Raw genomic sequence first — 121,896 nt, forward strand, 5'->3', positions numbered from 1 at the left:
ATATGTTTTGTGTTGATGTGGCGGATGGCAGAACCCATTTAGAATAGGCAGGTTTGCGGGGTTTGGGCTGCCCCTCTCCCTGTCCTATAACAGAATATTTACAAGAGAAAAGGAAATAAGAAAAATGTACAACTCAGGGAAAAAATAGGGAAATAAAGTCTTTAATGCATCCTACCCGATCCGACGACCTGGAAACCCAAAGTCACTCTCAGAGCTGGCCGGACACTGCGAGCTAGCGGAGAGCCAAAATGGGGGGACCCCCAAAGCCCACGTGTCTGCCTTTTATATCCACCTGGCTGCTTAACCCCACCCTCAGGTCCCAGCCACCTTCCTTTGGTGATGATGGGATTTGGAGTTCCCAGTGTCTTTGACTTTGACCTAGGGTGGGGGTGGAGTCCACAAAGCCTGTATGGAATTAGCTTTGGGACATCCTTTTCCCCCTAACAATTCCCCCCTTTCACTTTTTGCCACCATTTCCATGGTGATGAAGATCGAATATATGGAGGTTGGGATGCAGTCTCAGATGAACATTTTGTCAGGTTCCAGTGTGAAAGAAAACCAGTCTTTAGGTATTTGTCCATTGTGGAAAGCAAAAGTCCTCCACTCCAGGAAAAATAGTTCATCAGTTTAAGCCAAAAAAAAATCTGGAGGCAAGTGTGGAAAAAAGGAAACAAATAATAGTTCATGAAGAAGGTTCAAATGAAACATAGGGGTGCCCAGGGGTTCCACTAAATCTTAAACCCATCAAAATAACCCCCTCGGAGCCCCGGGTAACCCTCGCTGTGGGGGATCGTCTGATTAATTTCTTGGTGGACACTGGAGCAACATACTCAGTTTTGAATTCGAAATTAACTAAAATGAGCAAAAAGACTACAGCAGTCATTGGGGTTACAGGGAAGTCACAACAGACACCCTTCCGGCTAGCTAGGCTAGGCACCACACAGCTCCAGCACAGCTTCCTATACATGAAAAAGTGTCCAATCCCTCTCCTTGGTCGTGACCTTTTAAGTAAGCTTAATGCACGAATTATATTCTCACCAAAAAATCAAAGGCTTCACCTACAGGTTCCTCCAGAGCATGCTGTTTGTACTTCCAGGTTCACATGTACACAATGCAGTGTCCTCACATGTGTGCACACACACACTCACAGTACACATCCTTGGAAGGCAGCCTTGTTCCCCACCAAAGGAGCTGCACATGCAAAGCAAAGGGTCTGCATACCAGAATCTGTTTCTCCAGGGAACAGCTGTTACTTATCCATTAGAACATAAAATCCAGGGTCAGAGCCTCAGTTTACTCATCCTACAGAGAAAGCCTCGTTTTCTCGGTATCTCCATTTGCAAACCTCCCCTTCAATCACTGGTGGAGACTGGTTTCTGTTTTTCAAAGATGCCACAAATAATTACCCTAAAAGCAAGTGCTGGTGGGAGGATAGATTTCCATTCATGCATACAACAGGATTTTTAAAGTGTTTAGCAAGTGGCAGGCACTTAATAAATTGCGTGGGGTTCAACAGTGAACAAGCTGCTATCACTTCTGTCCCCTGCAGTGCTCAGTGCTTTGGGGATTGTTAGTCTTACTGTAGCCATAACAAAAGTTTCTCAAATTCAGTTTTAACCCCCCTACATGTAGTATCTCATGGTGCTGTAGGTCAGAGGTCCAGGTTGGCCTGACTGGTTTCTCTACTCAGTGTCACAGGCTGGGATCAAGGTGTCCCTGCTGGACTCTAAATAGGAGGCTGGGGAAAGAATCTGCTTCAGGTTTGTTCAAGTTGTCGGGACCAGTTCCTTGGTTCCTGTTTTCTTTCTGGCCGTTGGCTGCAGACTGACTGTCCTTTGCTCTGACAGCCTCTCCCTGGACCTTGCGTGTGGGCACCTCTATCTCAGAGTCAGCAACAGCAACTCAAATCCTTCTCATGCTTGGCATCACAGTGACTTCTCTGCTGCCTTCAGCCTGAGATAATTCTCACTTTGAGGGCTAACGTGATTAGATGGGGGCCTGATAACCCAGGATGCTCTCCCCATTTTAGTCTGTAACTTTCATCACATCTGTACCATCTTTTTAGTTATGCAACATGTTTCATTTTCATTGGTTCCTGGGATTAGAGTGTGGTCATCTGGAGTGGGAGGCAATTCTGTCTACTGTAGAGATCTAGAGAAGCAAAGGGATAATTTTAACATATATTCCTCAGTGCTAATGAGGAGAAGGTAAAATTTACTATGAGAGCCCTCCTCCTTTTAAGAGGAGGGCTACAATAGTAAGAGGTGTCTGGCTTCCTAGGGCAAGTGACTTCTAAGTTGAAATATGAAGAATGGGCTCTGAATCACAGGGTTCATGCTCTGGGCAGGACTGTGCTTGCAGGAACCTGGAGAGAGCCCTGTCCTCAGGACTACATTTACTTTAGCAAACGTAGTTCAAATCTTCAGCAGGGCAGCAACACTAAAGAAGGTGGGATTCCCAGTACCTAGCTGCCCAGGAGTGGCTGCTCTGCAGTGGGTGGAGTTTGGGTGCCAGTGCTGAGTTCCCAAGCTGCTGCCCGCATCCTGGGGCATCTTACTTTGCTCCTGAAGCTGCTTCTTTTTCAGGTGTGTTCCTTACCTGTCTCCCTACTTTCAGCAGATGTTATTTTTGAAATGGGATCTCATGCAAAACTCCTTAGTTTCTTCATTCATAAGTTTACTTATTAACTTAACAATATTCTTTGACCATCCGCCTATGCCAGACATTAAGCAGAGAGCAAGGTAGAAGGACGCCTGCACACACCTTCTGAATGCAGGAGAAATGGCAGCCCTGCAGCTGGAGTCCATGATCATTCACCCAGGCACCTGGAAGCATCTGCTCAGAACCTGCTGCTACATGTCCTGGGATGAGTGAGCGGAAGCCCAAAGATTGAGCACTATGGATTGAGCACTAACACTTTGACACTATTATCGACAACCTTATTTTCTTTCTTTTCATTTTTATGGGGAAACTGAGGCACAATTACCCAACATTACCCAGTGAATAAACTGCAAAACCAATATTTGAATCTGCTGCTCTGACGACTGCAGATGTGGCCAGCTCCAGCACTTACAGCAGGGGGTTCATATGCCTGCAGGCTGGGACGTTAACTAGGACTTTGGATAAATCCATATAATTTAATTTGCTTAATAACCTCCCAAGGGTGATGTTTGTTCCTAATTTAGAGAGGCAGAAACTGAGACTCAGTAAAGCTAAGCAACTAGCCCAGGTATACATAGCCAGTGAGTGTCAGTGTCTGGAGCAGAGCTTAGATCTGTCCCGCTTCAAAGTGATTTCCCGTTAGGAATGAGGGACTGTGGGGAGACAGGATGCACGGAGAGTCAAAATGGGGCGAAAGGAGCCAGTGGGAGAGGATGCCATCAGAGGGAGAACCAGAAGGTGTTCTCAGTGTTGGGAAGGTGGAGCAGCATTGATGCTGGAGGAGGTGCAAAGAAAAGGCCTCGGGAGGTTGCTGGGAGGAGAGCAATTTCCTGTGGGCAGTTGCATTCAGAAGCCAGATTGCACAGCACCGACCAAGAAGGGAGAGAGAGGTCTCTGAGTGTGTGGCAGTTCCTCATGTCAGCCAGTGCTTCTGTCCTGAGGACAGGAGCAAGTGCAGGTGAGACCTACCAGAAACTGTTTGCTGCCAAAAGGGAGGGAAGCCTGACTGAGCCAGAGCAGAAAGCCCATGTGTGTGCATTGGAGAGGGTGCAGAGACTGTCTCTAGAGACAGTTCTATTCTATTCTCGAGGAGGAGGGTCCCCTTTTTCTGATCATAAGAAAGAATGAAAGGTGGTGGGTAGATCTGTACAGAAATTCCTAGGCAGTAGAAGATGTGGGGATAGTGGACATCCATCTTTGCCTTTCATACCTCCCCCATTGTGACGGGACTGGATTTCCGTCTTGGGGCTGCCATAACGAACCACCACAAACTGGGGGCTTAAAACAACAGAAATGCACTGGCTTAGATTTCTGGAGGCCAGAAATCTGAATTCAAGGTGTCAGCAAGACTGGTTCCTCCTGGAAGCTCTAAGAGAGACTCTGCTCCAGGCGTCTTTCCCTAGTTTCTCATGGATGCCGGCCATCCCGGGTGTTCCTCGATTTCTGGACACATCACTGAAGTCTCTGCTTCCATCTTCACACTATCGTCTCTTCTGCGTGTATGTCTGTGTCCAAATTTCCCTCTTTTTATAAGACCATCAGTCAATGGATCAGGGCCCACTTTATTCCAGGATGACCTCATTTTAATTTGATAACATCTACAAAAGATCTTAGTTCCAAATAAGGTCCTATTCACAGGTGCTGGGAGTTAGGACTTGAAACATGGCTTTTAGGGGGACACTATTCAACCTAGAAGAGGGTACACAGGAATAGTGTGTAGGGAGGTGCCCCGAAGGGTATAAAATGCTATAATCATACAGGATTATACCAAGGTCATTGAATCCTAAAATTGAGTATGTTTATAGAATACACTGTCTCCTTCAGAATCTGTTTTGCATATAACCCCAGAGTTTCCAATAAAGGGTTTGCTGAAGGTAGTGTCCATCCCTGCCCAGCTCCTGGGAGAAAGTGCTCTTAGCAAATGGGCTTCCTCACTGTTTCCCGGGAAGTTTTCCAAGAACAAACACACATGTTTCCCACTAGCCTTTTAGGGGTTACTGAGAGATGGTGCCTCCCTCTGTGTCAGGCACCCTTTGAAATTGGGATTTACTCACAGTTGGTTCTAATCATAAACCTAATTAGTCTCCAACTTCTCTTCCCCCCACTTCAACCTTCCTCCCACCCCCTAGATTTCTAGTTAATCAAGCTAAGAATAGAAGTCCATCTCTCGGATGTATCCTGAAGGCCTTTGTGGATGATTTAGGCTCTGCAGTTACTATAAGGGAAGTGATGCCCCAAAGCGGGAGCCATCTCTCAGGGGCAAGAGGGGGAGTGATTATCAGGGAGCCTGTCTAGAACCTGGCACTCTACAACAGCCAGTCTTCCCCTCCCTGAGAAGCTTGCTAAGCCACAGAAGCCCAGACTAGCTCAGCAGGCCGGCTTCTTTACACTTTTACTCTTGCCATTTTGGGTCACAGAGACCGTAAAGAGTTTGATTAAAGCTATAGGACCTCTGTCCCAGAAAAACACGCACATGTTCACAAAAAAAGTTCAGATATTTTCAAAACTTTACTGTTACCCTCAAACTTATTCATGAACCCAAGGCTAGTTAATAACCCCGAATAGAACATGCACTCCCAGCCTATTTTCCTGAAGAGAAAACTGAGTTCAGCTCCGGTAATTGATTTACTCCCACATTGTACAGCTATTTAAAGGGAAATCCAAAACTAAAGTGCAAATTCTGTCTGGTGCTCTTGTTCTACCACTATATTTAGGTTTTGTTTCCATTAAATAAAAGTGACTCCTCCCTTTAAAGAAGCAGACTCTTAAAGCAAATTTTGCCTTCTGGGGGAGGAGAGGAAGTGGTATGGGTGGGAGTGACAATGCCAGTTAAAAAAAAAAAGCATCTGTGGCCCCCCAGTGTTTGCAAATGAGGTTCAGTCATTCCAACACTGACTTGCGAACCCCACCCTAGGAGGGTGGGGTTTCTGAGAGCAATCAGCAGAGATTCCAGCGTTTAAAGGTCCTCATCCTATAGTCAGGACCTAAGTGGTCTGTGTCCACAGAAGGTTGCAATGGAAGGCGAATGTTCCTGAACTTGAAGCCTGACTGTCAGTCCTCATGGAGGGCATCAGGGTGGGTACAAGGCTATTATAGCCCAGTGATTTGCCTCCTCCTGAGACTCCTGGAAATCTGGAGGAGACACCTAGTAGGAAGAGCATCTTTCTTGTCAGAAAAGATAAACAGCTCCCGCGCAGACCCCCCCCTCCCCCCGCAGCACATCCCCTCCTCCTCCCAACATTCAAATCCCTTGAGGACTCTGGACACTAACCCGTCTCGAAAGGGGCCTAGGGCAAAGATCCTGATTAAACGAAGTCCCAGAGGATTATATTGGGAAATCCTCTATTTAAGGACTCCTGGGGTGGGGAAGTCTTTAGTAGAGATGTCTAAGTTGAGGGGACTCCCCTTTCCATTGTCTCTGGGTCTGGTTGTGGAGTGCGCATATTAGGAGGCTCTGGATCGGCGCCAGGGTTTTGTTAGGGGGGGGTCCCCCATAGCTTGGGGGCTGGCTGGCAGGGTGCCCAGGCGAGGGGGGGCTGAGGTTCCGGGCCGTTTCCCGCGGGGCCCCTAACTCAGCAGCCCTCATCCTCGGCGGCGCCTGGGCCTCGGGGACCGGGAGGGCGAGCGAGCGAGCGCGGCGTCCCCGTCTCGCTGGCGGGCCGGGCGCGGGGACCCCTCCCCTTCGCCATCCCCTCGGGGCCGGCCGCCCGGGCGCCCGGAGGGACGCCGGGGGGAGGGGAGCGGGCGCAGGGGCGGGCCGGCGGCGGCGGCGGGGCTCTGGCCGTGGTGGGGCGCGGGGCCCCGGGGAGCCGGACCGGGGCGCACGAGCCAGGCCGGACCGAGGCGGCCGCGGCGCGGGGCCTGAGCCGTCGGGGCCGGGCGAGCACCGCCCGGGATCCTTCCCCGCGGACTCGCGCTCCTCCCCGGGGGGCGGCGCGGGGGTCGGGGCGCGCGCTCGCTCGGGGCCCCGCGAGGGAGCGGCGGGCGGCGCGCGCGGGCGGGGGGAGCATGCCCGGCTGGAGCCGGGCCTCGGGGCGCGCCCCGGCCGCCGTCCCCACTCCGCCTCCTCCTCCTCCGTCTCCTCCTCCTCCTTTTCCAGTCCCGCCGCCGCCGCAGCCAACATGGCTGCGCTCCTGAGTCCGGGAGGCGGCCGCTGCTGAGCGCCGCCGGCCGCCGGGCCCCCAGCGCGCCCAGGCGCCGGCCCATGGCCCCCGCGGCGTCGCGCTTCCCGGCGCGCTAGGGCCCCCGGCGCCCGCAGCCCCTCGCCCCGATCGCGCGCCCGCCGGCCTCGGGGAGTCCGGAGCCGTCCGGCGGGCGGGGCGGGGCGGCCGCCACCATGGAGCCCCAGCGTCGGGAGCTGCTCGCCCAGTGTCAGCAGAGCCTGGCCCAGGCCATGACGGAGGTGGAGGCCGTGCTCGGGCTGCTCGAGGCCGCGGGAGCGCTGAGTCCCGGCGAGCGGCGGCAGCTGGACGAGGAGGCGGGAGGCGCCAAGGCGGAGCTGCTGCTCAAGCTGCTCCTGGCCAAGGAGCGGGACCACTTCCAGGACCTGCGCGCGGCGCTGGAGAAGACGCAGCCTCACCTGCTCCCCTTTCTCTACCTGAACGGCGTCGTCGGGCCACCGCAGCCCGCCGAGGGCGCCGGTGAGTGTCAGACCCCTGGCCGGGCCTCTCGACCCTGCCTGCTAGGACTCCGCTCGCTCTCCAGCTCCCCGAGGGGCTCGAGAGAGCCACTGCTCCACCCGCGCCGGCCTGGGGTACACTCTTTTTCTCCTCGAGCCCGCCTGGGGAGGGAGGGTGCGTAGACCCCTCTGCACACCTCCTCCCCCAGCCCCGTCGAGGCTGTCAGCAGTGCAGGGCACGAAGGCCTGGATCCAGGTGCCACAGCCGCAGGTCCTCTGGAGGGATGGCCTCCAGCCCCTTTTCTAAGGCTCTTCGTCTTCCCCCAGTTCTTTAGGAGTCTTGGCTAACCTTTCATCAGTTTCACCAGTTGCAGTCTGGAAGAGTGGAACCTGGACCAGGACCTGCACTCTTGAATTTTGGTGCCTGCCACCGCGTTTTGGGACCACTGGTGCCTTTTCACTTTCTGACTTTTTAAGCTCCCTCTGCCCAGAGCTCAATCTGCTCGCCCTTGTGGTTGATTATGCACAATGCCTGCTAGGTTTCTTTGGAAACTGTGGGCCTGGAAAAGTTGGGGAAGTTGCATTGCACCATGGGAAAATCCTAGTAGTGGCTGCTGGGGCTCAGAGCCCTCTCTGCCTTTGCTGAATCGACTGAGGAGGAAAGACTGGTTCCCTGGGGTGGTGGGTCACAGATTTGTGTGTGAGGTGCTGCTGGAAGTTTGTGACAAGTGGTAGACTTGACCTGGCCTGGTTGGGGAATGCGGAAAACTAGCCTTTTAGACATGGGAGCTGGAGGAAGAAGGCACAGCACAGAGGAAAAGCACCAGCGTTTATTAGGTACCTGCTGTTGCAGCAGACACTCTGCGTTATTGCTTTTAATTGTTACCCACGAAGTAAGCTATTATTTCTGCTTTGCTTTAGAAGAAGCACCAGCTCAGTGGTTAAAATCCTCAAAGTATCGGGCTCCAGGAATTGTGAATTATGATTTGTTTCATTTAACATGTCAGAGCCAGGGCCCACCTTGTTTCAGTCTTGTCCTTGTTTTGAGGGTGAATGGAGAAGGCTGAGAAATGCCTTTAGCAACTTGTAGGCCAAAGGCTGATGAGACCCGTTTATTTGGTTGTTAAAAGCCTCACTTGTTAAGGGCGTGATTTTATAAGCTGTTCCTGGTAACAGCTCCCCATGTATATTGGCCATCTCAACCTCGCTTTTTATGATGAAGGAAACTTACATATAGAAACTAAACTGATGGCCACACAACAAATCATTCATTGGTGGCCCTTCTGTCTCCACTTTGGATTTCCAACTCTAGCCTCCACATTCTTCAAACCTGCATTCTGTCCCCACTTTATGATTTTATCTGAGTTGCTGGGCAAACACAGTCCTGGAATGGTGCTTTGAAGATGCAAAGAAGGACATCAGATGTGGCTTTGGGGATAAGGACCAAGTGAAATCTCATCAGGGTGTTTTTTCTTTTTAATTGCTTTTATCTATCCATTTTTGGAAGGAGAAAGTTTGTCAAGGAAGTGCAGAAGTTCCAGTGTGGACTCAGTTCCCCACTGGAATGTGTTTGAATCAGCACTGGCTTTAATCTCTGAAATAGATGGATAGATGATCCTTAATTAGGTCTCCTACCCCCTCTTTCTCCTCCACACCATTTTGTATCCCTAGTAGAAAAGGTGGGGCCTGAAGTTCTGGGAGGAGGTCCCTAAGCAAGAAATAGAATAGGGTTAGATTTTATCCTCTAACAGTGATTTTAGAACCTAGTTTTACTTACCGCATTGTGGAAGTTAATCTCATTTTAGTTAATACTTTAGGAAAAAATTAGGACGACATTTACTATGACAAATTAGTGCGTCTGGAGGAGGTGTGCAGGTAAAATAGTAGCTTGTTGGAGTCTTTGTGCAGTGGTTTTCCAACTTTTTTACTTTCATTTTTTTTAAAGATTTATTTATTTATGCATACAAGAACTGGGGTACAGGCCAGAGTGTGTGTGGGGTGTGTGTGAGAGGATTCACCAGAGACAGAGTGAGGAACAGAACAAACAGGCAGACTGACTGAAATACACTGTTGAGGGGAGCAGCGGGCAGGACAGGAGAGGTCTGCTGCGCTATGTGGGTTGCTCCCTGCCCAGCCGGGAATTGAATTTGTACTGTAGAGGCTCCGGATAGCTTCATAATGCTGTGCTTAACCCCTTGTGCCACTAGGGAGGCCCCCGACTTTTTTACTTTTAGCCAAGGGAGATCTTCTTTTGAGACCAAGCTCAGAGCTATTCTAGCTGCAGGGTTAGAGACAGCTGTCCCATCCCTGAGTAGCCAATGCCAGGGAGACCAAGCATTGGGTCCTCCCTGCTTGCTCTCCCCAGTATTTTGTGCCTTGTACACAGGTCCACAGACCTACCGTAAGCTGGCTTTTGTGCGATGCTCTTGTGGGAGTCTGAGAGAGCAGCCATGTGGCTTCCCAAGGCAGGCCCATTTGCCACCCTCTCTACATTGGAGATACTGCCATCACTCAGGGGCTTCTTTGATAGATTTCACACATGGTGTGAACCCCTGTCCAGAATGCCCACCCTCTGGCTGACAATTGTGTATTGTGCTACAGGTAAATGATAACCAGCAACCCCACCTCCTGGGTCCTGGGACTGGGAGAAGTTGGCCTGGGTGGTTATGGGCAGGTGAGCAAAGCAAACTTATCTGTTCTGCTCATGCTCACTTATAACCCCAGACATTTGTAATCTACTATATTAAGGTTTGGCCTGTGCAGGTAACTAAGAAATAAATTGTGTTGTTTTATTTGGGACTGTGAGGGGACTCCTGAGTCTGTGTCTCTTCAGCACATTGTATTTTACCACATAGTTCATATCTTACTTAATTCTATGACAGCCCCAGTGAGATGAGTGAGCTCTTTCTCTGTGTTACATTGGGTAAAGTGTGAGGACATGCCTGTAAAGTAAGGACAGCCAGAATTTGCAGAGCAGAAAGGAGCAGAGATGAGCTCCGTCCTTATTCTGAGTTTTACTTGTTACCTGATTAATCCCTCCCACTATAGTTTCAGGTCATTTCCTGAATTGGGGAACTCTGTGGAATTCTGTAGTCTTTCTTTGTCCCTATACATGGATCTGTAAGGAAGAAGTGATCCCCTATACCCCCACTGAGAGAGACAGTTTTTTCCTGCTCTGAGCAAATCAGGCCTCTCCAGTTTTTCTGCAGTTGTACCAGACTCTTATTGCTCGAAACCCAGGCAGTCCTTTGTTAATCCTCATGGATTTGGTTACTAATACCTGATTTTGCTCACTTGAAGACCCTTGACTGCCTCTCCCTGGAGTGAGGCCCTTTCCTTGCCGTGGACCTCAGTCTCTTTATCTGTGAGATGGGACTAAAGGTGGCTGCTGGGCAAATGTGATCAGAGAAGACTGGAGTGCTGATCTGTGCTTTGCCCAGGACAGGCTGGGGTATAGACAAAGATGGGTGTGGGATGAAATTCCAGCCCACAGCTTGCTGCCTGGTTGGGGGAATGGGACATTCCAGAGAGTGACATTATAAGACAGATCAATTAAGTGATATAGATATAAGCAGACTTTTTCCTTCATTTAAAACTCTATATGGAAGCCTCCCTGGTGGCGCAAGGGGTTAAAACACAACCTATGAAGCTATCAGCAGCCACTGTAGCACGAGTTCAATCCCCAGCCAGGGAGGAGACCCACATGGCTCAGCAGACCTCTCTTGACTTGCCCGCTGCACTGCTCAGCAGTGTATTTCAGTCAGTCTGCCTGTTCTGCTCCCTACTCTGTCTCTGGTGGATCCTCTCACCCTCTACACCTCTGGCCTGTACCCCAGTTCTTGCATGCATGCATAAATAAATAGATCTTTTAAAAAAAATAAAACTGTATATGATATGCTTTTCCCAGATGTATTTCCCCACCTCTGGAGGCTCTATTACCATCTAAATGTGGAGGCTTCCCAAATCATTTCACACCAGGCCTCACTTGTGAGGCGGAAGTGGCAGAACTTGGTGATTGCCTGCAGGCCCTGTCCTCTCGGTGCTCAGACCTGCGTGTCCTTCTCGACCCACCCTGTGTCCTCTTAGTTTCTCCCAGGCTGGCTGACTTGGCTTTACAGTAACAGAATAGAGGTAGCGGTGGCTGCTGGAGAAGGGTGCCTGGACCTGGGGCTCAAGCTGGGTATTGAAAGGGTGCTGTCAACTCAACAGAGGGAAAGTTCTGGGCAGGAGACACAACAGCAGCAGAAGCCTACCATGAGAGAAGCAATGTGTTTTCTGGTTGCAGAAATTAGACTAGTAGAGCAGGGAACTGGCCTTGGCTCTGTGCGGAGCAATAGCTGGAGAGCTGCGGTGGCTGATCTGAGCGGGGGGTTCAGATGCCCCTGGAAATTTAGGTATAAATATTTGACAGAAGTTTCAGTTGGAGGATTTCTTTATTAAGGGAATCCCCCTGCCAGGCTTTTTAGTAGGACAAGTAGAATTGGTTGCTGAATACTAAGTATGGATTATTTATTATTCATTAGAGGTTACCTGGGCCTTTTGTTCTCTGCCTACTCTCTTCAGGTACCAGCCATCTTTTCGTCATCCACTCAGCCCTAAAGGGTTAGCAGAGACAGTGATATAAATAAAACTTCATTTCCATTTTTCTTTTGGTTGTTTTTTTTTTTTAAAGATTTATTTATTTATTTATTTATTTATTTATTTTTATTTTTTTTTTTATAGAGGCATGCTTTATTTATTTGTTTGCTGGTTTGTTTGTTTGTTTGTTTATACATGTACTGGGTACAGTCAGAAGCGCGGGAGGGTGAGAGAATTCACCAGAGCCAGAGCGGGGAGCAGAGCAGGCAGAAGGACCGAAGTACACTGCTGAGGGGAGCAGCGGGCGGCAGGAGAGGTCTGCGCGCCATGTGGGACCCTCCTCTGGTGGCCGGGGAGCAGCCGGGGATCGAACCGGTGCTGCAGAGGCTGCGGGCAGCTTCGCAACCCAGCGCTCAACCGCTGCGCCACCGGGGAGGCCCTAAAGATTTATTTATTTATGCATACAAGATCTGGGGTACAGGCCAGAGATGCAGGGGGTGAGAGGATCCACTCTGGGGAGCAGAACAGGCAGATCTACTGAAACACACTGCTGAGGGGAGCAGCAGGCGAGATAAGCAAGGTCTGCTGTGCCATGTGGGGTAGCTCCGTGGCTGGGGATTGAACTTGTGCTGCAGTGGCTGCCGATGACTTTAGTGCTGCGACTTAACCCCTTACTCCACCAGGGAGCCCCAGTTAACCTTTCTGAGCTTATCTCCTACTCTACAAAAATAATTAAAACTATAACTACTTAATTGTGCTATTTGGCAGTCAGTGGTAGAAAGTCAGAGTATTTTCTTTTTTTTTTTAAACTTTCTTTTTTTGATTTATTTATTATTTATTTATACAAGCACTGGGTACAGTCCGAAGTGCGGGAGGGTGAGAGAATCCACCAGAGCCAGAGCGCAGCGCAGAACAGGCAGACGGACGAAGTACACTGCTGAGGGGAGCAGTGGGCGGCAAGAGAGGTCTGCGCGCCATGTGGGACCCTCCCCCAGTGTCCGGGGATTGAACTGGTGCTGTGGAGGCTGCGGGCAGCTTCGCAACCGAGCGCCCAACCGCTGCGCCACTGGGGAGGCCCGAAAGTCAGAGTATTTTCTTAGTGTTGGGGGCAATGCATTGCTGGACCCAGCAACCTGGGGTTCTCCTGATGTTTCTGAAGGTTATGTGAGAGTCCTCGTAAACTATGCTGAACAGATGTCAGGTTGCTTTTACTTTGACTATAGGTTCTCGGAAGTAGAACATAATCTTCAAAAGCTGAGCTTGCTGTTATATTCCTAATGCCTAGAATAGAGGAATGCTGTCCCAGGACATATGTTCAGTAAATTTCTATGAAGTGAATGAATAGTCATCTGTTTGTAGAGTGAGTGGTGTCTCCCTGTTTAAGTCCAGATCCCCTTCAGAAATACATGCAGATTCCTAAGTGGTGACTCCACAGTGGCAGATGGCTGTGGGAGTACAGGAAGTCTAAGGGAGTCCCAGATGTCTATATAGATGTCGCCACCCACAGCATGTCTGCTATGGAAGCAGGTGATTTGACATTGGTGTCTGAAGTTCCCAAGGTCACCCATCAGGTACCGGCACTGTGAGGCTGGCTGCCAGCAGCCCTGTGGAATGCTCACATGGCCTGTTACAGGATTGGAGTTTTTCCCTTTCTGCACTTAGAATTTGAATGTTAGCTGGTTGTCCTCGAAAGAGTCTTGGGTGGGCATCTGCTCTCAGCTGTGCAACTTCCTGACCTTGGATGAGCCTCTTAACTACCTGAGGTTTGACGTTTTTTCTGTACAGCAGTCAGAGTAGCAGAAATTTAGCATTGACTGAGGACTTGCTCAGTCCTATGGGATTCTCAGCACTTCCAAAGTAGCATTAGGTCCAGAGAAACTTGATGGGGTTGGACTAGATTTCTGAGACATTATTTCAGCTCTGTGCCGTGATTACTGTTTTTTGATTAAGGGTTAGCATTGAGTAACTTCTTAATACTCTGGCTTTCTAATTTCCTGAAAAAGTAAGCAGTGTAGGCGAATTATTTTGTCTTAGTTTTTGTTCTGCTTCATTCCCACCATACTCTGCAGACCAGTGGAGGGGTTCTTCATTAATTTCCAATAACCTTGGGAAGACGGGAACCACAGTCATAACAGGAGGGCTGAGCTGCTTATCAGTCTGTGCACTTAGGGATGCGACGTGTTCAGTAGAGGAGACTTAAATGAGATTCAGCAGGAATATTGTATCCTTTTTCACTTTCGCTTGGGGCAGATTGCATATCTCTAAATTGTAAGGCTCTATTGATCTTTCTGAGACAGAGTACCATGTAAGTGCTATAGAAACTTTTAAAACTAAAGGAGCTGTCTGGAGTATCTCTTGTTCACCATTCAGCTCTAACCCCCTGGTGGATAATTGCAGAGGTTACTGTTGACCTTGATGCTCATTTCACACTAAGGGTTATGATTTGTTTGCTTTGAGTTTATTTTTATTGTGGTAAAATATGCATAACATAATATTTATCACTTGAACCATTTTGCTTTTTCAAGTGGTGGCAAAATCATGCATAACACAAAATGTGCTCCTTTAAAGTGTATAGTTCAGTGTGAAGTAGCTTCATATTGTTGTGCAAACATCACTGCCATCCATCTCCAGGATTTTTTTTTTTAAAGATTTATTTATTTATGCATACAGGAACTGGGGTACAGGCCAGAGGTGTGGGGGTGAGAGGATTCATGAGAGAGAGCATGGGGAACAGAACTGGAGGATTGACCTGAAGTACACTACTGAGGGGAGCAGCGGCGAGACAGAAGGGGTCTGCCTCGCCATGTGGGTTGTTCCCTGGCTGGCTGGGGATCGAACTCGTGCTGCAGAGGCTGTGGATTGCTTCATAGTGCTGTGCTTAATCCCATGCCTCACCAGGGAGGCCCCCTAGGTCCCTCATTTAAGCAGAATCACAGTCTTTGTTTTTTCGCCCCTGCTGACTTCACTTAGCATAATGTCTTCAAGATTTGTCTGTGTTACAGTTTGTGTCAATATTTCCTTCCTTCTTTAAAATTTTTATTTGATTAAAACATTTGAATTGTAAAGAACACGTAATATAAAATGTCTCACCTTAACCATGAGTGTGTGGTTCAGTGGTGTTAAGTATATTCACTTTGTGGCATAAGAGACTTCCGCAACTTTTTCATCTTACAGAACTGACATGCTACACCCATTAAACAACTCCTGTCTTCCCCTGTCCCCATTTTTTAACCACCGTTCTGCCTTTCTCCTTTGTGCTTATATGATCTTGACTACTTTAGATCCTCGTATAAGTGGAATCATATGGTGTTTGTTTTGTTGTGACTGTCTTTTTTTTTTTTAAGATTTATTTATTTATTTATACAAGCATTGGGTACAGTCAGAAGCGCGGGAGGGTGAGAGAATTCACCAGAGCCAGGGCAGGGAGCAGAACAGGCAGATTGACGAAGTACACTGCTGAGGGGAGCAGCGGGCGGCAGGAGAGGTCTGCGCGCCATGTGGGACCCTCCTCCAGTGGTTTGGGAGCAGCCGGGGATCAAACCAGCGCTGCAGAGGCTGCGGGCAGCTTCGCAACCCAGCGCTCAACCGCTGCACCACCGGGGAGGCCCTGTTGTGACTATCTTATTTCACTCGCCATAATGTCCTCAGTGTTCATCTCTGTTTTAGTATGTGACAGGGTTGCCTTCCTTTTTAAACATGAAGGATAATCCTTTGCCTGTATAGACCATACTTTGTCGATCCATTCTTTTTCCAGTGACACTTGGCTCTCTTCCACCTGTTAGCTGCTGTGAATAATGCCACTATGACCATGGGAGTGCAGATGTTACTTGGAGACCCTGCTTTCAGTTCTTTTGGGTATATATCCGGGAGTCGAATTACTGGTGATTTTATGTTTAAATTTTTTGGGGGAGCCACTGTGCTGTTTGCTTTGAGTGCTCACTAAGGAAATCTGTGCTGTCTACAGCATCTTGACTTGGGAGTGAGTAGCCTGACTGGAGTCCTCTTTCTAGCATTTCCTTTTCTTTTTTTCATCTAAAAATTGTGTACTTTTTCCTCAAACCTGTTTTGGAAAGCCTCAGGAGCGTACCATAGGATTTTAAAGAGGGATTTTAGTTTAAAAAGTCATGTGTGCCTCTTTTGAGGCCAGAGTTGCTAAGCGTACAGTCCTGGCAGCTTTCATATTTGGCAGGGCAGGGGGGGTTCACACGTTTCCTGTGTGTTTTCCGTACTAATATCTTCATCCCCAAAGGCCTGGAAGTATGTTAGTTATTTCTGCTTTGTAGAGCCTTCCCCCATCTTCCATTCAGGCTTGGTTTTTCAATCTTGAATCCGGGGTAATTGGCTATCTAGGTTTTCTTTCAAAAAGTGTGGATCGGGGCCTCCCCAGTGGCACAGCGGTTGAGCGCTGGGTTGCGAAGCTGCCCGCAGCCTCTGCAGCGCTGGTTCGATCCCTGGCCACCCGGTGAGGGTCCCACATGGTGTGCAGACCTCTCCTGCTGCGCCAGCTGCTCCCCTCAGCAGTGTACTTTGGTCCTTCTGCCTGCTCTGTTCCCTGCTCTGGCTCTGGTGAATTCTCTCACCCTCTCGCGCTTCTGACTGTACCCAGTGCTTGTATAAATAAATAAAAATAAATCTTAAAAAAAAAAAAAGTTGTGGATTGGTGTTTCCCAAGGAAAACCCTTCCCGACACTAGCTAGGGGGATGTTCCGGTGCTGGAGCTCACTGAGAGGGTTCTGTGGTCAAGTGCGTAGGAGCAGGGCTGGTTTGAGCGGTCACACAGGCCCCTTTATTGGGAGCCTCTCGAGGGCTCTTAGACGTCATTTTGCTTTGGGACTTCACTAGAGTGGGTTTACTATGCAGCATTTCCCAAACTGATTTGACCACAAAATCCCTTTCCATTGAGTATCTTGCGACATCTGTGTTCTGAGAAGTGTACTTTCGGGAAGCCTAAGTGCACTAAACTGGAACATCAGTGTATGCCACCGTTTTTTGAGTTTTCCCCAGGATACCAAAACTTTCATGCAACCATTCTTTTAAATTCTGGTATCAGCTGAACTAGGCACATGCAATTCTGAGGTCAGTAGATTTTTACAATGTGTTGGTTATTTAGGTATATAGTTGATTCAGATGTGTAGTAGATTCTGGGGCCAGGAGTTTTTGGTTGTGTGACCTTGGGTAAGGTATGTGACTTCGGTGCTTTGGTTTCCCCATCTGTCTCAACAATGATGATGTCTGGTTTTGTAAACATCATTTTTTGACAGAGTTAAACCTCTTTTTGTCATAATTGAGCATGACCAAGCTCTACTTCATGAAAAGGGTTTCTGGGGATGTTTGGAGACTTGTCAAGGTGATTTGCCTACTACTGGGGTTAGTTAACTGATGGGCAGGTCTTCCTGAGGATGGGGAGGTTCCTGGGGAACAGAATGATTGTCTCTGTCTTGAGAGTGTTAAGTTACATCTGGGAAGATGGGTGGCATGGGTGAATGACCAGGTGACCTGCACATTGGTGTTTTTGGAGCCAGGGAGTGAGGCCACAAGATCAGAGACAACTTGAGTGTCGTGAACACAATCTTGGGGACCCCTAGAAACTGGATTTTATATCTTGGCTCTTCTACCTTAAGCTGTATGACTTCAGCAAGTCGCTTAAGCTTTCTGGGCTTCATTTTTCCTCATTTGTAAGGAAAATCTCTTCCTAGGGCTTTGTTGAGTGTTGAAATCATTTATGTAAGGCATGGGCAGGCTGCTGGCGCCACAGAAGCTGTCGGGGTGGCCTGCCCTTGAGTAGCGAGTCAGTACCTTGCCTGTGCTTGAAATGAGGAGGTGTCCCAGGGCACAGGCTATACCAGGAGTTAGAGAGATGCCCCAGGGAGAGTCTAGGGTGTGTGTGGACAAGGAGCCCACATTCGTGGAGCTGCTCATAGCTTTGAGCACTTTTACAATGCTTTGATCCTGGAGTCCGTGTTTTATTTATTTATTTTTTTTAAAGATTTATTTATTTATTTATACAAGCACTGGGTACAGTCAGAAGCACGGGAGGGTGAGAGAATTCACCAGAGCCAGAACGAAAGCAGAACAGGCAGAGTGACGAAGTATACTGCCGAGGGGAGCAGGAGAGGTCTGTGCGCCATGTGGGACCCTCCTCTGGTGGCCGGGGAGCAGCCGGGGATTGAACCGGTGCTGCAGAGGCTGCGGGCAGCTTCGCAACCCAGCGCTCAACCACTGCGCCATCAGGGAGGCCCCTGGAGTCCGTGTTTTAAAGAAGGCATTTCCTTGTGTGGTCAGGAGGTTCCTAAAGGATCTTGGGAAGTTTGTTTTGGAAGAAAGGAGACTTAGAGGGACACAGGTACCTGTTTTCTCATGGATATAGGGCGGTGATGAGACCTGATTCTCTTTGATCCCAGATGATGAACATGCAGAGACTGGTGGAAGATACAGGTGGTAGAATTGAGCTCAACTTACGACATATCTTCCTCTTTCCCTTTATTTTCTTTTATAATTTTTTCAAACATAGGCAGAGATGGATGGGATAATAGAAAAAATACACAGTTACCCAGCAACTTCTATTTTCTGTAGTATTTTAAAACAAATCCCAGACAGCATATCACTTCTTCCATAAATGCTTAAGGGTATGTCCCTAAGAGATATTTATAGAACACCATTTTTACAACCAACAATATTAACAACTTTAAAAAGAATTTTTTTGTGCATACAAGAACTGGGGTGTAGACCAGAGGTAGAGGGGGGTGAGAGGATTCACCAGAGACACACTGGGGAACAGAACAGGTGGATCTACTGAAATACACTGCTGAGGGGAGCAGTGGGTGAGACAGGAGAGGTCTGCTGCACCATGTGGGTCAGCTCCCTGGCCTGAATGGAGCTCATGTCACAGTGGCTGGCAATAGCTCTGAGACTTTAATCCCTCTGCCACCAGGGAGGCCCAATATTAACATCCCATACCTAGTTGATACTCAGCTTTACTTGCCTTAGAAATATGTTTTTATAGATGGTTTATTCAGATCAGGATTTTAATCAGGTCTTTCTTCATGTTGTGTTTAGTTAATATGGAATTCTGAGTCTCTGCTAATTCACAGCAATCCCCCTTCCTATGCCTTTTGTTTAAAAGTAAGAACTTGTCTTCCATAATCGGTGCCATCTAACGATGGAATAGACTGTTCTGTCCCGGTAGATGCAGTCCACATCACCCCTTGCCTGAGAGTCCGCAGATTCACTGGGAAAGCACAGGGTGGTTGCTGAGACAATGGGTGCAGGAGTGTGGCTATAAATCTCTTCAGCTTCAGTTTCTTCACAGAGCAGCAAACATTTAAATGAAATAACTTGTGAAGTATAAATATCCTTTATGATTTATTGATTTAATTAAAAAAAATTTTAAACTGTGGCACCCTTTTTATTTACTGGACTCTTACATAAGAGCCAGATGTGTAAAATAGGCAAACAGGCACTATGGTGTTATGGGAGGGGAGGTGTGGAGCTTGTCCCTTGTAACCTGCCTGAGGCATTTCACAGTGTTCTCCAGGGTTCCACAGAACACAGTTTGAAAACCGTAGGCTTGGGTGCTTTTGTTTTAAAATCCTTCCAGACAGAGAGAGCAAAGGTACCTGAAAGATTCACCTTCCTTTGCTTGAGTTGAGCTGTGAGTGATGTGGTGAGACACAGCTGAACCCAGAGTCTGCATTGGTGCTTGCTGTGTTTCCACGGGATACTCCTATCTTCATCTGCTTCCTCTGTTAACCTTTGTAGGTTTCCGTTCAGGGTGAGCCAAGCTTTTAAAAATGACAAGTGGTCACAGTGTGGCTGATTAAAAAAATCTACTCCCTGGGCCTCCCCTGGTGGTGCAGGCGATTGAGTGCAGCGCTGTGAAGCTGTCCACAGCCTCTGCAGTGCGGGTTTGGGTTGGATCCCTGCTGGCCAGCAAGAATCCCACATGGCGCGGCAGACCACTCCTCTCCCGCCCGCTGCTCCCCTCAGCAGTGTATTTCAGTCAGTCTGCCTGTTCTGTTCCCTACTCTGTCTCTGGTGAATCCTCTCACCTTCCCACGCATCTGGCTTGTACCCTGGTTGTTGTATAAAAATAAATAAATCTTTAAAAAAAAAAAAACTACTCCCTGCTGCCCAAGACAGTGAGTTGGAGGAACAGAGTGAATCTGCATCCGATTGTCCATTGCATTGAGAAGTGGTTACCTTTTTTTAAGTTATTTGTTTATTTTTTAAAAGATTTATTTATTTATATAAGCACTGGGGTACAGGCCACAGTTGTGGGAGGGCGAGAGAATTCACCCGAGACAGCAGGGAACGGAACAGGCAGACTGACTGAAACACACTGCTGAGGGGAGCAGCGGGTGAGACAGGAGAGGTCTGCTGTGCCATGTGGGAATCTCCCTGGTGGGCCAGGAATTGAACCGGCACTGCAGAGGCTGTGGACAGCTTCACAGTGTGGCACTCAACTGGCTGTGCCACCGGGGAGGCCCAAAAGTTATTCTTTAAAAACATGTTTTGGGGAGCCTCCCCTGGTGGTGCAGCAGTTGAGCGCTGGGCTGCGAAGCTGCCCGCAGTCTCTGCAGCACCGGTTCGATCCCTGGCCGCTGGTAAGGGTCCCACATGGTGCAACAGACCTCTTCTACTGCGCCCGCTGCTCCCCTCGGCAGTGTATTTCGTCAGTCTGCCTGTTCTGTTCTTTGCTCTGGCTCTGGTGAATCCTCTCACCATCTCGTGCTTCTGACTGTACCCAGTGCTTGTATAAATAAATAAACAAATCTTAAAAAAAAATTAAAAAACCAAAAAAACAAACAAACAAAAAAACCCATATTTTTGGTAGCTGGCCCTCTTATTTGCATAAGAGAACTCTTCACCATTGATGTGTAAATAAGCACTTATGGATGGGCAACCTGTATGTGGGGTCTCCGGAGCTCCTGTGTGGGGAGCAGTGGTCTTCGAGGTAACTCCTGAGACTCAGTTCTGCTGCTTTGGTGACTGGCTCTAAACACAGGGTGTTTTCTCTGCCCACCATATTTTTCCATATGTGGCATGTTTCACTGAGGCAGCTTGCAGGCTCCTTTCTGAATCAGCTTCAGGTTACTTGTCTGAATGGCATAAGACAAGTTCCTTAAAAGGTTACTTTCTGACTCCTTGAGATGGTGCTGGGACCAAATGAATTTCCTGTACATCATTTTGACCATTGCAAACCTGCTGTCCAAAGGGTGGTAGAAGTCTCTCTGGTAGGTGGCAGATGCTGTGATAATAAAACAATGGGAAGAAACTTCATTTTATTTATATATACATATATTTTATTTTATTATTATTTTTTTACATTTCACTGAACAGACTTTATTAGTCTTTTTGGATATTTGCCAGGAAGGATGATCACATCATACTTCTGCTGGAACCAGTGCATGGCCTCCTCTTTACTGATTCTGTGTTTGGCCCCAATGCAGCCTGTCCTGCGTTCCTTGTCTGCGATGCTGAAACCTGGCCTACCCAGCGCCTCATAGAAGTCCAGGCCGTAGATACCAATGCTTGGATCATATTTGATTCCCAGATTGATGTGTTCCTGGATCCCAAAGCCAAAGTTTCCAGTATCTGAGAAGTTATTTTTTCGTAACTCGTATTCTCGCACCTTTAGACCTTTTTCCAAGATTTCTTCTGCCTTGGCTCCACGGACTGTGCAATGAACAGCAATTTTTTTATTTCTCCTGATGCCAAAGGATCTGACGGTGTATCTAGCTTTGGAGAACATGGGGGTCTGACCTGTGAGCTGCTCCAGCACCTTGGCTGCCCGGGTCAGTCTGTCTCCACTTTCCCCCATACAGATGTTGAGGCAGAGCTTGCGGATGCGAAGTTCCCGCATGGGGTTCTCCTTTTCACCCTGATCCGCCATGATGGAGAACAGAAAGAGCTATATACATATATTTTAAAGATTTATTTATGTATGCATACAAGAACTGGGGTACAGGCCAGAGGTGCTGAGGGGGGATGGGGGTGGTGAGAGGATTCACCAGAGACAGAGTGGGGAGCAGAACAGGCTGAGGGGAGCAGCGGGCCAGTCAGGAGAGGTCTGCTGCACCATGTGGGTTGCTCCCTTGCTGACTGGGCATCGAACTCATGCTGCAGTGGCTGGGGACAGCTTCATAGGTTGCGTCTTAACCCCTTGCGCCACCAGGGAGTCGCTATTTCTGTATTTTAAATGTAAGAAATAATACTTTAAAAAATACTTTAAAAAATATAATGACTTTTTCAGTTCTCATGGTAACCTCTGTTTTCTCCTCATTCAAGGTAACCTCTATTTCTTATCTGTCCAGAACTTTGTTTTCCTGTTTATGTTTCTTCGGCAACTTAAGATTCTTGAGTATCAGGATGGAGACATTCTAGACTAATTTGGCCCAAACTGCTTATTTTACAAATGAGAAACAGCAGTCCAGACACCCTGAGGACTCAGCCAGAGTAATGCATGCCACTGGCAGAGCTGGATACAAGGCCCAGGTTTCTTCCCAGGCTGGGATTCCTGTCAAGGCTTCTCTGCCAGCCCCAGGCTGGGCGGGGAGCCTTGGGAACTTTGGCTGGTTTTTTCTGATCTGGGCCTCACTTTGCAGGCATTGACCTTTCCGGGGAAGGTGCACAAGAAGCAGTGCATCGCAGCTCACCAGTCATTGCTGATCCTTGGAAGAAATCTTATCTACCCATGCAATTGGCATTTTCCTTTATAGAAGGGAAAACTGGGGCAACAGAGGTTCAGCAGCTTGCTTGGAGTGTCAGCTGCTGAGAGGCTGGGCCAGCCTTGGAGTCCTTGTCAGTTTCTTTATGAAGACAGCATTTGTTCTGTACACTGGGCCATCCAGTTAAGGTTCCTGTTGAGATGTGTGTCCTGAGCCTCCGATGCCCTCTACCTCTCGTGGTCACAGCACTCATTCAGCAGACATGTTCAGAGTGCCTGTCACATAGGAGGGACCCTTTGGAGGCATACATAGGACATGACTTCTAAGTTTAGTGCCAGGCCGGGGAATGGGTCTGATGTTGGCAGGCAGTACCTCTGTGTCTCATTCTTTTTGTGACACAGCAAAAACTTCCAGTTCTGACTACCGTGGCGTCTTGCTTAGTCACAGGACAGAGTTCAAGCAGGAAATTGACGCTATTGAGCCTCTGGTCCCATAGGAAAATGTTTTTAATAAAAATAATAGGGTAAAGACCCTGGGGACACTCAGTTGGGGCCCACCCCCACAGCCAACCTCAGTGGGAACTTGATCCAGGGAAAAGCAAGAGAGTAAACAAAACCAAAATGTGCCGGTCCTGAGTCCTTCCCCTGGAAAAAAAAATAGCTGAAATAGCTGCAGCTCAGACAGCTTAGAGTTTAGGAGTGTGTGTGTGAGTACCTATATGCCTGTGTATTCTAACTCATCATCTGATAGAAAATGGGAGACCATCTTTGTAAATCCTGCAGTATTTTCTCCCCCATTTATGAGGCCAGGAGAGGAAATAAACAATGTCCAGCAGCTCTTCCTTTCTGTGGGAAGTTGTGAAATTTCATGTAAGCTTATTTTTCTGCTCCTGACCACCTTCATATTAAGAGTTCTTGTGGAAACTCGGGGGAGGGGTCACAGTGTCTTCTTGCATGAGATCACACAACCCTTGGACTGGAGCCCAGACAGGTTTGCCTTACATTTTATCTGTCCTTCTGTCTGTCCATCCACCCGTCCATCCAGCATGTTCAGAGTCATTGCTGTGCACCAGGGTCCGCTGTGCTGAGCTTGCAGAGGTGAAAATAAGAGCATGAACACACTATAGACCCACCTCAAATACCTGATTTCCACCTTTTCTTTAGATGTGCCTTATATCCTTTTGTCACCCATCAAAAGTTTTCCTTTTCAGTTGCTCTGTTTTTTCTGGAGCTTTAAAAAATGCCAAAAAGTAGTCATTCTCATTGACTTCCTACTCTTTCCATCTTGTAATTTATGGTAAATAGCAAGTGTTTTTGATGCAAAATCAAGAGTTTCAGAAGGGTGACAGAGATGATAGTTCCCACCCCTTAGGAGTTTATTGTCTCAATGGAAAGCCCGAACCTAAAGGAGCAGGTGTCCCTGGTAGATTGTGCAGGACATATGAGGCCTTTTGAATGTAAAGTGCCTAAAGTCAAGTCTACAATGGGCTGGGTGTAGGCAGGCTGCTGGGAGGCTGGTGAGTGCTGGAGAGGGGCAAGGCTGGGTGGGCAGGCCCAGTGAAGGCAGTGTGTGCAGGTAAGGCACATTATTAGGGGACATTTGGATGAAAATTAATGTGTGAATAGTGAATCTTCATTGGAGTCCTATGTTTCTGTTTGGTGGTGTGCTCAGTAAGCACTGGGAAAATTAGGCCAGGCTCCTAAGACTCTGGAAGGCACAGGGTGCGTCTGGCTGCTGCTTCCAGTCAGTTCTCTGTGACACTTCTTAAGCCTAGGGCTGGAGAGAGGAATGGGTAGAGTTGGCATGGGTAGGAGGGTGGTCTGCAGGGAGGACAATATGGCCAGAGGCGGGCGAATGTGAGGGCTGTTGCCAGAGGTGTCTGACTGACTTTCTGTGAGTTTTTCGATGGATTGGAACGCCGTTTTAACTGGGGTGTTTAGAAACCAGAGTCTGAATTTTCTGTTAGCCGTTCCCACCTGCTGATCTCTTTGGGAAGGAGAAGGGGATGGTTGAAAGGGGATGGTTGACGAATGAGATAGCTTGAGGGGCGATGAGTGACACTGATCTCTAGTAAGTAGTATCCTTGTGGCCACCTCTCCGAGTCTCTCCAAGTCCTACTCTCTCTGATGGGTCCGTGACACTACACCATTCCCAGAGTTGTGAAAAATAGGTAAGTAGGGCCTCCCTGGTGGCGCAAAGGGTTAAGCACAGCACTATAAAGCTGTCTGCAGCCTCTGCAGCACGAGTTTGGTCCCCGGCTAGCCAGGGAGCTATCTACATGGCGCAGCAGACCTCTCCTGTCTTGCTCGCTGCTTCCCTCAGCAGTGTATTTCGGTCAGTCTGCCTGATCTGTTCCCCGCTCTGTCTCTGATGAAGCCTCTCACCCTTCTGCACCTCTGGCCTGTACCCCAGTCCTGTATGCATAAATAAATAAATCTTCAAAAAAAAGAAAAATAGGTAAGTAGGGCCTCCCTGGTGGCTCAGGCTGTTGAGTGTAGCTCTGAAGCTGTCTGCAGCCTCTGCAGCACGGGTTCGATCCCAGCCAACCAGGGAGATACCCACATGGTGCGGCAGACCTCTCCTGCCTCACCCGCTGCTCCCTTCAACAGTATATTTCAGTCAATCTGCCTGTTCTGTTACCCTCTCTGTTCCCCCTCTGCACATCTGGCCCAGTTCTTGTATGCATGAATAAAATAAATCTTTAAAAAAAAAAAGGAAAAGAAAAATAGGTAAGTAGAGCAGGGAAGCGATTGTGTGCACCTGGATGGCTGTGTGCTGTGCAGTGGCAGGCCTTTTGTAGTGCACAGTATACTTTGTCTGCTCTTTTTTTCATCTCATTAACAACCTTGGAGGGGAGGGTTCCTTACTCAACTTTACAAGTGAAGGAACAGGTCAGGGAGACTAGGTCACTTGGCAGTTAGCTTAGTACAGTGGATAACTTTTGTTGGGTTCGAATTCTGGATCTGCAATTTACTGTGACCCTAGGCAAGTCACTTTCTTTCTTTCTTTTTTTTTTAATAAAAGATTTATTCATGCACACAAGAACTGGGGTACAGGCCAGAGGTGTGGGGGGTGAGAATTCACCAGAGACAGAGTGGGGAACAGAACAGGCAGACTGACTGAAATACACTGCTGAGGGGAGCAGCAGGCAAGGCAGGAAAGGTCTGTGCTCCATGTGGGTCTCTCCCCGCTTGGCTGGGATCGAACCTGTGCTGCAGAGGCTTCAGACAGCTTCACAGAGCTACGCTCAACTGCCTGCGCCACCAGGGAGGCCCGGCAAGTCACTTTCTCTGTGCCTCAAATTCCTCATCTGTGAAATGGGGATTATAGTAGGACAGGTATCATGAGGATTAAAGGAGTTATTGTTTATAAAGAGTTCAGACACAGCAGGACCTGGCACACAGTGAACACTCAGTGAGTAAACATAGCTGTTATTTATATTGTTATCAGTCAAGTACCCCTTTAACTGTGACTCCCAGGCAGACTCGTTGGCTTTTTCCCCCACAGACTAGTGCTGGTCTGCAGGTCCCTTGGTTCCTGATCTGTGATGAAGCAAGCACAGGGGTTGAGAGTAAGCATTAGCAACCTTTAGAGCAACTTGACCTTGCTGGGACTCATTGAACAGGTATAGACTGCTTCAGGTGCTGTCAGATCACATGGGAGTCACATGTGTGAGCTGAGAGTAGCAGTCATCGGGAATGAAAAATTGGAGTGGCCTGAGAGATCTGCTGTCCACCTCCCCCCAGCCACCCTCCCCAGTCTGCTTCCTTGGGAGGAGGCTCCCCTGACTGACTGACTGACGCGGGGGAGATCTACAGCGTTTTATGAGCCAGTGTGTGATGTTTGTGCCTCAGCTGTCTGTCACAACTCAAGGCATTTTGGTCCCCTGATGGGATTTTATTAAAGAGCAATTGTTTGTCTGGTCCAACCACTATGGAGAGCTGTGTGGAGATTTCTGGACCTACTAAACATAGAGCTTCCATATGATCCAGGAATTCCACTCCTAGGTATTTACCCAAAGGACACAGAAACATCAATTCCAAAGAGCACCTGCACCCCTATGTTTATAGCAGCACTGTTTACAATAGCTAAGCTTTGGAAACAGCCCAAATGCCCAAAAATACATGACTGGATCAAGAAGATGTGGTACATAGACACCATGGAATATTACTCAGCATTCAAAAAAGATAAACACATGCAATTTGCAGCAACATGGATGGCGCTGGAAGGGATCATGCTCAGCGAAATAAGCCAGAAAGAAAAAGAAAAATACCGGATGGTCTCACTCATAGCAGGAATCTAGAAAACTTAAATAAGGGACCAGGAAAATGAATATAAGATAGTGAAAATCAAAATCAACAAAAAACTATGAACCAGAGACACTTTTTGGGGGGTGGGGGGCGGGAGGGGAAGGATTGGGGTCAGAATGGGGCGTTTGCAATTGTATGGGGGAATATAAAAATAAAATTTATTATTTAAAAAAAATAAAAAAAAATACAACCTAAAAAAAAAAAAAGAGCAATTGTTTGTATTTAACGCCACTGACGCTTAAGGTGGCACATGCCTTTCTTGCTATTCTCCTAGAAGGTGTGGTTCTGTCAAGTTTGGTAAGAATCTACAATGAACTCTATCTCTTTCCACTTCTCAGGCTGGCAGAAACTAGAAAGGGTGATGTCAGTGGGCTGCAGGGTGTGGACATGCGGGAATTCACTCCTGCTGGTGCAGCCATCCAGGAGCCTCTGGCTGGCCACCAGCAAAGCCCTGACCCTGAGGTCCCTTTCCTGCATGTGAATCCCCCAGGCTCTATGCTGTATGCAGGGGTCTGTCCTTGGAGAGCTGGGGGCTGCAGTGATGGAGATGTGCCCCGGCAACTGTTTAAGTAACTGGTGACATACAGAGACACACATGGCCATGGGGCAGATCATACAGTGTAGTGCTCAATGGAAACTAAAGAGCTGAGTGAGGTGGTAATGTAGTGCTATTGCATAAATTAATTATATAAAAATTGTTCATTTTGCAAAAACACAAGGAAATATAAACACAAAGGGATAGTTGCTCTAGGTTTGGGGAGGTGAATGGAATGAGAAGTGGAATTAAAGGGAAAGGCAACAAGAGAGCGAGGAAAGAAATGTCACTTTTCTGTCACTCTGCTGTCCTTGGAAAGGTATCTCATCTGCTAGGCTGTGCCTGATTGTGCAGCTCCTGGTGGTGTGACAGCTCTGACGACTGGCTGAGCTGGTAACCTCAGGCAGATTGTTTGCCTCCAAAGGGCATCTGTAGAGTTACCCATGCTGCTGCAGGCCGGGAGTCACTGGTGGAGCAGGGGCTTCTGTAGTTCAGGGAACACTGGGTGATTGTGGCAACAGGAGTTGAACAAGGCTTGACTTAAGCGTGGTGTTGTGAGTGTCCATTTGCAAGACTATCTTGACTGTCATGGAAGAGTATGGTGGTCATCCTTTAAGTCAATTAAAAAAAAACAAAACCACAAAACAGCTCTGCTGAATGAAAAAAAGCAAAACAAAAAAGTCAATTAAAAAAAAAAAACCAAAACAGCTCTGCTGAAGCCTATGATGCCATGTACTGCAAGCTGTATTATGAGATGGGGGTTTTAGCTTCAGGAAGGTAGACACCTGCTCTGGATAAGGAGTACCTTTTTAATTGCCAGAAGGTACAGTGGGTCCTCAAATAATGTTATTTGGTTTGTCCAGTGTGGTTATACTTCCTTAACAGTGAGGAGAGAAAACAATCCCTGGTGAGGACAAACAATCCTGCTATTCCAAAGGGACTGTTTGGTGATGGGTCTTTTAAAGTTGCAGCTTCTGAGCACTTGTCCATGGTGTTCAGTGAGGGCTTACTGTGCCGCTTGAGGAAGGCAGTGAGTTCCTTTCTGCTGGAGTTATTCAAGCAGAACCTTATGCATGGCACAAAGGCGTGCTGTTGTGTTCAAGGTCCAAGTAAATGTCATCTGCAATCCTTCCTGCTCTAAGTGAACCAGGCTTCAAGTTTTGATTTGATGCTGGTAATTTAAACAAAAAAGTAACTTGGTTTAAAAAAGTAATATATAGCTATGTTTTTGCATAGAGAGTGTAGAAAAGGCAGATCATCCAAATAAGCTACCTGTCATCTAACTAACGGCAGATAACCATTCTAAAGTGTGAACAAGTGCTCTAAACCCTTTTCAAAGAGTGAAAATGGGGCCCCCCTGGTGGTGCAAGGGGTTAAGCACCGCAGTATGAAGCTATCCGCAGCCTCTGCAGCACTAGTTCAATCCCGGGCCAGCCAGGGAACTACACACATGGCACAGCAGACCTCTCCTGACTCGCCTGCTGCTCCCCTTAGCAGTATATTTCAGTCAATCCACCTGTTCTGTTCCCCACTCTGTTTCTGGTGACTTCTGTCACCACCCGCCCTGCACCTCTGACCGATACCTCAGTTCTTATATGCACAAATAAATCTTTAAAAAAAAAAAAGTAAAAATGGGGGGGGGAGCTATTGAAAAAAGAATAATTTTTTAAAAAGATTTATTCATTTATGCATTTATGCATGTGGGTATCTCCCTGGCCGGGGATCGAACTTGTGCTGCAGTGGCTGCGGACAGTTTTATAGGTTGCGTCTTAACCCCTTGTGCCACCAGGGAGCCCCAAAAGGAATACTTTTTAATGGGTGCCTACTACCGCCCAATCATAATACATGTTGTGGAAGAAAATAAGTGGAAGTCGGCATTGTTAGGACATAGAAAAAGCACCCCGAGGCCCCCCGCCCCCCATCACCTAATGCAGAGCAGTCTGTGAAGAAGCCCTGTAGGCTGCCCCAAAGACCCAGCTTGTTGTGATTCCACATCCCTGCTCTGTGCTGCTGCTGTGGGAAGGTTAACAACAAGGCAGTGTCTGACCAGACCCACTTAGCCACAGGACACCCTTTCAGATAAAGATTTTATGACCTAGTTCTTGCATTGTGCACACAAATTGCATCTGATTACAGAGATGATGACCCTCTAAGTGTATACAAAGTGCTCCCCACCTCTTGTCTTTACCAAGGGATGCTAGAAAATTGCTAGGTACCAGATTCCAAAGCAAATAATTGAAAGGATAATACTGATAGAATTAATGAATAGAATAAAACAATTAGTGTTGTCTTTCTACTGCACCCCGATTTCCACAGTGGTGTATAAGCTGTAACCTACCTAGGAGAGGGAGCAAGCTAAGCAGACACTTCTGGCTCTGCTCCCTGGGCTGGCCCTCTCTTTGACTCTGAAAAAAAAAAAAGCCCCTTCACTAGCCTTTTCACGGTGGTGATTATTTCACTCAGTACTGTCCACTTTTCAGTTTAAATCGTGTTGCAGTGAAGATCCTTATGACTCAATCTCTGCAAGTCTTTGTTTTCTTAGATTAAATTCCTGGAAGTGTTACTGTTGAGTCAAAGGGTGTGGATTTTTAAGGTCCTTGATACAAATTTCCAGGCCGATGGCATTCCCTCTGAGTCACTCCTAGGTTTCTTCAGGTGTGATTTTTGGACAGGCATCTTCACAATCACCTGGGAAGCTTCTCCAAAGTGAAGACCCATGCAGGGTCTCCTGAGAGAGAACGTGGGCTGGGCTGTTTTCACCAGTGTCCAGGAGCTCTGGGGAACTGGGAACCAGGAGCGGGAAGTGGAGAAGTGTGTCTGTGGTGTCTCATTTGAGGGAGAATGATGATGTTCATGCCAGGGAGCAAATAGAGAGAGAGGAGCACAGTGCAGGACCTACTTCTGGGTGCCCCTGTCCTCGCTAGCAGAGAGTCTGTGGGTTTGATGACCTCAAAGCCATCTCTGTATGAACAGGTATGCGAGGAGTTCTCTGATGTCATAAGGTGGTGAGAAGGATCTTTATTGCTGGACTGGGCCAGATCTGGGAAGGGAACTTTGGGAAAAGTGGGTCAGGACAGAGAGCTCATTTTTCCGCCTCTCTCCCCAAGGGGACCTGCAACTGATAAACTGTTGGAGCTGATGCTCTTGTGGCTGAGGTCCCTTCGAGGCCCTGGTGTCCAGGTCACTGGATAGTGTCTGCTTTTGCTCCTGAATTGCTGCTTCCTGTGTCTAGGGTGAGAGTGCCAGAGTCCAGGGGCTAAGCCCTATGTGGCCTCCCAGCCTTGCTGAGGGGTGTGGAGAAGCCCACGGTCCCTCCCCAGCAGCATGGCACCCTGAGGTTACTCATGTTGCCCCTTACCACAGCTTTGCCACTTGGACGAGCCACTGCCTAACACTGGCGTTAGGCATCCCAAGGGGTTGCTCAGCTGTCTCCAGCCAAAGATGAACTGTTTGCCAGGTGTAACCTTCAGGAGGCTATTCTAGAAGGGCTGTTTACCAATTGTTTCTACAAAGGTCAAGTCTGCCTCTGACTGTCCCGTTTCCTGGTCTGTAAGTCTAGAAGGGAGATCATTCATTCACTTAGATGAACAAACATACTGACAATTTCTGTTCTGGAGCTGCTGGCCGGGACTGGTAGGTTGTGCTGTGGTATGGGTAGGGATGAGGCGCCTGGGCAGCACATCCAAGGAAGCTGCTGGTTTTGTCTTGTGCAAGGCTGAATCAGGCTGAAGGTTGGCCTCATGGAAGAGGTAACTTGAGAGCTGGGCTTTGAGGGCTGAGTCAAAAGTCATCAGGTCGTGGATGGGTGTGTTTCAGGTGGGTAGAACCAAGGAAGAGTTGTGAGGCAGGAAGGAGCCAGGTATGCTGGGTGACTGTGGGCACCGTGGTGACCGAACAGTGACCTGATCAGAGAGAGGCTTAGAGGAGAACTGGGGAAGGAGTTGGGGTCTGGGCTGTTTGCTTCTGAGGCCTATGAGTGGTGTGACTTTAGGTAGGGTGCTTAATGTTTCGGAGCCTCTGCTCCCTGCCCTGCGAGATGCACTAGTAAGACCAGCCTTAGCGGGAATTAAATGGTGTAATATTTGGGGTATGCAGCCGAGATCTTGGCATGGCATCAGATGCTCAGTCAATGTTTGTTTCCCTCCTTAAATGCTCGGGTGAGACTGACTTTATCCTAATAGACCAAAGGGAGCCATGGAAGAGCATGGAATTGATCAAATTCTATTTGCTGTTGTGCTTGGGTGTTTGTGTGTGTCCCCCCCCCCAAATATTTATTTATTTATTTATACAAGCACTGGGTACAGACAGAAGCGCGGGAGGGTGAGAGAATTCACCAGAGCCAGAGCGGGGAGCAGAGCAGGCAGAAGGACCGAAGTACACTGCTGAGGGGAGCAGCGGGCGGCAGGAGAGGTCTGCGCGCCATGTGGGACCCTCCTCTGGCGGCCGGATTGCAGCCGGGGATCGAACCGGCGCTGCAGAGGCTGCGGGCAGCTTGGCAACCCAGCGCTCAACCGCTGCGCCACCTGGGAGGCCCGGTGTTTGCGTGTTTTTAAGACCACTGGTGGTCTGGTGGAGGATACTTTTGGCGTATAGTGTGGTGAGGCTAGAGACATGGGCCCAGACCAGGATGGGTGAGAAGACTCCTCCTGGCATGATTTTCTACAGCATTTCTTGTCTGCCAGCACTGGTGGGCTGCTGGGATGGCAAGATTTGAATTGGGTCCCCAGCAAGCCAGCTACCCCTAAGGGAGGCTACAGTGTGGACACTTGCCAAGAGCAAGTCTGGTCGTGAGGGGCAGGAGTATAGGAGAGCTGCACAAGGCTGTGGAAACAGGCCTTGTAGACAGTCATGTGGTGCAGTAAGCGTCTACTGCATGCTGCACACGCCAGGGAGCTTGCACGGCAAGCTTCATCCCAGCAACATCAAGATAAAGGGATATTATTCTCCCATTTTACAGATGAGGGAACTGAGGCACAGAGAGTCACTTGCCCAGAGCCCCAGTTGGTGAGCCAGGATTTCAGTGCTGGTGGTTAGAATCCAGAGGGCACACACTTTTTGAGCTGTGCTGGGAAATTGGAGCTGCCAGATTTGCAGTTTTGGCTACCAGTTTCTGCTGGCAGATTTCAGTTGCCCACAAGGAAGAGCACTGGGCACAGAGAACTGGTCAGTGATGGGATAGCTGCCTTGACAGGTGGTGAGCTCTTAGGTCTGGGATGGACTGCATGACTGCCTGTCAGTGGTGTTTGCAAGAACAGGAAGAGGAGTCAACACCTCCTACTAAGAAGACGGGTTACATATTGCCCATCCCTGCCAGTCTTGAGACGTCTTGGCCTCTCTCCTACACCTTCTCTCTACATCCTCCACAAGCAGTTTTTGTATTGGTGCCAGAGATGTGGGTGGGATACAGATGTTTTCAGAGGCAGGCACGTAAGGTCCCTTGCTTAGAGGAGGAACAAACTCACTGAGCCTTACAGAATGTTGCTGTTATATCCTGGGTGACTGCAGGAACTTCAGAAATCAGCCATATGGGTGGGCACATAACTCTCCTGCTGGCCTGTGTGCTGTCAGCATGTGTGGCAGGGTGCCAATGTAAGGCAGTGCCCATTTTCTTTCCTTACCGATCAGGATGCTCTTGCCTGCCAAGCCTGCCCAGGGCCTAGAATCCCAGGCAGCCTGCCATGGCCAGTTGATAACAGCTGTTGTTGAGCTACAGACTTCTTTGCTGCATCTGGGTGGAAGGAAGCTCCTAGGACTGCTGCCTCATGCCGGTGCCTTGTCAGCTTGCTCTGTGCCCTGGGTCAGTCAGGGCCTTCCCTTGTTGGGTCTTCGCATCTAGTGCTTGGTGACCTTGCACAGCATGGCAGCTTCCTCCATTTCCTCATCCACTGCCTTGTCCTCCCAGGCATGCACAGGCCTGTCACAGGCCAGGCCTTGGAGGGGCAGGGGCCCCTCTCTTCCTTCAGAGCACAGGGCAAGCCCCAGCCTGAAGGGACAGACCCAGGGCGCAGCCTCGTGATTTGTGTGCCCTCAGGAGCTGCTCTGGTGCAGGGGCCAGATGGTGTCATCTGGGGTTGGATTAAAAGATAACTCTATTGGCAGGAGGAGCAGCATTTTCCTGGCTTTAATAACCAGGCCCATGGCAAGCTCTGTGCTGACTCCCCTCTCCCTCCCCTCCAGTCTTTCTCTCCTGCTCCCCCACCCCTGGAACCCAGCCAGGATAACCCTCATCAGATGGTGCCTCACCTCTCTTTCCCTCACCTTGTCAGCCAGCCTCTCCGCTGCACAGATGTTAAAATGCTCATGAACAATTCAGCTAGATTTGCTTTCCTTTTTCCTCCTCCCAGGAACTGCAAATTGAAGGGTGGTGGGAGAAGGTGGAGATGAAGAAACTGAATCTAGGGCATGGGGTGGGATGGGCGGGGAGGGCAGGTTGTTGGGGGAAGTGCAGGGTCACCTCTGGGCTAGCTCTGAGCCATGTGTCACTTTGCCTTGTATGGAGGAGGGTGTTCTGGCACCTTGGGAAGCTGTAGAGACCTGGGAGGAAGCTGGGGTGGTCAGGAGTTGTCTTTGGTGCTGGGCCCTGAATTGGTGATCACAGGACTTCAGGGTTTCTGGGCAGCTTGAGTACTCCTGTGGCAGTAGAGCTGGAGGGGAGAACCCCTCCTGGAAACTCTACCACTGTCAATGCCCACAGGCTAAGGCACAAAACATTTTGATAGACTGTTTCCAAGCTTCTTTCCCAAGTCTCCTGTCTTTGCTCAGGCCTCCTTTTGGAAGTGCATTTTCTTTTCTTTGTTTTTTTCAATTCATTCTAACACTAAGAAATGGTCCAGTTGACTCCTTTATATATTTGCTTAAACATTACTTTTTATTGAGGTTATATGGTTTACAAGACTGAACAGGTTTCACTTGTGCATTTTCTCATCACAGCAACTGTATATGTCACCCCATGCCCAACACCGCTCCCTCCCCTCTGGTCACCACTCTATCATTGTCAGAGTCTAAGCTTTTTTTCTGTTTTATTTATTTGGTTTGTTTCTTCATCTTCCACAAATGAAATGAAATCATATGGTATTTGTCCTTATCCGGCATAAACTTTAGTTTCTTTAGAGTAAGTTCCCTTACGGTACTTTCCCTCTTGGGTAGATAAAAGGTGATGGCACACACATAACATGACTCATCTATTTTTTATTTTATTTTTATTTTTAAAAAAGGTTTTTATATAAGGGGCCTCCCCAGTGGCGTAGCGGTTGAGCGCTGGGTTACGAAGCTGCCCGCAGCCTCTGCAGCGCCGGTTCAATCCCCTGTTGCTCCCCGGCCACCGGCGGAGGGTTCCACATGGCGCGCAGACCTCTCCTGCCACCCACTGCTGCCCTCAGCAGTGTACTTCGGTCCTTCTGCCGCTCTGCTCCCCGCTCTGGTGAATTCTCTCACCCTCCCACGCTTCTGACTATATCCAGTGCTTGTATAAATAAATAAATAAATAAATAAATCTTTAAAAAAAAAAAAGTTTTTATATATTTATGCATGCAAAAACTGGGGTGTAGGCCAGAAGTGTGGGTGGTGAGAGGATTCACCAGAGACAGTAGGGAGCAGAACAGGTAGGTCTCCTGAAATTTACTGCTGAGGGGAGCAGTGGGTGAGACAGGAGAGGTCTGCTGAACCATGCGGGCTAGCTCCCTGGCCGGGGATCGAACTCAGGCCGTGGTGGTGATAACACTGAGACTTAACCTCTAGGCCACCGGTGAGGCCCAGAATATCAACAATTTTAAAGAAATTATCTTGGCAGTGGGATTATGAGCCACTTTATTTTTCCTCAAAATTCTCTATTTTATTTTTCTAAAAATAAAACAACAAACTGAGGGTTCTTGATAATCAGTGATTGGCATACCTTCGTTAGAACACATTGTTATAATATAGATGCATATGCACACAACTGATGGACAGCCCCTAGGCTGTCTTTAAAGAATCTGAGCCCAGAATGATTGAGAGACCGTCCCAGTGTCCTAGCATTAAGTCTGCATATGTGTTCTGAATTTCTTTGGCTTATGAAACCTACACCTCTAGGTTTGGACCTTTTAAACTACCCTGCTAAATTCTTTTAAGTATCCAGGGCTCAAATATACCATTGCCCAGAGTGTTATAAGTCATTTAACATAAAACCGAGAAAAGCCAATAGCTTCTTCTTCTTTTTTTTTTTTTTTTTAAAGATTTATTTATTTATTTATACTGTACACTGGGTACAGTCAGAAGTGCGGGAGGGTGAGAGAATTCACCAGAGCAGGAGCAGAACAGGCAGAAGGACCAAAGTACACTGCTGAGGGGAGCAGCGGGTGGCAGGAGAGGTCTGTGCGCCATGTGGGACCCTCGCCCGGTGGCCGGGGATCGAACCAGCGCTGCAGAGGCTGCGGGCAGCTTCGCAACCCAGCGCTCAACTGCTGCGCCACCGGGGAGCCCGAGCCAATAGCTTCTTTTATAAAACTCAAATCCTCCTTCTCTGCCTTTTCTTAGTGTGGGGCTGCTGGCCTCCTTGCTCTGTATACCCTCAAAAGGACTGGTTGCCGCATTGGGGCCACTGAGGTCCAAAGCCCAGGCAGGGGAGGAGGAAAATCCTGGCGGGGAAGGTGGAATGGGTATGAGCAGTGAAGTAGGAGTGGAAGGCAGAGGTCAGAGAGGTGCTTGTGCAGCTGTGCCCTTCTGGAGGCAGGCGCTCAGTTGGTGGAAGTCCTGAAGTACACGTCCTTGGGGAAGCAGCATGAGGAATGACCTCTCGATTGGAACTGGCCAGACTGGCTTTAAGTTCAGCTATGGGACTAGTTCATCACTTCCCTGGACCTCTTGTCCCTGCATAGGGCTGCAGTGAGGCTTTAAGAGAGAAGTGGCATGGGTGTTTTGAAATTCAGAGGAAGGGAAGTGGCCCTGCCTTCAAGGCTATCCATCTGGAGGGTTGGCAAGCTTGGTCAACCCTAGAACTGTCAGAGACATAGTGCAAGATTGGTTGGCTCTAAGGGAGACTGGTGCCAAGTAGCAATGGCAGAAGTAAGGAAAAGAGGTGTCCTAAGGAAGAAAGTTGCAGGGTAGGCTCCTGGGAGAGGTCAGGCTTGAGTCTGACCGGGTGGCTAGGGTTGCAGAAAGTGGGTCAGGGAGCAGGAAAGTCTGGGACTGCCCTGGACGGTGGAGCCCCCTGCCTCAAGGTCGAGAGTCCCCCAAAACCAACCCCAGAAGAGAGAGCTACTTTAACACTGTTTGGAGGAAAGGGTTACGTGGGACTCTGTGGTGTTCTTCCTACCCTATCAAAAAAAAAAAAGAAAAAAGCTTTATTCTTTGGTGACAATAGAGCATGTACATTCATGTAGAAAATTCAATTAATGAAGAAGAAAAAAGAAAAGCATACAATATCCCAGCAGCAACCCTATTAACATTGTGCTAGGGGAAAACGGAGCTTTCATTGTATGCCAGCCTTGAGCCAAGTGTTATCTCATTTCATCCTCCAAAAAACCCTGGGAGCTGGATACTTTCTCCTGTTTTATGGGTGAGGAAGGTGAGGCACAGCGCCAGGCAGAGAGAGGTAAAGGACTGCTCCCCTCACACTGGAACTCGCATGAGCAGGCTGGCTCCAGATCTCACACAGGTAACCCCTCTGGAATACTGTCCACTCCTGACGCCAGCTGACCATTTTTGTAAGTGCACTTGGCCTTACACACGCTCACAGGCTAGGGTTCAGATCTCGATGGCTGATAGAGACTTTCACCACCAGGCAGTGAACTGGGCAGACAACATCTTCCACCTACCGCTCCCAGCGAGGAGACCTTTGGTTGCTGGAGTTAGAAATAGGTTTTGCTTGCTTGCTCTGCCTGAGGAACACAGCGGTCAGCCCATCTATGGAATTGACCCAAAATGGCTATGTTGGTAAAGGAGTAAAGGAGAGGATGTCCTCAGCTCGGGTCCAGGGGGATTGGTGGGGTCTAAAACCCTCCTACTGCCCTCATCCGCTGTCAGTGTTTCCTCCAAGGAGAATTGGAAAACCAGGTAATAGTGTCTGTGGTGACTTCTAGGTCACAGGGTGTGATTATTCTTTGGTTATTTTTTGCTGGGTGACTTGAGCTTCCTTGGACTTCCGTCCTGCCCCAAGCATGAGGTGGCCCAGTGACTGACTGACTTGGCAGGTCACAGCCAGGATTTGCTGCTCATTGAGACGTGGGGTTGGTGAGTGTTGCTGTCTAAGGGGCAGGCATGCCTGGAGCCTTCCTTGGTCCCCCCCAAGCCCTGACGAAACGTGCGGTTAGAGCAGGAGTGGCGCTGGGTTGTTGGGGCACTGGGGCACTGGCATCTGCTCAGTGGGGCTGACCTGTTCTCACTACTGGGAGGATATGGGAGCAATAAATGAGCCTGGGACAAGGGAACATGCGGAGTTATGGGGAGCTCTACCCGCTCATATTGTCTTCAGTGCTCTCCTCACTCTGATACTGACTGGGAGGCAGGGTGTTGTTTATTTAACCTCCATTTGAGAAGAGAAGGAACCGAAGTTCAGGGAGGGCAGCTTCTGTCCATGACCCGCATATGTGTCCAAGAAGCAGGTCTGAGCAGGTCTGGCCCCAGGCCAGTGCCCTAAGCCTGCAGCACTCAGCGTCCTGGTCTTGCCATCCTGAGGTTTAGTGTTCTTTCACTCAGTTTCCCAGCACCTCCTGTATTCAGCTTGAGAGGAGAGCAGGAAGTCAGAGCTCCAGAGGCAGCTTTGTCCCTAACTGTGGCTTCAGTATGGCCCTGGGGGTTTTGCTTGTTCATCAGTTGTTTATCAAGCGCTGACCTATGCAAGGTGCTGGGGCTGCAGAGATGAAAGAGGTAACACTCTGTGCTCAGAGAACTCAAGTCTGGTATGGGGAGGAATTTGTAAACAGCCAGTGCCAATACAGTGCACAGGTGCAGTGCCATTTGGGAGGGTGGGGTGGAGCTCTAGGAGCACAGATGTGCAGTCCTGATTCTGCTGAAGCCTCAGTTTCCCTCTGTCGAAAGAGGGTATTGGGCTCCTTGATATTTGGAGTCTCTTCAGTCTTTCACATTTTGAGTCTTTATGAAAAATGTTACCTTGGGGGTTAAAACTTATCTAGCCTCACCCAAAATCTATGTTTAAAGTGCTCACAAATTAGATGGAGAAAAAGTCGTTATGTTCTGTAGATTTATCGTTTTGCAAGCAATTACTTTCTCTGATGGGCTAAGTACATTTGTTTTGTACGCCCAGGGAGTGTTTTTCTCACAAGTTGGCTTGGCTCATGGCTGTGTGCTGGTGCCAGCAGGCTGCTTATGGGTCACGGGGAAGGGAGGGATTGAGGGCACGTGTCAGATGTGCTGCTGCAGATGTGAGCCAGGATTAAGTGTGATTCCATTAGCTGGGGCATCTGAAGCACCTTGGTTTCGAGGGCCACTTCTGGCCTGTGGGGGTTTCCCTACCAGCCTGGGACTTGTGGGCACCACACATGGGCTGCGTGCCAGGTCACTGAGCAGCAGGAGGGGATTGCGCTGGGCCAGGTCTTAGGAGGGATGGAGGGAGGGGGAAGGTTGGAGTGTGTTCCTGTCTGGAGGGCTCCCCCTTTATGGGCTTGGTGGGGGTCAGTGTTCTGTAACCAACAAGTGGCAGAGTTCGCTGACTCTGGAGTCAGTGCTCTTGCATCCTGAAGTTCTGTAGGGAGTGAACAAAACATTGTTTCATTAGGATAAAGCACCAGTACCCTTCCTCTTGGTAACCACCATGGTTCTTACAGGGTCTAAGAGTTCTTGCTATCTTTGCCTGTTTCCTTTGGTTATTTCTTTTCTTATATGAGTGAGATCACTGGTTATTGTCTTTCACTTTCTGACTGATATCACTTGCTATAATGACTTCAAGTGCATCCATATTGTTGCAAAAGGAAGCTTTCATCTTTTTAAATAGCTGAGTATTTCATCGAGTATGTGCCAATAACTTCTGGATAACTTCTTTATCCAGTCCTCCATCAAATGGCATTTAGGTTGATTCCCTGTCTTGGCTATTGTGACTAGTGCTGCTGTGAGCAGAGTGGTGCATATATTTGTGTTAGTGTCGTCTTCTTCATATTCAGATAAATATCTAGGAGTAGAATTGGTGAAGGGAAAGGGGTGATTCAGTGGTTGGTGGGTCACTTTGATAGCATGATGGCAATAGAACCTTGCTGGCAGGTGAATGAGACATACACATATGAAGGTGTGAGGTGTGGTCCTTGAGTTATAGTTTTGTAAATGAACGCTACATCAATAAATTGTGGGGGTAACAAATGAGGAGGCACCAAAATGCATTTTCAGTAGGGCTTAAGTATTTTTTTCATGGTGTCTTTTGCAGTGCTGTGTTGTGGGGAGTGGGGGTGGATGTGGGTATAGGGCATGATCTGAGGTGAATTGTGTGTGTGTGTACACATGAGTATGTGTTTTGGGGGGAGGTAAGGTTGCCACATGAATGCTGGTCAAGGTGGCAGTGACTTTTATTAGCTTCACATGGAGGGCCTTCCTGGGGGCGCGAGGGGTTGGGATGCAGCCTATGAAGCTGTCCACTGCCTCTATAGCACGAGTTTGATCCCTGGCCGGCCAGGGAGCAACACAATGGTGCAGCAGACCTCTCCTGACTGGCCAGCTGCTCCCCTCAGCAGTGTACTTTGGTCCATCTGCCTGTTCTGTTTCCCACTCTGTCTCTGGTGAATCCTCTCACCCTGCACGCCTCTGGCCTGTACCCCAGCTCTTGTATGGATAAATAAATAAATATTAAAAAAAAATACTTCACACAGAGCAGAGACATTCATACTCTCATCTCCCTCCCTCCTTCATTTAATCCCTACTATGTGCTGTGGGGAATACAGATTTAAATAAAATTTTCTTCCTTGAAAGATTGATTGGTCCTCAACAGGACTTAATCTGTGGCCCGGTGCTAAGTGAATGTGTTTGTAAATCCCTGAGAGTTTCAAAACTGCAACAACAGACCGTGAAGAGCCAGGTGTGGGGCCTTGTGAGCATGTAGAGCCTGTGCACCCACCCGGGGCTGAGCCCTGGGTCCAGTCTCATAGGTGAAGTCAGTCTGGTATAAATCAGTTAGAATCATAGGCAGGTGCAAGAAGGATAATAGTAGAACAGGTAATTTCTGGAAGGTTCCTTGGAGAAGTCCAATTTAAAGCTGGGCCTGGAGGGACGGATCAGGTGTTGGGAAGAGGAAGTGCTGATGGTAGACAGGAACACAGGGGCATGGGCAGGGAGTGATGAACAAGTAGTGCTTCAGCTTGGCCGGAGGCCCGGGTGATAAGCAAGTAGTGGAAGAGTGTGCACAGGTTGGGCCCAGCTCCTGCAGTCCCTCAAAGGAGCACCTTAAAGGCAGGCCTTATTCTGCAGGTAGGGACTCCAAGGATCTTGGAGATGGTGCAGAGCTGGGCTCTGGAAAGTGCTCTCAGGGGGTGATGACTTTGATGTGGAGACCCTTTAAACTTGATGTTCAAAGAATCATTGTAGATAAAGGAAGCAGAGGTGCAGATGTACCTGGCCCACAGTGGTGGGTGGCAGAGCTGGTACGCTAGTGACCCAAGGTGAAGAGGAGGTGGATGAAATAGTTGAACTTTGAGAGGCGTTTCCAAGGTGGTGGTAAGGGAGAGAAAGTAGGAGAGTGGGAGGGGGTGTGGAGGTAGGACAGGTGGGTATGGGCACCTGAGAGTGTCGTGAAGTTGAGTTGCTGCCAGTCGCGGTGGGTGGTCATTTGCTGTGGCTCTGTGTCAGGAATAGTGTGGGGCCACCCTGCTCTGAGAAGCTGCTTACCTTTATCATCTGTAAATCCCACCAGTTGTTAGCCCTTGTTTTGTTTAGTTTTTTTAAATGTCAGTCTCTAAATTTCTCCTTTTCCTCTGTATGCTTTTCCCACCCCTCTCTGCCCTTGGACATGTAAAGACTGTTTCATCTGGCCTTTTCCTTTTTTTTCTTTTTGCAAATCCTGGTTCTTCCCCACCTCCAACTTTTATTGTGGTTTTGTGCTTATAAAGTGGTTCAGGTTTGATTAGAACCACTAATAGATGGGATAGATGGAACTAACTTTCAGTTTGTCTCCAGCCAATGTTATAGGTTTTGGATCTTCCTGTACTTTTTAAAGATCGAATTGGCTCTATTAAATTTTTTTTTTTTTAATTTATTTATACAAGCACTGGGTACAGTGAGAAGCATTGGGTACAGTGAGAAGCACGGGAGGGTGAGAGAATTCACCAGAGCCAGAGTGGGGAGCAGAACAGGCAGACTGACGAAGTACACTGCTGAGGGGAGCAGTGGGCCGCAGGAGAGGTCTGCGCGCCATGCGGGACACTCCTCCAGTGGCCGGGGAGCAGCCGGGGATCGAACCGGCACTGCAGAGGCTGCGGGCAGCTTCGCAACCCAGCGCTCAACCGCTGCGCCACCGGGGAGGCCCTGGCTCTATTAAATTTGAATTGGACAACATCTTGCCTAGCAAGTAGAAAGGAACTTATGCAAAATGGGAGACTTTTACCTGTCAGCCTATACTTTTAAGATATTTGTTATCTCTTCCCAGGGGCCAGTAGTGCCACTCCCGCCCCATCATGTGTCAGCTGAATTATGTCCCCATTTATCTTCAAACATCTCCTCACAGGGCTAAACCCCCCTACACCCACCTCAGCACCTGCCAGATAACTCATGTGACAATATCAAGCCTCCTCATCACCACCTTTCTTTCTTCTCCTCCTCATCATCCACTGGCCCTCCTGAAGCCAGTGGATACAGTACTTAGTGTAGATGGACAGGGACAGACATGAAATAGCCTACACCGGACTCTGCCTGACCCCTCTCCTGGTTTGGACACCAAATCCTACACAGGCTCCCAGTCAGGCAGGTGACACTGGTAATTTGACACTGTTTTGCTGATTGTGAAGTCTCAGTGAACCCTTGTCACCACCCACCCACCAGGACCACAGTCCTCAACTTGGCTAACTGGTTGAGCCACTGCTCTGGCTGCTCCTGGGAAGCAGGTGTTTAGCCAATGGACAGAGACCAATGGATGTTTAGCCAATGGATGAGGTGGCTTTCTGGCCTCTTTTGATTGTTTTCTAATGTTTTTATGGTACCTGATTCAAGAGACTCCATGGTTCTTCAGCCAGTTTGGGCTTTCTTCATGGCCAGATTATTACTGTGTCTCCTTGAAATGCAAATACAAAGTGAGGGAACCAAGACTTGGAGAACTGAATGTTTTCAGTTTTGACAGTTCTTCTGCAGTTATCAGAGGGAATCAATCACTTGCCCCAAACACAAACCCCAAACACACCATGTCTGTGCAAGTATCAGAGGAACTTAGTAAATATTAGGTGACCTGAGGAAGTGGGAATCTATACCCCTAAATCATACACAGTTATAAATCACTCTTACCTAAATAAAATAAAAGAATTACTAATACCAAGAAGAATTTTGCACATAGTTCTAGCTGATGATACTGATTCTTCTACAGCCACTTTAAAGGGTCAGTCACTTTTTCATTCTGCGATCCTTCACTGGACTCAGAAAATAGTCTCTCCTTTCTCATACAGGTCTTCTGTTTTCCTGTGAAATAGTGTTGTTATGTTACTCTCCCCACCCATACTTTTTTTGTTGCTTTTATTCCCCTACCATTTCCCCCTCCAATATCACAAAGGTCATCTGGAGGGAAGATGTGCTAACACAGACTGGGACGCCCATGCACAAGCTGTGGGAGAAGCACGGAGCTGCCTCTTCCCATGTGAAAGGGGTCATTTTTCTGTGACTGGCTCTGAGGGGCTGAGCAAATAAGCTCCCTTTGCATTTTGCCTCCTAGTGTTTCTTTCTGTTCTTCCTGCACTTTGTATTTGCTCTGTTCTCTGGTGCTCCTCACAGCCCTCCCCACCCACCTTTCTCATCTTTGATGTAGTTGCCATGGACAAAAAACTCAGAAAATGAAAGAACAAGTTGTGGACACAGAATGTTTGCCCCTGAGGAAAACGCATGTTTGTACAAAATCCTGCCTGACAGTTTCCATTTAAACTAAGAAGTTGAAGGCCCAGCAGGCCCTAGGAAATACGAAAATTGCCACTTTGTTGGTCTGCATGCTGATGGTAGCTCCGTGTCTGAGTCCTGTCTGTCATCAGAGATCTGGATTTTCAGATGAGAACCCCTGACTGGCCTTGGGCGACTTTGCTGCAAGCTCACACACTTGATGTCGCTTTGTCTGCTTGTCTGCCCCTGAAGGTCTCCCCTTTGTTTTCCTGAAATGTGATGAAATGGAACGTGCTTTTAAAAATAGGTATTTTCTAGGATTGACCTACCTGGCTGGTATTATTGGCTATGGCAGTATTTCTGCCTCATGAGCCCCTTATCTCAGCTGATGGGACACTGTCAAGGGACACTGCTTATATTCCTTTTTCTTCTTCTTCTTCTTTTTTTTTTAGATTTATTTTATTTATACAAGAACCGGGGTACAGGCCAGATGCACGGGAGGGTGAGAGGATTCACCAGAGACAGAGCAGGGAACAGAACAGGCAGATTGACGAATACACTGCTGAGGGGAGCAGCGGGCGAGACAGGAAAGGTCTGCTCACTATGTGGGTTGCTCTGAGGCCGGTGGGGATCCAGCTGGCACTGCAGAGGCTGCGGACAGCTTCACAGTGCTACACTCAACTGCCTGCGCCACCAGGGAGGCCCTTTTCTTTTTATTCTTAATATTCTTTCCAAATATATTCCTTTTGATTATTGCACACAGGCAGAAGTTTCTAACAGAATTCCTTAATCATGTAACCTTCTTTTTTTTTAAAGATTTATTTTTATACAAGAGCTGGGGTACAGGCTAGAGGCATGGGAGGGTGAGAAGATTCACCAGAGACAGCAGGGAGCAGAACAGGGAGACGACTGAAATAAACTGCTGAGGGGAGCAGCAGGCGCGACAGGGAATCTCCCTGGCCGGCTGGGAATCGAACCGGCACTGCAAACTGCAGACAGCTTCACAGCACTGCGCTCAACCCGCTGCGCCACTGAAGAGAACCCTAAACTTCTTTTTTAAGAATGCTTTTTTTAATTAAACAAATGCTCATTAAAAAGCAAAAAAATGAAGGAAAAGGTTTCTAGGGAGCTCAGATTTCCTTAAGTATCTGCTGGGGGCCTGATGCTGGGGAAGGAGGCACAATGGTCTCAGGCAGTCATCATCTCAGTGGGGCGGTGTTGGAGGCTCATACTATAGCTGCATGTACATGTTCCCTACCCCCAAGTACATGCAGCCATCTTGGACTAGCTACGGGGAACTTGAGGAGGAGGGTTGCTGAGCAGGCAGGTGGGCTCGGGGGCTCTTGCCTCTTGGGCTTTGACTTGTACCCAGGGACTTCACACTAAGAGCTGCTTCCTTTATTTGGCAGATGACAAGTCCCTATTTTATTTTATTTTTTACGATTTTATTTATTTATGCATACAAGAACTGGGGTACAGGCCAGAGGTGCGGGGGAGGGGGTGAGAGGATTCGCCAGAGACAGAGTGGGGAACAGAACAGGCAGATTGACTGAAAACACTGCTGAGGGGAGTAGCAGGTGAGTCAGGAGAAGTCTGCTGTGCCACGTGGGTTGCTCCCTGGCCAGGGATTGAACTCATACTGTACTGGCTGCGGATAGCCTCATAGGTTGCGTCTTAACCCCTTGCGCCACCAGGGAGGCCCCCCGTTTTATTTTTTATAAAATATTTATTTTTATTTATGAATATAAGAACTGGGGTGTAGGCCAAAGGTGAGGGGCGGGGGGTGAAAGGATTCACCAGAGACAAAGTGGGGAGCAGAACAGGTGGATCTACTGAAATACACTGCTGAGGGGAGCAATGGCTGAGACAGGAGAGGTCTGCTGTACCATGTAGGTTGCTCCTGACCTGTGGGGGATTGAACTAGTGCTGCAGTGGCTGGCGATAGCTTGATGGTGCTGTCTTTAACCCCTGCGCCACCAGGGAGGCCCCCATATGAATTTCAGAGGCGACACAATTTAGAGCTTCACAGCAGTCATTTCTGGTAGGCACAGCTGTGCAGTGATGAGAGGCCCTGAGGCTGGCGCTATCACTGTTCCAGCTTGTGCTGTAGCCCAGTTCAGCGGTGCCTCCTCTGGACATCTGCAGAACGTCAGGCCTGGGCGATATAGGGGTCATCTTAAGCTCTGAGTAAGCTGAAGTATAACTAGAAAATGTGGCTCCAGCACTCTTCAGGCTTCAGCTAAGTGTTCATCTAGTGCTGGGCTGGGAGCTGCCAGCACAGGCAAACAGGCTTTGGGGGCTTGTGATGCGGGGAGGAGCCCGCATGTGTTGGCTGTCAGGGCTACCTGCAGATGGCGCTGGGTGAGGACTGGGAGGAGACTGGAATCTGCAGGGGCTGGTGCACTTTGGTTTCATTTGCTATACTTTGTGGTTGTGGGTGTGGATTTTGGGTTTGTCTCACTTTACAAAATAGTGAAATATTTTCTCTTATTATTGAAGATTAACTTTCTCTCTTGAGGATTGCCTGTGTGTGAAAGATAACCCACATCCCCTTGGCATTTTAAATTGCTTCTTTAATCTCCTCTCCCATTTCCTGGGGTTGACTTGGGGCACGTTGAAGACTTTGTCTGACTAGGTTTTGCCTGGGGTACGGGTGGGGTAGCTCTTCTCTCTGCATTTGGGGAAAAATGTCCCTATGCCTGTTTTCTCAGTCTTGGAGTAGAAGATTGGTTATACCCTCAAATTGAAGCTGGGCTTGATGAAATAATAGGTGTGACACTGGAGTAGATGAAAGACTGTGTTCTGGTTTTAGTGAGGACACTTGCTAACCTCACTTGATTTTTATTTGGCGGGGGCGTGGAGGATGACAGGCAAAAGGAACACTCACTGCTTGAGCGTGTTCGTCCCACCCACCCCAAATCCAGAACTGTTACCCTGCCCTACCAGGAGATGACACCCAGAGCAGGGTTTGCTTTTGGCGATGGAAAGTCAGACTGAGAGGTATTCCCACCTGGCGCTGGGTTGATGGACAGACCCCTAAACTGGATCTCCTCTTGGAACTCAGTCATCCCATAGAGGGAGATAGAACAAGGAGGGGTGATTTTTATCAGGCACAGCTTTGTGCTTCTCCCAAAGCCTTCAGAATCTTTCCAGCCAGCGGAGGTGATGAAGGGAAGCAAGTTTTCTGACTGCTGACTTTTTATCTCTGGAAATCCAGCAGTCTTCCTCTTTCCTTAGGTGCCAGGAGGGCAGACCAGACCAGCAGTGAGTGAGAGAAGGATTTTTATTGACTGATTAATTCTAGGCATGCATGTATTGTTTTTCCTTTTTTTCATATTTTTGCCTTGGGACATTTTGTGAAGTGGGGGAGGGGAAGGCATCACAGATGGCAGCGCTGACTTGCAAAGTGTTTCCTTCGGATCGGGTAGTTCAGGTCCTTAGATGGTCCCAGGTCCAGCGATAAGGCAGCAAGTAGTAAGTGTAGAAGTCAGCAGGCTTTTTCGTCATGCTAACCCCACGCAGATTTCATGTGCAGGCTTGTGAGGTTAGTGCTCTAGTAACCTGGGAAATGAACCCCATTCACCTTTGAAAGATGGATTGCCGGTCCTTATGATGACCAAAACAAACCTCGTTACTATATTTTAGCAATTCATTTTTGCTCTAAGACTTTGCAGCTCTATGGCTTTATCTCAGTGGGGAAAGAATACAATGAAGTTTTTTTTTTGGGGGAAGATTTATTTATTTATACATACAAGAACTGGGGTATGGGCCAGAGGTGGGTGGGGGGGGGGTGAGAGGATTCACTGGAGACAGAGTGGGGAACAGAACAGGCAGATTGAAATACACTGTTGAGGGGAGAAGTGGGCGAGTCAGGAGAGTCTGCTGCACCATGTGGGTAGCTCCCTTGCCAAGGATCGAACTTGTGCTGCAGTGGCTGGGAATAGCTTTATAGGTTGTATCTGTAACTCCTTGTGCCACCAGGGAGGCCCATAATGAAGTTTTAACTTAACAAACATGATATTTGGGGAAGGGAGTGGATCTTCACCTCATCTAAGGTTAACAACAAGACTCTTATTACCAGCCTCCCTGTGCAAATCAGGGAGGAGGTGATTTTCCCATCTAACGTGGCTGTGCAGGATACATGAAGGCAGGGCTTCCTTATTTGATGTGCCAGTCTCCTTTGATGGGCCAGGCTCCAAGACTGCTCCATGCCAGACCCATGGTCTCTCCATACCTCTCTGAAATATTGGGGCATCTCAGCCTCCAAGTTTGGGTCTCAATGTCCATAGCCTTTGGCCCTGTAGAGAAAAGGAGGAGGGATGTGGCTGCATTGAACCCTGGTTCTGGGAGGGGGTTGCTCAGCAGCCAAAGAAACCCACCCTATCAGCTCCTGTATGTAGGTCTTAAAAAGCAGGGAGGTGGGCTCTGTGCAAGGTGGCCAGTGCACCACACTTTTACCCTCTCACCTTCCTCATCTCTGGGCTCATGGAGTCAGTTGCCTCCTGAGTGAAGGTGCCCACATTCTGGGACCTACCTCTGCATCCAGTGTGGGTGTGGGATGGGCAGCAGGTGGCCTTGGCACTTCTACCTTTCTTAATTCTCACTTCTAGTCTCCACGCCCAGCTCAGCTCACAGTGCCTGTTGAATGTCCTCTTGAATGAGGATGGAGGGGAGGGGGCAAACCCACCTGTCAGGAGATCCAGGCTAGGAGGCCTTGAACAGACCGGCCTTGCTCTGGGACTTACTTTCACAGGGGGCAGATTCTGCCTGTGCTTCCTTTAGGTTGATCTGGCTGTTGGGGTGCCTGTCCGAGTCCACCATCCTCCAGGCCCCACACCAGGCCTCTTCCTCTGTGAAATCTCCCTTGACTGCTCTTGTATCTTTAGAGGCAGGCAGCAGCATTGTATTTTAGGGAACAGGAGCTGCAGGCTTTGGATTAGACTGCCTGGGTTTGTATCGAGTGTGTTCCCCGAGTGAGACTCTACCATGACCTGAATTAATTTTTCTACCATGACTGACTTTTTCTAACCCATAGTTTCCTCCTCTGTAAAATGGGCCTAATGACAACCTCGAGGTTGATGTGGAAATTAACTGGGACAGTGTATGCAGAGTGCTGAGCACATCCCGCACTTAACAGTACTCAGCACCAATTAGCAGCTATTATTATTATTATAGTGAATGCCTCACAGTCGAGCAGTTTGTCATTGTGGACTGTTTCAGCTCTTTATTCCAGTTCAGCTTTTAATTTAGATAATCACAGGATTGACAATTGATTGGAAGGTCTGGTTTTAACGTGATAGCAGAGCTAACAGAGCACTCGCCAGCCAGTTGTTTCAAGCTCTTATTAACTGAGTTGACCCTCTGTGAAATAAGGACTCCCATTATCCCATTGAACAGATAAACCCATGGAGACAGGGGAAGGCCGAGTGACTTCTTAAAGGCACATAGCTGCTAAATAACAGAGTTGGAGTTGGACCTGGACAGGCCGGTGCTGGTGTTAGAGTTGTCGTTGCCACTGCCACCATCTGCAGATGGAGCCCCAGACTCAGAGGTGAAGAGCTTCTGCAGAGCATCATGGCTGGTGCACCTTCAAAGCTCCTGCCTTGTTCTACCAAAGCTGGCCCAGGACCTCCCAGGGCCCATGCACGTTTTGGGAACCTGAGGGACAAGTGAAAGTATGAGAGTGATTGGCCCTTGGTCACCTGTGTTTCAGCTGTGGCAACTCAGGTGTGAATGGGGGGTGGGCACAGACTGGGGCAGACCTGATGTGCCTCCCTCCGGAATAGAGCCCTCAGGGAAGAGCAGTTTACTTTTGCCTTTACCCTTACTTTGAGGGGGTGCATGTCTTCACGATGATCCAGGTCAGTATGGCAGGCCAGCTTCTTCTGGTCCTTTGAGAGCACAGGGAGGACTCTGCGTGCTGGCTCAAGACAGGAACAAGTCCCTTCACATGGTGCAGGTGTCATGGGAGGAAGCGTGAGTCACTGTGGCCTTTCCAGCCCCAGGTGAATGGAGGGTGTGTTAGGGAACATACTCCTGTCTGTCTGGGGCCCCACAGTGTGCTGGAGGGGGCAGGAGAGGGCCTGGGAGCGCCAGGGTGTTCCGTTAAGTTATCGCTAGGGTGATTGTACTGGAAGTTCTTTTGAAGTGGTCTCTGTGACCCAGTGGGGCTGAGTCACAGAGTAAACACAATTAGCAGAGGCTGGCTGGGCTCTTGGGAAGGAGGCAAACAATGCTTGTTGCCCAGCTGGTCCCAGAGAATTTGCTGCTCTCCCAGGGCTTCTGTCATACCTTCATTTGCATCCTACCTGCTGGCTCTGGTCAGCTTTGGTGCCCTACATACATTCCACCTGGAGACCCTGGGGCCCTGATAGAATGCAGAGTCCCAGGCCCATTCTACCCACTTAGACGCTGCACTTTGACCAGAGCGATTTTCCTTTCCCATCTCACTCTCCCATCCACATATCCACGAAAACCCAGTCCATGCTTTCCTTTTCTTACTCTGTTCCCAGTTTTTTGACTTTCTTGGGTCCTCTCAGACCCTCTGTACAGGTTTGCCTGAGTTTATGGGGAATGTTCTGAGCTGGCAGTGCCCTGCTGCTGTGTGTGTGTGTTGGGGGGAGGTGGGGGGGGAATCAATGTCTGTTGGGGAGCCTGGCAAACTGGACAGCCCTCCCGGTCTGGGCTACTCTGGGAGGTGGAGGGCTGTGCCTTATGTTTAGGGCTGGTGTAGGTGCCTTCAGGCCTGCTCCTGGGGGAATCTCAGCAACCTTGACTGGACCAGGTGAAGGCCAGAGAGGGGGCCTCCTTTTGGACTCCAGATTGGGCTGTGAAACTCCAGAGGTGGTGGTGACTGCCACCGCCCCTCAGAAGCCACAGGCTTTGTTTGAAAAGACACTTTAGTGGAGAGTAATGTCTTTTGCCTTTTCCCGATGGTCTTGCCCACACAGACTTTTTAAGACTACAATAGCCACAGAGGCAAAGGATGACCAAGAAGACATCTACTTTGGGCCTTTTTTCCCTCTGAATGACGTGTGAGGCTCTGGGAACATTGTAGAAACTGGGCTCTGTCTAACCTGAATCACTCCCTGCCGGCCCCCACCACCAGCTCCCAGGAGCCCTGCCAGCTGGCTTGGGGAGCAGTGATGCCCAGAGGTGCAGAAGGAGATGCCGTGCTGCCCGAGTCAGCTTTCATCAGGACTTTGGGGACCGGGAAGAGGAACAAATGTGTTTGGTTGGCCAGTGGCTTCCCCAGCTGTGGAGGGAGATGGGTGGAGAGAGAGAAGGGTGTCTGCCAAGTTTAATTAACAGTGGAAATTCGCCGTGGGGGAGAAGAGAGACAATTTGAAGGGGAGGGGCATCTTACTGGCAGTTGCGCACTGATGATGCCAATACTGGGAAAGAAGTGAGCTTTGCGGGGAGTGTTGATTAGAGCAGCCGAGGTGTTGCAAGCAGGACTGGGTTGAGCTCAAGAGACGCTGGAGGTGTGAGTGGGAGAGTTTATTTGTGCCTGCTTTTCTGAGTAGGTGTCTTTTCAAAACAGTCCACCAACGTACCAGCCGACTAGTCTTCCTTGTCCTACAAAGAAAAGAAAATTAAAGAAATGGCAGTGACTTTGATGTTAGGCTGCTGTCTTGGTCTTAGTTGAGATCAGATCAGCGGTTACTTATAACTTTATTTCAGAGATCTTGTTTTTTTTTAAAGATTTATTTATTTATACAAGAACCTGGGTATGGGCCAGATGCATGGGAGGTTGAGAGGATTCACCAGAGACAGAGCAGGGAACAGAACAGGCAGACCGACGAAATACATGGCTGAAGGGAGCAGTGGGCAAGGCAGGAGAGGTCTGCCGCACCCTGTGGGATTCTCACCGGCCGGCTGGGATCGAACCCACGCTGCAGAGGCTGTGGAGAGCTTCACAGTGCGGTGCTCAACCGCCTGCGCCACCAGGGAGGCCCTATTTCACAGATCTTTAAGCAACACTAAATGTTGATGATGTGGGAGGAGACATGATTGGAAGAGTTTGTGATGCTCATTGTTGAGACAAAAATGAAGAGGTGGTCAGTGGATCACAGAACAAATAGTATGGGTTGAACTTGAAATCCAGGAGGCATCTCTTTGAAGTTTGCTTATTTATTTTTTAAGAGGGTCAGGGAATTTCAGGCTGAATGGGGTTTTCTGGTTCCCTCGTCCTTCAAATGATGTGCAGATCCCCCCTGTGATATCCCTGCCAGGTATGCAAAGGGCATCCCATGAAATGTGTTGTAAACTCCCCCCACATTCCCCCTGGGGATGTTTCAGATCTGGGCTATGCTGTTTGGTAGACCCTCCTGACCTGCATCTCCAGCAACTACCCACTGTTCCCAGTTCTGCTGCCGGAAGCCATATCCAACAGATTGAATCCCTCCTGACAGTCCTATTTGAAGACAAACACTGCCCCCTCCCCTAGTCATCCTCTTCAGTACACACAACACACCTGCCAACTTTTTCTGGATTTCAGAAAACATGGTGTTGAGGCACTAGTCATTCCTGTCCTAGTTCTTGACGTCACCAATGTCCCTTTTCTCTTGTTTTCTTGTGTCTCTCCATATCATCACCTTTTCTGCCAGCTCACCTGTATGCTGTTACGCTGAGGCTGTTTCTCTGTCCATGTGAAGCCTTCATCTCCTTCCTGCAAGTCTTCCCCTTCCATAGGGGGCTTGCCTGTCCCCTGGTGATGTTTCCTCCCCTTCCCATGTGTTTATATCCTCTCCTCCCTTTCTCTGCTCTTTACCCCCATCTGTTCATCTCTTTTCCTTTCCTTTTGAGGGTATGCAGATAGGCTAGTTGAGAGTTGAGGTGGGGGGGGGGCTCCCTGGTGGCTCAAGCACTATGAAGCTATCAGTTCAATCCCCAGCCAGGGAGGTGACCCACATGGTGCAGCAGACCTCTCCTGTCCCGCCCGCTGCTCCCCTCAGCAGTGTATTTCAGTAGATCTGCCTGTTCTTCTCCCTGTTCTTTCTCTGGTGAATCCTCCCCCACACCTCTGTACCCCAGCTCTTGTATGCATAAATAAATAAAATAAATCTTAAAAAAAAAAAGAGTTGAGGTGGGTGTGAGTATTTTGTGGTGATATTCATCTGAGGAGGTGGGAACCTGTTCTCCTAAATCATAGTGTTGTCAACCAGTGTTACCTCAATAAAGAAAAATATGTATTTTCTTTACATTTGGCCCCTACATTTCTGTCTTGGAACCCAAGATCTCTTTCCCCCATTGCAGTTTTCTGACACTAAACCCTTAAGGGACTTGTTCAGGGACTTACTCCAAAAATCCCACCCCTGTCTTACCTGCTCTGCCCACAACACACACCTCTCCATTGTAGTCGTTCTTATGGTTTCAAGAATAAAGCATTGCTTTCTTCCCATTATCCTGTTTTATTTGCCCCATCACTTCTGCACGTTGTACTTCTTATTGCCCAATGAAGCCTCTGAGTCTGTTTGCCTTCCCTTTCAATTTTGTGTTGCCTCTCATCTTGATAAACAAAGCAGCCCTTCTGTTTTCACTAATCATTGACATGGGATGGGAAAATTATCTTACAAACCATCCGGTCCAACCCCTTCCTTTTACACACGAGGAAACAGAGTTCAAAAAAACTGAAGCAACTTGCTCATCCACTGGGTTCAGAAACTAGATTTATTGATGTGAGAGGTGTTTTTTTTTTTAATTTGTTTTTATTTTATGCATGCAAGAGCTGAGGTACAGGCCAGAAGTGTGTGTGTGTGTGGGGGGGGGTGGGTGGGAGGATTCACCAGAGACAGAGTGGGGAACAGAGCAGGCAGATCAACCGAAGTACACTGCTGAGGGGAGCAGTGGAGTCAGGAGAGGTCTGTTGCGCCATGTGGGTTGCTCCCCTACCAGCCTGGGATTGAGCTGCTGCAGAGGCTGCAGACAGCTTCACAGGCTGCGTCTTAACCCCTTGTGCCACCAAGGAGGCCCAACTTGAGAGTTTTTTCTGATGCAAGACAGGTGATATCCTGACTTTTGAGGATATTTGTATTCAGACCAAACCATGGTGGTTGTTTCTACAACCAGGAGTTAATGTTAAGTGTTGCCCCCCCCAAAAAAAAAAGCAGGTGCTGCTCTCCAACTTCAGTGACTGTAATTGCTCATAATTTTATGAGTAACTTTTAATAAGGGGGCAGTCACTGACTAAATTATTAGGGACTGACCTTGAATACATTTAGAACCTAAGAGCAGAACAATCAGGCAAAAAGGAGAAATAGTTCAAGATGTTTAACTTATGTAATGTTATTACCTGCATGGAAGCCAGAACCATCTTGATAAAAATCTAAGGGAAATCCCCAGACCCCATTTTAAGGGGTTGCTCTGATGTTGCTCCGATGCTGAGTCTTTCCCCAGATATTCCAACAACACACCAGCATATTGACTCCAGGTTCTCCTCTGCCCTGTGTAGGTCAGTCTCAGAGCAAGAGGTTGCAGAAAGGTGAGGTGGAAGAGGGGCAGAAACACCAAAGACTAGAGCCTGCTGATCTTGCTCCCCTGTCTAGGGCTCCTTGGTCAGGTGCGGTGTTAGTTTTCAGCCTGGCAGTGACTGAAGATCAGTTGGCCTGATGGTGGTTTGTGGTATAGACAAGAGACCCTTTGGGGTTAGTAACAAATGGTCTGTCCTTCTGTCCCCAGGCTCCTGCTTGTCCATCATGCCATCAGACTCAGGAAGCAGCAGCTCCCTCAGCAGTGTGGGTGAGTACACTCTCCCTGGAAATCCCTCCTTCCAGGAGGATACCAGGTGGGTTAGGGGTTTGGGTGTGAGCTGGGGCAGCCCTGGCTTCAGGGGATGTCAGATTATCTGCTGTTGAATCCATTCACGTTTTTTCTCATCGCCGATATGTCCTCTCAGCAGAGGAGGGTAGAAATCTGGCCCTGCTCTTGGGAGGCAGCTGGATGCTGGTGGCAAGCACGCATTTTGCCATTGCTTTCCTTTGTCGGGACATAGGACTTCTCAGTGAGCCTGTTGTTCTCCTACTTTACCAGGGTCATAGTGACCACTCTCCATAAGACTGGCTCCTTTTGGGACTGTGCTTTGTGAGCAGGAGCAGCGCATTGGGCATTATTTTGCCTTGGGCATGGGAGTAGCCAGGCAGGCTGAGATGGATGTGTTTCTTTGAAGCACATAGTGTGAGGCCCAGCTGCTTGCACTTGACTGATGATGCCCTGCAGAAAGGTTGTAATAGTCTCCTAGCCTGCCCAAGCACTGGGACCCATCCAACATGCTCCATCACCTCCATGTGACACCCCTAGTGCAGTTTCTGATGTCCTGATCTGACCTAGTGGTGAATTGTTGGGACAGGAACTTTGTTGCCACTTTGCAGCTGGAACATGATGAGGGGCACAGCAGTCGTAGAGCAGGTTTGCAAGGCAAGACTCTGTTATTTGAGCAGAAGTTCTTGTGCCATTTATTGAAAGCATACAGGCTAGTAAAAGCTGATCATGCGACAATGGTATGAGAAATAAGGCCTGGAGGGTGAGGGGATAGGAATGGAGGACAAAATTTTACGAGGGACAGGGAAGGGGACATCGTGACCACACGTCAAGAGACATTTGCGTCAGCAAAGTATTTGATGTTATCACAGGTAGAGTTATCCCGAGACCACCATGCACATAGCCACGTAATCAGGTAAACAGTGGCCTAGGTATCCCTGAGCCTGCCTTGTGATATGGGTTATACGCCATAGGTAGTCAAGGAATTCTCTGCTGTGATTTCTAGATAGCAAATAGGTCACAGTTGCCCATGAGTGGCCAGTTAGTAGCCAGCTCATAGAACCCACTGTGAATGGAGAGGTTTTGAGTTGGAAGGACTCACAGAGATCATCAGGCTCAATTACTTTGTTTTCTTCCATCTAACTCCCAGAGAGAGAGGAGGTCTCCAGCCTGAGACTCCAGAACTACCCAGGTGCGGAGTTTGCTGTGTTAACTTGGCTAAAGCTTACAGAGCAGCCCCAGAGTGCCGGCAGTGCTTGGGACACAGCAGAGAACAGGCAGATGTCCCTGTGCTTGTGGATCCTAAGGTCTAGTGGGGGACAGTAAATAAGTAATTATAACATGTGGTCAGACAGTGATGGGGGAAGACAGGTACCACTTAGAAGGACCCCGTTAATTTGTTTGGACTGCCAGTACAAAACACCAGGCTGAGTGCCTCACACAATAGACGTTCTTTCAGAGTTTTGGAGGCCAGAAGGCTGAGATGGAGTTGTCAACAAGTCCGTGCTCCCTCTGAAGGCTCTATGTATGCACATATCCAGGCCTTTCTTCTTCCTTCTGGTGCTGTGCTGGCCATCGTTGGCATTCCTTGACTTGTGGATGTTTCATCTTAGTCTCTACCTTTATCTTCACATGGTGTTCTCCAATTGTGATCCAAATTTACCCTTTTAAATAGGACACCGGTCACACTGGTTTAGGAGTCTGTCCTGTGTCCCCTGACTGGAGGGCCTGATTGGCTCCCCTGGTTATCATTAGATCCTCAGGTGGTTTGTCCTGTTTCAGCTCCAGCTTGACTCTCCCTGCTTACTGTGCCTTTGCTCCCCAAACCCCATGCTGTTGCTAACCAACAGTCTTAAAGGTTGCAGTGTGTGTGTGCTGAAACATCTCCAGGCAGTTTTCATTGGCTAAGCCATGTGGTTTCCTTGAGGCTGTCCCCCACTCCTTACAGCCTGTTACTAAGTAACCTGCCCCATGGGTAGGCCCTGTGGATCTGCTCTGGGTATGCTGCTCCTTACAGGCAATTGATACTTTCTCCTCCCCAGTCATCCTGATTTAATTTCTCAGTTGCTTTTTATTTCTCACCCTGGGTAACTGGGGACGTTCACAGAAGGAGAGGAGACAGTTCTGGGCAGCTTTTATAAAATGGGGCTTAAATTTCATGTAAATTGAAGTAACAGGAGAAATTTATTTAAAGAGAGGCCTCCTGATTCATTGGCAGGAGAAGGAACTGGAGTGCTTCTTCTGTCCTGGTGACGATTCCTGGAATGTACAGCCCCCGGTTGATAGGGCATGTGGGGTAGTCACCAAGCAGGCAAGGCAGGGACCTGGCTCCTGGGGCCTGCTCAGGCTCCCTCCTATGGGCCTTTACTGTTAGGGGCCTGTTTCCTCTGCTCATCAGACGAGTGGGACCATCTCCCCTCTTGGAGCACATGCTCATGCTCACGGGGGTCCCAGTGCAGCCTGAGCCCCATCTTACTGTCTATCCAACTATCTCAGTCTGTCTGGGCTACTTCAACAATACCACTGATGGGGTGGCTTAGGGAAAAAGACTTCTTTCTCATGGTTCTGAGACTGGGAGGCTCTCACTCAAGAGAGATGGAGTGTTTAGTGAGGGCTTTCTTCCTATCTCACAGGTGGTATCTGAGCACTGAATGTTTATATGGCAGAAGAGCAAGAGAACTCTCTGGGACCTTATCTATTAAATAATTAAATTTTAATTTAACTTTTTTTGGAAAGATTTATTTATTTATGCATACAAGAATAGGGATCTAGGCCAGAGGTACAGGAGTGAGAGGATTCACCAGAGACAGTGGGGAGCAGAACAGGCAGATTGACTGAAGTACACTGCTAAGGGGAGCAGCGGGCGAGTCAGGAGAGTTCTGCTGCGCCATGTGGGTCTTCCCTGGCTGGGGATCGAACTCATGCTGCAATAGCTGCGGAGAGCTTCATAGGTTGTATCTTAACTCCTAGCGCCATCAGGAAGGCCCTAATTTAACATTTTAAAAACTAGAATGATGTGAAGGTTCATGAAGGTGTATCCTGTTTGTTGCTACATTCTTAGAACTAGGACCGTGCCTGGTACAAGGAAACTCCTCATATATTAAATAAATAAAACATAAACAATTGGATAGAAAAATGGGCAAAGGAAAATTGCATACAAACAGAAAATGGCTAATTAATGGATAAGATGTTCAAACTTTAAACTTAAATATGCAAATGAAAAAAATAACTCACATGATAAACAAGATAGGCAAAATTTAGCTAGTGTAAACTGGTTCAACTTTTTGCAGGTTAATTTAACAGTTCTCTCGATATTTTATGAATTCATTCAGTAGGAATTATTCTACTGGGAATTTAACCTACAGAAACAATTGTATAGATAGAAAGAAATTGTTTCATGACACCATTGTTAATAGAGGGAAATAATCGGAAGCGACACATAATGCTCCATCAATCAAGAATTAGGTTATGGAACATATATAGAACACAACAATATAAAAGTTTTCAAGAAGAATGACTCATTGCTTAATGGGTAATTCACAGCAGGAGTGGGCTGGAGGTTGGGAGAGAATAAAGAAAGAACAAATACCAGAAAGGTGGATTGACAGCTGTTGATCATCTGCTGGAGGTGGTTGTTGGCTGTTCTGGTAGATAGCTTTAGAAGAGATTACCCATATAAATAAAGGGTCTTTGGAATCTTCAGTCATTTTTAAGTGTGTAAAGAGGCCCTAAGATCAAAAAGTTGAACTTTTTTAGGACCTTGTGCTCTGGGACAGGCAGAGGAAGAAAATCTCAGTGTTGACATTTACTGACTGTGACCTGGACGAGGTACTGAACCTTGTTAAGAGTTTGTTTCCTAACCTTTGAATTGTCAATAACAACAGTATCTTCCTTGATTGGCTGGAATGAGATAATGTATGGAAAGCACATGGAAACCTCAGAGGTGCACTGGGGATTCTTGTGGTGGTCGCCTTTGCGGCTGCAGAGCACACTGGGGAGCCTAAGCTGCAAATCCAGGCCTGGCTCTCATCCCAGGACACCATTGTGTGAGTGGCTGTTTGTGTGAGTCTGAGTTGATGACCTAACCTTGCAGTGCCTCAGTTTCCTCTTCTATAAATTGGGGGTGATAATTTTCCTACTTTTCTGGGATAGTTGTGAGATTAATTGATGCCTGGGACATCTGTACTCACTGCTGTGGGCTGGTCGTACCTTATAAACATTGAAATCCCCCTTCTCTGGGTGCTTATTGAGGCTTTTCATGCCACTATCTTGGGTTTGTTCCCTCAGGAGTGGGTTAGAGGGGCAATAGTAGGTATCTCTGGAAGGGGCTTTGGGCATGTGTCCAGAGGAAGCCCAGTTGTCAGAGAGCTGGGTAAGTTACTACAAACCAGATGACAGTGTAGAACTGGCCTGGGCTAAAACTCATGAAGCAGTTTCATTTGCCAGAAGAGGAAGAAGTTACACAGTCCACACAGAGCTGTAATCAACCTGTTTACTAGGGCTCCTGGGGGCAGGAGTGAGGATCTAGGGTCTGTGGGGGTAAGTTGAGGAAAGGCTTCTCAGGCTGTGAAGTAGAGCTCTGTGGGGAGAAGGGGTGCTGGCGGGAATGGCAGTGCTGGTCCTGGTCCCTGCCTCACAGAACATCTAACCCTGAGGTCTGGCCTGGAGCACAGGAATCTCAGTTGTTATGGTGGTGGTGGTTTTGAAGTCACCCATTTTTCAGAGGGTACTAGATTCAGGTGGGTGAAGTGCCAACTTTGCTTAACTTAAGACTTGATCTCAGACTGAGGTCTGTCTAGCTTGTCACCCTCTCCAGTGTCCCTGGCACAACAGGGAGAAACAAGGCAACCCCGAGTGTCTAACTTTTGTTTTGGGAACCCTTGTTTTGCACGAGTAGCCAGCCAGTAAGGCTCAGTTGGTCAAAGTTTAGTCTTGGCATTGGTGCATTCTGGGCCTTCATAGGAAGATAAATACTGTGCCTCTGGGGTAAGGCAGCCTCCCAAATCATATCCATAAAGTAACAACTGAGGGATTTCCTGTGATCCCACTGAGGATCTCTGAAGGCTAGAGATATAATGTGACCTTTTGGTGTTACTAATATATTCCGAGTTAATTATAGAAGCGTCATGGATTCACCAATTTCCAGGACATTTGAAGGAGTTATTTTCTTAGAAACAGATTTGGATTTTGTCAGAGGTGCTGCTCTGGAACAGTGTAAGACATGGGATTTCTTTCAAGACATTTTAGTCCCGGTGCAGGTGTTGTGGGCCTGGTGTGGCCTGGGCAGCGTGAGGCCCTCAACTAACCTACATTATGTCATGCACACCTTGGCCATGGGTGGCTCTCCTGAGTCTCCTCCAAGCCTGCACACCTGGGCTGGATAGGGAGGTCCTTCAGGCAATTGGAAAACTGCCTGAAAACTGCTCCTGAGCATGCCCAGCGTTGATGAGGGAAGAGCAGGACACAGCCCATGACCCTAGCTTTGGAGCCACTGCCTCCAGTCCTCAAGACTTTCTCTGGGTTCCAGCTGTGTCTTTTTCCTCAGGCTGCATCTTTTCGGCAGTTCTGCTCAGGGATCAGGTTGGCCTCCCCATGCCCAGGGTGGATGGTAACTACTATTTCCAGACCAGGCAAGGATGTGAGGATTAAGGCCCAAACACTTCCATCCCGGACGTGTCAGAGCCAGGTTGGGTAGAGGGGGTTTCTTAGGGTTCTGCGCCAGGACTGGGGTAGAGGTTGGATGAGCGCTTGGATGCTGGAGCCAAGCTCTCCTGACTCAGTGATGCCATCTGTGAAAGGGGGATGCTAACAGGACCCCCTGGTAGGGCTGTTGTAAGTCACTAGCACAAGCCAAGAGCCCAGAACAGTGACTGGCTGGTGAGTGAGGGCTGTAGAAATTGCAGCTCACTTTATTCTTTTCCTCCTCCAGGAAAGGTGCCTTCCCCACCCCTCCTCACGGACCAGCAAGTGAACCAGAAGTTGGAGAACCTCTCCATTCAGCTGCGGCTGATGACCCGGGAGAGGAACGAGCTGCGGAAGCGCCTGGCCTTCGCGAGTCACAGTGGGACCTTTGACAAGAGGTAGTGATGGTGCCCACCCCCCGTCCAGACCCAGCAGGCAGAGGTGGCTGTCCTGATGCCATCACCATCCCCCAGGTCCTTCCCTTTAGCTCACGGGGGCCCCTTCCCCTTGCTCTTACCTCATGTTGAAATGCTCTCTCTATAGGCAGTGTCTGCAAGCCTGGAGAGGTGGGTGGGCCACTGGCTGTTTCCACTTCGCTGAACCAAAATTGGAGCCCATGGCCTGAATCACATATACACCTCGGGGATTGAGGGGTGTGGGGTGTGTGTGTTCATCACACATGATGACCCCTGACAGTGCTGTGTGTATGTGTGTGTGTGTCAGGAGGGCCAGGGGCCAGTCTCTCCGCCTTCCTGTTGGCCTTGCAGGTGATTGGTGAGTGGTCTTGGAGGCAGCTGAGGAACCTGGTCCTACTTTGGCGTCTCCTCTTTGATTAAATGTTAGTCACGACTTCTCTCTAAGCCTCTGATTTCCATCCCTGACGCAGCCCATTTCCTCTTTATACTGTTTGCTCCTGTGTTTACTTCTTTCCCTGACAGAGAGAACAGCCCCATGGCTGACCCTCACAGGTCCATCTGCACATGTGCACGTGCATACACCACTGTCTCTAAGGAGACCCCAGCCTGCTCATTGTTGAGTGGATCTTTCTGTGTCTTGTAAATACTAATGATTGCCTGCCACATACATTTTAGGAGGGGTATATTCTATTTGGCTTTTTTGTGGTTTTGAGGAGAAACTTTGATTGCTTCTTTTGTTAGAACTTAAAGGTAGACACTAGGGAAGGGGGTGTGGCATGTGGAGTGAGGTAGAGGGAGAGTCTTTACCATCCAGGAAGGCTTCATGTAAGGTGGAAGAGAAGGCCTACAAAGTGGTTTATTCCTTTTTTTTTTTTTAACTATTTATTTATGCATACAAGAGCTAGGGTGTAGGTGCAGGGGGTAAGAGGATTCACCAGAGACAGAGTGGGGAGCAGAACAGGCAGATCTGCTGAGATACACTGCTCAGGGGAGCAGCGGGCGAGGCAGAAGAGGTCTGCTGAGCCATGTGGGCAGCTCCCTGGCTGAGGATCAAACTCAGGCCTCAGTGACTGGCAATAGCTTGACAGCACAGAGACTTTAACCCCTGCACCACCAGGGAGGCCCAGAGTGGTTTATTCTTCTGGGAGATGCTGGGGATGGGAATTGGTATAACTTCTTTCTTTTAGGAGCATCAGGGGTGTGAACCTTGTCTTGAGAAGAGTCCCTTGGTTGATGTCAGGGCTTGAGGTTGCTCTTAGGAGGCAATGCCCCTCAGTTAGAGAGCACAAAGGCAGGGGGAATGAAGACACAGTGCGCTAGAGTGCATGTTGTCTGTGACCCTTTTCACACTTTCAGGGTAGAGTGGGTGATTACATAGACTGATCAGCAAGGCCTTAAATATTAACTCTCTGGCCCTTTTCAGAAAAATTGTGCTGACCTCTGCTCTAGAGTAGAGATTCTTAAATTTGAGCATGCACTGGAACCAGAGGCCTTGTTAAAGCATGGATTATTTGTTTTCCCTCCCTTCTTCTTACTCCTTCCCTCTCCAGTATCCGAAGGTCTGGGGGCAGGCCCAAGAATTTGTATGTCTAACCAGTTCCCAGGTGATACCAATACCACAGGTCCAGGACCCCACTTTGACAACCACACTTCTAGAATCACTTACTGTTCTCCACCTTGGCTGCCCATGGGAATCCTCTGGGGAGTAAAAAGAAATCTTGATTTCTGACTCTGCTTTCAGGGATGCTGAAGAAGTTGGTCTGGGCCTCAGTATTTCACATTGTACCCAAGATTTAGAATTACTGCTTTAAAGAGCGAGTTCATCACGGGGGCCCACTGTGTGTAAAGGTCTGTCACGTGCCCTCCAGAAGCTCCTGCAGAACGAGAGGACACTTTGTTAGATCTCCAGGCCCAGGCAGGGAGGGAGCACTGGCAACCAAGACTCCTTTCCTTTCAGGGATTGTTTCTGTCCATCTGTGTGAGGCCAAGACAACTGGTTTAACAAGCACACAGGTGGTTGCAGTATGTAGGCTAGTGTTTGGAAACCTCTGGGTTGGACTGACCCGGGACATGGTTTCTCGGGGACAGTATTACTGCTAACATGATCCCAGGGCCTATGTTTATTGCTGTTTCCTGTCTGTACCAGGCCCTACCACAGGCTGAACCCTGATTACGAGAGGCTGAAGATCCAGTGTGTGCGGGCCATGTCAGACCTGCAGAGCCTGCAGACCCAGCATGCCAGTGCCTTGAAGAGATGCGAGGAGGTGGCCAAGGAGACCGACTTCTACCAGTGAGTGGGAACTACCTGGCAAGGACGCCTAGCGTTACTAGAACAACCACCTCTCGTTGGTCTTTTTTTCTGGACTTGGAGTCAGAGATTCTAGATGTAGTTCTGTCTCTGCCACATAACACGCAGTGGACCTTCAACCCTTGGGTTTGTCTTTGGGCCTCAGTTTTGCTAAGTGCAAAGTTGAGGCTATTAGCCCTTCATACCATCATCCTTTGCCTGCTTGCAGAGTCACAGTGTGGGGAAAGTGATTTAGAGCATGAGGCAGTAGGCCAGAGAGGTCACTGGGCTTCTGGGTTACTGTCCAGGGGCTTTGCTGCAGCTTCTGCTCCAGGTGAAGCAGACAGGACAGGGCATCTTTCCCCTTGATCTCCTGGTGCCCCTCTAATGGTATTTACCTGCCCACCTCCTGATGTATGCACAACAGGCCTTAGTATGGTGCCAGGTCTATTCCGGGTATGGGCTTATCTCTTCTCCTTGGCCTTCATACATACAGGTGTCCTTTTTGGTGTCAGGTTTTTAAAAAGTGGTGTGTGTTGTATCTCCCTGGAATGTGGCCCATATCAAGCCGGCCCTGGAGTACCGCTTAGCAGCTTACTATTGACTCCTGTCTGGTTTGGAGGGAGGGACTGGTGGCTCCTTGGGTGGGGGTCGGAGGCTGCTGAAGCTCACTCTCTGTGTGGGATGCCAGCACACTCCACAGCCGGCTCCTGAGCGACCAGACACAGCTGAAGGACGATGTGGACGTGCTGAGGCGGGAGAACGGTCAGCTGCTGCGGGAGCGAAACCTGCTGCAGCAGTCATGGGAGGACATGAAGCGGCTCCGTGAGGAGGACCAGAAGGAGATTGGAGACCTCCGGGCCCAGCAGCAGCAGGTAGAGTGGGCAGCTGGGGGCAGACCGAGGTCCGTCGCCCACTCTCTTCCCCTCCATCCATCCACCCACCCACCTGCCCGTGCCCCACATCAGCTCATCATCCATGCATCCATTCACCGTTCACCCACCCATGTGCCCACCGTCCACCCACCACCCTTGTGATCATTTATTTATGGAGTGTCTGTCTGGTGACGCATTGGGATACGTGTGAGGAAATACTAAGTCTTCGCTCTTCCGGATTCTGCAGTCCCATGGAGGAGATGAATGGTGATAAAATGATTGATCACACATATCTGTGACTCACTGCAAACATGAAGTGCTGCCAAGGAGGAGGTGCTGAGCAGTGCCATGCAGTTTATAACAGGAATTCAGCAATCTGGGGACTTGGGGGTTTGTAGCTGCTTTTCTTTATATGGATCCTGTAGGACTGCAGATGGAGAGAAACTTGGAAATACCAAAACCCTGTGAAAATGGGATGGAACAGTTATTATTTTGGGGTGGGAGTGTGGTCTTGCTCTTGCTGCTCTCTGCTCTTGTTTCACACTGACAGAGTCACGTGGAGCAGACCAGTCAGGACATTGTCTCCTTGTGACTGATGTTGGCCAGTTGTAGTTTTCTAGCTTATAGACTGGAATGGCCTGGGCTACCCAGGGCCATTGTGGCAGGGGCTGATGGTCTACTTCTGCAAATGGTTACATGTTTAGGGTTGGAAGGCAGTTCTAGGAGGGACAGTGTGTCCTTTGAGCACTGCAGCACAGGTCTGGTTAAACAGAGAACCTCTTGCCCATCGGGAACACTTATGGTTCCCCAAGTTAATGTAGGGCATTGGGGCTTGCTCATAAAGCTGTTTGCTATGTGTCAGTCTGAACTCATTTGATAACTTAGCTTGGTATTGTCTTCATTGCTTTGTTTTCATTTACAATAAAAAAAAAATCCCCTTTAACTATGAAACTATTGCAAACTAATAGAATAGTTGCAAGTATATTACAAAAAAATTTTCCCCTCTATCATCCAAAAGTAAGTTGCCAACTGACATCCCCTCACTCCCAACATGCTAATGTGTATGTTTACAAACATGGGTCTTCACCTGTATAACATAACACAAAATCAGGAAGTTAGTGTTCATGATACACTACTGTCTAATCAACAGGCCCCATTGGAGTTTACCTGTTGTCTTACTAGTGTCTTCAGTAGGAGAAGGATCCAGGTCAGAATCACTTAGTTTTCATGTCTCTGGTCTTCTCCAATCTAGAACATTTCCTTTGGCTTTGACCTGTATTACCTTGATGCTTTGGATAACTTTGAACAGTTATTTTGTAGGCTTTCCTTCAGTCTGGATTTGTCTCATCCTCACAGTTTAATTCTGCTCATCCATCTGGGGCAGGACTGTTACAAAGCGTCTTTCCTTTCATTGCATCCTGTTGATTAGGATGACATGCCACTGGTACTAATGACTCGACTAAGGTGGTGTCTCCAGGCATCTCATTGCAAAGCAACTTGTTTTCCCTTTGCTTATCTATCTCTCTCTCTCTCTCTTTTTTTTTTTTTTTGTGGGACCCTCGCCGGCGGCCGGGGAACGAACCGGCACTGCAGAGGCTGCAGGCAGCTTCGCAGCCCAACGCTCAACCGCTGTGCCACCAGGGGAGGCCCGCTTATCTATGTCTTTATGGGCTCATGATTTCCTGTTGTTATTCAGTGTGTTATCATCTATTTTTGCCAGTGGCAGACCCTTCAAGCTTGCTTCCCTTTTTGACTTGTCCGCTTCACTCTTTGAGCACTTACTTTATCTCCATGTAGTGGAGAATGGTATTTAGAGGCAAAATCTGCAACTTGGTTGTGCTCAGAGCTATTGGGGTACTCCCAGACCCTCTCTGTGGACACACACGCATGCATGCACATACACATACATGTATCTCTATGTCCTTCTCTCTCCCTCCCCTTATGTGTCTGCCTCTGTGGAGATCCTTATCCATATCCACATATGTAGTATGAAGTATATATGTTGAAGACCATGAGTTCACACTAACACTTCCAATTCCAGTCCAGGGTTTATACTAGTTTTTCCTTCCCCTTTTTTGGTAACTCCCTTCTACCATGGTGAGGTACTGATTTCTATTAGTCTTAATGTGTTAACTTGGGTGGTCCCCATGCACTCTTCCCAACTTCTTCCCTCAGCCACACCCCGTTCTCGCCCTTTGTGGTCCCTCATGCCCCTTAATTTTCCATTATTTTTTATTGCAAAATTAATGCACATTTTGTTACTTAATCAGAGAGTTCTTTACTTACAGTCTCATGGCACAGGAATAGCTACCAGGAGTGCATTACCAGTGAAAAGTTTGAGATTTTTATCTGCACATATAAAACCCTTTATATCTTACTGATTTATTTCACAAAATGGAATCTTGCAATACTTTTTGTTGTTGACATTGTGTTTTCTTTCCTGATTATGTCATGTGCATCTATTTTGGTACTAATTCTACTTCCTTGTTTTTAACTGCTGCAGAACGTTGAGTGACGTATAAGCACCATAATTGATTTAGCCAATCTGTTTACCAACCCTTGCATAGTTTTCAGTATTTTCCCATTGTAAACTATATTGCATTGACATACTTGCTGCTGTTGTTTATGTTCATTCTCTGATATTTGTTGAGGTCTTATATGCTGAGGTGAAGGCTGCATGGGGGGGGGCAAGATGCATATACTTGAGATATCAGAAGTCTTTTCCTGAGTCCTCCGATGAGAGGACTTGGTTGTGGAGGGTAGTTCTGGGGTGGGATTGGCAGGCCTTCACCAGGCCATACCATCATGGGGAGGGTTCCTAGGTGTGGAAGGTATCTGCAGTTCCGGGCAGCAGGAGTCCAGCTGAGCAGAATGGCCTGCAGCACAGCTAGGAGACATCACAGTGATCTCAGAGAAGCTGCTGTGTTCCTGCAGGAGTTACGACATCGGGCTAGGATGAGTTTCCGAGGAGAAACTGCGCCCCTGTGTATTGTCAGTACCATCCGGGGACCCTCCCTCCTCTGTGTCCTTCCTAGAATAAATGGTTAGGATTACAGATTTTCCATTGTTTAGAGGCAGGACATTTTTGCCTCAAAAGAAATCTGTTGGAAAAGTCCTGTATGTGAAACAGGTAAGGATGGCACTGCTGTGGTGAGTCAGGGCATGTGTGGCAGGGACAGCCCAGCAGAAGTTTTGCCCCTTCTCTCACTGGCACTCTGAGTGGTGAATGCCCCCACCTGCCCACCTGAGAGCAGGTGCCGCTCCCTGTTTCCATTGTCACCCCACTTTGTTTCCCTGTTCATTTGTTTGCAGACATTTTTTTCATCCTGGTCTAAACTTGGCTCAGTTATCCTCCTTTAGTCGGGTTTTTATTCTTCCTTGTGAGGTGGATCATTTTAGATGAGTCTGGGGCTCCATTGTAGTCTAAGGCAAGTGCCCCAGAGAGGCAGCAGCAGCAGCTTGGAGCTTTCATAGCGTGGCAGGATTGGTCTCATGCGCTTGTCCTGGAGGTGAAAGGTACCTGCTAGGAAGCAGAGCCATGTGTGTGATGTGCCATGTGTGTGATGCTTTCTAAGTGTTTGCTGTCACCACTGCATGTATTCTGCTCTGACCAAGTCTGGGTTGTAGTCTGCCCTGTGGAGCAGTCAGAGCTCTCACTGATGCTGGGGTTGTAGAATGTGTGATCATTTTGGAAAATAGTCTGGCAGTTCCTCAAGTTAGGCATGGTTACCAAATGACCTGGCAGTGCCACTTCCAGGTATATACCCAAGAGAACTGAAAACTTATGTCCACACATAACTCATCCAGTGAAGGATCCTGGCAGCCTTATTCATTACAGCCAGAGAGTGAGACAATCAGATGCCCATCAACTGATGGCTGGATAAATAAAGTGTGGCATAGCTGTGCCATGGATGTACTCAGCACCGGGGCAGGAGGTACTGCTATGTGCTAGAGTGGGTGAACCTGTGGGCCTGCCTAGTGAAAGCGGCTGGTTACACAGGCCACGTATTGTCTGAGTCCATTCATATGAAGTGTCCTTTAAAATCCACAAAGTAGATGAGCAGTTGTCTGGGGCAGGGGGCTGAAGGTACGGAATGACTGCTCATGGGTATGGATTTTTTGGGGGGTGATCAAAATGTCCTGGAATTAGACTGGTAGTTGTACAACTCTGTGAATATACCCCAAACCACTGGACCACGCCCTTAAAGGGTGAACAGTATGGTATATGAATTACATATATCTTATGTGTATATGTAAATAAAGATTCCAGTTACTACTCAGTCATTTTGTGCAAACATCAGGACAGAGCTTCTCTCCCATGCCCCCCATCTTATTCTCCCCACCCCTCTATCCGATTCCTTGTTCTCCTTTTTCTATAACTATGAGCTGGGGTGGGGGGTAGTTTATCAACAATGGTCATTGAGTTTCCCTTAGGTGCCACCTTAGGACTTCTGGTGGGGGGAGGGCACCTGCTCTGCCTGCCAGGCAGCCACCATCACCAGGGCTAGGGTGGGTACTGGGCTATGAAAAGCCCAAACCTTGGGTCTGCCAGCAGCAGAGGAAGCAGGAATGGGGAGGGGGCCCTCAGGTTTCCTCCCCACCGGGCTTGAGGGCAAAGGTTGACTTCCCCAGACAAAGCTGGTTTTGTTGCCTGGTTCCTCCCACACCTTGTTAACTTGAAGAGCCCTTGCCCAGTAAATGGGGCTGTTTGACTTGCATGTTTGCTTGAGGGATTTGTGGGGCTCCCCATCCCTCTGCATGATTTCTCTCCCAGGAAATGAAGCGGGCCTGGCTGGGAGGGGCTCTGCAGGCCAGGGGCCTTGCCTCTCTTCCAAGACAACAGCAGGCAGGTGGGTTTCTGTGCTTGTGTGCGTGCCTGTGTGGGGTCTCAGCCTGGCTGCTCCATCTCTGGAATCCAGAATGTGCTATCTGGATTTTTCTGGAGTTTGTCAAAAATGACCAAGAGATCCTAGCAGAGATTGCTGATCTTTGATTGGGGGAGTGACATAGAGGGTGTTGTGGGTCTTCTTTCTTCCCTATAATAACGTATAGTCTTTGGTTAAAAAAAGAAAAAAAAAACTTAAACACTAGTGAGGTCACCCACCCCACCTCAGCCCCATTGTCACCCCTAGAGTTGATTAACCTCTCTGAACCCACTTGGGATGTGTTTTTGTACCCATTATCTATGTCATATTAACACAGTTTCTTTTTTTAATATATAAAATTGTGTTTTTCATTGAGGTAGCATTGTTTCCCACACTGTGATTTAGGGGTACAGGTTCACACTCTCCAGACGTATGTTACCACACCCACCACCAAAGCACCAGTAATCCTCTACAACATTATCTGATACCTACCTATTTTTCATTCTTACCTTACTATATATCATGGGTCTGCTTGTATTTTCTCTTATTTTGGCATAGTCATTCATACTTCATTTGTCAGTAGTTTATTAATTCCTTTCTCTCTGTGTTGAGAGTCTTGGTTAACTCTGCACTTTCCTATGATAAATACATTTCTTGGCACGCTTTCGGATGTCCTGTATCCCTGTGTGCGTAGTTTCTAAAGCTTGATTTTTAGAGGTGAATTTCAGGGTATAGAGCAATGCTTTCCTTTTTTGTAGGTTCTTTCAATTTATTTGGGAGATTTTTTTTTTTAAAGATTTATTTATTTATACATACAAGAATTGGGGTACAGGCCAGAGGTGTGGGAGTGAGAGGATTCACTAGAGATAGAGTGGGGAACAGAACAGGCAGACTGACTGAAATACACTGCTGAGGGGAGCAGCGGGTGAGTCAGGAGAGGTCTGCTGCGCCATGTGGGCAGCTCCCTGGTGGGGGATTGAACTCATGCTGCAGTGGTTGCGGATTGCTTCATAGGTTGCGCCTTAACCCCTTGCGCCACCAGGGAGGCCCTATTTGGGAGATTTTTAAAGCCTCAAAAGACTTCTCTCTTCCTTCCACTCTTTATATACAGCTTTTTTTGTTGTTGTTGAGTCATGATATTTGACTTCTTTTTCTAGGTATCTCAGAATAATGCCCTTTCATGAGCCTGGTGGAAGAAGGCAGGAAGGGGTTTCTTAGTCTCTGCAGGACTTGCCTCACTGAGAAGCCCAGTGCCGAGTAGGGATGGGAGGCCTCCCAGTGGGAGCAGATTGTGGCCACCTTGCCCTGAGGATGGGACCAGACCCTCATGTTTTGCTTCCCCTGGATCATTTTCAGCTCCTCCTCACATGCAGGAGGTGAGCACATCACCTCTAAAGACTGCAGCCTGCTCAAGACTAGAAGTCAACTACTTTTCTCATTGTGGAAATCTGGGCCAAGTTCAAATACTCTCTCTCTCACTCAGACTTCTTTAACCTTACTTGGAAGCCAAGCATTTGCCTGTTGGGTATGCATGCATGCGCCCAGCCTGTGAGGAACTATCTGAGAACATAATCTTTTCCTGATAGAAGGACACATTCTAGACTCACAGCTAGTACAGTCTTCACTTCTCTGGAGCTGTGTGTGGTGTGTTTCTTCCGAATTTCTTCAGAGGCTACTAATTACCTTGCACAGTGTCACTGAGTCCTGCATGTGGAGCAGAGTTGGGGGTGCTGGGGCTGTGAACCTCTTTGGATGTCTCGTCACAGTGCTTTGGGCAAGGGATGTATCTGCATGACCCCAGGCTGGAATGAGAATAGTGGCTAGAAGTGGAGAAAGGTGGATTTCAGCACATAGGAAAGTGAGCAGTTCTTACAGTTTTCCCCTGGGGACTGGGTAGCGTTGTGGTCAAAACAGTACCTGGTCTTCGCCAGCTGCCCCCAGGGCCCCTCTGACTCCAGATACCACCACGAATGGTGTGAGCATCTGGAGTGAACATCCGGAAGCATCCGTGGGTCTGCTCTGGGATTTTCCCCAACTGACCCTGTCTTGCTGGGAACTTGTTACCCACTCTGACTGTCGGATTAATTCGCCCAGAATTGTCCCTTTATTGTCATGTAGTGCCCATCTTAGGTCCTCACAGTTAGGGCATTTTGGATGAAGAAAGGCCAAGTCATGGTGTAAAGACAGGTTCTGCTGGGCCAACGACCACAAGGAGGTCTTTGTGTCCTTTCAAGACCACCTTTAAAATTGGCGTCTTACTGACGTTTGCGAGGCTGGCCAACAGTAGCAGTGCATTTGGCTGGCTTACTGTGGAGGCCACCTTGTGGGAGGCTGAGGAATGGCAGCAGTGCCTTTTTTCTGCTGTAAACCCGACTCAACTCCTTTGGAGCCAGTGGTGTTCTCACCTGGCTTAGGTGTGCGTAGAGAGTAAAACATTCAAAATGATTTTTACTTGGAATTTTTGAGGTACTGCCCACAAATTAGGCAATCTAGTCTCGAAGCTGGCCCTTTTCCAGATGTGAGCGCAAGGCCTTGATTGACGGAGAAGTCAGGAGAGCTCTTATTGATTTTGTGCCTCTGAGGAAGCTCTTCCTTCTTGTGGGACGTCCTTGGGCCTCCCAGTGGTGGGCACTGCATTAGGTGATGCTCCTGTGTCCTCACCCTCATGGATTCAGGTGTCCTCAGTTTCTGTCCTGTACTCAAGCACCCAATTCTGATTTGTCTAGTCATTTATAGAAAAATAATTACATTTGTGGTCTCAAGATAGAGTGGAAAACATTTTTCAAAACAACCCCAAACATAAAAGAAATGATTGATAGATTTTACCAAATTAAAATATGAAAGTTTAGTATAACAAGACCTTGAAAGAACATTTCAGGGCCTCCCCTGGTGGCACAGCGGTTGAGCGCTGGGTTGCGAGGCTGTTTGATCCCCGGCCACTGGCGAGGGTCCCACAAAAAAAAAAAAAAAAGAACATTTCAAAGTCACATATAAATATAAGTGAGAAAATTATAGTACTTGGAATTTAAAAATAAGTCCTGGGGTGGGGGAAGGGGAAGTCAGTCGTAGAAAAGAAAATGTGTACAATCAATAACCAGAAGGAGAGTTATTCTCTTTCTAGTAATTGGTAATGCAAGTTTAAAAATATCTCTTTGTCCACAATGTTAACAACACTAAAAAAATCTGCTTCACAATTGCCAAGAGGTAGAAAGAAATGGTGTTCTTTGAAGAATGAATGGGTAGACAAAATGAGCTATGCACACAAAACAGAATATTTTCATCCTTAGAAAGGAAGGAAATTCTTTCACATACTGCAACATAGATGAACCTTCAGGACATTATGCTAAAGGAAAAAGATATTTAGGGTCTACTGAACCTCTAGGCTCCTAGGCAACAACTTGAACAGAAAGTTCAAGGGTAGTTGCCAGTGGCTTGGGGGAGGGAGGAAGAATTGTTTCAGTTTTGCAAGATGAAAAGGTTCTAGAGATCTGAGGCACAGCAATCTCAATACACCTAACAGCAATGAAACATACACTTAAAAATGTTTAAAATGGTTAAGGCAGTTTTTGTGCATTTTAGCTTTGGAGAGCAATTGTCCTAACACTTAACCACTCTGCTTCGAGGGATTCACCCTAGATAAAAATCTCAAGAGTTGTGGGAGAGGAGATATGTGCAGCAGTGTTCGCAGCAGTGTTATTAATAATAGTAAAAAGGGCCTCCCTGGTGGTTCAAGGGGTTAAGCGTCAGCAGTATGAAGCTATCTGAAACTACTGCAGCACGAGTTCAATCCCCGGCCAGGGAGGTGACCCACATGGTGCGGCAGACCTCTCCTGTCTCGCCTGCTGCTCCCCTCAGCAGTGTATTTCAGTCAGTAATCTGCCTGTTCTGTTCCCCACTCTGTCTCTGGTGAGTCCTCTCACCTCCTGCACCTCTGGGCTGTACCCCAGTTCAGCATAAATAAATAAATAAATCTTTTAAATAAAATAATAGCAACAAATGGAGACAGTGTAAATGTCCATCTTGGAAGAATAAATGATGTGCTTATACTACTGTGTTGCTGGACTAAAGCTCAAAAGCAGCATTAACTGAAAAGCAGCACACATGTACCATTAGCAAATTGTAGAAATACATAATTAGTACAACACTGTGCATGGCGATGGTTAGCAAGGAATTTAGGAGAGTGATTAATTATGAAGGGGTACAGGACATGAGGAGAGTGTGCTGGGGCCTCTAGCAACACCTGTACTGTTTTGTTTCTTTGGAGAGCAATTTGAAACATGGGACTGTTAAGGGGCAGGGAGAGGAGCACCCCAGAACCCCAAACCTGTCTAAATATGTTCTGCCATCTGCTGCATCAAGACAAATATACTCTATTAGGGAAGACTTTTAATGGAAAGGAACTTTAATACAATTAATGTATAATACAGAAAAGGGGAAGAATAAAGTCTCCAAATCAAGCACCCAAAGTTACCTGTCCCCTGGTGGGTAAATGCCCAGCCAAACATGGTTGGTTCCAGGTGGAGCTGAAAACCTGCCACAAGCCTACGGCATCTTCCTCTGGGGACCCACAGAAAAGGGTCAGAAGCAACCACACAAGTCTGGGAGGAAAAAAGCAAAATCAAAATTAAGATAAACGCTGCCATTATTAACCAACCCATGACTCTCACCCACGTCTGTTTCAACCAGTCCAAGATCAAGAGGCAACTGCAGCTTCTTCATGTCTCTCTACTCCATGTGTCTCCACCAGGTCTCCTCCTTGCTCTCCATCCTGCATCCTTCCTTCTCCCTGTCTCCTCTCCAGCTTCTCCTCCCTGTTCAGCTCCACCCTCCCTTGGGTGTGACAGGGAACCTGGAACCTCCCATTTTCCAGGGGCCCACCCTATTACAGAACAAGATATTTCAATTAGAGCTAGGTGGTGGATACTTTAATGTTTCTTTTACTATATATTTTTTTGTACCTTTGGAAGCTAGTCCATTGTTGCTGTTGTTTTTGAAAAATCTTAAATGTTAGGTTGGGGCTCAGTGATTTCTTGGACTGTTTCTCCAGGGTGGTCCTGATCAACAATGAAGCACCTTTACGAAACAGTGAACACTTTAACTGCCGGAGGAACCTGTGCCCAGTTTTCTAAAATGAATTTTGTGTTTTGGTGTCCTTGTAAGATTTCCATTGAAGGAAAGAGTTTTGCTTTAAAACTAAGGAAACCAAAGAAAGAAAAAAAGAAAAAGTTGAAAAGCCCCAGAATGAGTTGATTTCTGAGATTTCCCTCTTTTTTTTTTTTTTAAAGGTTTATTTATTTATGTATACAAAACTGGGGTGTAAGCCAGAGGTGGTGGAGGGGGTGGTGGGAGGATTCACCAGAGACAGAGCGGAGAACAGAACAGGCAGAATGACTGAAATAAACTGCAGAGGGGAGAAGCGGGCGAGACAGGAGAGGTCTTTTGCGCCATGTGGGTTGCTTTATGGCTGGCTGGGGATCGAACTTGTGCTGCAAAGGCTGCGGAGTGCTTCATAGTGCTGTGCTTAACCCCATGCGCCACCAGGGAGGCCCAGAGATTCCCCTCTTCTCCAGAGCCTGCAGTAAGTAGTAGGTCTTAAAGGAATTAACTCCTTGCTTATGATTTTTTTTTCCCCCTAAAGATTTATTTATTTATTTATTTGTTTGTTGGTTTGTTTTTATTTATACAAGCACTGGGTACAGTCAGAAGCGCGGGAGGGTGAGAGAATTCACCAGAGCCAGAGCGGGGAGCAGAGCAGGCAGAAGGACCGAAGTACACTGCTGAGGGGAGCAGCGGGCGGCAGGAGAGGTCTGCGCGCCATGTGGGACCCTCCTCCGGTGGCCGGGGAGCAGCCAGGGATCAAACTGGCGCTGCAGAGGCTGCGGGCAGCTTCGCAACCCAGCGCTCAACCGCTGCGCCACCCGGGAGGACCCTTGTTTATGATTTTTATATTGGTGTTTCTTTTGCATTTTGGGTTAATCGTATTTACTCTCTCCAGAGGGAATATTCAGTCCCAGGTTCTGGTTCTCTAAGCTGCAAAGATCTGATAACTGGTTTTCTGCTGAATAAGTCTGGTGGTTCCTAGACTGTCTGGGCTGGGATAGCTAAGCCAGCTTTTCTGGGTTAGCCCTATCTTTTGAGGAATAAGGAAATTGAAATCCAGAGATGGTGGAATGGAGTGACTTGCATCTCTTGGGGTGCTTAGCTGAAGTTGACAGGTCCCTGACAACTCATCCAGTTTTTATTGTCTGGGATAGCACCCCCGTGCTCAAGGTGAACTTTAGTAGCTGTAATTCAGAGTAGCATGCTTTCTCTTAGGCACAGTCTCTGCGGGATAATGCCTACTTCCCCATCTGTCTTGTGAGCCCACTCCTTCTAGTTCTCTGGGCTCCAGCCATTCTGACCTGATCTTCTCTTTGTTTGGTGGCTCCTGCCTCAGGGCTTTTGCACTTGCTTTCCCCTCTGCCAGGACTGCTCCAGGCTATTCATGTTCATTCCCATCCAAGCCCAGGTATTATCCTATCTCACAACTTTATACTCTGCTGCTCAAAAATACTTCTCCAGTCCATTATCCTATTTTATTTTATTTTTCCTGATAGCCTGTGTTAGACTCTTAAGTTGGTTATTTGATCTGTCTTATCTATTTCCCTACCTATGTCTGTTCATCTGTGTCTTTGTTTCCTGCCGTCTGGATAAAATGACCACAACCCCCAGTCCTTATGAGTCCATCCAGCATCACCAGTATCTAGAATAGTACAGACCCTCTAGCTACTTGTGTTGTGGGCCTTTGGCACATCCCCAGGTTTGATGATTTACTCATGAGGCTTAGCATGTAATCATACTCATGACTGAAATGTACCACAGTGGGAGGACACCGAATCGGCCAAGAAAAGGGGCAGGGTGAATGGAACCAGGTCCAGAGAAAACCAGGCGTAAATTTCCAAGAGCATTTCTGCTGTGGAGTCACACAGGACAGGCTTGGTTTCCCAGCTTTGAATCATGACAATGTGTATGGAGTTTTGTCTGCCCTCAGGTCCCCTGTGCCCTGTTTTTATAGGGGCCACCCTCTGCTGAAGGCAGGAAAATTAACAGTTTCCCAGAATAAAGCAGTTGTTCACCTTAAGCTACACTGTTCACCTTAAGCTACCATGTACGATCCAGCCTCTGGGAGCCCCTGTTGTCACTTGGGGAAAGTTTTAGATCAGTGTTTATCATTTTATCCCTGTTTACCATTCATGATCCCAGATGGCAGCCCAGGGTCAGCTTGCAAGCAGGCCTTTCTAAGGATAGAAATCTCAGGCCTGCTACAGTAACTGCTCTGCACATGCCTTGTAAATGAACCAATCCAAATGAATGGACCCAGTGTGACTGCAGGGCCTGCAGAACTGGACTGAGATTGCTAAAGGCCAGAGGGTGTGGCCTCCCCGCCCTCCTGAGCAGTCCTGCTCCCCCACAGACAGCTGCAGGGTGTGTCTGTCCTCCTTCCCTCCCTCAACCCCTTGGTAAGTGCCATTCTCTGGTTCTCAGGTGCTGAAGCACAACGGTTCCTCAGAGATTCTTAATAAGCTGTACGACACGGCCCTGGACAAACTGGAGGTGGTTAAGAAGGACTACGACGCTCTGCGGAAGAGGTACAGTGAGAAGGTCGCCATCCACAACTCGGACCTGAGCCGTCTGGAGCAGCTGGAGGAAGAGAACCAGCGCCTGCTGAAGCAGACGGAGATGCTGACCCAGCAGAGGGACACGGCCATCCACCTCCAGCACCAGTGCGCTGTCTCCCTGAGGAGGTAGGACCGGGTAGGAGTGGGCGAGGCAGGAGGGAGCAGAGTCCTGTAGTGCTCTAGGGGACTCACCGGAGGGCACAGGGACCTTGGCGGGGCCACTCTCCTTTGTGGGCCGGGGCTGATTGAGGCTCCCAGCCACTTCCCAGGGAGAGAAACAGCACAAGCTGGTGTCATTTTTCAATCAAAAAATACTTCAGGAAACATTTTCTTGACACTTGGGAAATTGTGCTGCTTTCTTTTTTTTTTTTTTTTCACTTTTTATTTTTATTTTTTTTTATAATAAATTTTATTTTTTTATTCCTCATACAATTGCAACCCCCTTATTTTGACCCCAATCCCTCCCCTCCCGCCCCCTACCCCCCATGTGCTGCTTTCTTTTATGGGAACAAATTCGGTGTGTCCTGACCATCCTGCTTCTTAGGTCTCCCCACAAGCCTCTCCCCTGTGTCCATCACTGACTTGTCAACTGGAAAGTTCACAATCTTAAGCATTGTTTCTCCTAAAATTTCATTTTTTATTAAGACATGATCTGTGGTGATATGACCCCTGCCCTCAGTGTTTCATAAGGTAGATTCCTATGGAACTCCAGCTCCCCAGAGCATTCCACCAGTTTCATAGGAAATATCTTTTCTGGATATAAGCAGGTTTGGGATATAAGCAGGACTCTCAGGGCCTTTGCGGTGGTACTGTTGCCTAGACTCCCCGAGAGCAGGACACAGGATGAGGCATTTCCCTGCGTGTGATCGGAGAGCCCTCAATTGTTGACTGGAACTCTGTGCAGGGCTGGTGTTGTAGGACCACACCTTTATTTATTTATTTATTTTTTAAAAGATTTATTTACTTATGCATACAAGAGCTGGGATATAGTCCAGAGATGCGGGGGGGGTGAGAGGATTCTCCAGTGACAGAGTGGGGAACAGAACAGGCAGACTGACTGAAATACACTGCTGAGGGGAGCAACGGGCAAGACAGGAGAGGTCTGCTGTGCCATGTGGGTTGCTCCCTGGACGGCGGGGGGATTGAACTCGTGCTGCAGAGGCTGTGGATTGCATCATAGTGAGGTGCTTAACCCCTTGCGCCACCAGGGAGGCCCATGTAGGTCCACACCTTTATAAGCCTGTTCTCAGGCTACTGGCTGCTGTGAGCAGGGTGGGCTGTGTGGGTGGTGCCGCCTGGCCCGGCAGGACTGAGCTGTGCTCTCCAGCTTCCCTATGACTTTGGGCCAGTCGCCTGTGTCTTACACACACCCCTTGTCGTCTGTGTCTTTAAGTGAAGGAGGTGGTCAGGCTAGCTAATTGTTAAGGCCACTTTTATCTCTCACATGCTGTCATTCTAGGATGGTTTTGTTTATATATTTTTAAAAGAGTGCTCTTGGCTGTGGAAGAAACACTGTTGTTCCTAGTGGAGCACAGGGCATGAAGTCCTCAGTTCAACTTCTGGTATTTGCAAAAGGCTGAGAAAAATTCCAGGTCCAGGGGCACTGGTGCTCCGTGACTTTTCTCTCTTGGGGGTGTGGAGAATGACCTAACTCGAAACTTCATGCTTGACTGTCCGGCACACGGAGCTGACCGGGCAGGTCCCCACCCCCCATGTCCTGGCTGCCTTTTTTTCCCTTAGGGTTGAGGCAATCCACCATGAGCTGAACAAGGCCACTGCCCAGAACAAGGACCTGCAGTGGGAGATGGAGCTGCTGCAGTCGGAGCTGGCTGAGCTGAGGGGCTTGCAGGAGAAAACCACCAAAGAGTCGGAGAAGTACAAGGAGGAGCGGGACGCAGTGTACAGGGAGTACAAGCTCATCATGAGCGAGCGCGACCAGGTCATCTCTGAGCTGGACAAACTGCAGACCGAGGTAGAGCTGGCTGAGTCGAAGCTTAAGAGCAGCACTTCCGAGAAGAAGGCGGCCAGTGAGGAGATGGAGGCACTGCGGCAGGTAGGGGCTGTACCCCTGACTTTCCAGCCTGTGGGAAAGTGGGGACAGAGGGAGGATGGGCTGCACAGCAACCGGAGTCCTGGGCCGGACTCCAAGCTGCCTGGGTTACAGGACACAGCCCTGGTCACTGCTGAGCCCACATTCAGTGCTCAGCCCCCTCTGGGCCTCAGTGGATTCAGGAAGAGGTCCAGCCACGGTCCTGAACATCCAGAGCTTACAGTGTAGGCCGTAAGATGACATATGCACATTCAGACCTGGGGCTCAGTGATTGTAGACCTGTCTTATGTTGAAAGTCAGCAGATAGCTCAAGGATTTGCCCATGAAGAAGTAAGATTCCAAGGCCAAGTTCCCAAAGGTATAGATACACACCTTTGGCCTTGTGAATTTGGAAGAACATCCTGAGGGACTCTTTTCCCCAAGCTGCTTGCTTTGGAGTTTGCTCTTTATTTATTTATTTTAAAAAGATTTATTTATTTATGCATACAAGAACTGGGGTACAGGCCAGAGGTACGGGGGTGAGAGGAGTCACCAGAGACAGAGTGGGGAACAGAACAGGCAGATTGACTGAAACACACTGCTGAGGGGAACAGTGGGAGAGACAGGAGAGGTCTGCTGTGCTATGTGGGTTTCTCCCTGGCCGGGGATTGAACTTGTGCTGCAGTGGCTGCGGATTGCCTCATAGGTTATGTCTTAATCCCTTGTGCCACCAGGGAGGCCTGAGAGTTTGCTCTTTAAAGGGGCAATCTAAACGCCTGCTGAGATGTTATGGTAGGTTGAACCCAAGGCCCTTCTGAAACCTTGCTCCCTGGAGGTCATGCCTCCAGTCAGGAGGTTGGGGTTCAGCAGCATGAGGATGGGGCCACTCAGCTTGATTCTGGAGTGATCAGTGTGGGTTCTGTTATCCTTCCTACCTGTCCAGCTCAGGCTCATCACTGACACTCTCCTTCCCCAAGTCCAGGTGTGCCCTGCTGGGGCCCCTATGTGAGATTTCCCTTCCTATCCCATCAGTCAGTGTTGGGCTCCGTATGGAGCTGCCAAATTTGATGAGAACAGACCTTTCCCCACTGAAATAATTCTCTGTGCATACCTTCTCATTCTCATTCTCCTTTTTTTTTTTTTTTTCCCCAGATCAGATTGTAGGCTTTAAAATTGGTCAGTGAGAATTGAAAAGCAAGATGTTAAACATCAGGCAAATAGGCAGGGGATGGCATGCATTGGGCTGCTGTTGCCAAGCCCTCTGGACTGAGCACAAGGCAGGCTGATGCCCTGGGGGGTGGCCACGCCTGTGAGTCCCTCCATGGACACTGGTGTGCCCTTATGCTGTGGCACTGGTAGGAGCCGTGGGGAATGCAAGGGACATGGCCCAGCTCTTGGAGAGTGGACCTCCTCAGTCATGTGACTTACCTTTCCAAGCCTGTTTTTCATCTATGAAATGTAAATAATAGCATCTGTCTCACAGGGTGGTTGTGATGATCAAATATTTAATATCAAAAACACATTTATTTATTTATTTTTTTTAAAGATTTATTTATTTATTTATACAAGCACTGGGTACAGTCAGAAGCGCGGGAGGGTGAGAGAATTCACCAGAGCCAGAGCGGGGAGCAGAGCAGACAGAGGGACCGAGGTACACTGCTGAGGGGAGCAGCGGGCGGCAGGAGAGGTCTGCGCGCCATGTGGGACCCTCCTCCGGTGGCCGGGGAGCAGCCGGGGATTGAACTGGCTGCAGAGGCTGCGGGCAGCTTCGCAACCCAGCGCTCAACTGCTGCGCCACCGGGGAGGCCCCCGAAAACACATTTAGAGTCGTGCCTGCCCCATGCAGCACGGGCACGACTTGAATCTTTGTTATTAAGATGATGATTATGTCCATCTAAGGTTACTAATCTGTTAGGATTAGTATGAACCCTATGAAATTGTTTTTCTGTGCAAAAAAGGGCCAAATAATCACAATTTCATGCAAAAGGGGTGAGACCTCTTTAGATCATCATTGTGAAAAGTATTTACTTGATGACATTTTTCAGAGACTAGGATGAAGGAATTTTTAATAAGCAAAGATAATGCATTAGAATGGTAACTGTCCTGGAAAAATCATCAGCTCATTTCCACATCCTGGTATCTGAGATCCTAATTGTTAGGGACAGTGTTAACAATTAAGGAAAACAAGAGGAAGAGGGAGATTTTGAAAATGACTGTCTTGGTAAGTAAACCAAAAAGTTGAGAAATGTCAAGCACATAGAAGGTGAGCCTGTGAGAGGGTTTGGCCCACTTGGGGAGTTTTTGGGATAATGGAGGTTAACTGTGCTCTTTGTAGGATTGTAGGAAGCATAGAGGTGTGTGAAGAACCCCGTGTCTCTGGGGCCTGTCACCTGGCTCACAGCACTCATGCGTGCCTTTCAGCCTGGAGCCCAGGCCTTCGAAGGGGGCATTGGCTGGGTGTCAAGTCTGCCTGTCAGCTGAGGCAGGAATCTTTTCTAGGCACTGTTCCAGTCCGCAGGCAGGAGAGAACCTCCATCCTACCCCAGCAGCTTCTAGAGCAGAATCCCCTATTCCTTCTCTGCTGTGTCTGCCTTTGCAGACAAGATCGCACCACACCAGCACAGAGTGGCGTGGGCCATCCTGGTTCTGTGGTGACCCTGGGCATTGAACCCACTCTTCCCAGGGCCTTTTCATGGAGGACTCAGCTGAGGTGACCTCCAGCCAGTCTAGCTTCCCAACCTCAGGATCATTCTGCTTCCTCCAGGGACTGTTTTTTTTTTTTTTGTGTGTGTGTGTTTCTGACAAACTGTGCCTCTCCTGCACTCTGCCCTTCTCTCTGTTTCTCCTTTCTTTACCCCCTTCCTTCTCTTTGCATTCTTCTTTTGTAACCCCTTCTTCAGAGTGGGTTGTGAGACAGAGAGGACCACTGGCAGCATTGAGGGGTCCAGGGGACTGTAAGGGTCTTTGCCTCATTTGGGTCGTGGGTCATGAGTCGTGGGTCGGCTGTGCCCTTTCTCTCGAGTCCCACCTCCCAGAGTGGGCATGTCCACTGGCATGTCCATCAGAAGGACGGAGCCATCTCAGCGGGGGGGCATCTCCAACTTCCAATACTGTTTGAATAGCTAAGTGTGGTGGACAGAGAGGCACAGCATGTGAGGGGGGACGTCTGTTGAAGGTAGATGCTCAGGCAAAGAAGCAGTAGGGCCTTTCAAGAAATTAGAGGGCGATGCTACCCAAATGCTAGACAGTTGGTCAGGGAGCACAGCCCATCCCTGGGATTCTCCAGGGGGCGCTGGGGGTCCTGCTGGGGGCTGAGTTGCAGTCCTTGTGCCTGAAGTCTGGACCAGGTAATTGTCGCTTGTGTTTCTCAGCAGGAAGCAGTCTTTGGTGGTGAATTCATTTTGGAGCCCAACAATGACAGGGCCCAGGAAGAAGGAACAGGAGATGGAGGAGGGGGTGGGAGCTTCCAATTCCCCAGTGCTGCATCCCTGCTGAGATGATTTTCTAGGGTCGAATGGAAGGACCTTGCAATGAAACGCTATGTTCCCATGCTTAAAATATAAACTTGTATTAGTGTATTACAAAACACTCAGTAAAATGTAAACTGCAAACATGCAGTTGTTAAACCTATTACTTATAATAAATTCTTGATAGAATACTCTAAAAAACTTAATTATTTAAAAAAAAAGCAAGACAAACAAATAGCATTGTGTAGAAAGAAGGGGAAAAAGTCAAAAAACTGCTGTGATTTGAAATGATCTTGGGAGACACGGGGTCTGAGCAGGTGTCGCTCTGCCTCTCCCCAATCACGGCATATTTAGCGCATAGATATTTTTTCATCTCCTTCTGACCCTGTTTGAGTGTTTGAGTCTTGGAGAGTACTTTAGAAGCTGATTCCAAGAGTTTTCCTCTGTCTCCCCATTCCTGGTTTCTTTTTGAGACCTTTTTGCAGCAGAGGCTGTACCTCTAAGTCTGGTGAGTAAGCCTGACCATGCCTGTTTATCTTGCTTATTGTTGGCAGAGGTGGAGTTTCCTGGTGCAGAGACACCAGCGTCTGTTTCTCTCACCTCTTCTTCACTTGTTCAGAGAAGCTTTGAGCTAGGGTAGGAGTTTCTACTGTGTTTTCTAAGGATTGTAGAATCACAGAAGGGAAGGGGCTTTCTGCTCCTTCTAGGAGTTTGCTTTAAAATTTTAATGGAGCATAGAATTCTTTCAGAAGATGTCATGATGCAAATGCTTCAGGTTTCAGTGTATCAAATGAACTGAGAGACACAGGACTTTACCAGCAAAAATTCTAGTGCTTTCGAGATTTAAAAATAATGCAGTGTGCCAAGAGTGTAAGATCCAGTATTGCAGATGCATAGGGCAGGATGATATCAAGTCCAGTGTCTGCACCCTTCCCTGCCTTGGGCTTCATCCTTGCAGTTCCTCATGCTTATTGTAAGGTATCAACCAAGTTCGTGGCAGGGCAGAACCTGAACAAAGCATGCCAGGGAGACATTCCACCTAGCCACTGACATCCGTGGCTGAGGGGGGACTGGGGCTTGGGTCCAGGCTTTTGTTGGGGGGCCCTTTCAAAGCCATTCTGGATGTCTGGAATGACTGTGGGCATGTAGTCACTGTGGTGCAGGTGCGGCGGGGCTGGGTTGGGTCTGGCTAGGTTCCCAGTGTTTCCCAGCTCCCCAGAGCTCTCCCGCAGCCCCTGCACCAGTCAGAGGAACTTCTAGACCAGAAGGCCCGTCACCTCCTTCTCTACTTGCCTCTTACCCCCACCAGATCAAAGACACAGTGACAATGGATGCTGGGAGAGCCAACAAGGAGGCTGAAATGCTTCGAAAGCAGTGCAAGACTCTGTGCCAGGAGCTGAAGGAAGCCCTCCAGGAGGCGGATGTGGCCAAGTGCCGGCGGGACTGGGCGTTCCAGGAACGGGACAAAATTGTAGCAGAGCGGGACAGCATCCGGTATGCAGTGCCCGGGACTAGCACTGTCTCAGACACCCCACGATGCACTGGGTCTGTGGGAGGGTCCGAATCATTTGCCACATGTCCACATAAGGTGGGGGTGAGCTTTATAGCCTCGCCTCATAGTCTTAGAATTTTCCATGATGTTTCCACTTCCCATTTCAGGTCATCTGGGAATGTAAATCTATTCAAGTGAGACCACAGTGAACTGGCATTTTCTTTTGTGACTTCCCATAAAACAGACATAGCAGGAATGCATTGCTTCTGCTGGGATTCTTTGGTGCCTACTATGTGTCAGCATCTTAGATCCCTTGAATAAGGAGGCACTAGGAGAAAAACAGCCTTTGAGGCTCCCAGGCATGTGTGATACCATGCTTTGGGTGCTTTGGGGTCCCAGGCAGCTTCATCCTACGGGATAGAGGAGGAAGAAGATTCATGATCGAGTTCAAGGACTTAGAGCTGTGATTGGGCCATGCAGGGCACTGGGGGAAATGGGTGGAGCAGTCTCCCTGGAAAGTCTAATATCTGAGCTAGGTCTTGAAGCACAAGTGGGATTTTGCAGAACAAGAGGGGCACAGGCACTGGGTTTCAGGGAGCATCATGAGCACAGGTATGGGTGTGCTGAGGGCAGGGCACTTGGGGCACTAAAGAGGGGTCAAGATTTCTGAGGGCAGGTGGTTAGGGAAAGGGAAACTGGAAGGACAGACTTGATCCTTGGATGGGGTAGACCCAGGCGAGGCCGTGATGATGGCTAGTAAGGACTTGGTCACTGAGAGTTTCTGAAAGATCCCCCTGGCCTTTTGGAGGAGAGACTGGTCTTCAGTAGAGCCGGTGAGGAGATGAGCGACAGCCACACTTGGAGTGGCGAGACTGCTGATGGACTGCAGCTAGGGGTCAGTGCAGGGGAAAGGAGAGGCCGTTCATTGGATGAACATGGCCAGGAGGCCCTGATAGAGGGGAGGCTTTGTGGGTGCTCCCTGTTTGTGTCCTCTCTGACCCTCTGTGCAGGTTTCTCCATAGTATGGTCCTGAGCTGGACTCTGATCCAGGTGTGGGGTTGGCCTGGATGGTCTTACCATCAGATTCTCTAGTATTCCTGGGCATCTGGGGGCACGGCGGATACCTAGGTGTTTGGTACTGGGGACTGTGAGTCCTCTGTCCCCTGTCCCTCATGAAGACCTTGTCCTTGCCCCCATCAGGACGCTCTGTGACAACCTGAGGCGCGAGCGGGACCGGGCTGTGAGCGAGCTGGCCGAGGCCCTGCGCAGCCTGGATGACACTCGGAAACAGAAGAACGACATCAGCCGGGAACTCAAGGAGCTCAAGTACGCTGGGTGGGCGCGCTGGGAGTGCAGTGCCCCCTCTATCCCGGGGGAAGCAGCCCCATGTTCAGGCCTGGCCATGGCTCCTACATTCTGCCTTCCTTTGTCAATGTTGAATGGGCCCGAAGGCCTCCCTCTGAGTTCATTAGAAACTTTTAAGCCAGCACAGAAGACATCAGTGGCCCTTTTGAGAGCATGTGGAGGTGGGCAGGCCTGTGAGCAAAGGCCCTTAAGAAGGAAGGTCCCTGTTCCTAGGTGGTCCACTTGGGGGCAGGCAAGCATGTATTGTCCACCCACTCATTCCCTCCCTTTCTTGTTCATTCATTCATTCACCAACAAGGATTTAGTGAGCCCTTTTTCTGTTTGGGCCTCTGTGAGAGGCACTGGGGATGCTCCTGGACAAGCAAACCCAGAAAACACACAGGAGACACACCAGTGTAGCTCTACCAGAGAGATGAGTATGTGCACAGACAATGATGGCAGATCAGCACGTTGAAGACACTGGTGATCTCCGCTCAGCAAGCTGTTGCATTGGCGTTGCTTGCAAGAGATGGCTTGGGGTGTCAGGCAATTTCCCCTTGGTTACAGTGTGTCGTTTAAGACCTGGCAGCCATTAGTACTGGATTGAAAATGCAAAGATCAAAGTTTAGAAGGAAATTGGCAAAGCCATCGCGATGTTCTGTCCATGTTCTGGAACAAGCTGAGAGGCAGTCACACTCTTTATCTTCACTGAAACTTCCTAAGCAGGTGGAGAGGAAAAAGGGCAGTGGGAAGCTCATGATCATGAGTGTGCAAGCCTTGCACACTTGAGTGACCGAGAGAGTGATAGCTTCCCCATCCTCCCTATTCAAAGCATCTAACCTGAGACATGCAGCTTAAATTCTAAAATAAAAAAAGCAGTGCTTGAGTGCACTGAAGAAAGTCTTGGTGGTTCAGAGGTAAAGCAGCAGACTCTCTCCAAGGGCACACCTTGGGTCTGGCAAGTAATGTAATCAAATTAAGGGGAAGTCTAGATCCTCAGGGACTTAAATATGGGAGGTTTTGCATTTTATTTATTTACTTATTTTTAAAAGATTTTATTTATTTTCATACAAGAGCTGGGGTACAGGCCAGAGGTGCGGGAGGGTGAGAGGATTCACCAGAGACAGAGCAGGGAGTAGAACAGGCAGACAACAGATATACACTGCTGAGGGGAGCAGCGGGCATGACAGGAGAGGTCTGCCGCGCCATGTGGGATTCTTGCCAGTTGTGGGATTCTTGCCAGGCTGCAGACAGCTTCACAGTGCTGCGCTCAACCCACTGCGCCACCAGGGAGGCCCAGGTTCTGCATTTTAATTGAGGAATTCCCTGGAAATTCTAAGAAAGGCCATGTTCCATTAGTTTATTAGCACATTTGTGCTTGTACCTACTCTGCTAAGTTCTGAATGAGTGGGATGCTGGTGAGGAAGCTCATGCAGCTGCTCAGGAAGCTCTCACTCTACAGAAGGAACAGACATGCCCTGTGGGAGAGACAATAGTGCAGTGAGGTTACGGGCAAAGCTTCAGGGGTGGGTGGGGCTCCGGTTGTGTCCAGGGGATGGGGCTTGGGTGGACCTCTGTCCTGGAGGCCAGTGAGAGCACAGCCCAACAAAGGTGTGGGCCTGGGAGGTGTCCTCTTGAGCAGGGAACAAAAATAGGTCAGTGTGTGCCAGGAACCAGCGGGCAGTGCTGGTGAGTTGTAAATATCCGGACCCAGGCTTTAGGAAGAAGAGTGTTCTGTGCAAGTCCCTGGGGGAAATTACAGGGTTTCTGAGTCTTTCTTCATCCTCATAATTGTGTCTTTTCTTTTTTTTTTTTAAAGATTTATTTATTTATTTATTTATTTGTACAAGCACTGGGTACAGTCAGAAGCGTGGGAGGGTGAGAGAATTCACCAGAGCCAGAGCGGGGAGCAGAGCAGGCAGAAGGACCGAAGTACACTGCTGAGGGGATTAGCGGGCGGCAGGAGAGGTCTGCGCGCCATGTGGGACCCTCGCCGGTGGCCGGGGATCGAACCGGTGTTGCAGAGACTGCGGGCAGCTTCGCAACCCAGCGCTCAACCGCTGCGCCACCAGAGGAGGCCCATCATAATTGTGTCTTACTGAGAGCTAAAGTTTTTTAATTTTTTTTAATTTTTTAAAAAAAGATGTATTTATTTATTTATACAAGCACTGGGTACAGTCAGAAGCATGGGAGGGTGAGAGAATTCACCAGAGCCAGAGCAGGGAGCAGAGCAGGCAGAAGGACCAAAATACACTGCTGAGGGGAGCAGCAGGCGTGGCAGGAGAGGTCTGTCCCGCCATGTGGGACCCTTGCCAGAGGCCAGGGACCAAACCTGTGCTGCAGAGACTGCGGGCAGCTTCGCAGCCCAGTGCTCAACCACTGCGCCACCCGGGGAGGCTCAGTTTTTTATTTTAATTAAGTTCAATTTTATTTTTTTTTAACTTTTAGTTGATTGTGCCATTTTTAAGAACCCTTAACTTAGTCCTAGATCTCTAAGACTTTCTTTATTTACTTCCTAAAAGTTTAATGATTTTATGTTTTGTTTTTAAATCTGTGATACATTTTGGATTAACTTTTATGTAAGGTAGGAGTTTAAGGTCAAGATTTATTGTTTGATGTGGCTGTCCAGTTGTTCCATCACTGTTGAAGTCTGTCCTGTTGAAATACTACTGCAACTTTTGTTCTTTAGGGGACCATTTCTGGGTCAGTTCCCTTTATCTGTGTGTCCATCTCCTGACAATTCCAGTCTTGATTACTCTAGCTATATAATGTCTTTAAAATAGAGTCATTTTGAAAATTGTTTTAGCTATTCTAATTCCCTTGCCTTTCCACATATACTTAAGGATAGTTTTATCTGTGTCTGCAAAAAGTCTTGCTGACATGTCAGTAGGGATTCCATTAATCCCCTAGATAAATTTGGGTAAATTTTCTGAGTCCTTAAAAAAAAAATCACACTGTAAAAACCCACTAACTCTCAAGAGTCCTTGACCTGACCCTTTGTATTTCTTGGGAAGCTGGTAAGAAGTATTCAGGGAAAGAAGCCCCAGTTAGGTTCCATGAGTGGTCCAAGCTATGATTTGGGTGGGATGTCTCCCTCCCACAGGGCTGTTGCCATGGCTCCCTCTCTATCCACAGAGAGCAGATGGAATCCCATTTGGAAAAGGAGGCCCGGTTCCGGCAGCTGATGGCCCACAGCTCCCACGACTCGGCCATTGACACTGATTCCATGGAATGGGAAACAGAGGTGGTAGAGTTTGAAAGAGAGACGGTGAGCTGGCATCATGTCTTCTTCTCTGCTCTTGTCAACAGGAAGAGCTACTAGTGGGGGACAGGGTGCTCTCTGCAGTGTTCCCACTGTCATGGCTGCTAGTTTGTGGCACAGCTTTCCCATCTGGAGTGCAGATGCACCCTTTCCCTGCACTTGTCCAGGCTGAGTTGTGGCAGGTTGGTCCTCTCTGTCCTCCCCAGTGGTGAACAGGAGCAATGTGCCAGGTGGTGATGCTGGTGGGACTGTGCGTCTGCAGTTGTGGTGGGCGGTGGGGGGCTCAGGGGAATGGGGCACACAGATAACAGTTTTATCCTGGGGACTCAGAGCCCCTTCAGTCACAATGAAGGGAGATTCTCCACCACGTTGCAGTGAGTGGCCTGCGGTTTAAGATACAAAAACTTTTCCTCCTGGCTTTGTCAAATGCGCTTCTGCTGCTGCTGTTTTGACAGGAGGATATTGACTTGAAGGCACTTGGGTTTGATATGGCGGAAGGTGTGAATGAGCCTTGTTTGCCGGGGGACTGCGGCATATTTGTCACTAAAGTGGACAAAGGAAGCATTGCTGATGGCCGCTTACGGTAAGAGCGGAGGAGACCCAGGCCCTGGAAGGAAGGTGGGATCCTTGACCCAGGGGCGAGGACTTGGAGAACCAGGTGGCAGTTAAGAATGTCCCCCAACCTCTAAGGAACCCAGAGTGTCTGAAACCTGCAGGATTGACTGTTGCATCTGCCTCAGTCTGATTTTTCTCTAGTCACCGGATGCTGCATTCTGCTTCTCTAGGAAAGGACCCAGGTGGTATGTGAGAGAGCCTAGGACAATCATTGCATGCGCATTCTGTAAACTAGTTTTTATTTAAAAAGATTTATTTATTTATGTGGTACAAGCCAGAGGCGTGGGGAGGTGAGAGGATTCACCAGAGAGAGAGGGGGGAATAGAACAGGCAGACTGACCGAAATACACTGCTGAGGGGAGCAGTGGGTGAGATAGGAGAGGTCTGCTGCGCCATGTGGGTTGCTCTCTGGCTGGCTGGGGATCGAACTCATGCTGCAGAGGCTGCGGATTGCTTCATAGTGCGGTCCTTAACCCCTTGCGCCACCAGGGAGGCCCATCATTCTATAAACTAGTAATGACAATACAGTAATGAAAAGCTTCTTAGTGCTTACTATTTGCCAGGGTCTGATTTCAGCACCTTCTGTAATTAATTCATTAATCTTTATAATCCTTTGAGGTGTGTGCTATTATTGCCCCTGTATTACAGATGAGGACTCTGAGGCACAGGGGAGTGAGGTCACCTAGCTAGCAAGTGGTAGACCCGGGATTTGAATCTAGGTGATTTAGAGCCAAAATCAGCAAGTTTATCTGCTCCCCCTCCCAGAGGAGGCCCTGTGCGTGCGTGCGTGCATGCACTGCATTCTGTCATTCTTCCCTGAACGGTGGTGGCAGGGAATTGCCTGCTGGTCCCAGGGCCTGTGTGGACACTGAACTGCTTGTGCCCCTCCTCAGGGTCAATGACTGGCTGCTGAGAATCAACGATGTGGACCTCATCAACAAGGACAAGAAGCAGGCCCTCAGGGCCCTCCTCACAGGGGAGGGGGCCATCAACATGGTTGTGCGGCGGAGGAAGTCGCTGGGCGGGAAGGTGGTTACACCACTACACATCAACCTGAGTGGACAGAAAGGTAGTGGCCGCAGAAGTGGGCAGAGTGTCCCTTTCTTGTGCCAGGGAGATGGATGTGTGTGTTTCAGGCTACCTCTTTTCCAGGTGTGAGGTGCAGGTGCCATTTCAGCCCTGCCCACGGGTCTGGCTTGCCCTGGTGTGAGTGCTTGATTCACCAGATGTGAGCTTGGCCCTGGGTGGTCTGATCCGTGTGGGTGCCGGGATGGGCAGGCCGAGGTCCACCAGCATTCCTTTTTATAATTTATTTCACAAAGTGGAGGTGGGATGCCCGCTGGGCCCCACACCTGGCCAGGGTGGTCACCGGGACCACCTGTGGTCTGCCCTATGTTCACAGACAGTGGAATCAGTCTGGAGAATGGCGTATACGCTGCTGCCGTGGTGCCTGGAAGTCCTGCCGCCAAAGAGGGGTCTCTCGCTGTGGGAGACAGGATTGTCGCGGTGAGTCTCCAGGATGAGCCAGGGCCCCTGTCCTGCAGACAGACTGCTTTTGGGTCTGAACAAGGTGTAATGAACAGAGATATAGTCACCTTATTCTTGGGGATTATTCCTGGTGAACATTTAAGTGTGAATTTCCCCCCCTAGTGGTATGTTTCTATTCACTCTAAAAAATTAGGAATTAGAAAGATAGTACAAGGGGCTGTTGGCTCCCCCTACTGGTTACATCTTAGAATCGTAATAACAGAACCAGGCCATGGACATGAGTACACGGTGTGTGTGCATTTGGTTCTGTATCATTTTGTCATGTTACCGCCACCACAGTCAAGACACAGACTTTTCCACCACTGCAGAGCTCTCCCTCGTGTCACTCCGACACACACCCATACCCATTCATAACCCTTGACAACTCATTTCTTCTCCTCCACCTCCACAGTTTTATTATTTCGAGATTGTTATGTAATTACACATAGGCAGAACATGACTTTTTAAGATTGGCTTTTTCACTCCAATGTGCTGAGATCTCCATCCTGTGTCATCTGTAGTGACAGTGTGCTCCTCCTTGTGGCTGGGTAGGAAGCAGTCCACGGTATGGGTACATCCCTGTCAAGCCAGTCACCTGCTCCACATGCACTTTTGTAAAAGTTTGGAACATACAAAGGCCTCTCATACCATGATCTCTCTCTCTCAGTCTCTTGTACCCGGGAGTAGAAAGGCTCATCTCCCACTTGTGCCTGAAGGACTCCTGAGTCGTGGCCCAGCATCATGTAGTAGGAAGTGGCAATGCTGGGCTGTTTCACCGGGGCCATCGGTGTTCTGGGCCCAGAATGATTGAAGGCTGTGTGCTGTACCTCTGCCTCAGGAACCACTTAACTGGACTCCTTGGGTCTTACTGGGAAAGGGCTGTCTCTCCTTTGCCAGCTCTGGATGTGGGTACCTATAGAACCAGGCCCTGTGTTCAGCATGGGCTGGCAGTGGGCCTGACAGGCTCTCCGTTTGCCCCTAGATTAACGGGATAGCTCTGGACAACAAGTCTTTGAATGAGTGTGAATCTCTGTTGCGTAGTTGCCAGGACTCCCTGACTCTTTCTCTCCTGAAGGTAAGGACTCCCACTCTGCATCAGCTCTGCCTTCCTGCGGGGCAGGCACAACCTCGGTCCCCTGTACCTGGCCTGCTAGAGTTCCTTGGGAAAGCGGTGTTGATTTACAAAGTGCAGGGCGTGTGCACTGCAGGGTATTTCCAGTGGCAGTCCTGGGCTCTCACCCTCTCGCTTTCTCACTTCTGTGCAATGCTTACTCAGGTCTTCCCCCAGAGCGCCTCGTGGAGTGGGCAGAACATCTTTGAAAATATGAAGGACTCTGATAAGATGTTGAGTTTCCGAGCCCACGGTCCAGAAGTCCAGTCTCAGAACAAACGGCACTTGATGCAGCACAATAACTCCACGCAGACGGACATCTTCTATGCGGACAGGCTGGAGGACAGGAAGGATCCAGGCCCCCCAGGAGGCAGCAGCTCATTCCTGCACAAGCCATTCCCTGGGGGGTCCTTCCAGGTCTCCCCACAGGCCTGTCCTAGTGCCTCAGAGCGCAGCCTAAGCTCCTTCCGCTCGGATACCTCTGGGGAGCGTGGCTATGGGCTGGTGGAGGTGCGCAGCCGGCGGCCGCTGCTGCCCTTTGAGACTGAGGCGGGTCCCTGTGGGGTAGCAGAGGCCCCCCTGGATAAGGCAGAGCCTGAGAGCTCCAACAGTGGAGGCACCTGGCCCAAGGCCGTGCTTAGCTCCACAGCAGGGCCTGAGAAACTCTCTGTTTATAAGAAGCCAAAGCAAAGAAAGTCTATCTTTGACCCTAATACTTTCAAACGTCCCCAGACACCCCCCAAAATAGATTATCTGCTCCCAGTGCATGGACCTGCTCCCTCCCCCCAGCCCTCCAAGAGGGTGGGGCCTCTGACCCCCCCAAAACCTCCCAGACGGAGTGACTCCATTAAGTTCCAGCACCGGCTGGAGACCAGTTCAGAGTCAGAGGCCACACTGGTGGGCAGCTCCCCATCCACCAGCCCCCCCAGTGCCCTGCCCCCTGATGTGAACCCCGAGGAGCCCATGCACGCCTCACCCCCTCGCAAGGCCAGGGTCCGCATTGCTTCCAGCTACTACCCTGAAGGGGATGGGGACTCCTCCTACCTGCCGGCCAAGAAATCCTGTGATGAGGACCTCACCTCTCAGAAGATGGACGAGCTGGGGCAGAAGCGCCGTCGGCCAAAGTCTGCTCCCAGTTTCCGGCCCAAGCTTGCACCAGTAGTGATTCCGACTCAGTTCCTCGAGGTAGAGCTCAGCCCTGGGGTTGGGGGTTGGAGGCTGGGAGAAAGGTGGGAGCAATGGGGGTGCCATGGAGTGGCCCTGTCCTTGGGTCCCTAAATCCTGCTCAGCACCGGCTCCTTTGCCTTTGCTCTTTATACCAACCCAGGCAAGGGGGGTGGTAGCTGGAGTATGCCAGTGGGAAGCAGCCTCCCCAGGAGACTGGAAAGTAATATGGGGTGTTCACCTTGGTGAGAGTATGACACCAAGAGGGGACAACTTTCTTGGTATAGCATTTGATTCGTTTATGAAACAAAGTTTTTGAAATCCTACGACAAAACCAGGTGACATGGATCTGCCATGAGGGCTTGGGGGGGTAAGACAGCATGTGTGATACTGTTCGCCTGCAGCACAACAGTTGACTTGTTTTTGAGTGTGCGGTCGTTGTTTCCAGGAGGGAGAGGTGGTTGTGTGCAAATCATGTCACTCTCCACAGACTAAGAGCATGCACAGCCATGCAAGTTGGTGTGGAGTTGTTACATCTCTGCGCCTGAGGCACACACACCTTCCACCTTCTACACACACACTGTGTGTGCTTGAAAGATTCCTTCCCTGTGGTTTTCTTCCATAGTCTATGTGTGTAAGGATACTCTTCCCTTTTTTGTGTGTAAGGCAACACGTGAGTAGTGATCACTCCTGACCCGGCTTCCTTTGTCCGAGTGAGAGGAGTTAGTGTGTAAGGGACAGAAGCTGCTTGTTGATGTCTGTGCGGCTCCCTGTGTCCAGCCACTCACGCCTGTTGCTTTTGCTTGTGTAGGAGCAGAAGTGCATCCCGGGCAGTGGAGAATTCTCCCTAGAACTCCAGGAGTGGTCCCCATACTCGCCAGGGCATTCAGGCCGCCACAGCAACCCCCCACTCTACCCCAGCAGGGCGTCTGTGGGTGAGTTGGCAGGGTGGGGGTGGAAGGAGGGTTGGTGTGGGCTCTGGGCTGCAAGGCCTGGGGAGGGTGGAGTAGTCATTTCAGGAAGCAGCAGTGTGTCCTCACCCCAGAGTCCAAAGAACCAGCAGCTGCTGCCCTGTCTAGGATGCAGAATCTTGCATCAGTGGCATTGCTTAGCTGTTCAGAGCATTTTTTCCCCAGAGCCACCTGGGACACATTAAAGAGAGTTCTCCCATTTTACAGATGGAGAAAGGCCAGTAGCAAACTGGTGGGGAGAAGTGCAGTCTCCTAAGTTCTCTTCCCAAAAGAATCCATGGATGCTTTTCTGGGATACAGGAACCGGGCTTGCACAGGCCCAGGATGCTTTGGGGAAACTGTTCTCACCTAGTCCATTTCCAGGCACCGTTCCCCGGAATATGACCCCAAGCACCACCGTGAGCTCCATCCTGAGGAACCCCATCTACACTGTGCGTAGCCACAGGGTTGGCCCTTGCAACTCTCCGCCCATCCCCAGAGAGGGCGGACCCCAGAGTTTGCATCCCAGGTATGTGAGCCCCCCTCCCAACACCTCCCTGCATCCTACCTGGACGTAAGCCCTCTGGTTCATGAAGAGGCTTACAGGCGGAGAAGTTTCCTTGCCAGCTGGGAGGGCTGGGTAGAGCACTGCTGCGACCCCGGGGGCCTGGAATCATGACAGTGATGACAGCTGACACTTGAGTGCTCCTGGGAGGGGGTTGCTGTGCTGAGACCTTAGTAAACATCTCAGTCTCTGCACAGCAACCTGTGGTTTAGGATTCTACTGTCACTGGCTTAGAGATGGGGAAGTGGCCTTCAGAAGTGAGGTGGAGGGATTGGGTCAAGGTGACTTACTCTCATCCAGTCACTTCACTGGTTTTTAGTGAGTGCCCACTGCGTGCCATGAGACTGTTCTAGTTCTGGGGGCGAGGGCTGGGTATATAGTAGAGAACTAAACAGACAAGCTTTCTGTTATGTGGCATTCAAGTTTGGGAGGCAGACAGGAAAAGAAATTTGATAGCAGGTGGTGTCCATGACTCTGAAGACTATAAAACTGGGTGACAAATTGGGCTATGACCTGAAGAGGGAGGCTGGGAGGGTCCCGTGGTCGGGGGCATGCTGCTGTGACCAGAGGATGGGTAGCGGCCAGTGGCACGAAACCCCAGGCAGGCCCTCCAGGCAGGAGGGCATAAGTGCTGCAGCCCAGGCACCTAGGAACAGTGTGGCGGGCTCCAGGGTCAGAGCAGGGGGGTTTGGCAAGGTTTGGTAAGTCCAGAGAATAACTCAGGTCACAGGACACGTCCTGTAAGTTGGGAGGAGATGCTGTCTCAGTACACAGGTCCAGGAGGCCTTGGCCCATCTCTGGTTCTCTCCCTTGTGTCCAGTCCTGCCCTTTGACCTGAGTACCTCACTGTTCTGGTTCTCCTGCAGTGTCCAGCACCAGGGGCGCCGGAGCCTGGACCTGAGTAACAGGGCCTGCAGTGACTACTCTGAGATGAGAACCTCCCATGGGTCCAACTCGCTGCCCTCCAGCGCCCGCCTCGGTAACTGTGTCACTAGAACCTTCTTGTCATGAGGGGGACCAGCCCTTTCTCCATCTCCTCCAGCAACCTCCTGCCCAGCCCTCAGGGCCACCTGTTCAAAGGGACTCCAATCCCCTCCTGGATAGGGTCGGCTCCACACCACGCCAGGAGACATTTCCTGTGGACTTTGTGTCCCTTTAGCTTTCCTTAATGGTCCTGGGGTTTTTGAAATGACCCAGGAACTTTGCTCCTCATCCTTAGCCTGGGAAACCACAACCCAGAGTCAAATCTACTAGTCACCTCAGAGACTTAGGGAGCTGCTTCACATGTGGGGAGAAGGCGAGCAGTCACCTTTGTCACTTGGACCACTGTTCCTGTCCTGGGGCTGGGATGACCTGTGTGCTCCTGGCTGGAGCACTCGAAGCCTGCACAATTTATTCACATACCTGCTTTTCTAAAGCAGGTTCCTGTTTAGGACTCCCTGGGTGACCCCTGCTTTGCATTTTTTGGCAATTGTGTGTATTTTCTGCTTCTTGGAGGTGGTGGTGAGGGAGCGGGGGGTGGCGTGCAATCAGAGCGCTAGAATTTTGTCCCTTTATGCAACGGCAGGGTCTTCGAGCAACTTGCAGTTCAAGACTGAGCGCATTAAAATCCCATCAACGCCAAGATATCCTCGGTCTGTCGTGGGCTCTGACAGAGGTGAGAACTCGGCTCTGCCCTCCCCTCCTGCTGTCTCCTCTCTTCTCGCAGTGGGGTGTCAGGGATCAGTTTCCTCATCTTCTCAGCAGTCAGAAGGCACCGGTCCGGCCTCAGGCCTGGTGACGTGGGGCAGAGAGAGGCCATGCAAGGCCCCACACCTGGACATGGGGCCCTGAGATGTGGCCATGGCCTGGAGCCATGTGTCTGGATGATCTTCCTTGTGGTCCTGTTGGCTAAGAACCGAGCCGCCTGAATGACCCTGCGCTTCTCTTGCAGGTTCACTGTCGCATTCTGAGTGCAGCACCCCTCCGCAGTCACCCCTGAACCTCGACACCCTGTCCTCTTGTAGCCAGTCCCAGACCTCAGCCTCTACCTTGCCCAGAATTGCCATCAACCCTGCGTCCCTTGGGGAGCGGAGAAAGGACAGGTGAGTATGATGTGGCATTGGCGCCATGGGCACACTGGCGGGCCACACGCCGTGCAGCAGATGGCTCAGTTGAGGGAAGGGCTTGCAGATAGGAGTGCATATGTGATCCAGGAGAGAGGTTCCTCTAATTGAGTCTCTAGAATGCTCTAGCACCTTGCCCTAGCATTAGCATGTCACAAGTGGTCCTGTGGGCACATGGGGCAGGAGGTGGGGAACTTCCAGATGGCAAGGTAAGGAGCAGGGTGGGCTCCTCCCACTGAAATCCTGTAGGAGGGGTGGGCTGCAGCAGCTGGTGCCGAAGATGGCCTAACAGTGACGATGACGATGTAGGGCGCCATTCACCACTTCCCAGGCCCTTGTTGAAGCACTTTTCATGTATTCATGAAATCCTCACGGTGACCCTCCGGCACCAGTGTCATCAGCATCAACATCATCATCATTATTATTGACCCCATTTTGCAGATAAGTAAACTGCGACCAGAAAGTTAGAGTGATCTGTTAGTGGTTACATGGCTAGCAACTGACTGACCTTCATTAGGATCTGGACTCATGTTTTATTTTTGGCTTCAGAATGCAGCTGCATTTCTTACTCCTCCCCCGGAAGCTTAAATACATTTTATGTCATTCTTCATTTTTGTGCAGTGTATGCTTTCTCCTCTCAGGTGTTGTCCCCGTAGAATTCCCACCACCAGCTCACCCGTGCACCATCACCATCATCCCTTGTGCTCTTCCCTGCCCTATTTTGATCCCTCTCCCTTCCCCTCCCCAGCAGAATGTCTCTGATTTATAGTTGCCTATTAATTTTTTTAATTTATTATAATTATTATTTTTTCCTGATCCCTTATTTGTTTCCCCTACATTCCTCCTGTAAGTGAAACTAGATGAGCATCTTTAAATGCATGTTTTGTTATTTTGTTATGTCCATGATTATTTCCTTCTCAACATTATTTTAAGTAACCATATGAGGCAAAATGTATAAACATTTTTTACAAAGCATCCTAATTGTTCTGAGGAAACGTCAGTGATGTTATAAAAAATTTAGATCATTCAAATGATTAGAAAGTAAGGATAACGTTACTCAAATCATCGCCTTACTAAGAGGTACCATTGTTACTGTTTTGCTAAGGTCCTCCACAGAAACCTCCTTATAAATAGGCATGTAAATCGGAATCCAGATTTATGTAAATGGGGTTGCTGGCTTGTCTTCTCACGCCACAGTGGGCCCACTGTGTCTTTCCATGTCAGTCATTTCCAGTTTACATCATTCATAATGGCTTTGCATGCCTGACCTCCCACTGTTTCCCAAACCTTTCTTTTGGGTCCCCAAAACCATGTCTCTCTTCCAAGACCCTACATGGAGGAGCCGCGCCATGTCAAGTTGCAGAAGGGCTCAGAACCTCTGGGCATCTCCATCGTGAGTGGAGAGAAGGGCGGTGTGTATGTCTCCAAGGTGACTGGGGGGAGCATTGCTCACCAGGCCGGCCTGGAGTATGGGGACCAGTTACTTGAGGTAAGGGGAACTCCCTTCTGCACTGTCGTCTTCTCGCTCTCCTGCCCTCTTCCCATCACAGAGGAGCAGTGCTCCCCACGCCCCCAGCCCCGCCACATCACTGAGCCCACTTTGGTTGTTTCCTAGTTCAATGGCATAAACCTGCGGAGCGCTACTGAGCAGCAGGCCCGGCTCATCATTGGGCAGCAGTGTGACACCATCACCATCCTGGCCCAGTACAACCCACACATGCACCAGCTCAGCAGCCACTCCCGTTCCAGGTGAGGCCTGGGCCTCTACGGGGGGAGATAAGATGGATGTGGCAGGTGTGTAACTTGCCTCTGGGAGGTCCTGGGTACTGGCTGCAAATTCTGGGGAGAGAATTGTTGACTAGCTCTGAATTTGGGGACAAGGGTATATAAAGGGAGGATGTCTCCTCCTGAAGTAGGGTTTGGGTGGAGACAAGTAAGTGAGCCCACTGTGCAGCAGGGAGCCCCATGCATGCATACCCAGGAGTTGAGGTCCTGGGGGCAGGATTCTTAACACAGTAGCCCGGCCCCCTGTCTACCAGCAGACAGTGGACACACACCTAGATCTGTGTCTATGCTGTAGTGTAAGGCAGATAAGGGAAGGGCAGTAAGGCATGGCAAACCTACAGGGGCACGGGGATGAGAGATGCACAAACCAAGGAAAAGGCAGTGAATTCATGTGCCACATAGGCCAAAACCTTTGAGGAAAGGCCAGGCAGATCTTGCAGGATGAACAACCTGAGTCCAAGCTTTCGTGCAATCTATTTTTTGAGTACAGTGCCCGTGTGATCTGGTCTGTTGACAACCCAGACCTGGTCATCACCTGAGGAGGCCTGGCTCTGGGCAACTGAGGCTACATGCTGCTCCTTATTCTTCCTGTCCTGTACCCCCAGCTCCCACCTGGACCCTGCCGGCACCCACTCCACTCTGCAGGGCAGCGGTGCCACTACCCCAGAGCATCTCTCTGTCATTGACCCACTGATGGAGCAGGATGAGAGCCCTGGCACCCCTCCAGCCAAGCAGAGCACCACCAGCTGCAGGTCAGCAAATGTGTGAGCCTCCTGCTGTCACCTTAGCCCTGGGCCACCTTGTGACACACCCTCCAAGGGGATGGCCAGTGTCTGTCAGCCTGTGCGGCAGACTGAGCAGCTGGTTGCCAGGATTTGGGTGGGAAGCACACTGTTCCTTTTTTCTCTCTCTTTTGGTCTTGTTTTCCTATTGATTCATTTTAGCTCTTCCTCTATTCTTTCTCCTTTTCTCATTTACTCATTATCTGATTCTGTCTTTACACACAGTACCACAGTCCTGCCAGGCCCTGGGCTCTGTCATCACTAGCAATATCGCCAACCTGGAGCTCTGGGCTTAGAGGGTGACAAACCAGCACCCTGGCATGTGCAGCCCACCTAAGTGCTGGGAGCACAGCAGGCCACTTGGGAGCAGGTGCAGGAGTATGGCAGGGGGTGGTGGGAGCTCAGTCTGATGTTCAGGAGGAGCAGAGAGTAGCTGTGCCAAGTGTGGGCCCAGAGCAGTCCAGGGGGCAGGCATATGTAGGAGCTGAGAGCATGGACCAGGGCATGAAGCAGTCATTGCACTCAGGGACAGGGCCACTTCCCCGCACGGTGCCACTTCCCTGCCCCAGGGGAGCCTGGACCAACCCCAGCCTCACTTGGAAGTGAGCAGCCCCCTCCATGTTCTTTGTTGGAGGATCAGTCCCTCTGGAATTTACCTGCAGTACTGGAACAGGCTTTTCCTCTGAGGTCCTCTTCTTCAGCCTCTATTGCTGACCCTCTCCTCCCCTCAGTTTGTTTGCGGGCTTTTTCATTTCCTGAGCTCCTTGACTGTGGGGGTCCGCTCTTTGTGTTAGCATAGTCCCTGGCCTGCAGAAGCTGCTCAGTAAACAACTGCTGAATGACTTGTCGAACTCTGGGCAGAAATAAGCTTTAACTTTTCTTGGGCAGAACAAGGTCAGGAAAACAAGTGTGGTCCAGGTGGGAGTGGTGCGGCCTAAGGCTTGTGACTGGCAGCTGGTCAGAAAGCCAGGGCATTGATTTCCAATCTGTCCCCAATGGACTCTGTGGCCTGAGGCCATGTTTTCATCCCTGCCAAACCTCAGTCTTTGGCCTGTAAGCTAACTCACTAAAACCAGAGCCATGAGCGGGGCACCTCTCAGCATTCTGTGGTTCCAAGACCTCTTGAGGCCTGTGCTGCAAGCCTAAAATGGTTAGGGCATTAGTCACTCTTTTGTCTCTTTTGTGCCCTTCCCCTGGATATTATTGAGAAACTTCATTTTCTTTCCCTAAAGGGTGCTGGGAGATGCCAGTAAGAAGACCACTGAACCACGAGTTGTCTTTATCAAAAAGTCCCAGATGGAGCTTGGAGTGCATTTATGTGGTGGGAACCTGCATGGGGTGTTTGTGGCTGAGGTGGAGGATGACAGTCCTGCCAAGGGGCCTGATGGCCTCGTGCCAGGGGACCTCATCCTTGAGGTGAGTTCTGAGCTGCAGAGCCAGCCTTCCTTCATCTGCATGTCTCAGGGGGCACAGCCTCTCTCCTGGTGACCATATGTGTTTATTTTTAATCCTTACAAATCGCAGAATGCTGCCACACTGCTCTGGCAGATCACTGGGAAGTGGGCAGGGTCAGGCTTGGGCACTGGCATTTGGAGGGAGCGTGCAGTGATGAAGAGTGTCAGTTCCCTCTTGGAGGGTCTCCTGTTGGATGGAGAAGGTAGGTTGTAGGTCTTGAAATGCACACAGAGTGTATTGAGGTGCCGTGTTTTGAATAACTCTTACTTGCTGGGGTCCAAAACAGGTACTCCTGGGAGAAGCTGTCTAGGGCAGAGCAGCCACTCAGCAGAGAACTAGGCCTATCTAAAGAGGGAAGCAATAATTACCATTAAAGGACATGTTGAGTCTGTCCTTAACCCACAACTAGCCCTTCTTTGGTGCCCAAGTCATCCTGGCTTCTGCCTTTCTGATCTCATTCTTCTGTTACTGGACAGTACGGCAGCCTGGACATGCGCAACAAGACGGTGGAGGAGGTCTACGTGGAGCTGCTGAAGCCCAAGGACAACATCCGCCTGAAAGTGCAGCACCGCCCCGAGGAGTTTGCCAAGGTCAAGGGTCTGCCCGGTGACAGCTTCTATATCAGGTGCCTTTGGCCAGGGGTTCTGGCGATGCGGGGGCAAGGTGGGACGGTTGCTGGAGACTGTTCCTAGTGAATCTGTGGTTTTTTTTTTTTTTTTTTAAAAGATTTATTTATTTATTTATATAAGCACTGGGTACAGTCAGAAGCGCAGGAGGGTGAGAGAATTCACCAGAGCCAGAACAGGGAATAGAATAGGCAGACTGATGAAATACACTGCTGAGGGGAGCAGCGGGCGGCAGGAGAGGTCTGTCGCGCCATGTGGGACCTTCACCCGGCGGCTGGGGATTGAACCGGTGCTGCAGAGGCTGCAGGCAGCTTTGCAGGTCAGCATTCAACTGCTGCGCCACCAGGGGAGGCCCGAATCTGTGTTTCTTATTCCCAGAGGGTTGAGACTTAAAAAACCCTTGAGGGCCATGTGGGCAGTTTCTTTAGGATTTGGAGCCTGGGGAGTTTTTAGGCTACAGAGACATATTTTTCTGTGGACTGTTTTCCTCTCCTGCTTTCCCCCTGTCCCAGGACTGCACACCTCTTGGTGTATGTGGATGTAAAGGCATCCAGTGCCTGAAATACTGTTGTGAGGTGTGTGGGGCAGAGATTTCCTAGGAGAGGTTCCTGGTGTTGTTCATTTTCCTTAAGACTGAGGCCAAGAGAAGAATTAAAGCACTGATCAGGGCCTCCCTCGTGGCGCAAGAGGGTAAGCACAGCACTGTGAAGCTGTCCGCAGCCACTGCCACATGAGTTCGATCTCTGGCCGGCCGGGGAGCTACCCACATGGCACAGCAGACCTCTCCTGTCTTGCCCACTGCTCCCCTCAGCATTGTAATTCAGTAGATCTGCCTGTTATGTTCCTCACTCTCTGGTGACTTCTCTCACCACTCCCCCCCCCCCCCCCCGCTTATACCCCATCTTGCATGCATAAATAAATAGAATAAATAAATAATTTTTTTTTTTTTTTAAAGCACTGATCAACTGTACCAAGAGGTACAGGTCCCTGTCTCTAGGGACTGCCTCCTCAGTGGAGGGTGGCTCGTTTCCATCCTGGGGAAGTTCTAATCTGTAGGAACTCTCAGCCTTCATTTGGGGGAGAGAGACAAATTAGAAAGGTCCATCTGGAAGGGGAGCTATGACTTTGGTCCTTGGCAAGAAGTTGTCTTTTGTGCCCGGGGAACTCTTGGGCCCAGGGAACCTTTGCTCTCGGGGGGTCTCTATCCTGGTGTGTAAAGCCTGGACTCCCTCCTTTGAGACCATCACCAGGATGGGGGAAGGCGGGTCCTGGTTGTGGTTTGGGGGAAACCTTAGAGCAGGGAGTAGCCCTTGGGACCACCTGATTCATTCTCTTCCCTCTATCCCTGGACCAGGGCCCTGTATGACCGGCTGGCAGATGCGGAGCATGAGCTGAGCTTTAAGAAAGATGACATCCTCTACGTGGATGACACCCTGCCCCAGGGTGCATTTGGGTCTTGGATGGCTTGGCAGCTGGATGAGAATGCCCAGAAGATCCAGCGTGGGCAGATTCCCAACAAATACTTGTAAGTGTTCTTTGGGTACAGGCTCAGTGAGGCAGGGGGTGTCGGGGGGGCGGTGGTGGCACACACAGGATGTGGGCGGGGGACCTGGGCTCCTGGAAGACTCTCCTCCTGCTGCTCATTTCAGCTTCTGCTCGGTGTCTTTTGCGAAAACCTCACATCTGAAAAGCTGCTAATTTTAGGCCAGTGCTGTCAGTCAGTGCTAAATAGAAGCATCATGGCAACTTGGGAGGCATAACTTTCTTGCTAAACAGGTTTATTGAGATATAAACTCGCATATCATCCGATTTACCCAAAGTATTCAGTTCAGTGGTTTTTGCCGACTTGTGCAACCATCACCATACTGTTTCAGAATAGTTTTTTTCACCTTTAGCCGTCTTCCTTGCCCTGTCCTTCCATCTTTCCTCTCCAACCCTCAGCCCTGGCAGTCACTAATTTTTCTGTATCTATAGATTTCCCTGTTCTGGACTTTAGTATGGATAGAATCATTTAGTATGTGGCCTTTTGTGATTGAGTTTTTTTTGTTTTTTTTTTTTTTTACTTGGCATGAAATTGCATGACATTTTCAAGGTCTGTTCATGTTGTAGCTTATATCACTGCTTCCATTTTTATGTCAGGAAGCATAACTTGTAATGACACCAAGTAAAGGCTGTCTTGGCAGTTCCTTTTAATGCTCCTCTGACTGTAAAACCTGGCCTGCTCTGAGAGCTTGCCCCCACACCAAGGTCCCTGCTGCTGGGGTGGGTGCAGTGGCCTTGAAACCTGCAGAAGAGTGTTGGAGGAGCCTGGGGACCCAGCTCTTTGCTGGGTGGGAGACGGTCCGGGGACCCCACCCAGCACTGCCATTCCCCATGACAACAGGATGGACCAAGAATTCACCCGGAGGCTCAGCATATCTGAAGTCAAAGATGACAACAATGCCGCAAAGACACTATCAGCAGCTGCACGCAGATCCTTCTTTCGAAGGAAACACAAGCACAAACGCAGTGGGTCCAAAGATGGCAAAGACCTCCTCGCCTTGGACACCTTTTCCAACGATTCCATTCCACTTTTTGAAGGCAAGTGGCTGAGCTCGCTTTCCTGATGGGCTCTCAGGGTTAGGTTGGTGGTTGGCACAGAAGCCTCACAGCAGGGACTCAGACAAGGTAGAGCTGACTTGACTTTTACACAGAAGCAGTCTAGAGATAGGTGTCCAAGTTGGCTACTGTCCCTCCCTCTGGTCAGCATGTGATTGCAGTTCCAGCCATCACATCCACGTTCAGGCAACAGGAAGGGGGAAGGAGCAAGACAAAAGTGTGCCTTGGCTCAATGTACCTCTTTAAACAACTTAACTGGACCTGGAAGCCCCCCACTCCCACAAGTTCCACTTAAATTTTATTGACTGATATCTGCAAGGGAGGTAGAAAGTCAGACCTTTAGCTGTGGAGTTGCCAGCCTCAATAATGCAGGTTCTGTTAGGAAGGAGAAAGGGAAGTTTGAGTATTAGGTGGGCAAAAAGCAGTCTCTGCTCAATGGCTTGCTTCTGGTTTGTTTTCAGACTATTACAGGCTGCTTGGTGGTGTCCAAGGGCCATCAATCCCTGCAGATCTTTGGTCTCTCTGGCCTGGACTCCTGTGTCTATTAATAAGATCCTCCCAGGGCTGGGCACTGACTCAGGCCCAGGTGTCAGACATCCCCTGGCAGATGACCCTGTGGAAAGGGTGCATTTGTCCTATAAAGCAGGAGGTTCTTGGGAATGTTGGTCCCAAGACATGTGTCCACATCCTAGAACACATGACCTAGAGGGCAGGCAGGGTGTGGAGGTTGCAGTGAGCAGAAGTGCAGTGGCAGGACCAGGAAGCTAGTCTCCTCTGTCCCTGTCTTCTTCCCTTTCTGCCTTTATTTATTTCTAAAGATTTATTTATTTATTTATTTATTTATACAAGCACTGGGTACAGTCAGAAGCATGGGAGGGTGAGAGAATCCACCAGAGTCAGAGCAGGGAGCAGAGCAGGCAGAAGGACCAAAGGACACTGCTGAGGGGAGCAGCGGGTGGCAGGAGAGGTCTGCGCCATGTGGGAACCTCCTCTGGTGGCCGGGGAGCAGCTGGGGATCGAACCGGTGCTGCAGAGGCTGTGGGCAGCTTTGCAACCCAGCGCTCAACCGCTGCGCCAACCGGGAGGCCCTCTGCCTTTATTTTTTAACAATAAAGTTAAGGCCTGAAGCACAGCTAGTTGGGTGAACCCCACCCCTACTAGTGGCCCACTGTCAGTCATGATGGGGGTTGGCAAGCTGCAGCCCATGGGCCAGCCTAGTTTTCTGTGGCCTGTGATCTAGGACTGGGGTTCTTACATTTTTATTTTATTTATTTATTATTTAAAAAAAATATTTTTATTTATGCATACAAGAGCTGGGGTATAGGCTCGGGGGTGAGAGGATTCGCTAGAGATAGAGCGGGGAACAGAACAGGCAGACTAACTGAAATACACTGCTGAGGGGAGTAGCGGGCAAGACAGGAGTGGTCTGTTGCGCCATGTAGGTTGCTCCCCGGCCATTGCTTCATAGGGTGTGTCTTAACGCCTGGCGCCACCAGGGAGGCCCCTCTTAGATTTTTAAACATAAAGAAGACTGTTACCCTTTTGTGATAACAGTTGTTTGATTTTGCCTCTTGGCCTTCAAAGCCTAAAATATTTACTACATTGACTTTACAGGAAAAGTTTGCCCACCCCTTAAGGCAAGGCTGCTCTCATTTTGGTTTTTGCTATGCTCCCCTTTCATCAGGTTACTTTCACTCTGATCTCCCTTCCCCTTTTTGCATAGATACCACCTTGGTATATTTGGTGTGCATCTGGTGGGTATGTTTGTAGCTTTGAAAAAGTAGCTACTTGTCTGTCCTTCCTTTTAGCTCTTCAGGTTTTTGAGGTTTTCTTTCTGTGTTTTTTTTTGTTTTTGGGCGGGTTTTTTTTTTATTTTTATTTTTTTCATTTTGTATTTCGAAGTTGTCATTAGGTACTTACATCATTTGAATTGTTGTATCATCTTGGCAATTGGTTCCTTATTGTGAAATATCCTCCGACTCCAGTAATGTTTCTTGCTTTAAAGGATTATTTTGTCTGATATTAGTATTGTCATTCCAGTTTCCTTTTGGTTAGGGTTTGTATAGTTCCCCTTTTTCTATCCTCTTTTTAAACTTTTCTGTAACTCTATAGTTAAATATCTCTTAAGTAACATATGGGTTTTCAAAATCCACTGTGAAAATGTAGCTGCATTTATTTTATTAGTGTATAATATGTGTATAGAAAAGTGTACAGAACCAATTTTCTCACTTTGAACACATCTGATGACAGTGTCATTTCATCATTTCTTTTTTTTTAAGATTTATTTATGTATGCATACAAGAACTGGGGTGTAGACCAGAGGTGCAAGGGGTGAGAGGATTCACCAGAGACAGAGTGGGGAGCAGAACAGGTAGATTGACTAAATACACTGCTGAGGGGAACAGGGGGTGAGATAGGAGAGGTCTACTTCACCATGTGGGTAGTGCCCTGGCCGGCTAGGTATCGAACTCGTGCTGCAGTGGCTGGCGAGAGTTTGACGGCATTCTCTTTAACCCCTGCTCCACTAGAGAGGTCCTCATCAGTTTTTAATCCATCACATATATTGTAATTACCTATATATTTGGACTTACATTTACCTTCTTATTGTTTGCTTTCCATTGTCCTACTTGTTTTTATTTATTTCCTCACCTTTCCTTTTTTTTTTTTTTGATAATCAAGTGATTTTATTTTGTCCCCTGCACCTATCAGTTTTTAGTTATTTTATTTTATTCTTTGGAGTCTTAAAGTAGACTTCACATCTGTGACTTACAACTAACATAAAATGTTACACTGATCACTCCCTTAATAATTACACAACATCAGAACATTTTAATTCCATTTTTCTCCTATCTGCCTTTTGTCTCATTATCATCTTCACTTTCATCTAAACACTGGGACAGTATTATTGATTTGCATATCGTTATTCATTTTTATTTGCCTATTACATTGCTCTTCATCCTTCCTACAATTCTGTTTCCTTCTTTTTTTTCCCTACTAAAAAAGTTTCCTTCAGCATTTATTTTCTGCTAGCTTCAGTGAGATATAATTGATAAATAACATCATGTAAATTTAAGGTGTACAGTGTGATGATTTGATACGCACATATATTATAAAATGATTACTGCATCCTTCACTTCATTTTGTTGTTAGGGTGATTTCCAGCATTTCTTATAATGCAGGTTTTTTGGTGACAAATTCTAATCTTGTTTGCCTGAAAACATCTATTTTCCCATAATTTTTTTGAGGTTTTTCACTGGATATAGAATGTTAGATTGGTTGATATTTTATTTATGCATTTACAAAATAGTGTCTTCTGGCTTTCATTACATCTGAGAATGATGTAGGCTGTAGGCCTTTCAAATATGGCTTTTAATTATGTTGAAGTTGTTTCCTTCTATTTTTAGTTTGAGTGTTTTTTTTTTATTAGATTTTGTATTAGATTTTGTCAAATGCTTTTTCTGCATCAACTGAGATGATCGTTTGATTTGTGACCTTCATTTTGTTGATGTGGTGTATAAAATCGTCCTTGCTTTCCACATCATCCTTACTTTCTAGATAGAAATCCCACTTAGTCATTGTTTGGTTCTCTTGTATCTTGTTGAGGATTTTTGCATCAGCATTCACCAGGGATATTGTAGTTTTCTTTTTTTCTTTGTCTGAATGTGTTTGGAAGTGTTCCTCTTGAGTTTGTTGGAAGAGTTTGAGGAGGGCTAGTGTTAATTCTGTAAGTGTTCCATAAAAGACTCTAGAGTAGTCATTTGATTCTGGGCTTTTATTTTTGGGCAAGTTATTCCATTACTGTTATGATCTCCTTGTTTGTTATAGTCTGTTGAGATTTTTTTTATCTCCTATATTCTATTATAGAAATGTTTCTAGTTTGTAATAGTTACTGATTTCTCTGAAATCAAATATAAGATCATCTCTTCCATTCATATATGATTTTAGTTATTGAAGCCTTCTCCTTTTTTCGTAGTGTAGTTAAGGGTTTGTCAATTTTATCAGTCATCTGAAAAAAAAACAAAAAACAAAAAACAACCAGGGCCTCCCTGGTGGCGCAGTGGTTGAGTGCTGGGCTGTGAAGCTGCCTGCAGCCTCTGCAGCGCCGGTTTGATCCCTGGCTGCTGGTGAGGGTCCCACATGGCGTGCAGACTCTCCTGCTGTGCCCGCTGCTCCCCTCAGCAGTGTACTTTGTCAGTCTGCCTGTTCTGCTCCCTGCTCTGGCTCTGGTGAATTCTCTCACCCTCCTGCGCTTCTGACTGTACCCAGTGCTTGTATAAATAAATAAATAAATCTTTAAAAAAAATTCTTTAAAAAAAAAAAAAGCTCCTGGTTTTATTGTTTTTTTTCCTGTCCTCTATTTCATTTATCTCTGTTGTTTTTTTTTTCTTTCCTTATCCTAATTTTGGATTTAGTTTGCTCTGATTCCTTAAGGTGTAAAATGAAGTTCGTGATTTAAAATCTTTTTCAATGTAACCATTTACCACTGTAAACTTCCCTCTTAATAGTACTTTTGCTATATCCCATGAATTTTGGTATGGTGTGTTTTCATTTATCTTCATACGTTTTCTAAATTACCTTGTGATTGTTTTCTTTGACCCTTTGGTGATTTAAGAGTAAGTTGTTTAATGCCACCTTATTTGTGAACTTTTTTTTCTGCTATTGATTTCTATTCAGTGTGATCAGTAAATATACTTTTTATGATTTCAGTCTTCTTAAATGTGTTAAGACTTTCTGTGTGATCTAACGTGTCTGGTTGGGAGAAGGTCCCATACGTATTTGAGAAGAATTTATATTATTGGGTAGAGTGTTCTGTGTATGTCTAGTTTATAGTGTTAAATTCAAGTTCTTTGTTTCCTTATTGATCTTTTGTGTGGTGGTTCTATTCATAATGGAAGGTGAGATGTTGAAGTCCCTCACTAATACTTGTTCTTTCCCCCTTCAGTTCTGTCACATATTTGGGAACTCTAATCTTTTAGGTACATATATACTTATACTGTTGACCTTTCTGGAGAATAATCATTATATAATTGTCATTATAAATTTCCTTCCTCGTCTTAAAGGTTATTTTGTCTGATAAAATTATGGCTACCCCCATTCTCTTCATGTTTCCATTTACATGAAATGCTTTTTTTTCTATCCTTTCACTTTTTTGACCCAGGTGTGTCTTTAGATTTAAAGTGAGTCTCTTCTCGATAAAAGAGAGTTGGATACTTTTTTATTCATTCAGCTGATCTATGCTTTTTAATTGGGGTGTTAAGTCCCTTTTATTTAAAGTAATTACTGACACAGAAGGACTTACTATTGCCATTTTGTTCATTGTTTTCTGTATATTTTATAGCTTTTTTGTCCATCTTTTCATCCTTTGCTATCTTCTTTTGTATTTCATTGAATTTTTTGCAGTGACATGCCTTGATTCCTTTCTCAGTCTTTTCATACATTTTATACGTATTTTCTTTGTGGTTATCTTTTATTTATTTATTTTTAAAGATTTATTTATTTTTGTACAAGAGCTGGGGTATAGGCCAGAGGCACGGGAGGGTGAGAGAATTCATCAGAGACAGAGTGGGGAGCAGAGCAGGCAGAAGGACCAAAGACACTGCAGAGGGGAGCAGTGGGCGAGGCAGGAGAGGGCTGCTGTGCCATGTGGGAATCTCCTTGGCTGGTCGGGAATTGAACCCGCGCTGCAGAGGCTGCGGACAGCTTCACAGTGCTGCGCTCAACCCGCTACGCCACCGGGGAGGCCCTGTGGTTATCTTTTAAATTACACAAAACGTATTAGAATTATAGCAATGCATTTGATAACTTACTTTCAGTCTATACAGAACTCTTCTCCTTTATATCTCTGCCATGTCCACTCTCATTGATGAAACCAATTCTCTCTCTTTAAGTTGTATATGCATTAGCATAGTTTATTTTTCTTTTCACGCTTTCAGTTTTTCATATCTATACCTGTTTTGAGAGTGATTTATGCACCGATACTATATTCCTCCCAGATTCTCTGTTTGTCTGTATTTACCCTTCCAAGGGAGTTTTATGTTTTCTTTGAACTTCTGACTTTGGTTGGATTCAGTAACTTTAGAGTCTCTCTTGCCGTATAATTTTGTAGGAAAAGGATTCCCCAATAGCAGATTATTCGGGGAAGAATAGGAATCTCTTCATTGGTACCCTCCAGTATGAAATGTTAATTATCATTACAGGAGAATGTGATTTTTTGTTTAGGTGTACTGAGGTAATAGTCACTTTAATGTCCATAACCAAGGAGGTAGATAAATAGATGCAATATATCCATGTGTGGGATGTTCAGAGGAATAAAGATCAATATGAATCATCTTGGAAGCATTTCAGAAACATAACACTGAGTGAAAGAATTGCAGAATATTTATAGTATCATTTTTGTTGAACACACAAATTTTCTAGTTTATGAGCATACAAGAATCAACATGCAAATAAAGCCATCATCTGGAAGGATATACTTCCAGTTTGTAGTAGTGGCTACCTCCAAGGAAGCTGCTGGGCACCAGGACTGGCGAGACATGTCATATGGGATGTTTTGCTTTATCGGTAATGTTCTAATTTTTAAGAGAGCTCATGTTAATCTCCTCTTGGAAGAAGTTCTTTGCCCCCAGCACTCCTCAGAGCCTTGAGTCAGAAATTTTGGGGAGTTCATAGATGGTAAATGTGGCCACCAATCTGTTTCCCCCAGCTTTGTTAACACATTAGCAGGTCACCAGACCGGGAAATGCTACACAGAAAGTCATCTCGATGTACAAAGATAATCATCAATCTTAAAAAATACATGCACAAGGCTGGGGCAAAGAAAGAGGAGAGACTGTTCACTTCTCCCTCAGTGCTGCCCTTGAATTTGTTCTTTATGAAACTGAGGCTGCACTTGACACTGCACTTCACCTCTGCCAGCCCCTCAGAGCAGGTCGGAGTCATTGCCTGCTTGTAACGGAGCTTGTATCTGCCAAACTTCACAAGATCACATCCCTAGAGAACAGAGAACGGATACTGGTGTTAGGGAAGCAGATATGAGACACATAAAGAAGAATTTGAGCCAGAGAAAGTGCTGAAATGACAGGGGTGTTCATGGAGCAAGGGACTCTTGTGCTGGTTTTTAGGAATGAACATGCCCTGGTGTGCCTAGGTTGTGGGACTCTCAGTGCTAAGATTGGGCAAACTGATCACCCCACCTGACTCTGGATTTGGAGTGAAGAGGGTGAATCTACCTGGGGTGAGCAAGGTCAGGGGAACAGTGGGCCCGCAGCCACCTTCCTCTTTTCCTTCCAGGCCAGTGTCATGATACTGCCCCTTTTCCCCCAGATTCGGTGAGCCTTGCATATCAGCAGGTACAGAAGGTGGACTGTACCTCCCCTAGGCCCGTCCTGATCCTGGGGCCTTTACTGGATGTGGTGAAGGAAATGCTGGTGAACGAGGCTCCTGGCAAGTTCTGCAGATGCCCCCTTGGTAAGGGATGCCTTCTGTGCTTGCTGGGTTGGGTCTGTCCCTCTCTGTGTGAACGGGTCTCCTGGGGCCGGACCCCAGGGTTCTTTCTCTAGAAGAGGACGGCAGGACCAGGTTCCTCACAGCTCTTGTGCACAGTGTTCTTTCCCCAAACCTGGCATCCTGATTCCTGTGTCTGTGCTTTGCAGAGGTGATGAAGGCCTCCCAGCAGGCAATTGAGCGTGGAGTCAAAGACTGCCTGTTTGTCGACTACAAGCGGAGGAGTGGCCATTTTGACGTGACCACGGTGGCTTCCATAAAGGAGGTCACGGAAAAGGTAGCTATTGCTGTAGACTGCAGCTTGGTGCTTGTTCCAGCACTGGCCTGGCCCCATGTTGGGGGGCCCTTTGCCTTTGATCTTCTGCCCTGTATGTGTCTTGTACCGTCAGTGAGTGCACCTGTGCCTTTTGCTTCCAGTTGTCCCACTTGGGGCTTGCTACCATTGCTTTGTGAACTTCTGCCTTCATGAATGGGAAGCTAGTCCTGGGCAAGTATGTAGCAGTCATCCTGTGACATGTCAGCTCCTCCTCTGAGGGGATCTGTGGAGAGCTTTGGACTCTAGCAAAGGCATCTCATAGGGAATTCTACAACAGGTCCCGGAGGGCATATGAGGAGCTTGGTGCAGAAGTTTGTTATGTGGGCTTTATTCTAGGCACAGGGTGCATAGCTTCCATTAGGGGTCCTGACTGAAAGTGTTCAGAACCATTGCTGTGTCTTTGGACTTTTAAATATAGTGGGGTCTATTTGTCAGGCAGAGGAAAAGTGGGGAAATCTTGAGGATAATATGGAAAGGTAACGAGACTGAGGTGGGTACTCCCTGTCTCCTTCCTTCTTGCTTTTGCCTTTGATTTCCTCCTCTATTAACGGAGGAGTTGCCTGCTTACAGCTATCAGTATGGAATGCCCTGTTGAAGTGGACGAGTTCCGGTCCGGTGTCCAAGGAAGTTAGAGAGCCTGCCAGTGTTGGGGATCCTCAGTGTGGCTTTTGGGAAGTGGGGAGAGCCATAGGCAGAACACTCTGGCCTGCCTTTGGCTCACGCTACCCGGAGCCAGGAGATGTATTTCAGTCACAGCCACGCAGACACACTCCCCTCCCCTGCTGCAGGCCCCATGAGAGTCTCTAGTTCTTCATTTGCTCATCTAGCACAAGTAAGGTTTCTGAGGCCGGACTAGGTATAGGGCTTTCAGAAGTTCCCTCTTCCTGGGCAATGGGAAGAAAAAAAGTTTGGTCTGTCCAGTCTGGCTCCAAGCTTCAGCCATCCAAGCTTCAGTCATCATCGTAGCTGGCAGCTGGTGGGGATCCTTGGTCAGATTCCCTCCATTCATCATTTGTGGTCTTCTTGCAAGTCTGGTTTTGCTGCCTCACTCATGGGTCGAACCTAACGTGTTTGTGCATGGAGAAAGGGAGAGCTGTATGAAGTGAGGGGTGCGGCCCACAGTGTAGAGAAAGGGGGGGGGTGTCCTTAGAAGGGCTCCAGTGTTCCTGAGGCCTGGCCCCTGAGCTCACGCTCTGTCTCCCGCAGAACCGTCACTGTCTCCTGGACATCGCCCCCCATGCCATTGAGCGGCTACACCACATGCACATCTATCCCATCGTGATTTTCATCCACTACAAGAGCGCAAAGCATATCAAGTAAGTGACTGGCTCTGTGGGGCTGTGTCTTGGGACTTGTGCATGGGGCTGCTGGCTCCTGCAGCCAGAGTGGTTGGGGTATGGGGTGGGGTGGAAGAGTCAGAAATATGCAGCACACGGAGGAACCTTTTCTCTCTCTTGAGCACCCACCTGACATTCTGGATCAGGCAGTGGCAACCGAGCACCGTCCTACCCTCCTCACTGCCCCCGCCCCGGCCTTTGCTCATTGGGAATGAGTGTAGAGGTTCTTGTGTCCACCTTTGTCTGCATACCTCTCCTCCCTCCTTTCCCCTTCTCCTACCTCTGGGTTTGGTACTCACAAGCACCCAGGAACTAGGTGCCCTGTCCCAGGTCTAGTTCAGCCAGGAGCTGGTATGTGACTTAGTTGAGCCTTTGCTCTCACTGAGCTTCAGTCTCGAGGCTGGTTGTGTTAACAACACCCCTCTCCATCGTGCCTTTTTGGGCTTCCAAGCTTTTAGTACCTGCGCTGTGGACAAACTGGTGTCTGCTCTGTGTGTATGCACTGGGGCGCTCAGACACCCCTGTTTCTCCTCCCCTCAACCAGGATTCCCATTGGGCCTCTAGGCGGTTGATGTGCTTTTGAGGGATGCAGATGGGGACCCTGTGGTGATGGGAGATCCTTGTCACTCTGGGAAAGAGGAGGGCTTGGGGAGGTGGAGGCTCAGCCTTTTCCCTATTATCCTGTTAGGGAGCAGAGAGACCCCATCTACCTGAAGGACAAGGTGACTCAGAGGCATTCCAAAGAGCAGTTTGAGACAGCTCAGAAGATTGAGCAGGAGTACAGCAGGTACTTCACAGGTAGGTGTGCATCTGGCCTGGAGAGGAGCAGCAGGCAGTGCGGGAGGGAACAGGCTTCCCAAAGCCGCTGTTCTCTTAAGAGGTGATCCTTCATGATGAGAGCTTTTCATTGTAAGTGTTCTCAGTGCGGGTGCACAGGTCAACCGCAGCCGTCTTACAGGCTGAAAGGTAAAGATCAGGTCACCGTCTGGCCTCGTCTGCCCCTGTGTTCACATGTGTGGTAGCAGGTCTGTCTCCCGTGCAGCACAGCTTGGCTGTGGTGGTCGTGATGGTCTCTTCCCCAGCAGTCTTCAAGGCAGGATAGTTTTGCTGTGAGGTTTGGTATGGAAAAACTGCACCCTTACTACCTTTGGTCTTTGAAGCAAAGCAAACCCAAAGCAGCATGGCTCCAATTTACTGGCTGCCATATTTGTGATTTTCAACCTCTTCTATAAAATCAGTTGTTTGTAGGGAGGTTAGTCAATGTACTGATCATAGAGTGACAGGGATAGTGATTTAAACCAAATTGCAGAGGAGATTGAGTTTCTGCATGTGTGTTTTAATTTTCACCCCATCACACACCACTCTTAGTACGATACACTAACAACTATTAGAGAAATAAAATTTTAACACTTCAAAGCTTACAAAATAGAAGTCTTTTTTACGCAGTCACTTTTCCATAGCAGTTTTTGGACACTCTCTGTCAGTTCTGTACGTACCCCGTGGTGAGCAGCCGAGACGTGCTCTGTCTCCCGTGCTGTTCTGTAGAGCATGCTGAGCGCCCACTCAGGTGTCTGCTGGGCTCCTGGTGCTGAAGCCTGTAAAATAGAGCTGGGCCAGAGCTGAAAACGTGTTGTCATCTTTTCTGGGAATCTTCTGTGGGTCATGGGATGCTGCTTCCGATTCCTAAAACCCATCCTTGTGTTCCGTAAACTCCTACAGCTGATTGCACCCCAATGACCCCTCTCGCCCCAAATAGCTTTCTGATGTGCTGGGACACTGTGGCAAGGCCAGGCAAACCTGCCCTGGGCGGCATTGTTGTAGTAGTGGGAGGCTTATGGGAGTGGCCAAGTCCCGTTTATCCGTGTCACAGGGGCCGGGGAGCCTGGCAGTATTTGACACCAAGTTTCCCCTGAACCCATATTCAGCATTCTGCTCAACAGCTGACAGCAGAGACAGATGAAAAGGGGAAGTGATTTGTATTCAACTCTTCATTTTCTTTTTCTTCCTGGATTTCTTGCCGATGGGTGTAGAGCAATAGGGTCAGGTAATGCAAAACAGGCAGAAAAACAAACAGTAAAAGGTATACTTATTTGCCTCCAATCCAGGGTCTCACTCCAGCTCAGTGATGTGTGTCTGGGGGCTCTTTTGCAGGTGTCGTCCAGGGAGGAACTTTGTCCAGCGTGTGCACTCAGATCTCGGCGATGGTTCACCAAGAGCAGAACAAAGTCCTGTGGATTCCCGCCTGCCCACTGTAGCGGAGCCACCCTGGGGAGTGACCATGGCTCGTCCATTAGTGTAGACACCCGGCCCAGATCTTTTTCAGTGACAAAAATTAAATATCCATTTGTATATAAGCGCGAAGGAGAGTGACCCAAGGACAAGGGCTTCGGAAGCACCTCCTTTACAGACAGAGGGCCACGGACAGAAGGGTCTGGGCCCAGGCCAGAAGACTGTTCCTCTCACATGTGTGCTTTAAGACAAAAAACACGAAAGACTTTTGATAGACGGGGTCAACACCAACCTTTCTTTAGCCAGCTCCTCGGAGATGCTGCAAAGAGAACCTTTCAAATCACACGTTTACAAGCCTTTTCTAAGTATTTGGTTGTTTATGTTTACTTGAACGGCTCCACATTGTCGGTGCCCAGCCCTTTGCCCCTTTATCAACTCCCTGGTGTTGCTTTGATGTTGGTTTTGTTCCTGTTTTCAGCAAAACGACTCTGGAACCTCACTCGGGGCTGCTTTGCCTTGGGAGGTTCTTGTCGGTGGGACCAGAGCTTTGACCAATGTCCTGCTCCTCAGTGGCACCTCTCCTGGAAGGACATCTGTCTCGGCTGCAGATGCCCCCCCTCCCCCCCAGCCTGTGGTCCAGAGCCAGCGCTGCGTGGGGCTGACTGCCATGGGCAGTGTTTCCCCTCCTGTTTCAAGGAAGGCGACCTTGCCAGTCTTACTCGTTTCTCAGACTTTCTCTCCTGCCTTCCACGTCCACTCGCCTCTTCTCCACCTGTGTGTATCGTCTCTGCATTCTCTCTGGTCTGCCGGGGCCCCATGGGTTTACGAGGACACAGCTAGTTTCAGGCAGGGTGTGAGGTAGGCCGATGGGTTCTCTTTAGGGTCTGTAAATAGTGACGACCTTGACAGTGCAATTTTGGCAGGGTAATTCTTAAAATCTGAAGTGGGACAGACGCATCAGCTCTTCTTGACATGGAAACATTCATGTTTCAGACTTTGAGTTGAGAACTCTTAGGGGAAGCAAATGACTAGTGTTGTCACTGTCAGAAAGCTAAGAAGAGAAAATGGATCTTTTTCATTCTGGCTACAGTGCTGGCGGCGTGAGTACTCCATGAGGATGTCTTCATTTGGGGAATTCTTTTTTTTTTTTTTTTTGCACTTCTGACAGCTGGATGTCTCTGGCTGAAGATTTGATGTGGTTTCTCCTTAAACTGTGTGTCCTGTTAATAGGTACTGTACCGGCTCCGTGTGTCAGTGGAGGAGGACCTATATTTTAATACTGTTCCTAACATTTCATTTTACTAGCAGGAAATCCTTGATTTCATTTTATTCTTTGTAATTCTAGACACTAGATTGTAGTTTAGCCATACTGACATTTTTAAAAAAGGGATATATTTTCTTGTACAGTCGTTCAAAAAGAAACATGTTTCAGTCCTCAATGCTGCCCTTTGTTTTGCAGGTACAAGTTTTCTAGCTCAGACAACTAAAAAACTGTAGTCTGTCTGGAGGGCTTACACGCCCTCTGGGGCTGTTACTCTGAGTTGCAGACACATGGGACTGTGATGGTACAGTGTGCACAGGTACTGTTCTGACAGACTGGGATTTCTGTACTAAAACCTTACTTTGTATCCAAAGTTAAACAGACTTTAGTACAATAAATAAAGGTCAATTTCTGTAACTTGTTGTGATGAAGATACCTGTATTTCCCTTGTTTTCCACCTTCCATTCCCACTGCTTCCTTTATTCCTAGAATTGTGCCAGCTCCCCTTCCCTGCAATGTGTCACTAGAACTGGCTGATGTGTGAGCTTTCCAGAAGCTCTGTGGTTATCCTCTTGGGGTCACCCTGAGCCTTTACTGGCTGCATCAGTGCCCCTCTGACTCCTCCTCCCTCCTGTCCGTCTGTCCAGCATGTGGTGGGTGATGGTTGTAGCCAGTTTGTACAGGCCTCAGTGCTCACATTCCGGCCTGTGCTCACATTTGGGTGTGAAATGTTGTAAAGTAAATATTTGTCAGGCATTTCTGCCCTCCTGCCATCAGGATTGATGATGGACCGCTGCAGTCCTGAATGCATGCCTGATGGTGGACACCTGAAGGAGGGTGTGGGCATATGTAGATGGGTACACCTGGGCTGAGAGACCGGGCTTATAAGAGCGGCGTCACAGGGAACAGAACTACCAGAAGGGGAACCAGCGAGAGAGCAGCACCAGCAGAGAAGCAGAGACCTTGAGAGAACACTGGAGAGCCCAGAAAGAGTGAAGATTCGTGGGGGGGCTGGGAGGCCTGCCAGGCTCCCGGCCCCGCCACACTCCTGCCTGCCGTGTACCTGGTGAATGGCAATAAAAGCCTGAAAAAGCCACCGAGGGCTCCAGGACTCCTCTTTCACTCGTCTGCATCGGGTCATAGAGATCCTGCCCTGTGGTCCTCCTGCCACTACAAACGTAAAAAGAAAACCGGGGTTCCCTAATATTTTCAATCAGCATCCTGTCTCCTGGCGTCAGTGCCCAGACCAGGCCCTAGATGGGAGGCCCAGTCTGGCCTTGCCTGCACCGACACTCTGGGCCCCAGGGGCTCACCAAAGCAGCCTGCTTGGGCTGGAAAGCCCCTCTACCAGGGTGGTGGGAAAAGTAGCCCTGAGGTCTGGGTCAGAGCAGCGGAGAGATTACTTGAAGGGAGAGGTTGAGGGTAGAATGTTCTGGAAAAGCCTCTTGCTGCTGCAGTGACCAGGCCAGGGAAGATGTGTTGGTGCCTCCCTGGTCTATGCCTGCTGGGTAATGTTCCGCTGCGGATCTGCAGTCTTGGCCTCACCCGTGGCCATAGGATTCACAGAGCTGTGTGGGTTTTGGCAGTTAAGATGAGGTGGGGCTAATGCCACTGGCGGGGGCCCAGGATACACCCCTCAAATCCACATTTGCATCAGGCACTACTGCACTGTCAAAGAAATGGGAGTCGTGGATCAGGCTGTTATGGCAGGATGCTGGTGAGAAGGCAAAACCTGCCCTTTTTTTGAATGATTTTACAGAGCCAATTACTTGGGGCAGGAGAACAAAGAAAAAATTTAGAAGGAGGCTAATATATCTTAGGTTATCTAGGCTTTTTGGGGAGATGAGTCTGCAGATCTGGATTAGTTTTATGGCCCATGTTTGAAGATAGAAATCAAGCTTCCTACCCCCACCTGTGGTTCTGATAGTATTAACAACAAGGCATTCCGCTGATGAGTCTCTGGGACGCAAAGTTTCATATCAGTTGCCGGCACCCCAGGCGTTCCTGGTAGTGCCTCCTGATGTATGCTCATTGTCCTATGGGATTAAGCATCCTGCTCTTGTTTAACCAACCCTTTGCAGAGTCGGTGGTTTGCATTCTTTTAAGTTTAGGTAATTAACCTTGACTGACTGAGCTAAATGGACTTGGTACTGGAGAGGCAGAACTGCATAGCCAGAACACCGCTAAGAAGCCATTTAAAGCTCGCAGACACACGGCTCACATGCACCCAGTCACAGGGCTGCCCACCCTTCCTTCACAGCCCAGACCCAGCAGCTTCTGTGAAGGGGTGGGGAGCAACTGCTGTGTAGATTTTGACCCCCACTTGGCAAATGGGGGTGGGGCTTCTTGTTTTAGGAATGTTTCTTTCGAGGAGGAGTTCAATTATGATGCCCACACCTTAGCAGTTCATCCTTGTGGCATTATGAGGGATTTTGTTTGTGTCTTTAGACTTTCCTGTATTTCCAAAGTTCCTACAGGAAACTTGGTTTTCTTTTATAATTTCAAGGAAAACACTTAACCTTTTAAAAAAGGGGCCAGTTTATCTTTTTGGATTGCTGAGTCATATTCCATTGTGTATATGGACCACACATCTTGATCCAGTCATCTGTTTTGGGGCATTTGGGTTGTTTCCATAGCTTAGCTATTGTAAAGAGTGCTGCTATACACATAGGGGTGCAGGTGCCCTTTTTTTTTTTTTTTTAAAGATTTATTTTTATTTATTTATACAAGCACTGGGTACAGTCAGAATCACGGGAGGGTGAGAGAATTCACCAGAGCCAGAGCGGGGAGCAGAGCAGGCAGAAGGACCGAAGTACACTGCTGAGGGGAGCAGCGGGCGGCAGGAGAGGTCTGCACGCCATGTGGGACCCTCCTCTGGTGGCCGGGGAGCAGCCGGGGATCGAACCGGCGCTGCAGAGGCCGCGGGCAGCTTCTCAACCCAGCGCTCAACCGCTGCGCCACCGGGGAAGCCCTGCAGGTGCCCTTTTTGAATTAATGATTCTGTGTCCTCTGGGTAAATACCTAGGAGTGGAATTGCTGGGTCCTATGGAAGCTCCATCTTTAGCAGGTTGAGGAATCTCCACACAGCTCTCCATAGTGGTTGGACCAGTTTGCATTGCAGCAACATGGATGGAGCTGGAAGGGATCATGCCCAGCGAAATAAGCCAGAAAGAAAAAAAAAAAAAAAATACCGGGTGGTCTCGCTCCATCTTTAGCAGGTTGAGAAATCTCCACACAGCTCTCCATAGTGGTTGGACCAGTTTGCATTGCAGCAACATGGATGGAGCTGGAAGGGATCATGCCCAGCGAAATAAGCCAGAAAGAAAAAAAAAAATACCGGGTGGTCTCACTCATAACAGGAATTTAGAAAACCTAAATAAGGGACCAGGAAAAAGACTAATTATAATAAAGTAAAAATCGAAATCAACGAGTAACTGTAAACCAGAAACACACTACGGGGGGTGGGTAGGGGAGGAGGGATTGGAGTTGGGATAAGGGGGTTGGGAACTATATGGGGAATATAACCAAGATGAAAATGCATACATTGTGCAAAATTGAAAAATGATGTAAAATATATAAAATAAATACAATTAAAAAAAAAAGACCAGTTAAGTCACCGAGATCATAAGAGATTTGATTCTGGAGGCACTAAGTCCTGCAGGATGGGGCCCAGGATAGACCCCCAGGCAGCACTGAGGGGCTGTGCTGGTCTCTAGATGTGGGGTGAGGGCGGGGAGGGCCCTGCCATATGGGTCTCTGCCTCAAGTTGGTGTCTGTCTCATGCAGGTTCAGATCATTCTGGAAAGGCAGAGCTGACTTTCCAGTGCAGTCCTGACGCCTTACACAAATTGCTCTCTCGGCCTTGGCGTCCAGACCTTCAGAGACAGTGCAGGCTGGATGGTCTCTGGGCCCCTGCTCGTGCTGACATCTGAGATCCTGGGACCCAAAAGGACTGAGTGTGATTCCCCTCCTGGCCTTACAGAGGCTGAGCAAAGCCCCTTCTCGGAAACCTTGACGTGTGGTAACTTTCAGAGGCTGGAGTGGGCCACTGGACACCTGATGCTCAGGAGCCAAAACCCAAAGGATTTGGACGAAGAGCCAAGCACTGACCCAAAACCTTGTCCTCTCCTTGGCTGAGGCAAAACTCCAAGGTCTCCCATAGCAGCTGACCCACCAGAGCTGGGCACTGGGAAACTGAACGACTGCCCTTTCGGGGATTGGCAGGAGAGAGGGCCGCTAGGGTGAATGGTGCCAAGGATGGAGTATGCTCAAGGTGGTACACAGAGCAAACTTAGCTCAAGATGGTCCTTTTACCAGGGATGGGTCTCTCAGGCTGGACCCTGGGTAGGCAGCACCCTCTCCACTGCTGCCTTCTGATGTTCTAGGCTATGGGTTTTTTTTTTAATATTTTATATAATTCTTACATCATTTTTTATCTTTGCACAATGTATGCATTTTCATTTTGGTTATATTCCCCATAAAATTGCCACCCCCCCCCTGATTTTGACTCTAATTCTTCCTGTCTCAGCCCGTCCCTCCCCGCCCTCCCCCACCCCCCACCCCTGCCATAGTGTGTCTCTGGTTTTAGTTGCTTGTTGATTTTGTTTATTACTTTGTATTGATTAGTCTTTTTCCTGGTCTCTTATTTAAGTTTTCTAAATTCGATAAGCACATGCAGTTTGCAGCAACATGGATGGAGCTAGAAGGGATCATGCTCAGTGAAATTAGTTAGAAAGAAAAATACCTAATGGTTTTGCTCATAGTAGGCTGTGGGTTTCTTCAACCTTATTTCATCTGTCCATACTCTTACCTGCTTATGCCTTACAGATTAAGGTCTCTGACCCTTCATGCTCCCCTCTTCAGTTCTTCTTGCCATTATGGACTTACATCTTTTTTTTTTTTCCAACTGAAATTTATTATACAGAAGAGCATATGCAATATAAACTTACACTCTAACAGACAGCTTATCTTTAAGGAATGCAATGCTACTGTGCTGAGCATTGAGGACTCTCATGTGGGCTCCCCTTTGGACTTTCTCTGGGAGTTGGTCACATTTCCCAGTAAGAGCTCTCCCTCCCAGCTGGGAGGACCAGCCTGGAAGCATCTGTGAGACCAATGAGGGGTGCAGGCTGGGGCTCGAGACTTTCAGCACCCAGTGTGATGGTGTGCAGTCAGCCTTTCTGTGTCCAGAATGGCACCAAGTCCTAGATCCGTGCTTGGTATTCCCTAGATCAGAAAACCTCCTCTATTCTTTAAGGGGAAAACTCCCAGCTTGTGCTGAGTTGAGGGAAAGGCAGCAGCCCTATACTTCAGACCAGCAACCGGTTCCCCACCCGCTCTCCTGAATTTCAAAGTGAAGTCATCCTCCTTCTAGAAGTGACACTGCCACATTTCCTTGTTTTTGAAGATTTTTGGCTTTTTCTACTGTTGGTTTAGGATTTGGCATGCTTGGGGCTGCTAAGTGATGTGCCACTGATTCATCTGCTTTGTAGCCTTGAAAATGATTTTGTGGCTCTTGCCTTTCTGCTCTCCCCATATTTCTGGACTGATGTCTTTTTTTTTTTTTTTAAAGAATTAGAAATATATATATTTTTAAAAGATTTATTTAATTATTTATACAAGCACTGGGTACAGTCAGAAGCGCGGGAGGGTGAGAGAATTCACCAGAGCCAGAGCAGGGAGCAGAGCAGGCAGAAGGACCGAAGTACACTGCTGAGGGGAGCAGCGGGCGGCAGGAGAGGTCTGTGCACCATGTGGGACCCTCCTCCGGTGGCCGGGGAGCAGCCGGGGATCGAACTGGCGCTGCAGAGGCTGCGGGCAGCTTCTCAACCCAGCGTTCAACCGCTGTGCCACCAGGGAGGCCATGGACTGATGTCTTTTTAAAAGAAATTCTTTTACTATATTTACTTTGTTTTAATGAGGTTGTAATAGAGCAACTAAGTTAACCTAGAAGTAACGGTTTATACTTTGCAATCTGTCAGCATTATTTTACTCTCATGGGTATTGGAAAGGCTTTAAATGCATACCTTTTCCTTTCAATAGTAGCGGCCCCTTCCAGTTTGTGGGTGTGTCAGTCAGACTTCAACCAGAGAGGCAGCACCAGTGGGGGCAGGTGTGATGTATATGGAAATCTATAAAGTGGTTACAAGGGAGACTGGCTTACAGGTTTCAGGTGCTGGCCAAGCGAGTCTGCAGTCCACAGCGCTGGAGTCAAGGCAGCAAGGTCACAGGCCAGTGGACTCACCAGCTCAGACTGAAGACTTTTGCAGGCAGACGGGGAGAGCAGCGTGTGGAGGGGAGCTGCTGTCCACAGGTAGAATTCTTTTTTTTTTTTAGGGAAGCTTCAGCTTTTAAGATATTTTAAGGCTTCTGTTTCTGAGACCTTTGAATTGAACGGCTCCCCGACTCTATAGAGGAGACCCCTGGCTTTCAATATGGCCGTTTGGGGCTTTCATTCCATCTGCAAGATACCCCACCCA

The 121,896-nt window shown here is 48.6% G+C and overlaps 2 protein-coding genes across 4 annotated transcripts; one reads left to right on the forward strand and one right to left on the reverse strand.

Annotated features, from left to right (window-relative positions):
• Positions 1 to 6,997: 6,997 nt before the first annotated feature.
• Positions 6,998 to 114,182, forward strand: DLG5 (discs large MAGUK scaffold protein 5; the record flags this gene model as incomplete). Of its 3 annotated transcripts, none has more annotated exons than XM_084246124.1 (32): positions 6,998 to 7,307; positions 54,034 to 54,097; positions 60,015 to 60,191; positions 62,356 to 62,499; positions 63,188 to 63,371; positions 75,761 to 76,020; positions 77,635 to 77,947; positions 82,700 to 82,884; positions 84,083 to 84,208; positions 87,362 to 87,494; positions 87,944 to 88,071; positions 88,997 to 89,172; positions 89,506 to 89,609; positions 90,613 to 90,705; positions 90,907 to 91,926; positions 92,717 to 92,840; positions 93,240 to 93,384; positions 94,287 to 94,399; positions 94,988 to 95,077; positions 95,354 to 95,504; positions 96,852 to 97,014; positions 97,141 to 97,274; positions 97,916 to 98,074; positions 99,325 to 99,508; positions 100,024 to 100,172; positions 101,528 to 101,698; positions 102,557 to 102,753; positions 110,095 to 110,238; positions 110,424 to 110,551; positions 111,797 to 111,906; positions 112,616 to 112,725; positions 114,079 to 114,182. In XM_084246124.1, 32 exons carry the CDS (start codon positions 6,998 to 7,000, stop codon positions 114,180 to 114,182), a joined length of 5,793 nt encoding a protein of 1,930 aa, XP_084102250.1. The 3 variants fall into 3 exon arrangements, with proteins under 3 accessions (XP_084102250.1, XP_084102251.1, XP_084102252.1); XM_084246125.1 differs by having other exon boundaries at positions 97,916 to 98,062; XM_084246126.1 differs by lacking the exon at positions 54,034 to 54,097 and having other exon boundaries at positions 6,998 to 7,305; positions 97,916 to 98,062.
• LOC311179146 (large ribosomal subunit protein uL5-like) lies at positions 21,005 to 21,749 on the reverse strand (the record flags this gene model as incomplete). The annotated part of the gene is made up of 1 exon (XM_084246127.1): positions 21,005 to 21,749. One exon carries the CDS (start codon positions 21,747 to 21,749, stop codon positions 21,186 to 21,188), a length of 564 nt encoding a protein of 187 aa, XP_084102253.1. The 3' UTR covers positions 21,005 to 21,185.
• Positions 114,183 to 121,896: the final 7,714 nt, after the last annotated feature.

This window comes from Talpa europaea (assembly GCF_964194135.1).
Source record: "Talpa europaea genome assembly, chromosome: 10".
Taxonomy (NCBI): domain Eukaryota; kingdom Metazoa; phylum Chordata; class Mammalia; order Eulipotyphla; family Talpidae; genus Talpa; species Talpa europaea.